The sequence below is a fragment of the Argentina anserina genome, chromosome 3 (genome assembly GCF_933775445.1).
Source record: "Argentina anserina chromosome 3, drPotAnse1.1, whole genome shotgun sequence".
Lineage (NCBI taxonomy): Eukaryota > Viridiplantae > Streptophyta > Magnoliopsida > Rosales > Rosaceae > Argentina > Argentina anserina.
The window spans coordinates 24,329,482-24,472,192 of record NC_065874.1 but is presented as its reverse complement, the minus strand read 5'-3'; the positions used below and the strand labels follow the sequence as shown (position 1 = coordinate 24,472,192).

The window sequence follows — 142,711 nt, the reverse complement described above, 5'->3', positions numbered from 1 at the left end:
GTTCCACCAAAATTGTCTGCAAAGGTCCTTGTACATCTTGTTGTTCCCTGGATGAACGGTATATCGTGATCGATGTGCCGTACGAAGGATCTCCTCCCGAAGATCATCACCATCTGGGACACACAATCTTGTCCCAAACCTCAACCCTCCATCGGGTCCAACTCTCCACTCAGAAGGGCACTCATCAAGCGTATCAACTACAAGATCCGCCAACTTAGCTCGTGAGAGTCTATCCTGCGCCTGACCCTGTATGATCCTCGTGATCAATGTGGGTTGCACTGTGACACTACCAAGGAAGACCCTTGGTTCTCCTCCCGATGGTGCCAAATCAAACTCTGATGCAGCTTCTAGCATGAACCATTCCTGGACCATAAGTGAAGCTACTACGCCTCTCGGTTTTCTGCTCAAGGCATCAGCCACCACATTTGCCTTCCCCGGGTGGTACTCTAATGTGAAGTCATAGTCCTTGAGGAGTTCCATCCATCTCCTCTGCCTCATATTCAGCTCCTTCTGTGAGAACAAGTACTTCAAACTCTTATGATCTGAAAAGAGTTGAAATTTCTCACCATACAAGTAATGTCTCCAAATTTTCAGGACAAATACAACTGTCGCAAGCTCTAGGTCGTGTGTCGGATAATTCTTCTCATGAATCTTCAACTGTCTCGAGCCATATGCAACGACTCCTCCATGCTGCATCAACACACAACCCAAACCCTGGAGTGAAGCATCACTGTAAATGACATAGCCACCACCACTAGAGGGAATCGTCAACACTGGAGCTGTGGTCAGTCTAGTCTTTAGTTTGTTGAATGCTTCCTCACATGCATCCGTCCACACAAACGGAGTATCTTTCTTGGTCAACTTGGTCAATGAAGATGCGATACTAGAAAACCCCTCGATAAATCTCCTGTAGTACCCTGCCAAACCGAGGAAACTACGTATCTCTGTAGGGTTCTTTGGACGACTCCAACTCTTCACTGCCTCTACCTTTGCTGGGTCCACTAGTACTCCATCTTTTGAGACAACATGACCAAGGAATTTGACCTCTTCTTTCCAGAACTCACACTTCTCTAGCTTGGCATACAGTCTCGCCTCCTTCAAGGTCTGCAACACTGTTCTCAGATGCACCACATGTTCTTCTTGTGTCTTGGAGTATATCAGAATGTCATCCACAAACACCACAACAAACTCATCCAAGTACGGGCTAAATACTTGGTTCATCAAACTCATAAAGACAGCTGGTGCATTCGTTAGACCAAATGGCATGACGACAAACTCATAATGTCCATACCGGGTCCTGAAGGCTGTCTTCGATATATCTTCTTCCTTCACTCTGAGTTGATGATAACCGGATCTCAAATCAATCTTAGAGAACACAGTAGCACCTTTGAGCTGATCGAACAAGTCGTCAATCCTAGGTAAGGGATACCTATTCTTGATGGTCACCTTGTTCAGCTCTCTGTAGTCCACACATAACCGCAGAGAACCATCTTTCTTCTTTACGAACAAGACAGGTGCTCCCCAAGGTGAAACACTAGGTCTAATGAACCCTTGGTCTAATAGCTCATCAATCTGCACCTTCAACTCCTTAAGTTCATTCTGCCCCATTCTATATGGCGCCTTTGACACAGGTGCTGTACCGGGTACTACATCAATGCAGAAATCTACCACTCTTCGAGGTGGTAGCCCCGGTATCTCTTGGAATACTTCACCAAACTCAGATACTACCACAATGTCTGCGATAGATACTTTCTGATCCACTGACTCCACATGTGCCAAAACTCCTGATCTCATGGCGTTATCAGACTTGAGGCAACGATAACGAAACACTGGCTCTCCGGGTCTATGAAAGGACACCACCATGTCAAAACAATCAATCACAGCATGCTGTGGTCTCAACCAATCAATCCCCAAGATCACATCATAAGTGTGATCCGGAATCACAATCAACGAAGCAGAGAACTCTCTACTTCCAATCAATATAGGACAAGCTTTGCAGATTGTCTCTAACTCAAGTGACACACCAAGGGGTGAAGTGACACATAAGGCGTCCCCGAGAGGTGTAGGAATCAATCCTAGCATCTCCACTACTGAACTAGCAATGAATGAATGCGATGCTCCCGTATCAAACAACACTCTAGCAAGGTAGTCAAAAAGTGATAATGTACCTTCCACTCCTGTGTCTCGCTGACCCACTGCGAACACTCTAGCTTGGCCCGCTGGTAGCTGTCTCTGCGGCCGTTCCTGTCTACCCGGAAGTGGTCGGGTACAATCTCGAGCTATGTGTCCCACTTGCCCACACCGGTGGCAGCCTGCTCTCTTCGGTTTCGGACATGCTGAGGCGTAATGTCCCATCTCATTGCAGCTATAACACCTCACTGCTGCTAATGGTCTGACTGGTGCTGCTCTGATAGCTAGGGGTGGCACCCTTATCGGGGCCTGATAGTGGGGTCTTGGCCTCTTCCATGACCTATCCTTCGGCCCTGAGTGCTCGCTGCCTGTATAGACTGCCTTGCCTTTCCCCTTTGCATCTCTGTTCCCCGCATCACCTGCTTGAGTCTTCTCTGCTTGCTCCAAACTCATAGCACTCTCAAATATCTGTTCCCGTGAAGTCAGGCAAAGGACTGATATCATGGTCTTGTACTCTTGTTTCAGCCCACGTAGATACTTCTGAGCTAAAGCAGTCGTACCCATAGGCCTGACATACCGATATAGCTGCGAGAATCGAGCATCATACTCTCTAATGGTCATGCCTCCCTGTACCAATGCCAGAAACTCCAACTCTAAGTCCTCCTGTACTGAGGCTGGAAAATACTTCTCTCGGAATATGGAGGTGAAACCTCCCCATGTGAATGTAGACACATCCACAGTCTGTCTCATGCTCTTCCACCAATCTAGAGCATCACCCTTGAGAAAGAATGTAGCTATCTTTCTCTTCTCAATCTCTGTGCACTCTATCATCTCAAAATAAGTCTCCATACCCTCGATCCAATGGTCAGCTACCATATGATCTAATCCCCCATGAAAAGTCGGAGCTGACAGTGCACTAATATCCTTGATCAGCTTCAACACTCGACCGTCATCTCTAACCGCAGGAGCTGGCTCATCCTGCTCCTCCTGCGGAGCAGCCTCCTCATAGAGGTTCTCCACATTGCGGACTCGACCTGTGGCCCTACCTCGACCTCGGCCTACCTGCTCTACCTGTGGAGCAGCCTCCTCATAAAGGTTCTCCACGTTGCGGACTCGGCCTGTGGTCCTACCTCGACCTCGGCCTCTCGCCCGTCCTCGGCCCTTATCAGCGTTCATCACCTTCAAACAACGAAACACTTTGTCAATACTTGTGAAATCTCGAATTCAACTAAAACAGATGCAATAGGTATTAACATGAAATTTCAGGATAAGATGAATCATCGAAGTATCATCACGATACTTCTCGGAGGACCAAACCATTAGGTATGGCTCCTAAAACACTCTCGCGTACCCGACGACATATCAATACCGAGGAGCATGTGATGGGAGCCCGCCTGCAGTCGGATCATCGCTCCTGGATGGTATTGATAATCGCCAAATACGCACTTAGGCTCTGATACCAACTGTAACGACCCCAAAATTTCGAGCCTAAAAACTCAAAATTCTAAAGTCGTTAAACACAAAATAATCTCAATAACTCGAAATCAATAAAGTGTAACAGCGGATCAATTCTGAGTTCTCAATACAACTCAGACAACCAATTATTACAACCCAAATTTATAATTCATACATAAAATGGAAATGTAATAATCCTCACAAATCACTCACAAATCTCACAAATAAAATTCACTCAAATTCTCACACAAATCCACGCCAGAAATCTCACCACAACAGGATAAGAACGACTTCAAGCCTCTGTAGTCGTCACTCAACCCCCACTAATCAGCACCTGCAGAATTATCCCCTACACCATCGAATTGGTGCACCGGGATTGTAAACACAAACCCGGTAAGCTTATAGCTCGTATGAGTAAAATCAAAATATAATTCGCATATCAAAATATACGAAAGATCACAACAACACAAATATAAATGCCCCCATGAGCCAATGGTCAGCCCATCTGGTTGACCCAAAGAAATATGAAATATAAGCTCATGAGGAAATTAAGTAACCCTTCTGGTTACCCAATGCATTTATAATACGGGTACCAAGAACGCTGGTACACATCTGTTACCCCTCTCGTAATACACCGTTGATATTGGATAGCCACCCGCTACCCAACATCCAAAATACACCGAGTACCCATGAGCAGATAACCACCCGTTACCTCGCATGCAGTACTAAGACAGACAGACTAGAGCTCTAACTGTATCGTAACTTTCGCCCGGCCAAAGGCTAGGTTTCGACTTGCCAAACACGTACAATAATCTCACATCATATTGTACCAAAAATCAGGTCCGAAGACAATTCACATTTTAACAATCTCAATGTTAAAAATCACGTACAATAATCCCACATCATATTGTACAATTCAAATCACATGCTCAATATAATCACAATAAAATCATAACAGTATATTATATAGCAAACTATATATATTCGTACTTATTTACCATTTATACAATATATATATAATCCACTATATCTTATACATGTCATATTTCACTACACATGCTCATTCTCACTTCCGTCATCGAAATGACTATTTTTAATGAATTAATAACAGTACGTAATTTAATGAACTAAATATATAATATGTACTTATTACCATTATACTGTATATATGTAGTCCACTAAATTATATACATGTTGTAATTCATTTGATAAACACACTTGCAAAAATGTTGAATCACCACGAGGGTAGATTCGTAATTCAGTGAGATTTTACTCACCTTATTGACTTGAGCGTAATTCCACAATTCCCGATGCTAATTCCTTTCCTCGATTTAACGATCACCTTAAAAGAATAAGAAAAGAATTTAGAATCGTTTCGTAAACCTTTAAATGCCAAAACAGTAATAAACGGTTACTGTTCAGCAATTTTGGTTTATACGAAGTTACTGTTCACTGTTCACTATTCACGGTTACTGTACAAATATACGATTTTTACGTATTTCTGTACATATAAATATTATATACGTATTTCTGTACGTATAAATATTAATACGTATTTCTGTACGTATAAATATTAATACGTATTTCTGTACGTATAAATATTAATACGTATTTCTGTACGTATAAATATTAATACGTATTTCTGTACGTATAAATATTAATACGTATTTCTGTACGTATAAATATTAATACATATTTCTGTACGTATACGTACGATTTAAATGTAAATACAAACTCAGTAAATAAAATTTACTAAATTACCCTTTTACAAATTACTTTTTACATTTACTGAAAGTAATTTATAATTACATTTACCGAAGGTAAAAATTAATTACATTTACCGTAGTAAATAAAATTTACATTTACATTTACCGTTACACAGTAAATTACCAAAATACCCTTTCAGTCAAAACTAATTACACCGCCTCACACGGCGGCGCGTGTGGCATACGCGCCACCTCCGGCCGGCCGCGCGTGGGGCCCACGCGCTGAGGCTAACCACGGCGCGTAGCACGCCACCGCTACCTCAAATCCCTCCTACTTTCTCCCCTCTCCTTCCCTCCGGCCTTAGGCCGCCCCTGCACCACCCCACACTTCCACACGCTCCTTCACGCGCCGCTTTAAGCGGCGGTGTTCAACACCTCCACCACTCCTCCGATCGCCACAAAACAACCAAAAACAACAACAAATCAATCACATAACCCATCTATACCAATCCTCACCTCGATCAGACATCTGGATCGTCAAAAACGAAGTTGGAGAGCTCGAGATGCCGGCGGCCTTGCAGTTGAGCAGCGGCGGTACCTATCGCGGTTTTTGATCGCCGATCTTGTCACCGGTGGCACTAGGGGTGAGGAGAGATGATGGTGATGCAGTCCCAAGCCTTGGTCTCACCGGTGGAGCGTTTGGGCGACGGAGAATCGCGAGGTTTCGGGTGAGAGGGAGAGGAAGAAAGTGACAGTGAGAGGGAGAGGGAAGAGTGATCAGTGAGAGGGAGAGGGAGAGAGCGATCGGTGAGAGGGAGAGGGATTCGGGGAGGGCACGATCGGTGAGGGCGAGAGAGAACCGAGTGAGGGAGAGGAATCGAGGAGAAGGAGAGAGGAAGAGAGAGAGAGAGAGAGAGAGAGAGAGAGAGAGGATGCGGCGGAAAAGAAAGGGTTTCCTGTTATGGAAACCCTAGTTACAAAAATTTCCTTTTTATACTAGTTTCCAAATCGGAAATTAACTTCCGACGTGAATAACTTTCACGTAAGATGTCCGTTTCGAACGCGTCACATATCCACGAACTCGTATCAACGAGCTCTACAACTTCCGTGAAGAAAGTTTTCGAAACCGAGCAACGGATTAAAAGTCGATATAAATGTTCGGAAACGTAACGTTTTTCAAATTAAACGTTCCGATAACGTATCCGTTACTCGTTTCCTATCGTCGTAACCAATCACATCCATTCAAATTAAATTTCACAATTTTTTTAAAGAATTCAAATCCACTCAAATGTTGTTTGAAATTTAGGGTTATTACATATGCTCATTTCTATGGCTTGTAATTATTTCTTTAATAGTCTCAACATCATCTTCTTTAAACATTCCAAGGTTGAGTGCAACTAGAGGAGCACGTATTGCTCAAGCCCTGTCTACATATGACTCTTTTGAGTTAGAAACATTCTACTATACACAAACACTTGATCATTTCAACTTTAGGTATGATAGCTTCGCTACATTTCAACAAAGATACTTGATTAATTTCAAGCACTGGGGTGGCTCAAATACCAGTGCACCAATATTTGCTTATCTTGGTGCAGAAGAATCGTTGGATAGAGAATTATCTTTCCATGGGTTCTTACCTGATAACGCCAAACAGTTTCAAGCTCTCCAGATATATATAGAGGTAACACATATATATGGAAGAATTTAACGGTTTTCTTGTCGGACAGTTTGACAATTGGCATATTCATTATATAGATTTTGCTTTGGAATTACGTATTTAGACACATGGTCATTTTTAACTAAATTATCCCATCAGCACCGATACTATGGTAAATCAATCCCATTCGGATCAAGGGAAACTGCGTTTAAAAATGCAAGAACTCTTGGTTACTTCAACTCAGCTCAAGCTCTAGCAGATTGTGCAGAAATTCTCATACATGTAAAAAAGAAACTACATGCTGAACATTCTCCAATCATTGTTGTTGGTGGATCATATGGTGGAAGTGAGTGACTGCATATACAGTACACTTTTTCAATTATTCCGGCTATATATAGTTGTCACAATATTCAAATGTGTCTGTTTAATGAAGATAATGCACGTTTGATTTGTCCACAGTGCTTGCTTCATGGTTTCGGCTAAAGTATCCCCATGTAGCTCTTGGAGCTCTTGCCTCCTCAGCTCCAATTCTTTACTTTGATGAAATTGTTTCCCGAAAAAACGGATACTACTCTATTATCAGCAGAGATTTTCAAGTAACCATTTCTACGATCCAATATTACTAAAACGCTACATGTAGTACAGAAACTGCTAACCGTAAGGTCATAAAATGCATTAAATTGCAGGAAACCAGTGAGAGTTGCTACCAAACCATTAAAAAGTCCTGGTCTGAAATTGAGGAAATTGCTTCCAAGCCTAATGGTCTGTCGGTCCTCAGCAAGAAGTTCCATACTTGCAGGTGCATATCGTTGCTAACTTTTACGTTAATTTAAAATATTTATTCATGAGTACAAGTGTAGAACAACTAATTTCATCAGCTTGTCATATTCATTTGGTTTTCTTTAAATTTTCATGAATGGTTAGTACTAAGTCTTACTAATCCTGGATCATTTTGTCAATACTCTTTTGGTTTCTCGTTAAATTTAATTAGTCCCTTAGGTTCGTCGTCGGAGCTCGAAGACCATTTGGAGTTCATGTATATAGGGGCAGCTCAATATGATGCTCCACCAACATATCCGGTCACTGAAATCTGTGGCGCTATCGATGGAGTTTCTAGCAAAGACACTCTTGCCAAAATATTTGCAGGTCTTGTTGCTTATGAAGGAAAAAAGTCATGCTATGTCAACGATTATCAGCCAGGCAGTGAGAGCCTTGAAACAGTTCAGGGATGGGCATGGCAGGTAATTAACTGCATACACTCTGTCTTAATTACTTCATATATACATGTCATCAGTTTTGCTCAACTAAATAATAACGAAAAAAAAGCCATTTCAAGACAAGTAACCAAAGATTCTTGTTGATAGCTTTCTTAACTTCAAAACAAATCTGGAGAGCTAGCTAGATGTATAAATTTCGCATGAAGCTAGCTTAAGCTGTAAGTGCAAAACCCTAAGAACTTTCGTTCTAGAATCCCAGCTTTCAAATTCAGAACCCCAATATGATAATGTACGTGTAATTATGATGTACATATATTACTGACCGATCAACTGGTTTGCATGACATGTGTATTACTGTATTATACAGATATGTAGTGAAATGGTGATGCCCATAGGCAATGGTAACAACAACACAATGTTACCTCCTGCTCCTTTCGATCTGAAACAGTACATAGCTGAGTGCAAGGCGGAATATGGTGTCCCTCCTCGCCCTCACTGGGTTACTACCTACTATGGCGGGCATGTATGATGAACTGATCGATCGATTTTCAAATTCTGAAAGCATTCTGAACAAAATTGATGATAGTTTGACGGTTTCTGAAAATTTGAAAATTCTTCCAAATTAACAGGATATCAGACTCGCTCTTCATAGGTTTGCTAGCAACATCATCTTCTCCAATGGTCTAAGAGATCCTTACAGTGGTGGCGGGTGAGCAAAATACAAATCAGTTCATTTTCTATTGCCTTTTCTTTTCACCAATTCCTGCTTTCCCTCGAACAAATCTAATAAGTATTTACTTTCATCAAGGGTGTTGCACGACATATCAGATACTGTCCTCGCAGTCACTACAACGAAAGGTAAGAAAATCATCGAGCAGATTCTATCGTAGTTTAACTGGGTATGCGGCTAGTGAGTCCTTAAAAGGTTTTACCATGGGATGCTTGTAAACACTTAAATGATGTTATGATGAATGTTATGTTCGACAGAGTCGACACTAGCATTTGATCATAGCTAGCTAGCATAATTGTAGACGCCAAATTGACAATCAAACGTTCATGCTTATTCGTGTTAATGAGAACTAAAACTTACTATGCAGGGTCGCATTGCTTGGACTTACTTCGTGCGAACCACACTACGGATCCAGCGTGGTTGGTCAATCAACGTAAAACAGAAGTCAGGATCATCAAAGGGTGGATGCTGAAGTATTATGCTGACCTTCAGGCTTTCAAATAATCACTTCATCAGATTGGAAAACTAAGTAATAATAGTAATACCACTTCATTTAAAGGCACAGAAGTGTAACATGGCAAAAACACAATAATAATACACTTCAAATAATAAAGGCACAGACATGATGAATGAATGATGGTAAGGATAATAAGGATGAGTGTAAATAACTTGATGTGGCCATAGTTAAAGTCTAGACCGGAAAGATTGGTCGATTGATCCGACCTATCCCTTGATCGAAATTGCGACTTTTATGTTTTGATGTAAAAATAAAATCAAACTCGTTTCTCATAGAAAAATAACGCCAATGTGCTCAATCATGTGAATGCAAAGATAGAGAGAATTACGTACATTAAGTAGAGTTTTATTTTTAACTTGGCATCAATTTCTTGGTCAATTAGTGACCGATCGAACACTAGTTCATTGGTCTATTTAGACTATATGACACTAACTGATATAAAACACTAATCAGTGTAATCTCTGTGGAGGATTCTTGGATTTTTTCCAACTGTGTCATGGTGCATATCAACATCGAGCCTATCATGAAGAATTAGACCTAGACGTTTGATTTTTCGAACGACTTGAAGTTTTGACGATTCAGGTGCCACCAAGCAACAACGAAATGACGATACTAGCCACGCCGGGGCGAGATAAGGGTGGGCACATGACGGGATGAGACGGGACGGAGCTCATCCCACGTCCCGTCCCACTCTTTTGAATCGGGACGGGACGAGGGTTTTTAAGAATGTATCCCACTCGGGATTAATCCCGGTTGGGACGAGACGGGATCAGGACGGGACGGGACAAATCCCATCTTCCTATGAAGTTAAATAAAATGTAACGACCCCAAAATTTCGAGCATAAAAACTCAAATTTCGAAGTCGTGAAACACTAAAACAATCTCAATGAATCGAAATCATTTTAAATGCCACAGCGGATCATTATTGAGTTCACAATACAACTCAGACAAACCAATTATTACAAACCAAATTTATAATTCAAATTACATAAAATGGAAATGTAATAATCCTCCCAATCTCTCACAAAAACCCACAAATAAATCCTCACAAGTTCTCACACAACTCCACAATAAAAACCTCACCACAAGTTGGAAAATGAACGACTTCGAGTCTTCAGAGTTGTCCTTCGATTTCTACTAATTGACACCTGCGGAATTATCCCATACACCATTGAATTGGTGCACCGGGATTGTAAACACAAACCCGGTAAGCTTTACAGCTCGTATGAGTAAAATAAAAATATAACTCGCATATCAATATATACGAAAATCCACAAATCAACAAATATAAATGCACTCATGAGTCAATGGACGTCCCATCTGGTTGTCCCAAAAAAAAATGAAAATGAAAGTGCTCATGAGAAATTGGGCAACCCCTCTGTTTACCCAAATGCATTTATAATACGGGTACTAATGAACGCTGTGTAATAACCCGGATTTTTTGGAACTATTTATCGAGTATTTTCAATTGTTAAATTTGTGAAATTAATTCAAACGACAAATTAGGGTTCGCGACATTTCGAAACGAAAACGGAAACGTTCTCGGAACGTTTAAATAGAAAAACGTTACGTTTACGCAACGTATATATCGATTTTTATTCCGTCGCTTGGTTGCGAAAACTTCCTTCACGAAAGTTTAAGGGCTCGTCGATACGAGTTCGTGGATAAGTGACGCGTTCTAATCAGACGTTGTATGTAAAAGTTTTTAACGATAGAAGTTGTTTCCGATTTTAGAAACTGGTATAAATAGATAAGTAGTGGAGTTAGGGTTTCCATTTCTCGAAACCCTCACCCCGGACCTCCCTCCACTTTCTCTCTCTTCTCTCTCGCTCTCTCCCCGATTTTTCCCCCTCCCTCATAAACTTTGCCGGCGATCTCACAGACCCACCGTCCGTGTCACACACCGCCACACTCAAAAGCCTCGCATGGCCCTCCTCGTCAAACCCTGAGAAGATCGTATCCTCCCTCGTCGCCGTTCGCCGCGCCGATGCACCCCCGTCCTCTGCAAAAAACCCACCGTCATTCAAGCTCTTCTCCGACGAAACTAGGGTTCAGCACAGGTGCGCCTCCATCACTCCTCAACCCCTGCAACACGTACGATCGAAGGGGGGACGTGACGACACACCTTCTCGAGAAATCGACACGATCGACAACTCATCTCACTTCGGCAACGAATTCGGCGGTTCAAGCTTCGAATTGAGGTGAGGGTTTGTATAATGTGATTGTTGTGATGCTTCGTGTGAATTTTTGGATGATTTGTAGTTGAGATTATGGAGATCGGAGGAGGATTGAAGGAGAGGGGTTACCGCCACCTTAGGCGGCGCGTGTGGGTGCGTGGAGATGGTAGGAGGCGGCGTGAGGCCGTGGGCAGGAGAGGGGAGGAAATTAGAAGGGTTTTGGGGCGGCGGTGGCGTGCTACGCGCCGGCCTTAGGCTCGGCGCGTGTGCCCCATGCGCTGCCGCAGTGAGTGGCATGTGAGCACCACGCGCGGGCTGCCGAAAGTGGCGCGTATACCCCACGCACCGCCACGTGCGGCGGTGCCTGAACAGTGAATCGACACAATAAATTGTAAAAATTTATTTTACGACGGTGAATGTAAAAAGGTGATTTACGAACAGTAAATGTAAATATAAATTACTTTCAGTAAATGTAAAAAGTAATTTCGGAAGGGTAAATCAGTAATTAATATTTACTGAGACAGTATTTACATTTTGAATAGTATTCATACGTACAGAAATACTTAAACAGTATGTATACGTACAAGAATACGTAATTGATGTGTATGTGTACAGAAATACATGAATAGTAACCGTGTGATCAGTAATTTCGTAAAACCAGAAATTGCTGAACAGTAACTTATTATTACTGTTTCGGCATTTAAGGTTTACGAAACGTTTCTAAATTCTTTTCTTATTTTTTCAAGGTGATCGATAAATCAAGGAAATGAATTACTTTCGGAAATTGTGGAATTACGCTCGAGTTGATAAGGTGAGTAAAATCTCACATATTTACGAATCTACCCTTGCGAAGATTCAAGATTTTGCAGAATTTTTAAGAATGGAATATGACATATGATATAGTGGATTATGTATATATTGTATAAATGGTAAATAGGTACATATATATATAGTTTGCTGACTAGAGCTCTAACTATATCGTAACTTTCGCCCGGCCAAAGGCTAGGTTCCGACATGCCAAACACGTCCGAAGACTGGTCCGAAGACATAAACACGTCCGAAGACAAAAATCACATCCAAAGACTGGTCCAAAGACATAAACATGTCCGAAGACAAAAATCACGTCCGAAGACAAAACTCGTCCGAAGACAAAATGTTTTAACAAACTCCTTGTTAAAACCACATACAATAATCATCACCTCATATTGTACAAATTAACTCGACATGCTCAATATATAATTTTCGTCATCAAAATGACATATTCACAATAAATTCATAACAGTATATAATATAGCAAACTATATATATATATATCTATCTATTTACCATTTATACAAATATATATAATCCGCTATATCATATACATGTCGTATTTCAATATTTAAAACTCTTGCAAAATCTTGAATCTCCGCAAGGGTATATTCGTAAATATGTGAGATTTTACTCACCTTATCAACTCAAGTGTAATTCCACAATTTCCGAAAGTAATTCATTTCCTTGATTTATCGATCACCTTGAAAAGATAAGAAAAGAATTTAGAATCGTTTCGTAAACCTTAAATGCCGAAACAGTAATCATAAGTTACTATTCAGTAATTTCTGGTTTTACGAAATTATTGTTCACATATTTACTATTCATGTATTTATGTACGAATACACATCAATTACGTATCCCTATACATATACATACTGTTTACGTATTTATGTACGTATGAATACTATTCAAATGTAAATACTGTCTCAGTAAATATTAATTACTTATTTACCCTTTTGAAATTACTTTTTACATTTACTGAAAGTAATTTCTATTTACATTTACCGTACGTAAAATAAATTTACATTTACAGTATGTAAATCAGCTTTGTACATTCACCGTCGTAAAAATAAATTTTACAAATTACTATGTCGAATCACTGTTCACGCGCCGCCGCACATGGCGGCGCATGGGGTACACGCGCCACTCACTGTGGCAGCGCGTAGCACGCCACCGCCGCCCCAAAACCTTTCTCCTTTCCTCCCCTCTCCTCCCCACGGCCTCACGTTGCCTCCTACCCCCTCCACGCACCTACACGCGCCGCCTAAGGCGGCAGTACCCTCTCCCTCCTCCTCCCTCTCCGATCTCCACCAAATCAAGCCAAAATAACCAAAAATCCACAACCAATCCATCAATTACATCAATTCATACCTTAATCGAAGTTAAGAACTCTGATTTGGCACTGGAAGAGCTCGGATCGCCGGTGGTGTTTCGATTCCTCGGGGAGGACTTGAATCGTGCGGTTTTGCCCCTAAGTTGATAGCAGAGGGCTCCAAGGGCGAGGATCGGCGTCGTGATGCTCTCCTCCGTGCCCTTGTGTCACCGAAGGTGGTGCTCGACGGTGGCGATGAAGTTCGCGGTCTCGGGTTGGAGCGCAGAGGCTCACGGCGTCGCGAGGAGGTGCGTCGACCTCAGGGTCGACTACGGAGGGTCGCACGACGCTTCCTGGGACGGCGGTGTATGTCACAGAGGCCGGAGCTCGTCGGATCGTGGCGGAGGAATTTCCGAAGGAGAGAGAGAGATATCGGGGAGAGAGAAGGGAGGGAGGCAGAAAGAGAGGAGAGAGTGAGGGGTTTCCAATTTTGGAAACCCTAAACTGAAACAATTCAATTATATACTCGTTTTCAAAATTGGAAACTAACTTCCGATGTTAATAACTTTCACGTACGACGTCCGATTCGAACGCGTGACGTGTCCACAAACTCGTATCGACGAGCTCTACAATTTTCATGAAGGGAGTTTTCGCAACCGAGCGACTGAATAAAAGTCAATATACAAATTGCGGAAATGTAACGTTTTTCTAAATAAGTGTTCCGAAAACGTTTCTGTTCTTGTTTCGTTATACTGCAAACAATCCAAATTTCATTTTAAATAAATTTCACAACTTTTAGAAATTAAACAAACCAAACATAATTCCGAAAAATCGGGTTATTACATAAAAACTAATATTTTTACTTTTTCATTAACAAAGTAACATTCAATAATGAAATTTTAACAAAAAAAATATATTATGTTCAAAATATTATAATTTACTATTATTATTTGAGTTGATATAATTTTGGAGTTATTAAGAACATAAATTAGTTTCATTTTGATACAAATATATAAGAATTTTTAAGTTTTCATTAAAGGTGGGACGAGACGGGACGGAGCGAGATATAAATTATTCATCACACGTCTCATTCCACTATTATGAAACGGGACGAGATCGGAACGTGACGAATGTTTTAGACCTTCATCTCGTCTCGTCCTTATGAATTTCGGGCCGGTATCGAAACGGGATCGAGATTTCTGTTTTTGATGCTCACCCCTAAAACGAACCCCTCAACTCCCTGAGACCCTTCCGTGACTTCCGTCATTTCCCCCTCACGAAGACAAAAGACTAGGAGAGAGAAAGAAAGATAAGCTGTATCAACTCTCAACTGAACTCCATCTTCGAAAACAGAGAGAGAGAGAGAGAGAGAGAGAGAGAGAGAGAGAGGAGAATGGCGACAGAACAAGAGATATCGGAAGCTTTAGAAGCCCTGATCCACGCCTCAACACCCAACGCGCCGACCTTCGCGACCCTAAACGACGTCGTGCAACAGCTCCAATCCAAGCTCGGCGGCCACGACCTCTCCCACAAGGCCGACTTCATCCGCTCCCAGATCCACTACCTCCTCCGCTCCCAACCGCCGCCTCACCACTCTCCCAAAGACCATTTTTCCCTCCAACAAAACCCCAATTACCACCCGGCTCCCTCCTCCGCCTTCCAGACCTTCCCTGCTAATTCCCAGCCTCAGCTTTCTTCTCCCGAGCCCGAGCCCGAGCCCAGCTCCACTCCTGTACCCGCATCCGACCCCCCTAAAGATGGGTACGTTTCTCTCTCTCTCTCTCTCTCTCTCTCTTCTACTAATTTTTGTCCTAATTTGCTGCTCAGAAAATTAGAGAGCAATTAAGAAAATTAGAAAGCTTAATTTTACGTGTAACCAAGTCCATTTCCTTCAAAAGTTTGCTGCACATTGTTATTTGGTCGGGAAATATGAGCAGGGCTACATTTTTATGTTGCATATTAAGTTCCTATAGTGGATTAGTGGTGACATGTTTAGTTGTATTTTCCTTCATTTTTTGGGTTAATTATTTTGTTCTTTCATGAATATTAATCAGATATTTAGATTGAGGCATTTATCTTGTTAGGGGCTTAGTCTCATATTTTTGTGTAGTCAGCTCCATCTTTTTCTGATATTTAGTTACAGGTTGAACAATAGGTCTTGATTAGAAAGCAGATCAATTTGCCCTGTATGTGAACCAAGTCAATTATTCCTTTTTCTAGCTCTTATGCTATTCATATGCTACTAGAACAACCAAAGCTTGAAACTTGGTGGAGATTGATGAAGTTTATGTGAAATATGTTTTGGGTTTACGACGTAGAATGATGCTTTTGCCAATGTTGTTGTGCTGGTATATTTGTGTATGTTAGTAATTTTGATGTGTGGGCATTTTGTCATGACCTGCACCATGTAGACCTAAACCTAAGAGAAAAGGAGGTCCAGGGGGTCTAAACAAACTTTGCGGTGTTTCGCCTGAACTCCAGGTCATTGTTGGCCATCCAACTCTTCCAAGGACTGAGGTTGAAGCTCATCCCTTATTGCTATGTATCTGAATTTTTTTGTTATCTTCTGGGAATTTTGATTTGCTTATGTATTAATTTTTACACGTTGAGTTCAGATTGTGAAGCAACTATGGGCTTACATAAGAAAACACAATCTCCAAGACCCTGGTAACAAGAGGAAAATTATTTGCAATGATGAGCTGCGGTTGGTTTTCGAGACAGACTGTACTGACATGTTTAAGATGAACAAGTTGCTGGCCAAACATATCATTGCACTCGAACCTTCAAGTATGTATTTGGTGAAACAGTTTCCTCTTCTTGTGTGTTGCCCACACATTTGTGTTTCTATGTTATATGATATGTTTGTAAAATTGGAGGCCTATCTAAGGACTTGGTGTCTTGGTTCTGTCAGAACAGCCAGTCCCCAAGAAGGCCAAGGTTGCGGCAGACTCCGGAACAAAGAGTTCTCTGTCAGGCCCCCCTTTAATAATATCTGAAGCGCTTGCAAAGTTTTTTGGTGTTGGTATGAGGGAGATGCTCCAAACTGAGGTTTTGCAACGAATATGGGAATATATAAAGGTCAACCGTCTGGAGGTAGGTTCAGTCCCCTGCTCTTGCCCTCCAATGAAAGAACAAAAATACAATTATTAATTTTTCTATTAGCTCATTCGTCATTTATAAAATGTATGGTTTAAGTAGGTAACAGTATCTCAATCTTTGTCTCATGTCTGTAGTCGGCCTCAGTGGTTCTGTAGTATCAGTTTGTTCATCTTATAAGTCTGACACAAAAAAAAAGAAGCAATCTTTCAGTTTTTATCTCATAATGGTGATTTTCAGCTAGGTTCTTGGATGCCTGCACTGATTTTATATAATGGATGTAGCAAGACCTTAGCTGAACTTTTTGAATCATCTGTACTGATTTTGTATATCAAATGTACCTAATACATTGTGTCACTCAGCATCATTACACGTACTCTGAGCATTTATAGATACGAACGCATCACTTGACATTAAAATGTTGTCCATGATTGATTTCAGGCTTAGTTATGAATCTTCTGTTGGCCTATTCTTATCCTGTAATTGTTTGAAACATTATGAGTTCAGAAAGTATCAACTGTTGCGATTTTGGGTATTTACATTTTTCTTCTCCCGTCTTTATGTACATCACCAGGATCCTTTAAATCCAATGGCTATTCTATGTGATGCAAAGCTTCAAGATCTCTTCGGTTGTGAAAGCATCTCTGCATTGGGAATACCCGAAGTGTTGGCACGGAATCACATATTCAGGAGATCATGATAGGTCCGTAAATTTGGTTCTCATTTTTTTCTTGTCATAACTTGGTGTTCATGTGTTTGTTTATTTTTGGTATCCTCAAGCAAGTTCCTGATGTTAAGTTTTTTGTAGTTTTCTTTGTCATGTTCTTTTTTCACATAATGTAGGTAGCCACATTGCTGCCCCCCCCCCCCCCCCCCCCCCCCACTAGTTGTGAGAGTATAATTAAACAGGGGTTCACATTTTATGTTGTGTACTGGGAAGTGAATATTTCTCACTTTCCAATTTTTTGAACATATTAAGTTCTTCGTATAATATGTTGTAGCTTCATTTCTTTAAGAGGCTGTAAGGTTTGGTTTGACACTGATATGGACAACTAGTTGTCATAATTATCTGATCCAGCCTTCCATTTCGTTAAGATTTGAGCCTAATTTTACCGAAGTCATTACTTTTCTTATTAGTTTAGAACATGCAGTTGACACATTGCCGCTGTTGCTTTGCAGTTCTAGGTCTACGATGTGGTAACTTATGTGCCAATGTTGGAGAAACTAAGATAGTTCTTGATGTCATGTACCCTCTTTGAGCTTGTATGTACGTCAGATTCTTAGCTGTTGTGTGTAAAGTAATGGACAATGATATTGCACTATGACTTCATGGTGGTTCTTATTTCGAAATGGCCCCATGATTGTTATGACTTGGCCTGTTAGGGTAGAATGAGCTGCTAAAGCTCATGGAGTTTCTAACAAAGCTGTGTAATATAGGAGCCGTAGAAAATAAAAGCTAATGTAAGATGACTTCTTCTCAGTAATGAAATTGTTTGTTTAATTAGCATTTGATGCTTACGTTCAAGCTTTCGCTTTGGACTACATATATGAAATGCTTATTCATGCATGTAGGGGTTGACGCTATTGATTTCATCTATCAAGTATGGACATGTATAGCATAGTTCAATTTTTCCTCACTTTAATTTTCATTTGTTTTGGCTCCCGTGACTAAAGTAAAACAAGAATTTGCAATAGAAAAACTAACAAGTATTAGTGAGAGATCCAGAAATGGGTTGATTGATCAAACCCTCTTTTGTTCTTTGTTGTGCATCTTCTGTCCCGTGACTGAGTTCCTAACAACTAGGCTCACATGGCAAACATAGCTTTGCCAGAGAAAGATTAAAAATCAGGATCTGTCTGTTATAAATAAACTTCCAGGTTAAGTACTTCTTAACAAGCTTAGTCAAGCATAACTAGGAAACAATGGCAAGGTCTAGTGGAGCTTTGTGGCAATGGGTGATGGTAGTTCTGTTGATTACACTGCTGGAGGGAACCCATGCTGTTTCGATATGCAAGATTGACTCTGCGCAGCTCAACTATTGCCGTCCGGCAGTGAGCGGCAAGTCACCGACTCCGCCATCTAAGAAGTGTTGTGGTGTTGTGCGCCATGCCGACTTGCCCTGCCTGTGCAACTTCAAGGCTGTGCTACCTTCCCTTGGAATCGACCCTGCACGAGCAATGGCATTGCCTAAGAAATGTGGCATGAAAACACCACCAGCATGCGGTAAGATGCCATATATTATTTGATAATGTTCTTGAATAATACGATCTTAGTATTATACTTGTGTTCATTCGTTCTTGTTTTGTTGCAGTGGCTTGAAGCACTTCGGTTGCAAGGACAAAAACAATTGAGACCCTACAACAGTACTGCTTCCCTGTTTTTGTGTGGTTCTTTAGGCATGACCATGTTTTATATTGTTCTCTGCAAAAAACATGTATGTAATCCTTTCTTAAAGACATGTACGTGATACCCTGATTTATTTCTGTATTTGCTGAATGTAATGGTTAAGCGTCAACTTTCCCAGTTCTCCTGTTGTTGGAATGATAATAAGTTAATAACATAGTTGTCAAATGAAACGGAAAGAAACAAGGCATGAAACAAGTTATTTGCCTGCGGTTGAATAGTAGTAGAAAGTCCATCTGGTTGGTTATAGTTCCAACTTGAATGTCTATGAACAGCGGTCCACCGTTTGGCAGTTACATTCATCTGTATTAGTCTCAGGCAGATATAGTCCCTAGTTTGGTAATTGGTAGTAACATAAAGCTGTAATAGAGCCTCAGGCAGAGAGATAATCCCCAGTTCTGTACACATTACATTAGCAGCTAACACCAGATACGCCGAGCACTTCAGCATAATATGGTCAAAGCAGGAGATTTACACTTGCTTGGTGCTAGAAATTAAGCAAAATTGTTGATCTGCCACTTCTATCATAAAAAAAACTGCCCTCTTATACTTTGAACTGATCCCCTCGATTTACTTATTGATGAAATTGCACATCTAACATGTAGACTGGTCACTTACTGGCCCGCCAAATAGAGGTCTCATATAGGCGTCATCGAACCTTCTCCAGTAGGAATGTATTGTGTACACAGGCCTCTCCATCAACATAGACAAGTTATCCTTTGCGCGACTTATATTGGTAGCAGCTGATTCATCGAATGAGAGCAAGGGCAGATTCATATCCTCCCCGACGTCCTTTGACTCTTTGCGACTGATGGGGATTGCTCCAGCATGGGGAAGCAGATAATTTATAAGAGGCTTTGTCAGAAAGCCAAAGACCTGGAATGAATTGACATTAAAATAAACACCTAGATAGGTAGAGAACTCATGCTTAACATGTATGGAAAAAAAAAACAATAGCAATAGGAAAACAACTTGCATACCACAGTACTGAAGAGGACGACTATTATTGTATTTGTTATCATCATGGCATTCGTTGGATCCAATGTGACACCAGACCTTGTGAACTACACGAATTGAGAGAAATTCATAGTGACATAATGAGAACAGTCATTTGCAGAAGTAATTATATTCAAGTAGAAGTGTGATAGAAAGAGGTACACATGCCTGTTTGAAAGCCAAAGCAATGGACACAGCTCCTCTTATTAGCCCAGCCCACCATATGATTACCTGCATTGAACATCAGGTCAACAGCAAACGATCATGAACCATTGTAACCAATATCAAAAGGTTATGTGGCTAACTAGAAGACACTGACTTGGTGTTTGAGTGCGAGTGAACTTCTTCTTGAGGCTCGTCTATTCATGTAATTGGAGAAAGCAGCGAGAGGGAATACAAATGCAGCACGTCCAAGCAATATTAGTAAAAGTGTCGTACTATAGATGCCCATTGAAGCCCCAAAACTGCAAGAATAAAAGGTTCGGCATTAATTTGTATAGTACACCAGTACTTGCTTATACTTAACAGCATCAAATCAATCAAGCTTAATTTAATCTCCACGCTTTTTCGACACCACCATACTGTGTTTTAAACATAAAAAGTTCAGTTTTCTGAGTTCTTTTACAGAATACTGTACTGATATGAAATATGAAATAGTGAAAAACCAAGAGACTGGGACAGAGACAGACTGATATTAGTGACTTCAATTCTGGATATAAAGCATCCAAGCCAGAGATCAGTACCTCAACTTAGTTAACCTCCACTTCTCAATGTCAAGAGCATCCATTCCAACATACAGAAATATGAATGTTTCTGCAATAAACGACATCATCGCGAACACATGCCTAAAAAGAAAAACAGAAGACCAGTAACGATGAAGTAGTATTCGCAAACTGATATATTCAATTAAACAAAGATACAAAACTAATAGTTATTCGACATTCCAACAAAATCTGTCCATACATGCCTGGTTGTGATTCTTGAACTTTCAGTGATATTATGCCAGGCATAGTGTGACATGACAATCCCACAAAAGAAAACTGTGAGAATTCCACTCAGGTCTAAAAGCTGCATGTCAAGTAAGTTAAGGATGTTTTCAGCTAAATAGTGAATGATACCAAGAATCCATGTATATTTCTTCACAAAATAAGAAACGACTGTAAGTACTTCAAGTATACTAACATGTGGATAATTTTTGTCATAAAGAATTCTAATGGTCTAATGGGCACGACTAAGACAGATACACAGCTAGTACCTTACCTCAGCCACCATGTAAGACAGATATGCCATCAGAACCACTAAAGAAATCTCCCGAATGCTTGAATGCCTGTACAAGAATTTTTTTAAATTGGATTCACACAAAATCTACTTTATACTTCTTATATGAACAAACTACTAACTGGCTGACCTTCCAAAGCTTAAGGTTTTAAGTGAATATGCTGTCATAAGTCCGAACTGAAAATTGGACAAGAACGAACAGTCACCAAATGCTATGATTTTGGGACCAAGTAAATTAGCATAATATAATGCGTATGTAATGCCTAGCAAGAACAAAGTCATTGGTTGCATAGTAGTTCCATGTTGCACACGTCATATTATACTTACTGCAACTCCAAGCGCAGTGCTTGTTGAGAACAGGTAAAGGAAATCTCCAATGACACGCAGTCCAATCTTGCTATTGAGTTTATTAACATTAATCTTCTGAACTGCATTGAATAGAACAACTGATGTTGCATCATTCACCACTCCTTCCCCAAAGACTAAGCTGTACAGTAAAGGTGTTTCGTCTTGATGTAGAACCTACATTTGGATATTATACCTCAGCACATCCAAATATGGGAGCAGCTTGCCCAAATTAAATGAAAGAGAACATCTAAAACATGACAAACCTGCAGCGTACAGACTGTATCAGTTGATGAAAATATTGTTCCTACAACTGTTTCAAAAAGAAAGATCCATGTACAACCATAAGTTATCAGAAAGATTATATCATTACACAAAGCTTATCAGTAGCTGTTCATGTCCTGTACTCGCAAGATGATTCTGAGTTCTCACCGAGATAGTCTCGTGCACTCAGGCCAAGGAAACCCAACTTAGGAAATAGGAACCAGGCACCTAAGGTGAAAAGTATTATGCAGAGATATTTTAGAAGATAATTTCACAAAACCATAACAACTCAGTGTACAATCAGAAGTACGAAAAAACAAGAGGAAATGACGATAAAATTCTATAAACATCTACATATTATTACCAGCTGTTATGACTAACGTCGAAATGAAAACGCCAATCACCCCAAACAACATGATGGTTAAGAAATTTTGAAAGAACTGTTTCTTCTTGACCTGAAACCTGGTATGGTCAGTAAACCCGTTAAGCAAATATCTCCAACGAAACCAACAAGAAAATATGGGATCATAAGCCTTAAGGAAGCGGAAATTACCCTGCATTAAATATAATAGGCGGCAGGAGATAAATAAAGAACAACTCTTCACTAAATGTCAGAATGCGAGAACTTTCCCCCTTGCTCACCAGCAAGATTATGGTTCCGGTTAGAAATCCCTGATTGCAAAATGAATTCAATATACATCATTACGCACTACTACTTATATACTTGCCAATTATCCAAATGCAAATTCAATGCCTTGTATAGTTTCATCATCTAAATGGTAGAAATAATGGCACTAATATTTTTCCAGAGCGTTTATGCTAAAGACTAGTTCAATCCATATAATAATCTAATAAGATCAAGTACAGTAGAGGATCATTCAACATCATATAAGCATTTCATGACCTTGGTATTTTATGACATTAAACAAAAGGGGGGTTCTAACTAAAATTGTTGCATGTTGGAGCTCATTCTAAGAACACCGATCGAGTTTCTACCTAGATATAGCACTAACATGTCCAATAATGCTATATGAAGTCATGAACCCACAGAAAAAATAAGCCTAGCTTCACAAGACAAAATCTGACAAAAAATTAGAGACAGAGGTGAAGAAGGTTTACGATGAAAATGGCGGTGATGGATTCATTAACCCATCGGTTTTCCTCGAACAAGTGTCCGACGACCAAGCAAACACAGAGAACCGCCACAAAAAGTGAGATTGGTATCACCTGAGCATGGTCATGTGCTAAGTTCTTTGCGAAATCATACATTTCTCCCATCATCGTTTTACTTAATATGCAGAAAGCACCTCCGGCAATCCACAAGGCTAGCTACGTCGTATAGGTGTAACCTTATATCGACTGGTTGCAGAAAACAGTGAGCTGAGAGAAAGGGTTTGTGGTGTTAGAAGGATGGGTTGACACGTGTGGGAGCTGCATGGCGAATTGACACGTGTATAACTATTTTAGGATCAAGCTAGGGAATTGCAGATGTGAAAGCAGCAGCATGGAATGTCGTTTTGCTCTGAAGCATGCGTAATATGGCCCTGAATCCGAGCTATAGATCATAGCCGGAGTAATAAGTAACTGGAAAATATTTTAGTGTCATAATAAAGCGTCAGATTCGGCGCTACAATCATATGTCACATTTCACATAATATTATCATGCCAATAATTATAATAGTCATAAAATGTCATTTTTAAATAAAAAGACGATCATATCTATGTTAATTCAACGACTCTAAATTATTATAAAAATATAATGTAATTAACTTTTTATTGATATTTTACAGAAGTATGCTTTTATATATATGTGTGTGTGTGTGTGTGCACCCGTAAAACTTATTTTCAAAATAAAAGTATTTCATCCGTGAAAAATATAGACATGTGTGTGTGAAAAATATATTTTAAAATAAAACTATTTTTGTCCTAAATTATTTTTTTCAAATATATATGATAAATTTCGGCCATATGATAATTGTCGGCGAGTATTAATTTTCATGGAAAAAAATAATTTATTACCTTACATGTCCCATAAAATCTAATAAATTGTCATAAGATTATAATGTTGTTTTCATCACTTATAAGGTAATTTTTTGAACAAATATCGTAAAATAATTTTCGAATAAATGTAATAAGGTAACTAAATATGTTTGGAGTTTAATTTATATTTACAAAATATGGTATCTGTATTATGTCCATGAAAATATTTCTTTTTTTTTTAAGAAAATATTTCTTAATTTAATAATCATAATGAATACATATTAAAGTATTAAACAAGGATAAAATTATCTTTTTGTTTAAAAATGACATTTTATGACTATTTTAATTACTGACGTGGCAAGGTGTTGGTTGAATCACTTAAGTATGATTATGTGTATTTATGGGTGAAACTACCTACTCCCAAGTATAGGAGGTCAAGTTTTAGTAAGGGAAAGTGTAGAGTATCGTACCCAAGGGATTGGGATAAACTCAACTCTAACTAGATTTTCACAAGAAAAACTAGAAAAACATGCATTTTAACTTTTTACAAGTTCACAACCTTAGCCCTTTGGAAGCTAAGAATCATGGAGATGGTATTAACAAGTGGTAGTGAATCGACTTGGTTGATTTTAGAATTAAGCTAAGTAAACTAATTCTTGCACTAAAACAACAAAGAAAGGTAAATGTAGAGATAGAATCAAAAGAGGAGTAGAGACTTAGGCATTGCACCTAGCCTTACTCATGCACAAATGTAACTCATGATTAATGCATAACATGTTTGACAAACTTCCCCCTAGTGCTTTGGTGAAGCTACCAAGAAACCAACTAATCATGTAATTTAACAAAGTCTTTTGGAGCCAAATTAAATCACAAAACCTTAGTCCCAATTATATTACCTTATAATACAAGTGGGCTATGTACCACAAGCATAACACCCCCTTAGAGTAATTACACTCATGGAACAAGCATTAAGTTCATGGTAAGAAATTCAAGCAACTTAGTATTTTCCGTAAGAAACACTAAGCCACCACCTAAAGGCTACCCATGCTCACGGATTCAAGAAGTTGTCAAGTTCAAATTCCGATTCATTAATTACCTAAACATGTTTCTAGGTGACAAAACTAGTAACACATTTAGTAAGCATTTTAAGTGTAGAAGCCCATAGATTCAACATGCATCAACATCAATTAAAAGTAAAATGAATTCATTAGCACATGAGTTTGGCTAGGGCTAGCCTAGCCTCAAATCTAACTACTCACAACCCATTAAATACAACACCCTTGAAAATGAAATACATCAAAAGAGAAGTAGAGTAAAGAGAGAAGAGATTACCAAGGGTTTGGTACAAATGATACCAAACCGTACCTCTAAAGGCTTACTACCCACAAAGATGTAATAAGAAAGAAAATGCTTCTAAGTATGGTATTAATGGGTTCTAACAAAAGAAGAACTCCATGAACACCATACTTTATCCACACAATCTAGGAACAAAGAACAAGGGTTGAGAAAGAGTATGAGTAGAGGATAAAGAGAGTGAAGTGACCCAAATCTATGAAACAAGTTTGTGATTGATCAAGGGTGTAAATGATCTTTAGTTTTTGGTGAAAACTCAAGACACTTTACACTTTTCTTTGCACAACTTGATATCTATGACTTAGGCCTAAGAAAACTATGTTAAAACTATGGAAAATATGAAGTTTTGATGGAGTTTTAGTGTGGTGAAGGAGAATGCACGAATTTGTGAAGAATGAGGGTATTTAAAGGCCTTAAGGTCACAAATGAATGGTGGAGATGTAAGGGGATGAATGGTTAGATATGGTGGACAAATGTAGAAGCACAAATTGTGGATCTTGTTCTTGAAATGGTCCCCTTCATTTGTCTTCTTCTATTTTAAATTTAAATCCCCAATTCATGGAGCACAAATTGAGGATCTTGTTCTTGAAATTGTCTCCTTCATTTGTCTTCTTCTATTTTGAATTTAAATTGTAAATTAAAATTTACAATTCATAATTCACCAATATGCTTTATTGACTTATTGACTTTAACCACCACCATTTCTGGCAACCACCTTCTCATCGCCGGAGTTTAACCGGCATTTTCCGGCGTTGACTTTTCTTTTCTTATGAAATCTCCACATTTGCTCTTTTTGGCTTGAAACTTTCACCCGAATCCATAATGTGCGCTAAATCCACTATTCTTGACGTGTTTCCGATCATTTGCACATTTTCCTAGCATGAGTAGGAAACGTAAAAAGAAATAAATAAATATACAAAAATATAAAGCAAAAGAATAAGAATAAGGCAAACATTACTAGGTTAATATTAACCTAACACAAGGTTATGTGACATGTTACATATGATTGTGGCGACGTATCTGGCGTCATATTATGGCGCCCTAGCAGTGCTTTAAGTAATTATATATTCAAATTTAAAATGTAATATGTGTGTTGTGCTCTTTTCTCCTTCAACCAAGGTTTTATTTTCTCCCACTTGGTTTTGTTACATGGCAAGTTTTTAATGAGGCAACATCTTATGCACCATTATATCTTTAAACTCGGCACAAGGGGGAGTGTTGAAGGAAAAACATCATTAGTGTGCCTTCGTTGAAGTAAATAAATGAATGAGTTAATAACGTTTATGGTCAATGGATGTAACGGATCAATCACCATTATGTAGCCTTAATTACCATTGTAATTACCATTTATTCCTATTGTAATCATGACCCCTATATAAAGGTGATTATCAATGAGATGAGTAGACCATTCCATTTTCTCTACAACAAAAAAGTCATTATAAAATCCATTAGAGTCTGGGGGTATTCAATCAGGACTTTTCAAAATAAATAGAAGTATGTGATTATTCAAAATATCATACATATTTATGGAATTATAAACTCATTGAATCTCATGGGCTTTATAATGTAAAATACACACACTAGAGTCTAAATTGTCTAGCCTCTAGACTAAAGATTTTCATATACATTTCCATGGACTTTCTCATTTTATTCAAAGATCGATGTTCATCCTCTATCATTTTTCTTTATTTTCATTTAGTCTTTTCTTTACCAATTATTTTCCTACAACCCAATATAGTTATTTACCATCTGATTATTTTTCTTGTTCTTTATGTTATGTTCTTACCTTGTATCTTTATACTTACTAAAACCTTATTTTCAATTGTGAACACAATGACGATGAAAGAATTACATAAGAAAAAAAGAAATTAAATTTGAAGGGTTTCTCTTATTCTCTTATAAATAATAGACATAACCAATAAATTTGTTTAGAATAAATGTAATACCTGAAAACCATAGAAAAAGTTTATTATACTAATAAAATTAAGGGATTTATCTATTTATCGATTTGTTTTTAGGAAGTCAGTTTTGAGCGACAGAGAGAGAGATAAAAATGAAAGAACTGGCATAGGAAGTGGATACCTTGGCTCGGCTCTCTCTCTCTCTCTCTCTCTCTCTCTCTCTCTCTCTCTCTCTCTCTCTCTCTCTCTCTCTCTCTCTCTCTCTCTCTCTCTCTCTCTCCATAAAATTTATCGTCGAGCACTGCCTCCATGGACGACGTCGTTATCTATGGGAACCGATATACAAGACCATGCCCAAAAACTTTCTCATCTTCTTCTCTATAAAACTGCTCCCCGATTTTAGTGTTTTATGTGTTTGGAATTATTTTTCTTGATTTATTTTCTGTTGGTATGTCACAATAAAAATTGTTCCATAGAAAATTTTATTAGCGCAATTAAGTCCTCATTTAATAGCACTCATGAGGTGTTAGAGAAACATGCCAACCTAGATGCTTAAGACGCACTCGAGAGTGAAAAAAAATTATCACGGAACTGTAGACAGTGAAGCAACAAAATTGTAAGCTTGTGATTAATAGACATGATATGTACATTAATTAGTTACCATACCTTATTTTCTTAAATAATAAAAAAGAAAGTTTTAATTTTTATGAGTAATAAAAAATCATTATAAGTCGATCAATATAAATTCTGTTAATTTCATGAATCAATATAAATATGTAGAAATCAATTAAAAGTCTGTGGTTGAAGTCAGTGATTTTAACAATTCTATAAAAGTATGTGAACTTTTTAAGGAGTCTGTGAGCTTTCTAAAAAGTTTGTCAATTAAAATAAATTCACATAAATCTAAATACAATACACCCTCCTTAGTTTATTTATTAATGTCAAAGGAACTCGATCAATGTCTATATACAAGTGTATAGTAGCTAGGTGTTAACTTTTACCCGATCTTGGATTCAAAGAAAAATTTAAAAAGAAATTAACTTTCTCTAATCCTCATCCACCACGAGAACGATAAGGAGAGTAGGCAAGAGGTGGATCCAAAACTAAATTTGGTCTAGGCTAGTTGACCCCTTATATGCAAATCGGTTTCGTCAATATAATTTCGGTATTTTTTTTCTTTTATTAAGTATTTCAATGCAATCACCTTATTAAACACAGTTTTAGAGGAAAATTTGGGAAAGAAAATAAATGGAGAAGTAATACTACTAGTAGAAAAGAGATTCTATCACAAGAAAAACTCGAAAAAATAAGAAATATATCATGAAAAAATGAGGAAGAAAAGAAAAGAATGAAGAAAATGTAACAGGTTAAAAAAATACCATGTTATGGTTCGAACCCAGGACATGGTGATAGACTGTCAATTACTTGTAGAGACACTAACAGACTAAACTCCACATAATTTTAGTACTACACTACTACCTATGTAAAAATGGACATGTATTGAAAACACTGTATGGGCTGTAGTCCCTAGTGTGTCCTTCAAACCAGGGGCGGACCTAAGTTAAGCATTGGGTAGACTCAAGTTCACCTAAGAATTTCTTTATAAATTTTTTAACGTGCCTAATACAATCAACAAGGAGTGCCTAAGAGACTTGGTTAGGTGTTGTGACTTATATTGAGCCCACCTAAGATCGAATCCTAGATGTCGCATTTTTTTTTCTTATCTTTCTTTTTATGTGGATCTTTTCATGTAAATTGTTTTTTTTTCTTACATTCTCCCACTGCAATGAGCTCAAAATTGAAAACTTGATCACTCTCTCTTTGAGTTCTTGTGTGTGATTTTGGATCTATTATGGGCTTTGAACATTTATTAGTCTAATATAATACTCAATTGAGTGTATGTCTAATATATTTTAGTCTAATACTTGACGGTAATATTCCAGAAATTTATAATTGATTTATAAATACTTTTCGGATATTATTAATTTGGTGGTAGTCCAATTTTTATAGTACAAGGGTGGAAACAAAAAGGGTTCGAGCGAATTAATTACTCGGAAACGTTATAATGAGAAATCAAGGAGTTGACTTTTTACTCATTCGGTTTCTCATAATACTTCCTTCATGAAAGACGTATAGCTTGTCAATACGAGGTCGTAAACATGCGGTACGCGGCATTTGGAGGTTGTATGAAAAAGTTGTAAGCATTAGTAGTTTTGAAGTTTCAGAAGTTTTAAGTATAAATAAATTTTTCCTCAAGGTTTCCTCACAATTTTCACAACATCATTGTTCTTCCTCTTATCTCTCTTTGCACGCAGAAGAATCAAATTTCAACTGACCTGTAATAACCCGATTTTTCAGAAACCAATTATTGAATTTTTAGAATTCGATAAGTTTGTAAAAGTGATTAAAACGCGTTTGTTTCGCTTTGCGACGTTGTAAAATCGAAACGGAACCGTTATCGGAATTTTTAATTAGAAAAATGTTACGTTTCCGCGACGCGAGAATCGTCTTTTACTCCGTCGCTCGTTTGTGAAAACCTCCTTAACGAAAGTTGTAGAGCTCGTCGATACGAGTTCGTGGACACGTCACGCGTTCTAATCGGACGTCGTGCGTAAAAGTTATAAATGACGGAAGTCAGTTTCCAATTTTGGAAATGGGTATAAAAGGAAATTTAATGGAGCTGGGGTTTCCATTTTCGGAAACCCTCACCCCTGCCTCCCTCTCTTCTCTCTCTCTTCCCTCTCTCTCTTCCCTCTCTCTCTCCCCGACCTCTCCCTCTCCCTCAGAATCTCCTCGCCGGCAATTCCCTTCCTTGGGCCGCCGTGGCCCTCACCGCCTCGCCCAAAAGCATCACGAGGCCCTTCGCATCCGACCCCGAGCTCGACGCACCTCGCCTCGCTGCCGTGAGCTTCCTCGCGACATCCCGAAGCTCGGAGACTGCCTCCGCCGTCCAAGCTCTCCTTCGACGAAGCTAGGGCTCAACGCAAGCGCTCCTCCACCGCTCTTCACCCTCGGTGCCACCTGCGATCGGAGGGGGAACTCGAATCGCGCCGTTCCTTTCCACGAATCGAGCACGGTCGATCCAAGCTCTCCAACGAGTTTTCCGGTGATTTCGAAGCTCTATCTAGGTAAGGGTTTGCTTGATTGATTGTTGGAATTGTTTGTTGTTGAATTGATGGAGATTTGGGGTGGAATCGGAGGATGAGGAGGATAGAGAGCACCTTCTGTAGGTGTGTATTAGCGGAAATCGACGGACATTTGAGAGGATTATTACATTTCCATTTGATATAATATTGAATTATAAATTTGGGTTATAATAATTATTTTAACTGAGTTGTACTATGAACTCAGTAATGATCCGCTGTGACATTAAAATGATTTCAATTTATTGAGATTGTTTTAGAGTTTTTCATGACTTCGAAATTTGAGTTTCATACTTGAAATTTTGGGGTCGTAACATGACCCGATCCGAACCCGACCGACCCAACTAACCCGACCCAGATTTTCCGGCGATCTCCGGCAGTTTCAGGCGACAGGACCAACCCATAATTTCTCGCTTCTCCCGTGCGCTCCTCCCTGTGGTGGTGACTTACATCAGTTAGCTTGTGTTGCGCAAATGGAAGGCTTAAAGGTGACCCGACAACCCGGCGGTGACCTGATCTCAAATTTCGGCGTTCTGAGGGTAAGCTGACGTGCATCTACTCCTATCATGACGTATCCTTCCTTCTAAAGTCAATTATACTAACCTTGAGGTTCATTTTGAAGGATTGAAGTGGTTGTGATCCAATTTTCTGGGCGGCGTCGGAGGCATTTCCCGCCGAATTGTTCTTGGACGTAAGTATGAAAAGTGTTTCTTAGGTTGTGATCTCCAAGTTTGTTGTTGTAGTTGTGTTCATTTGGTGAGGTTTGGATAGCGGGCCGCAAAGTATATGCACAGCCACTTAGGGTGGCATATGTCAGCGTGTTTGGACATAATTTGGGACATTTGGGGTGTCCCATTAATTCTTGCTTGTTGATACGAGAATGTGGACAATTGGTTTGTAAATTTTGGATTTTGTATGAACAAGTTAGACTCTTTACTAGTGTTGTCTCTACAATTTTACATCATGGGAACATGGTTGTTTAGGGTGTTGACATGTAAATAGTAAGTGATAGTAATTACTGAATTGTCAAGTGACCCGATGACCTTGGAAGGTCACGGGGAAAGAATTGTCTCAATGGACAAGTCTTCGAGTTAGATTTAGAGGTTATAATTTGAGTAAGTCGTTTTGTTTTAGTTTATGATTAAATTAGGATACGGTTATTTTAGGTGGTAATCCATGTAAATTCCATGGGAATTCACTATGTTTGCGATTATAGTAACTTTTGGGGTAGTTGGAGACTTATTAATCTCGAATGAAGTTACGTTTGTGGCGTAACTTCAGTTTTAATTTAAGGGGGAGAAGTATGACCTTAATGGTTGTTTTAGTGCCTCAAGTTTTATTGAGTTGTGATATTGATATGATCTAAGTGCATGTTGCTTGGTATGGAGTGGGTTGCAGTGTTTAATGTCTTCTTTTATGATGAGAGAAGAAGCAATGGGATCTAAAGTGAGTACAATTTAATTTGAGTTGTTAACATAGTCTATGATATATGTTTTGGTTTTAAATTATATGAACTTGATCGACTACGGTTCATGTGTAAGTAAAATGAAGTTTTTAATGAAATGATTTTTAAAAGGTTACAGTGATTATGGATTATGGTTAATGGTTGATAATAAAATTGGTTTATGCATGTTGATATTGATATGTTATAGTCAATTTATATATGGATATTAAATGGTAATAATAATATACATGTCTACGTTGCTATATTATATTGTATATCCTTAAATGTGTTTTTATCTTAATGTGGAGGAAAAGACCAGAAGGAAAGAAAATTTACCTTACGGTAAATTGGTTTATTGAATGTCGTTATATTGATATTGTTGGTGGAAGGGACCGGAATGGAAGAAAATGTACATTCCAGTGAAATGGTTTATTGGCATAGTTGTGTATGTATTTTGTTGTTGTGTGAGTCACTTTGTGAGATGTTATAATTGTGGTAATTGTTCTTGGTGAAGAATTAAAATATCATGTTATACTGGATATATTTATGTGGAAGAGTAATTTGGTTTTCATATGAGTCAGGTGAGACTCTGAGTATATGTGGTACAATATAAATCAGGGGTAGATTGATTATATTTTATGTGTTGTTTAACAATTGAGTTATGTTAAAATGTTTTCTGGTCTTCGAACCTGGGTCACAATTGTGACATGAGACAAATAAATCGAGAACCAAGCATTTGGCCGGGTAATTGGTTACGATCAGTTAGAGCTTTAGTATGTCTATCATTTAGTATGTCTGTCATTGTACGTCATTACAGGGTACTACTTGTGGTATCTAGGTCCTCATGAGTACCCATATATCATGGGGGTGATCATGTCAAGTCACCTGGATCTCATGTGTATGTATTTTCAAAAGAGAATTTTTTTGATGATATTTCTGATGGTTGTTGGTCATAAATGAAAAACAATAGTGAGTTGATTTTCTTGGTTTTTTTTTGTCAATGATTTTCTTGGTTTTAAATAGCAGTTCTTGATTTCAGTTGAGGTATTGGTTTTCTTATTCCTTATATTTGGTGGTATACTTGTGTGAATTCCTGAACTATGTTTTTTATGCATGAATTATAAATCTTTAACTTGCATTTATGCAACTGTGTTATATTGATTTGAATGTCGTTACTTATATGTTATAAGCATGTTTATTTTGAGTCAAGTTTATTCATATGAGTTTAAAAAGCTTATCGGGTTCGTTGTTTATAATCTGGTGTACCAATTCATGGTGTAGGGTTATATGTGCAAGTGATGATCGCCATGTTTTGCAGTGAGAGAGTTCGGGGAAGTACTTACATGGGTAGAACGTGTGTATTGTAGGAATTGTCTTGTATTAATTGCTTGTAAATGTTATTTTTACTATTTGTTCAAGATTTATAAACATTGTAAATGTGATGATTGATTTTTGATTTTGAGATATCACGTGTTTGAATTTAAATTTTATTATTCAAAATTCAGGCGTTTGTTTTAGTTTATTTCTCGTTTCTTAATCATTGATCATCAAAATGTCAGTCAATTACTCTATTCCAGTCTGGCTATTGGTACCAATTTTGAGAAACAGAAAACTGTAACCCTCCGAGAAGCTCATCGGCCGCAAAATTTACCATAACAATGGCTTCTGCTATACCATGGCCGAGTGTGATTAGCTCAGGAACAACGGAAAATTTCAACTCTAATCGAGTAATCGGTGGCTCTTGTTAGAACCAAATCAGTGAACCTATCATTATCTATGATCAATTTCACAACTACCCCCGCCAGATAGATATAAATATATATATATATATATATATGTGCAGCAGACCATTCAAATTCAGTACTTGTCTTCCTGATCACTTGTTCAGGATCATAATCAGCTATAGAAGCCAAGTAAGGTTGTGCAGCTGTGTTTGGATTTCAATTTGATAAACAAAAGCAACCAACTGAAGTCTAAAAAACGTCTGAGCAAAGTGCCATGAACATTGTCAATGTTATTGTAGGAATTGTCTTTTATCAATTTCTTATAAATGTTATTTTTACTATTTGCTGAAGATTTGCAAACATTGTAATTGTGATGATTGATTTTGATTTGAGATATTACGTGTTTGAATTTAAATTTATTATTCAAAATTTAAGGCATGACGCTTGAAAAAAAAATTATCACGTCCGTTAAAAGAAAAATTTCAAGTCCAACGGTGAATTCTGGGTCCGCCCATACAACCAGCGGGGAGGACGGCACTAATGGCAAAGACCGTCTGGCGAAAACTGGTGCACAACAGGTCCGCCACTGAGAGTACGTGGTAAAATCATTTGATCAAGTGTATTTTACGTCGAAATAAAGTCTGAGAGTAGGACAAACTGACCTTTTTCCCCAAGTCAACTTTACCCAAGTCATCTATATATGTATAAGTAGTCTTAATCATGATAAATATATCCTACGTCTAAACAAATAAATGTGTTCATGCTTGCAAACACAGACATTCACATCCCAATCCACGTCTCTTTCCTTTTCATTAATTAAACCTCCAATTTCCATATATCTGCGGCTTCCAGTCGGTTTCTTGATCACATCTCTTCTTAAAATAAATTGGAAATCAAATGTAAATATTATCTCAAAGAATGTGGTTCTACTATAAGGAGTAGTATGCAAATCACAACAATTGAGTCACCAACAAACGACGGCGTCGGAGTCACCGTGGCCGACGGTAAGATCAGAAACCTTATTGGAGTATGGTGATTGTCGAAGAATAATTCTCTGTTGCCCCGTGGCTTTTCAGACGATTTATTTATCAAGATCGACCAAAATGAAATACAAAGGGTAAAATCTAGGTGCATGGTGATCGACTTGGTGATCCTCAAAGATCATGGGGATGTACATATTGAGTATACTTGGCGTACGACTTATTGCTTATATATGTTTCAGATTAAGACCCGTGTTACCTACTCGCATCACTTTATAAATTAATCTTGCATCGGTTTACGACGTTAATAGACTTGTAAACAACTCAAAATTAACCGTAAACTATTGCACAATAATTTTTAAACAACAAAACAAGGCATTGTCGTAATATACACTTGATATATGCCATAAATTTTTTGGCACGATCTTGGTTTGGACAATCACCACCAGCTCGACTAATTTTTGTACAAATGACTATCCCTAGCTAGAGAAAATATTATTCAAATTGAACGTATTGATAGAATCAGGCAATTTTTTCTTATTTGCTTCAAAGATTCCCAAAATTTAATTGATTGTTGAAACATGATGGTCAATCATTTATGCTGAACCAGAGCCTCCGTTTCATTATTAATTCTAGTTCCATGTGGTGCCAGGTTGCCTTGGTGCTACTCTAATTAATATATCTATTTTAATTTGTAGATTTTATCGACAGCAATTAGAGGTTGAGTTTCTAATTTATTAACAATAACAAGCATAGAATATAAACAAATCAAACCACTGTTTTTGTCTTTAACTTGTGCTTCGGGTATCCTCTTGGAAAATTTTTAATTAACTTCTACCAAAAGTACTAAATATGTTAGTCTGAATGAATGAACTGCAATATCATAGATGGTTGCTTATATTTCACCCAATTGTGCTTTAGGATTTGAAGTCTTGACTTGATCTAAGAAGTATTTTGATAGGGTTTGAATATTGATCACATATTTTGTGTACCTAGAACACCACGTGACACTGTCATGTGGTGTACCCAGTCAATCATATTATTTTATGATGTAGTAAACATACACGCGGTGAAAAGGAGAAAGATTAATTAAATATGAGTAACTAATCATAAACAAATACAATAAATAATAAACTAATAACATTAAAGATATACGTCACGTACGTAAACTATGTACTAAATACATATAATAATTTTTCTCTGCTTGCAACCAATTGTAATCCGATGGACATTCTATCTAAGAGTATATAGATTAAAAAAAAAGAGTCATAATTTAAAAAATAATAATTTGACCAAAACAACATAAGAAAAAGAGAAAAGGTTGGTAAAAGGATTGATCATACACAACTTGTAAGTGAGTGTGATGGGTAATATGACTAATGAGAGCTCTGAACTTGTGAAAGATAGTTAAGTAAGCTTATTCCAATAAGTAGCCAGCTCACAAAGCAAGAGTTCTTTCATTACTTGAAGAACTAGTTTACACAGAGAAGGAAAATCATTAATTATATCTTTAACTAAACCCCCTAAATACTCTTTTTTATAGTAATACCAAGGACTATGATTTATAGTGACATCTAGAAAATGAAAAAAAAAAACAATTATCTTACAACTATGGATGTTTTTATTTCCTGACGTTTTGAACACAATCAACAACAACAACAACAAAAATTTCGACATGAAGCATTTAGGAACACTCCCTTCCAGCTGATCCAAATGGAATATTGGAGACAAAGTAAGCGGTGACTATAAAAACCAAATGGAAGGCTGAGAGTGTGGAATACCAAAGTCTACAGATGATATGTCAGAAGACCATAAAATTCAAAAGTCTAGTTTAAGTGCTGAATATCCTGGACATTTGTATGCTCCACGAGATTTGAACTAAGGCGTTCTATGAGCAATTTGGAATCTCCCCGGCCTCCATGGAATTTTATATCACCTTTCCTTTTCGTTTGTGTTCACTTTCCATTTAGATGAAAAGAAAAGTCGTACGTCTTAAGAGGGTCTTTATCTGGTCCCTCTCATCCCATTTGTTTTTATATTCACATTTCCAAGATGCTTAAGGTTGTGATATATGATGAAGCTCAAGTTGTCAAAGATTTACAAAACCATGGAACTAAAACTTGTTTTCTCGACCTATTTGGGAAGGTTCTTTCTTTTGATGAGTTGTTTGGGTGTTTTTCTTACTGCTAATTGCTAAATCGTTGGACGACTATGTGACGATGACAACCATCTTTGGTCAATGTCTCAAATAAAGCTTAAAACAAAATAGTCGTTTTTGAAGTAAAATTTATAGGAGAATTGGCAAATGTGGTTTGTGAGCTAAATCCAGCTTTATGAGCAGAATATAGTGTAAGCTTGGATTAGAATTGTTTTAAAAGTCAGTTTGAATTTTTCTAGCGCATAAGCTAAAAAAATTAAAAAGAAAGAAAGAAAACGAGTTGAATTAGAATTGTATCAATTGATTAGCAATTTTAATATAACAAAAATTAAATATGAAGAACTAGCTCTTTGTTCTACAAAAATTGCGGTGCCACTTAAATTTCAAAATGGAAATTAAGTTTGGACAAAAATGACCGAAATCGATTGATACGACGTGCTTTTTTAATATTTTAATCACTAAAATACTAGGTTATTAATTTTCTTACCCATAAGACAAACACAAGAGTTTCAACTCAGAGAAATTCTTGCGTGCGCTGAGCGTACCACGTGCTTTGTATCCATCCAATAGAAAGGCAACATGTGTTATTGTATCCCCATCTCACCACAGTTCTTTTTCTCTATTCTTCTTCTTCGAAGTTCTTCTTCTTCTTTGTTTCCGAATAGCTCGAGTCTCTTCTTCTTAACAAGAACTCTGTCTCTAATACAGTACGACTACCAAACTCCCTATGCACCTCTTTCTTCTCTCTTTTGCATGACATTTTAAATTCAACATTATCATATGAGCTACAATATATAATCATCATAAACCCCAATTTCACATCCGCTAAAAAAACCCCAGCAAGAGCTCAATCTGATCAAACAAAAAAGACAGTCCAGGTGAAGCAGAACCCGAGGGTGAAATGGTTGGCTCAGGTTAATTTCGACATGCTTTGTGGTTTATGTTTTGATGAGGATGAACATCTTGATTGCTTCCGGAGAAAGAGAGATGAAGCTCTTAACAAATCTGGAAACAGAGGCAAGGGAGATGTCAGGGGTGGGAAAAACAAGTAACACGTGTCGACTTGTTATTCGAGGGATACAGTGCCACGTGGTACGCTCAACGCACGCAAGAATTTCTCTTCAACGTAAAAAATTCGGTATAATAACGAAAAAAATTCAATAATAATTATCCACTCGTAAAATTTATTTTGTCGATATTTTAACTCCGAGTAATTACGTCTCGGAGTTATAACCCATTTCTTCACCATTTTCTCATACACATTCGATTAACAACCTTCACAACATGAAATTATGAATCTCATCGGAAAAAAAAATTATGAACAGAAATTTTCGAAGTGAGTAGTTCTGTTCATTTCTCTGCGTTGTTGTTGGGTTTGTGAAGGTTTAGGCTTTGGCAGGCATATCCGATAATTGATTGGCCACGCAAGCACTCTCTCACACACACAGAGATTGGCATGTTGTGGACCCCGTCTTCACCCCCCACTACTCTAATCGGTGGCGCTCCCTACACAGCTCGACTGGACCTCGGCTTCTTCAAGCCTGTTGACTCCTTCATTGACTCTCCCCGTGCAAGCTACGGCGTCCAAATGGCACCACTCATCCAAGTTATCCTCACCACGTCCCGACAAAAACCACTCAAATGAGGTGCTGGCTCAATCATACAACGTGGAAGCGCGTATTTAGAAAACCAGACCAGGTTCTGCATTGATGTTAACACCTCAGTTTAATTTAGCTTAATTATTGATTATTGTAAAATAAACCCACAGACAGACCAAAACACTCCAATTCTTTTCTTAATTTAACATTTTCTTCATATTATAAATACTAGAAATACTGCAAATGCCAGCCTGAAAAAACCTCCGAGAGCTCACCACACATTTCCCGAGACGACTCCAAAGTCGCGATCCTCCACAGTAGTAGCGCCGCCTCTACTCAGTGGCCGGCCGGCGAGGCTTCTCCGGCAATGTGGAACTCACGCGCTCCGGTCGCCGTACTCCTCGCTGCTCTTCTCTACTCGGTAGCTCTCGTCCCTGCTCAGGGATCTAGTCCCTGGAAAACACTCACTGGTAAACTATATCTCTGATCTCATTTGCTTTCTCTAAGCTTCGAGCTTATTGAGTGTGTTCGTTTTTGACTGAGTGTGTAATTTTTTGTTGAATTTTGTTTTTACCGAGTTTCATTTTTCTTGATTGTGAAGAAAATGGAGGAGTTCTTGTTGAAGTGTGTAGAAATTTTGAGTTGAATTTATTGCTGACGGTTTTTTTTTTGTTTCGACTGGGTTTCCAAATTTGGAAACTGAGAGAGAATAGGAAGGAGTTGCGTACTATGTATGTTTAAAGCCATTCACTGCTTTTAACTAAAATCTACTACTACTTTCTTGCATAGGGGGATAGCAGAGCTTGCTAATCACTAACTAAAGGAGATATAGACCTAAACAAGTTGCTTTTTCGACTAATTTTAGTATACTGAAATCGACACTGATTACTTTTGGTAAAGGATGCTCTACAATTTGATGTTATTTAATTTTCTCAAAATATTTCATTGTAAAATCATAGAAACAGCTAACTTTGCATAATATGTCGTCGATTGAAGATGAAAATGCATATATATGGAAGTTGTTGTCTCACACAATTTAGCCTTCACTTTTTTAGTTCAGTTTTTTGCACTGTGATTTTTTTTTTTTTGGAACATCTTTAGTTGAGATAAGCTGGTTGAGTTGGTTTGCAGGAGATCCACCTTTTGTCGTGGCACGAGGGGGATTTTCAGGCCTCTTTCCTGGTTTCAGTTCCGCAGCTTACAATTTGGCACTGATCACTAGTGTGCAAGATGTGGTACTATATTGTGACGTCCAACTAACCAAAGATGGAGCCGGAATTTGCTTTCCAGACTTGCTGCTGAATAACAATTCAAATGTGGATCAAGTTTTTGTAAAGAAGGAAAAGACTTACCCTGTTAATGGAGTTCGCACGAAAGGGTGGTTTAGCATTGACTATACTCTCAAGGACCTTGCGAATGTTTTCGGTGAGTGAAATTGGCTGAAATTGTTTTCATATATTGACATTTTATTTTAACTTATTTGATAGGAGGTTCAATTCTGTTTTTGTTAACATGTGATTCTTTAATTAAGAGAGAGGTCTTGTTTTCATGTTTGATATTTATTTTTTGTGACTCTCTTCTTTCTTTTTTCAGTCATTTTTTATTTATTTCCTCTCCCTTCTCAATTGATTCAGATTCTTCTGCCGAGTCCAGCGTGTTTTTATCATATCATCATGAGGGGCTTGCTTTTGTTTAAGCACACTAAATGTTTTTTACTATAGTTTCTCAACATAATTGTGTGTCTGAGCACATACTGTAAGCTGATGATGGTTTTACACCTTAATTTTATTTTAAGGAGAAATTAGCTGGCTATGTTCCTCTGTATCAGGGTTTTTTTTAGCATTTCAGAACCCAGCACATTAGAATGAAGTTTGCTCATTGCTCAAAATAAAACAAAATGAAGTTTTCTCTTGTTTCATGTGATGCGACAGATCTTTGTGGAGCCATTTTCCAACAGTTTCTGTTTGCATAGTTGTTGGAAAACTATAATTTCAGTAATCCTATCTGGTATTTTAGAAACATACTTTGGTCATGCTTTAGGTGTAATATGGAGTAGTTCTTAGTTACTTGCTCAAATTGCTGCAATTTAGGTGTAGCATAGTCAACAGTTGCTGACTGATTTCTTGTTACCGAAACAGTTACTCAGGGAGTATATAGTCGAGCTAACAGCTTTGATGCCAATATGTACCCAATTCTCACCGTAGAAGATGTGGCTAAGCAATTTGCACCGCCAGCCTTATGGTTAAATATTGAGGTAACTGGTAGACTATAGGTTATCTTGTCATAAAACTTGTGCCTTTTTTATTGTCAATATATTTCTGTACATTTGTAAAACTATGTTTGTCAACTGCTGTCTGAAGCAACCTATTCTGATGCCTTTGCAGAACAATATGTTCTTCGCGCAACACAACTTGAGTATGAGAAACTATGTGCTTTCTGTATCAAAAAAAGTGGTTATCAATTTTATCTCATCACCAGAGGTGGCTTTCCTGAACAGTTTTAAAGCACGTGTTAGTCCATCTACAACAAATTTGGTCTTTAAGTTTCTTGATGAAGCTAAGATTGAGCCTTCGACAAACCAGACTTATGGTTCTCTCTCCAAGAATCTCACATTTATCAAGACATTTGCCTCTGGAATCATAGTTCCTAAAACTTACATATGGCCTGTCACCATGGACAATTATCTAGAACCTCATACTTCCATTGTTTCGGATGCTCATAAAGCAGGGCTAACCGTATTTGTGTCAGGTTTCTTTAATGACGTGCCATTCCCCTTCAATTACAGTTATGATCCAGTTTCCGAGTACTTGTCATTCTTCGACAATAACAACTTCAGTGTTGACGGTGTGCTGTCTGACTTTCCCATAACTCCATCAGCAGCCATAGGTAACTTATTTTTTTCAATTATTGTTGGGCTAAATGGTGTATTATTACAAATTTGAGTATTGCTTGATTTCTTACTTGATCTGTGTATTCTTTTGAAAGATGTAGGATTAATGATGCATCATAGCAGTTATATAAATGTTTGACAAAATCAACAAAGCTAAATACAAGAGTTTTTACAAGTTTCCTTTTTTAACTCAGAAGGCAATATATGCAGGACCCAAACTAAGGATTTAAACTTTTGCCACTTGTTACAATTTGACCGTTTATTTCTAGATTAGCATTAATATCCTGTTTAATGATGATAGTCTCTCTTAATTAGTGCAGATTGTTATGCTCACCCAGAAAAGAATGCTTCAGTGCCAGGTACATTATTGCATAGTGGTGCTCAAGTTAAAAATTTGGATCTTTTGGTGGTGAATGAGGTTGCTTGTATGTATACTTTTCCAGAACAAGTGCAATTCTTGCATTGTTTCTAATGAATTCCTTTTGTCTTCCTCTGCAGATGCACCTTTGGTCATTTCGAAAGATGGAGCAAGCGGAGACTACCCCGGCTGTACTTACTTAGCGTATATGCATGCAATTGAAGATGGTGTAGATGTACTCGATTGTAATGTCCAAATGTCCAAGGATGGGATACCATTTTGCTCAAGCACTATAAATCTTATTGATAGCACAGCAGTTGCTCAATCAAGATTTAACAACTACTCAATGGTTGTTCCAGAAATTAAGGTTGGCAGTGGAATCTATACCTTTAGCCTGACATGGGATCAGATCAAAACACTAAAACGTAAGTTGTCATTGATTTTCATACTTTTATAAATTCTCTCTTCATAAGGCATAGAAACCACTTACAATAGGGATTTGGGGATCTAATTTTGCACCAATTCTTTTAGTAGAAACTAGAAACAGAAAATTTAATTGAAGCTTCACTGTATGTGCTGTTGTTTTGATTTCAAACAAAACACTTGATTGACATGTTATCGACCTGCCAGAAAGAACATACTGAATAACTTATATGTCATTCAGAGAAACCGTGCTCAAATTTATATATATTCTACATAGTTTACACATACTCATGACATTTATGTTGATCTTACAAGTTATGTGGCATGGTCAAGTGATTGCATATTCTAGCAGTGTACCTTCCATAGAAGAAAGTACTCTTTTCTTGGCCAATTAGTGATATCCTTGTATTGACTCCTTTTGTTATATCTACTGTAGCTTCTATATTAAGCCCCCAAAGAAGTTACACCTTGTTTAGGAATCCAAGGTTCAAAAGTGCTGGCAGTTACTTGAATTTATCTGAATTTTTGACCATGGCAAAAAATTCAAGTTCTCTATCTGGTGTCTTGATCAGCATCGAGGTGAGTTCTGTTTTCAAAGTTTCACTGCTTAATTTATGATTGATGCTTCCATTATTAGAAAGCTATTTGTTTATTTGAACTATATTTCCAAATTAAGAGCCCGGGATAAACTTTCACAATGTTTGCCATTACCATGTTACTTTCTTATCCTTTCCTCCTTCCTGCACATTAACTTGTAACATTAAAAATGAGATTGGGGATCTTGTTGAATCGGGGCTGCAGATATGGGAGTCATATGTTTTAAACCAATGATTGATACTGAATATTTTGCATCTCATAGTGGTCAAATGTAATGTTTTTTTGTTTGTTTGTTTAAGAGCAGCCTGATTGAGAACTTACGACTACATCACTAATGATGATATTTTCTACTGTTTGCTTCCAGTATGCGGCGTATCTTGCAGAGAAGAAGGGATTAAGTGTGACAGATGCAGTCATTACTGAGTTAAACAAAGCTGGTTATGGTAATCAGACAAAGCTAGATGTCATGATTCAATCCACTAATAGTTCTGTTCTGATGAAATTTAAGGAGGAAACCAAGTATAAATGTGTCTACAAGATTGAAGAGAAAATTGGTGATGCCCTTGAAAAAACTGTTGAGGACATTAAGAAGTTTGCCAATGCTGTGGTCGTCAACAAAGCCTCTGTCTTTCCGGAAAATCAGGCATTCATCACTAGAGCAACTGATGTCGTAAAGACATTTCAGGGATCTGAAATACCTGTTTATGTTGAACTCTTCAGCAATGAGTTTGTATCTCAAGCATGGGATTTCTTCTCAGATTCATCTGTGGAGATCAATTCATATGTGACGGGGGCCGGTGTTGATGGTGTTATCACAGACTTCCCCAAAACAGCTGCTCGATACAAAAGTAAGTGCATTTGTTATACAATGTTTTTCTTTGGGTATGAATAATGGATACATTAGGGCTATTCAACTGTACTAGTAACTGATTGGTGTTTTGATGCTTAACTGATGAAGGAAATCGGTGTTTAAGTTATAAAGTGACACCTGCCTACATGAGCCCTGTTCAAGCAGGCAGTCTGGTACAAGTTGTTTCTCCTGTTTATCTGCCACCTGCTGAGGCTCCAAATCCAGTCCTGACAGAGAGTGATGTGATTGAGCCGCCATTGCCAGCCGCCAAAATAGCCTTAGCTCCCGGGCCATCCAGTGGATCTACAGTGTCACCACCACCACTGCCAAACGGGCAGCCGAAGAATGCTGTGTGCTTCCTTCTTTCAACTCTAGCTATGCTATCTACCAGCCTTTTTCTTCTCTGAAACTGTGAAAGCATTTTCACTCGGTAGCTCGTGGTCTTGTAATTTTTCCCATCTCATTGCTCTCTCCTGGAGCATTTTGCTGAATGAACACTGGCTAATTCTTTTTTCTATTTATCAAATTTGTTACTATGTTGTAGGTAATGTTCACTCTTCCCCCCACGTAAATTGAGGATACAGATTATGAAACTACGTACATTAGATGTCGTTATGTTCACTCTTCCCCCCAGTTTTTGATGCGTCTATTTTAGTTTATTTCTCGTTTCTTATTCATTGATCATCAAAATGTCAGTCAATTACTCTATTCCAGTCTGGTTATTGGTACCAATTTTGAGAAACAGAAAACTGTAACCCTCCGAGAAGCTCATCGGCCACGAAATTTGCCATAACAATGGCTTCTGCTATACCGTGCCCGAGTGTGATTAGCTCAGGAACAACGGAAAATTTCAACTCTAATCGAGTAATCGGTGGCTCTTCTTAGAACCAAATCAGTGAACCGATCATTATCTCTGATCAATTTCACACCTACCCCCGCCTGATAGATATAAATATATATGTGCAGCAGACCATTCAAATTCAATACTTGTGTTCCTGATCACTTGTTCAGGATCATAATCAGCTATAAGTAGATAAGGTTGTGCAACTGTGCTTGGATTTCAATTTAATTAACAAAAGCAATCAACTGAAGTCTCAAAAACGTCTGAACAAAGTGCACAAATCTTTGCCATGAACAACACTTATAGGTCTGAGTCCCGTTCACCTGCAGCTAACCAGGGAAAATTTGGACAACTACCATTGGATCAACCTCCTTTTAATCCAATCAAAAAAACAATATGTTCAATTTAAGTAAAAATCACTACTTTATATTTATTTAACCATTAAATCTCTTGCGAAAGGATAGAGGAGTAGATCTTTTTGAAATTGTGCTTTGCCGGACTCATCCTCATCTCGCCACCGGCTCAATTCAACAAGTTTGATGCTGCTAGCTAAACATTCGGTAATTATTAGTTTAGTTTCAAGGAAAATATAGGGGATTAATGAAGAAGGCATGAAACTCCCTATTCATGCTTTATGTGAGAGCAGAGCAACCATGCCGGAGGATAAAGATCATTGACAAGCATTTCCGAGTGTTCAAAATCAATCTAGGAGCATTGGCGGATGTAGGAATTGGAGTCGGGAGGTTTTTTAATTAAATAAATAAAAATATTATAATAAAAAATTTCAATGATGCAAGAATACTCTATTGATTAGGAAAAAAGATGCACCTACATAATGAGTCTCACCCCTTAAATGCAATACAAAAGTATAAACTAACTAAATTTGACTCTACGGTTTGATAAAGTTTTGAAATCCTTAATCACCACAACATTGACAATAGAATCGGCGTACTCCTTCTTAATGTGAATGACCATATAATCATCAAGAAACTCATCTTCCATCTTACTTCTGAGTCTATTCTTAATGATATTCATAGCTGAAAATGCTCTTTCAGTGGTTGTTGTAGACACTGGAATAGTCAAAACCGAACAAATCAATATGTGAATCATGGGACAAAATTCCGACTTCCTTGTTTGAACCAAGATGTGGCACAACTTGGCAATGGATTCCAATTTCTTGAACTTTAGATCACTTCACATATCCTTCTCATAATATGCACACTCTAATTCTAGAGTACACATTTCACCATCATCAAAATCTTCAAGATAAAACCTCTTAGCAAGATTGCAAACATCTTCAGTTTTGTAGTACTTGAAGTCATCAAGAGGATTCAAAGATGAACTAAGTGTAAGGAGTTCTAAACCTTGCTCTGAGTATATTCTATTCAACTCACTCAACTGATAATCAATCAAGACATTGAACACATTTACATGATAATGGTGCTCAACTGTAATCTCTTGACAACGACAACCTGTACCATTCTTATAACAAGCACTCATATCAGGCATTTCAAGATCATGTTTTTCACAAAAAGATTTCACATCTCTTACCAAATCATCCCACCCTATGTCTCTCATCTCCTGAAGAAGTGACTTTGTAACTCTTACAAAGTTCATTGCTTGCACAAGATCAATAGACTTCTGCTGTAGTGTCTGACAAAGTAGTTCGGTAACTTTCATTACTTTGTTCATTAGAAGCAAGCAAAACACAAAATCAAATGACCTCAAAGCCTTGAGAATAGCTTCAGCTTGTCCTTCAACTACTTTATCCATCATATCATTAAGAGTCTGTTTTGTCGAACTAAACAATTCAATTAGACTCTGAATAGAACGGAAATGTGAGCTCCACCGAGTGGTACTAGCTCGCTGCAAAGTACAAATTTGGTTAACACCACTACCTGTTTGAAGTTCCCCACAAGCTACCAAATTTGCAATTTCCTCCTTTCTTACGGCTCTCAATGCAGAATGCCGCTTAGCAGAAGCATCAACAAAATTCACAATTAAACCCAAGGTTATCAAGAATTACCAAATCTCCTGCACCCCTTGAGTTGTAGCGTTCAATCACTTCAATGTCAATTGCAAGCAGTGAGCATAACAGTGAACATAGTATGCATAAGGACATTCTTCAAGAAACAATGCTTGCAATCCATTATAAATGTCTCTCATATTACTAGCATCGTCATACCCTTGACCTCTCATGTTTCTCACTTGAAGATCGTACATGGTAAGTACTTTCGAGATCTCATTTTTAAGAGTTTGTGAGGTAACACTTATAATCTTAAAAAATTATTCATGAATTAAGCCTTTAGAATCAACAAATCTCAAAATAATGGCCATATGCTCCTTATGAAAAGTGTCTAATCCTTCATCAACAAGAATACAATACTTAGAAAGCCCAACTTCTTCACGTATCTTGCTCCTCACTCATGACTAAGGATATTTAAGAGTTGCTTTTGAATTGATGGACTAGTATACTTAGCATTTCTAGGAGCATTTCCCAACACAACTCTCTCAATCTCAGGACTCATTCTTCCATAAGAGTTTATAACTTCCTTAAAATATCATTGGTTCAAAGAGCCTTTAGATTCATCATGACTTCTAAAAGGAGCTCCTTGCTTAGCTAGCAATCTAACACTCTCTATTGAAGCCTTAAGCCTCAATCGATTATCTTCCACATCCTTCAAAGATCTTGTATGAATTACTGCTTCAATTCCCTTGGCCGGGTTTCTCAATGAATCCCATTTTTGCATTGCAGCATGATGTGGAGAATTAATGCCTCCAGCATGCTCTAACAACACATTATCACTATTGCAAACCTTCTTCCAATTTCTAAACCCATAAACGGTGAATGATTGCCTTTGGTGTCAAAAAGAAAACATGGGAGCAATATGCTTTATCCTTAACAATTGAATACTCAAGCCATACCAAATCCTTGTACCAAGCTTTTTGAAACCTACGTTGTTGGCCCCCTTGTTCACTAAATGGAAACTCTAATTCAGGTTAAAATGGACCTAACAAACAATACTCTTTTCAAATCTTATCCATATCCTTAAATGGATATTGCCAAATAGGACAACGTAAACGAGGATCCCTCTTAAGATCATTAATATTACTTTCTGGCTCAGGAATGGAAGATATGGGTGGATTTACTAGATCATCAATATGTTGAGTACACACAGAAGGCTCAGAAATGGGGTTTGAACTTGATGACTCGTTTTTGTAAGCCATGAAGTGATAAATTTTGTTCTCTTCGGTAGAGGCTCATACATTATAAATCAAAACATAGATATTCATATATGAATCCAAATTATCCAATTATTGAAACACACTAAGTCACTAACAAGTAACAAATAACAAATCAACCACTCAACCAATACTTCTTAAAAGTATACATATAAATTATAATACTGCATTTCGTAATGTAAAGTTGAATTACTTGAATACAAGAACAGTTTGTCTTACCTTGGAATTAAAAGAAGACTGAAGACAACCGAAGAAGAACAAAACACCATCCGACCGATATTAAGTCATTACTCCTCAGCAAAACTCAAAAAACTTGTAATGGACTAACTAATGGACATTTGTCATTGAATGATTCAATGATATGATTAATATCTACAAATCATTCTATCTAGATTAGATATTTAGATTTCCCCCAAATTCTAACCCTAAAATCTGAATTGATTCAATTGCTTGAATTGAAATTATGAAATACTTACATTGAATTTGAGTAGGATGACAAAGAGAATGAAGAGCTCATAAGGATTTGATTGCCGATTGTTTTGGGAGCTAATAATTAAAGAGATAATTAAGACAGAGAGAGTGGAGAAATGAGAACTAGCAGAGAGGCAGAGAGTTTTGAGTTCGACAGTCTCATACCCCCCCCCCCTTTATGTTTTTTTTGGTTTGGTAAAGAGTGGTTGACTTCAGCTAATTCACATGTATATATATATATATATATATATATATATATATATATATATATATTAGTAGTTTGAGTTGGAGAGTCTGAGACCCGCCCTTTATGTTTTCCCCCGCCCATTTATATCCCCCACTTTATGTTTTTTTGTTTGAGAAAGTTGGCTTCAGCTGCTTCAAGAATTTAGGAGGGACTTGAGTCCCCCCAAACTCTATACTTCATCCGCGCCTGTCTGGGAGCAGGCTTTGCGACTCTATTATCAAAGAACTTCAAATGGGGCGAATGCAGAAGCTCAATACTCATCAATATAAGAAACAAATTAAGGTTGCTTATAACAGCTACTCCCTCCGTTTTTTAATATAAGTCGTTTTAGGAGTTTTCACACAGATTAAAAAACAATTCTAATGACAATATAACCCTTATTTAAGGCTTCATTGCTCTTAATTACTACTCATCAATTTTCTATTTTTCATGTGCCTTATTACTACTATTTACTTCACCAAACTCTTTCACATTCTTTATAATTATTGCAGCAATCCAACTTGAAATTAAAAAACCTACTTCAAATCTAATGAAAATTTACGGGAGAAAAATTTCAACTCAAAATTTTTTATGTATCAAAATTTTCAAGTTTCAAAATTGAGCCAAAACTGAAATTACATAACTTCATTTGCATATATAAGAAGACAAATCAAATAGTAGAATACTCTCAAATACTAATAAAAAAAGGATGGTGGTAGTGAAATATCTTTAAAAAAAGGAGTAGTAATTATAAGTAGTTGGAAAGACAAATTGTTGATAATAGAGCTAGTAATTAGAAGTAGTAATTAATGAGAATTGATACAAATTCCCACAATGAAATTATTTTATCCATGTCATTATTGTGGTTCAGGGATAAATTAGGAAATACTATGGAATAAAAAACTAAAACGACTTATATATTGAACTAAAAATCAAAACCTAAAACGACTTATATTAAAAAAATGGAGTGGGTATATAATTGATCATCCCATTTATTGAAACCTGATCCAATATTATAAACCCAACCCAGCAACATGACCCTTGAACTTAAAGAACCCATCTCTACGGAGATTACAATTTGTCAATTTCACATATATCAGGTGAACGGGACTTTTATAGGTCCAGTTCTTCAATACCTTACACTAATGATCTCTCGACTCGCCATCACCTCTGTGTCTCTACACATTGTCTCGAATGATTTTAGAGTTTTACATATAAACTTCGATCCTCTTGTTTAACACAATTAATAGTTGATAGCTCAATTATATATTCACTGGCATGTTCATGTGTAGGAAGCTAGTGAGACTTGCTACCAAACCATAAAACAGTCTTGGTCAGAAATTGATGCAATTGCTTCTATGCCTGATGGTATCTCAAATCTTAGCAAAATGTTCCACACTTGCAGGTGAGTTTTTGTTTTTTTTTTGTTTTTATAATTCTGCTGATGTATGTGTATACACAACTAATTAGTTATTAAGACTATTTAAACGCTTGATCAGACTCTTCTGATTTCTTGCATGTCACTACCCTTTGAACTCTTCTCATTATAGTCCCTTGAGCGCCTCATGGTATCTCAAAAACTCCTTGCGGTCAATGTACATGAGGGCAGCTACGTTCGATGATCCACCAACAAATCCAGTCAATGTCATTTGCAGAGGCATCGATGGCGCTTCTTCATCGAATGATACTCTTGCGAAAATCTTTGCTGGACTTGTAGTAATGGAAGGAAACTACTTATGCCACATTAACGATGTAGCTAGTTTTAATACTAATGCACTACCCAGCTGTCACGACCCCGAAATTTCAAGTAATAAAACTCGAAATCGAAGCCATGAAAAACTCTAAAACAATCTCAAATAGTTTGAAATCATCTTATAGTCACAGCGTATCAAAACTGAGTTCAAAGTACGACTCAATCAATTTGATTATTACAAAACCAATTTATAATTCAAATATTATAACAAATTGAAATGTAAAATCCGCTCAATCCTCACCACAAATAGAATAAATAAATTTCGACAATCTTCAGTGAAAGCCCTCTAAATCTGCTAATCCGCACTTGCAGAACTATCCCTACAAATCGAATAGATGCACCGGGATTGTAAACACAAACCCGATAAGCTTTGCAGCTCATATGAGTAAACCAACAGTATAACACACATAGTATACAAAAGAAAATACATATGACATTTAAATAAAAATGCACTCAAACGACACAGGACGGCTCATCTGGATGTCCAATAATATCTGAAAATATGTGTACTCATGAGACATTGGGCAACCCATCTGTTTACCCAAATTACATTTATAATACGAGTACTCATCTGTTACCCCTCATGTAGTACGCCGTCAGATACTGGGCAACCCATCTGTTACCCAATATCACAAAAATATGGGTACTCATGAGACCCAGGCAACCCATCTGTTACCCTGCATGCAGTACATCGGCAGACAGACTAGAGCTCTAACTGAATCGTAACTGTCACCCGGCCAAGGCTTGGTTCCGATACTGCCAACATGTCTAAAGACAGAAAAACGTTTTAACAAGACTCAAAGTTAAAACCACGTACAATAACAATCCACACATGTTATTGTACAACAACCAAGCGACTCTTGCTCAAATAAAATAAATATGGTTGCCACAGTAAAAATCATTTGGAAATAAGAACGTGACAATATATAATATAACAACCTATATATATGTTTCGTATTTACCATTTATACACATACACAATCCACTATATCAGATACATGTCATAGTTCGATCTTTTAAATAAAACGTAAATATGAGACACTACCAAGGGTAGACACGTCATAGTGAGATTTACTCACTTTATTTTCCTGAGCGAAATCTCCACGACACCGAAAGAAAATCATTCACTCGTTTTGTCGGTCACCTAGTTGTATAATAAACTGGTTAGAAACGTTATGTAAAACCTCATATGCCCAAATAGCACAACTGTTTACTGTTCAGCAAAATTACGGCTGTTACGTAATTATTGTTCACTAAGCGACTGTTCATTTTAATTATTTTTCACATAATTACTATTCACTGATTACTGTTCGGAAATTACTTTTTACAATTACTGCTAAGAAATTATTTTTACAATTTACTGTGCAGAAATTGCTTTTTATAAGTTATTATTCAGAATTTACTGTTCACGTGTCGCCGCACGTGGCGGCGCGGGCGCTCACGCGCCGCCCACAGTGGGTGCGCGTGGTGCTCACGCGCCACCTCTAATCGCGCGCGTGGCTTGCCCACAACCACCCAAACTCACTCCTCTCTTCTCTTCCTCCCCTCCACGACCTAATACCGTCTCTCCGCCACCTCAAGTCCTCCCACGCGTGCCAACACCTGCTCCTCCGAAACATCATCGAATCACAACACATACAACATCAAAAATATAGATCGTACGAAGAGAGACGTTTTCATACCTAAATCGGACCCTAGGACCGCTGGGAAGTCGCCGGAGGAGCTCGAGACGCCAACGGTGCTTGATTTCGTGGAGGATAAAGTGCGGCGTGATTCGAGTCCCAATTTGTTTGCAGATGGCACCTAGGGGTGAGGATCGGTGGAGAGGAGCTATCCCCGAGCGCTTGCGTCGCCAGAGACGAAGCTTGGATGGCGTCGAGTTGCAGGAGGCCGTGCGGTGCCTTTGGGATCGGCGGTGAGGGCCACGGTGGCCGAAGAGGCGAGATCGCCAGAGGTGTTTCCTTTGAGAGAGAGAGAGAGAGAGAGAGAGAGAGAGAGAGAGAGAGAGAGAGAGAGAGAGAGAGAGAGAGAGAGAGAGAGAGAGAGAGAGAGAGAGAGAGAGAGAGAGAGAGAGAGAGAGAGAGAGAGAGAGAGAGAGAGAGAGAGAGAGAGATAGAGAGAGAGAGAGAGAGAGAACCGGTTTCCAATTTTGGAAACTAGGGTTCTCCAAAACTTCCCTTTTATATTTTTTCCAATTCAGAAAATTAACTTCCATCGATAATAACTTCTGCATACGACATCAGATTAGGACTCGTGGCGTGTCCACGCACTCGTATCGACGAGCTCTACAACTTTCGTGAATGAAGTTTTTGGAGACGAGCGACGAAATAAAAGTCAATTCTCAAGTCACATAAACGTAACATTTTTCAAATTTAAATTTCCGAAGTCGGTTTCGTTTCGTTTGATATCGACGAGAGAAAAAAATGCGGTTTTATTAAATTTCCAAGTTTAATAACTTATATGAATTTATACAAGGCCAACCCGAAAATTCGGGGTATTACACCAGCAGTGGTTATGATGATGATGAAACTTCTGTAGGGTGGAGTTCGTAGTTGATATCATCTTACGGAACTATAAAAGTGTCAATTTTAATTGGTAAACATGGAGGAATTGATGCATTTGTATAAGAGGTATTATGCAGGCATGTAGTGAAATGTTAATGCCGGTTTATGCAATCGGCAACAACACCATGTTTCAACCTTATTCCGACCTACAAATACAGATACTTTGACAATTTCAAGTCACAGTATGGCGTCCCTTCTCGCCCACATTGGATTACTACATATTATGGCGGCCATGTATGTAAAAGCTCCTTCTTTTTTGTTTTTGTAACAACCCTAAAATTTCGAGCATAAAAACTCAAAATTTCAAAGTCGTTAAATACCAAAACAATCTCAATGAATCGAAATCATTTAAAATGCCACAGTGGATCATCTCTGAGTTTAAAATACAACTCAGTCAAACTGATTATTACAAACCAAATTATAATTCGACATTATAACAAATGAAAATGTGTAATCCTCACAAGCAAGTCACACAAAATCCTCACACAAGCTGGAACTAAATATCTTCAAGTCCTCTGAGCAGTCCGTCAATTCCCGCTAATCCACACATGCAGAGTATCCATTACACCATCGAATTGGTGCACCGGGATTGTAAACACAAACCCGGTAAGCTTTACAGCTCGTATGAGTAAAAACAATAATAAAACTCGCATATCAATATATACGAAAATCCACAAAAACATCAAATATAAATGCATTCATGAGTCGATGGATGGCCCGTCTGGTTGTCCAAAATATGAAAACGAAAGTGCTCATGAGAAATTGGGCAACCCTTCTGGTTACCCAAATGCATTTATAATACGGGTATTAATGAACGCTGTTACACATCTGTTACCCCTCACGTAGTACACCGCCGATATTGGGCAACCACCTGCTACCCAACATCCAAAATATGAGTACTCATGAGCCGATAACCACCTGTTACCTCACATGCAGTACTCCGGCAAACAGACTAGAACTCTAACAGTATCGTAACTTTCGCCCGGCCAAAAGCTAGGTTCCGACTTGCCAAACACGTACAATAATCTCACATCATATTGTACAAAAATCAAGTTCGAAGACAAATCAACATTTTAATAATCTCCATGTTAAAATCACGTACAATAATCTCACATCATATTGTACAAAAATCAAGTCCGAAGACAAATCAACATTTTAACAATCTCCATGTTAAAATCACGTACAATAATCTCACATCATATTGTACAAATCAAAATCACATGCTCGATATACAATCTCATCATCAAAATGACATCATCACGATAAAATCATAACAGTATATTACATAGCAAACTATATATATATGTACCTATTTACCATTTATACAATATATATATATAATCTGCTATATCATATACATGTCATATTTCATAAACACGTCCGAAGACAAAACGTTTTAACAAACACCATGTTAAAACCACGTACAATAATCACACCTCATAATGTACAAGTTAAATCACATGCTCAATATTTAATTCTCGTCATCGAAATGACTAATTCCAATGAATTCATAAGAGTATATAATATAGCAAACTATATATATATGTACTTATTAACATTTATACAATATATATGTAATCCACTATATCGTATACATGTCGTAATTCAATATTAAAAACTCTTGCAACATCTTGAATCTCCACAAGAGTAGATTCGTAAATATGTGAGATTTTACTCATCTTCTTTCCTGCGTGCAACTTCCACGACACTGAAAGAAATTTCCTCACTCGTTTCGTCAGTCACCTAATAGCATGATAAATACTTAGAAAATGATACTTAAAATATCATGTGACGATTTCTGTACAGCTAAATGTTGTTCATAAAACATTGTTCACATAACACTGTTCATTTTACTAATCACTGTTTTTACTAAAAATACTGTTCACATTTACCGTTGTTACCAAACCACTGTTCACAGGCACTGTTTACCATGCACTGTTCACAGCTGCTGTTTACCATGCCACTGTTCACATTTACTGTTTTATCGAAACACTGTTCACTAAAAAACATTGATCACGTTAACTGTTACAGAACACTATTCACAGTACTATTCATTTGGCGTCACTGTTCACCGACCGCCACCAATCATCACCAAATTTCACCACCACAACCTAAATAACATTTCCAACAACTTTCTAGTTGACACCAAGGTCTAAATCTAAGCCTAAACAGTTCAAACGACGAAGAACATAAATTCGGCACTATTCACAGACCCTAGAAATTGAAATTCTTGATTCGGGTACTTACACTTCGATTTGGCTCGATTCCTTTTGTGGGAATGTTGCTGGGACTGAGACAAGCAAAACCCCCCAAGAATCTCGAGCTATGGTGGCCGAAGGAGGCGGCACCGACACAGCAGTAACTTCCGGCAGTTGCTGCACCGTGTGTGGTTGTCGCTGGAGTGCAAGGTGTAGCCCAAAAGATGGAGATCGTCGAGCCCGTCAGTTTGATATGTGGCACGACATAAGACGACGTCGGATGAACAGTAACCGAGAAGTTTTTTGGGTCGGGTGAACAGTACCCGAGCTCGGGTGAACAGTAACCGAGCTGATTTTTTTTGGAAAAAAAAAACTGATTTTCTGATTTCTAATCTCCTCTCCTTCCTTTTATACTATTTCCAAAATCGGAAACCAAACTTTCGTTACTAACAACTTTCACATACGACATCCGATTAAAGCGTGCTGCGCGTCTACGAATTCGTATTGACGAATTCTACGACTTTCGTGAAGGAAGTTTCCTGAAAAGAGTAACGGATTAAAAGTCGACTCTTGGGTCAAATGAACTTAATCAAATAACACTCCTTTGGCTCTTGAAACCAATTTCTACTTCGAACAACGACAAAATAAAAAGCGTAAAATGTGAATTTAATCAAATTACCATTCCCTTAATTTCTAATAAATTAAAAGAAATGGTATTGAAAATTTGGGTTATTACAGTTTTTTTATGTTTCATGTCATCAATTAACTTTAACTAAGGCTATAGCTAATTAATTGATGCAATCTAATTTTGATAAGACGTATGAGGAGTGCTAGGGCGTCATAATATGGCCTTAAATTCAGCGCCACAATCCTACGTGACATGTCATGTCACATTATCACATTAACAATTAAAATTATATAAAAATGTCATTTTAAATTAAAAGACAAGCATATCCTTGTTAATCCAATAATTCTAAATTATTATAAAAATATTTAATTATTATTTTTATCTTTTTTTATTTTTCATCACAATAATGCTTCTAAAATACAATTTTAAAATTTAAAATTTACAAAAATATGCTTGAAATATGTGTGTGCACGCACAAAATATATATATATATATATATATATGCACAAAATATATTCATTTTTAAATTTCAGATGATGTAAGGTAACTACAATATTTATATTTAGATGAAAACTTTTGGTAAATTTGTTTTGGTTTTTTTCTGAAAGGGAATATTTTTTTGTTAGAGTATAATCGATTTAAGGGGATATGTAAGGTAACAAATGTTATTTTTCCTAGAATATGCATAACTTAATTAATACCATATTTAATAAAATTATGTTGATATTAATCTTTCTAGTGACAAATATGCAAGATTCATGACTTTTTTATTTAATTAATTTACATTTATGATTAATTAATTGCTATAATTAATTAATACAATTATCATATAGGCACCCCACATATATATATATATATACATATATATATATATATATATATATATTTCAAGCATATTTTGTATATATCCTATTTTTTAATTACATTTTGAAAGCAATTTGAAAAAATAAATTATATAAAAAAGAATTATAATTTTTTTATAATAATTTAGAGCCGTTAAATTAACAAGAATATTTTTTTTTATTTAAAAATGATATTTTATAATTATTGTAATAATCTAAAACGTTTTCCAAAATATATATACATGATATAAAACTGACCCCGCCGGTGATATCATTTTTTCTAATGGACTAAGAGATCTTTACAGCAGTGGCGGGTACGTAAGCATATATGACCGATAGTATATTCACTATAACTAATCACAAATAAGAAATCATCTTGACATTATCATTCACTTTATATAATGAATCACCATAATTTAACCATGTCTGACATTAATTTTTTTTCATGTTCTCTGGTTATAGTGTATTGCAAAATATATCGGACGGTATTATTGCAGTTTATACAAAGAATGGTACGTACGTATAACCTTCCCAATTTTACAATAAGATTTATGATTCTTTTTTCCTAGTTAAATCTCATTCGTTATGCAAGAATTTGAACATGGTAGTTTGTTCGCTTAATTAAGCTCAAGAATTTAAGAGGCATGCAATATTGCTTCTCTTTTGACACAAAGTAAGAATTTATCTTCAGGGTCTCATTGCTTGGATTTAGTTCCATCAGACCCTAGTACTGATCCAGACTGGTTGGTTAATCAGCAGAAAATAGAGGTCGAGATTATCAAAGGATGGATGATCAAAAGACAATCTCGTTCACACGGTCAGTAGTTGACCATGAAATTTATGTTCAACCATCATTTGATGTCAATCTAAGGATTGAAAACAAAATAACTTAATTTTAAAAAGATTATTCTTACTTTTAGATTTACATCTAATGGTAGTTGAGCATGAATTTCATAATCAGCTATTGACCGTGTGGACGAGACTTGACCTCAAGACTTTCAATTCTTAATTATTATTTTTCAAATATTGTATACAAGGGCAGAATTGGTCCCAATTTTGCTACTACCACCTGCAATTAGGGTGATTATACTCTTCGCACCCATGAGATTGAGGATTAAGAAAACAAAAACAAATATGTACGTTACTGGCCTTAATAAATCTTACTAGATTCTTTCGGCTCGATCTCAACCCAACCAAATGTTTCACTGGGTTGTTATGGATTTCAAAAAGAAAACGATGGGCGTTAATTACCTTTTACTTGTGACATGCATGCATATATGTATGATGTATCAAAATCACGTCCGCGGAATACAAAGTATGGAAGTATAAATGAACGTACGCAGTTACTACTGATCGACCTTGTTAAAACAACTATCGATGTACTGAGAGGGATGATACTCTAACGGTCCAACCTACCAGAGACCAATTGCCTAGATTGATATATAATTATATGTGTATATATATATATATATATATATATTGGTTGTTGATTTATTTATTGAGGGATTTTCCCATTAATTCTCATGACTTGGGGTTTTCGATCTACTTCTCCTCAAATGCATATGCCAGCTGCTATTAGAAACAGTGTTTTACTACGACACGTACCTTGTTCATATGCTCTCCTTTATTTATAGTAAGCAAACTAATGCAAGATATTTAGTATATCACGGTTATCACCATTATTTTTGCCCTATCCATCAAGCTATAACCCAGTATTTCAGATTTTCAGTGAGGCTGAGAGGAATTAAGCATCTACAGCTCTTTCGTGGAAATGTGTAGAATATATAGCTAGAATGAGGATAGTAGTTTCTTACTATAATTGTCCACACATGCATATATTAAAATATACGTACAATAATGTAGGGTATAAACTGTACGTAGAACCATGCAAATAATTAGCCAGCTTTAATCATTAATTGCTAATTTTAGCTACACACAACCGCCTAGCTGATGATGATCAATAATGGATTGCCTAGATTAATAAATATCGAAATATATCATCTGCATGTTTGGTCTCTTTTCGAATTCTCCATTTGTATTTTTGTCCATTTATTTGCACCCGGCACATTTCAGTCTAGTAATTCCAGTCTAGCTCGTCTTCTTCTCTATCTCTTTGATTATTTCTATACCAAATACGCTTGAATGAACTGGCAGTTTACAGACAATTTAATCAAAGAGTTCAAGAGACATGCATGTGTATCACTTAATTGGTATGTACGTGTAGATCGGTTCTCTCCTTCTTGCGATCCGATCCTAGCTAAGAGATCGAGTAAGAGTATAATGTGCATATTTAGCAGACATATATATATACATATATATATACATATATATATATATATATATATATATATATATAATATTCCGTTCCCTTCTTTTCTATCCTGAGATATCATGCATCTTGTACAAGCAGTTGCGTCACTTGCGTGCTTAATAGGTAACTAGTATGTACTATGTGTAGTAGCATGGAAAATTATAAACAATCGAACAAATATAACACTATGTTATATATCTAGTCAAGCTGTGGATATATATTTTCGAACTTATTCCAAAACAATTTAATAAACATTGCTAAAATTGACGATTGTATATAATAGTGGAGGCGGAAAATTATCCTATGAAACCGTCACATGGTATGGTTGTCAAAATGTCAATTTAGAACTCTAGTTTGAGACCTGAACATGACTCTCTGTATATCAATACTTCTTAATTGCTTAATTATTTGACATTTTGGCAGTGTACTCATTAATACTGGATTGCTACTTGTGAATAAGAACTACAATTACATTTATTTGTAGATTTAGAGATTGATTACGATAAAAACGATCGCATGAAGCTCAATAGAATGAATTAAGAGAACATACAAAATGAAAATATGTGCACTTCCTATTCCTTTCATATTTTTAACTAAAATATGATGTGTTAGAGCTTAATTGATATATATATATATATATATATATATATATATATATTCTCAAATCAATCCATGGTGGATTTGGGTACAGCAATCAATTCTTTTGTTGTGATGATTGTGATTTCTTTGATTTAATTACTCATCACTAATTAATTTGCTATCGTATTCCTTTTCTTTTTAGGGATTTCCAGTATTAATTAGATGTCGTTTCTTCAAAATTAATGTATAAAAATGTCGAATCCATTATTTTTTTTTAACAACCAGTTAACTCAATAGTAGTTCATTCAGATAATCTCGTGATTGAAAAGAAAAAAAAAGTATCACATGACCAGATCAATCAAAACTCGGTTTTACATTTTGTTCTTTCATATTTATTCTCAAGCTCTCTCCTTGTAATTAGGTCAAGAAGGACTCCTTTTATTTTGTTTGGGTCTAATATAATAATACGTGCATCGCGAATATTGATTATTCTTTTATTTATTCGTTATTCTCTTTCTTTTATGAAATAATATCTACGATTAGTACTGGGCGACTAACAAATTCTAAAAAAAAAAATTCTACAACCACAAAAATGATGTCTTTAGATGTTACATCTAATTGACTCATGAGAATACGATAAGCTCCTTCATAAATTATTGTGTAATAACCCTAAATTTACAAACAATTTTCGAGTGATTGGAATTCTATGAGGTGAAATTTAAATAGAATGAATGTAATTGGTTACGACGTTACGAAACGAGTAACGGATACGTTTTCGGAACGTTTAATTCGAAAAAAACGTTACGTTTCCGCAACGTATTTATCGACTTTTATACCGTCGCTCGGTTGCGAAACTTTCCTTCACGAAAGTGGTAGGGCTCGTCGATACGAGTTCGGGGATATGTGACGCGTTGTAATCGGACGTTGTACGTAAACGTTATTAACGCCGGAAGTTAGTTTCTGATTTGGAAACTAGTATAAATAGGATAATTGTGTGTTTAGGGTTTCCATTTCAGGAAACCCACTCTCTCTCTTCTTCCGCCTCCCTCGGCTCTCTCTCTCCCCGATTCTCCTTCCCTCTCTCTCCCGAGTCGCTCTCCCTCCCCGATCTCCGCCCTCAGCCCTTCGTGGCTTGCACCGCCGCTCTCTACGGCCTTGCGAGCTCCCCTGCAAGCGACCCCGAGTTCCCCGCACCGTGCCTCGCTGCCACGAGCTTCGACGACAAACCAAAGCTCGGAGGTTACCCTGCTGCATCACGCATCTTCACCGGTGAAGCTAGGGCACGGGAACAAGCTCATTTCCACCGCCTCTCCTCCTTGGCACCTCCTGCAACCGATCGAGGCGCATATCGAGTCAACACCACACCCTCGGCTCAACCTCTACCTTCGCATGGTTCTACCTCCTCCGGCGACGTCACGGTGACTTCGAGGAGCGATTGAGGTAATGGATCGATTAATTGAGTGTTTGTGATTGAAGATTGTTGGTTGTTGTGATTTTTGTGGAGATCGGAGATGGTTGAAGGAGGGTGGGTTACCGCCGTGTTAAGCGGCGCGTGAGAGCGTGTGAGGTAGCCTAGGGGCGGTTTGAAACCGTAGGAAGGGAGAGGAGGAGGAGATGAAGGGATCGGGCACGGCGGTGGCGTCATACGCGCCTTCGTTGGTGTCGGCGCGTGTGCCCCACGCGCGACCTGCCGGAGGTGGCGCGTGCACCCCACGCGCCGCCACGTGCGGCGGCGTGAACAGTGATTCCGGGAAGGGTAATTTTCTAATTTATTTTTACGTACGGTAAATGTAAAAGTAAATTTTATTTACGTACAGTAATTGTAAATATAAATTACATTCAGTAAATGTAAAAAGTAAATTCTGAAGGGTAAATCAGTAATTAATATTTACTGAGACAGAATGTATTTTTGAATAGTAATTATACGTACAGAAATACGTAAACAGTATGTACTCGTACAACGATACGTATTGGTTATGTTTTTGTGCATTAATACGTGAATAGTACTGTGAATAGTACTGTGAATAGTAACAGTAACAGTGAACAGTAACACTGAAAAGTGCCGTTGAACAGTAAATTCGTAAAACCGAAAATTGCTGAACAGTAACCGGTTATTACTGTTTCGGCATTTTAAAGGTTTACGAAACGTTTCTAAATTCTTTTCTTATCTTTTTAAGGTGATCTATAAAGCAAGGGAAGGAATTATCTTCGGAAATTGTGGAATTACGCCCGAGTCAATAAGGTGAGTAAAATCTCACGTATTTACGAATCTATCCTTGCGGTGATTCTAAGATATTTGCAAGAGTTTTTAATATTGAAATACGACATGTATACAATATAATGGATTCTATATATATTGTATAAATGGTAATAAGTACATATATATATAATTTGCTATATTGTATACTGTTATGAATTCATCTAGATTAGATTAATTCGATGACAAGCATGTGAGTTTAATATGGAGACTGTTTAACGTTTTGTCTTCGGACGTGTTTATAAAGTATGATATTGTAATAACCCTAAATTTCAAATACATTATTTGAATTAATTTGAGTTCTATAAAGACATGATTTTCAGTTTAAATGAATATGATTGTTTGCAAACGTTACGAAACGGAAACGGAAACGTTCCGAGAACGTTTAATAAGAAAACGTTACGTTTCCGAACGAATTTATCGACTTTTATTTCGTCGCCCGGTTGCGAAAACTTCCTTCACGAAAGTTGTAGAACTCGTCGATACGAGTTCGTGAGTATGTGACGCGTTTGAATCGGACGTCGTATGTAAAGGTTATTAACGATAGAAGTTGTTTCCGATTTTAAAATTTGGTATAAATAGAACCATTTTGTTTTAGGGTAGAACCCCTCACTCACCCCGCCGCTCTCACCCTCTCTCCCTCGGTTCTCTCTCTCTCCCTTGGTTCTCTCTCTCCCCGACCTCCTCTCCCTCTCGACCCCGCCATCTCCCATCTCCCACCTCCCATCTTCAATCTCCCTCTCCCTCTCGACCCGAACTCTCTATTTCTCCCTCGCCTCTTCCCCCGATCCCACGCGGAAAATCGAAGCTCGGGGGGGCCTCAACGTCGTGCTTCCCCATCGTCGACGAGCTCGGGCAAGCTCGCCACCACCCCTCCTCACCCTGGAACCCCCGCGCCGAAGGATCGAGCCTCGAGTCGTCGTACCTCCATTGCTGCTCGACCTCCTCCACCGGCACCTCAAGTCGATTCAAGGTTCAAGGTAAGGACAGATGATTATGATGTTGTGCGTGTGCTTGTCTGTTGATTTGAGGGTGATTGGGAGATTAGGGATTCGATTTGGAGAGATTGGGAATGAAATCGGCAGTGAAGGAGGGTGGGAGATACCGCCGCCTAGAGGCGGCGCGTGAGGAGACTAGGGGTGGCCTAGGGGTAGGCGGAGGCCGTAGGAAGATAGAGGAGGAAGAGGGGGAGAGTTTAGGCACGGCGGTGGCATCACACGCGCCTTGGTTGGCATCGGCGCGTGGGCCCCACGCGCGGCCGGCCGGAGGTGGCGCGTGTGCCACACGCGCCGCCGTGTGCGGTGGTGCGATCAGTTTTGACATAAGGGTATTTTGGTAAATTACCTAAATGTAAATGTAAATTTTATTTACGACGGTAAATGTAATTAAGTTTTACCTACGGTAAATGTAATTATAAATTACTTTCAGTAAATGTAAAAAGTAATTTGTAAAAGGGTAATTTAGTAAATTTTATTTACTGAGATTGTATTTACCTTTAAACAGTACGTATATGTATATAAATATGTATATAATATTTATACGTACATAAATACGTATATAATATTTATACGTATATAATATTTATACGTACAGAAATACGTATATAGTACTTATACGTACAGAAATACGTATATAGTACTTATACGTACAGAAATACGTACTAATCATATATTTGTACAGTAACCGTGAATAGTAACCGTGAACAGTAACTTCGTATAAACCAAAATTGCTGAACAGTAACCGTTTATTACTGTTTTGGCATTTAAAGGTTTACGAAATGTTCCTAAATTCCTTTCTTATCTTTTCAAGGTGATCTATAAAGCGAGGAAAGGAAATTATCTTCGGAAATTGTAGGATTCACGCTCAAGTCAATAAGGTGAGTAAAATCTCACATATTTATAAATCTACCCTTGCGGTGATTCTAAGATTTTTGCAAGAGTTTTAATATTGAAATACGACATGTATACAATATAATGGATTATACATATATTGTATAAATGGTAATAAGTACATATATATATAGTTTGTTATATTTTATACTGTTATGAATTCATTTGAAATAAGTCATTTCGATGACTAGTATGTGATTTTATTATGAAGTTGTTAAACGTTTTGTCTTCGGACGTGTTGATATAATTATGACATGTATACGATATAGTGGATTATATATATAGTATAAATGGTAAATAAATACATATATATAAAGTTTGCTATATAATATACTGTTATGATTTTATCGTGATTATGTCATTTTGATGACAAGATTTTATTGAGCATAAGATTTTGATTTGTACAATATGATGTGAGATTATTGTACGTGATTTTTAACATTGAGATTGTTAAAATGTTGATTTGTCTTCGGACGTGATTTGGTACAATATGATGTGAGATTATTGTACGTGTGTGGCAAGTCGGAACCTATCCTTTGGCCGGGCGAAAGTTACGATACAGTTAGAGCTCTAGTCTGTTTGCCTTAGTACTGCATGTGAGGTAACGGGTGGTTATCTGCTCATGGGTACTCAGTTTATTTTGGATGTTGAGTAGCGGGTGGCTATCCAATATCAGCGGTGTATTACGAGAGGGGTAACAGATGTGTACCAGCGTTCTTGGTACCCGTATTATAAATGCATTTGGGTAACCACAAGTTTGGATTGTCTATAGCCGAACCAAAACAAGTTTGGAATGTCACATCGACAAAATGTGAATCTCAATTCAATAATTGTATTACCACTTTATGGACGTATCATACGCCCTACCACTCTGTTACCAATAGCGTTAGAGATACTAGTCACGAAAATTTTCGTTAACCACCTCCAACCTATGGTCTACACATCTCTTACCTGAACGTAATATCTCAACCTTGTTAGGCTTCAACTTAGATTAGTTGCATAACTAAAATCAGGTCCTTAACATTTAAACACTGAACATCCCTCAATATAGGGTCAACGCTCTCTATCAAGACTCCTTGATAGTTCTCTGCCCTGATAGGAAACTATATACTCAAACCTGTTAGCATTCCAGTATTTGGATCGCATGTCAAACTCAGGGAGTATTGTAGCCTCTCTAAGCTGATCGCACCAGTCATTAAGTCTTTGAATTCATTTGTCTCATTCATACGTCGTCTTCGTTATAGGAGCTATAACACAGTATCTCCTGAAACGTCTCACTTTACTCTGATATCACAACGATGTATGTGATAGCTACTTCAGATCCACATACTCAACATATGTCATGACTCAAACTCTCATGACATTATCCGCCTCGAGTCAAAGATACGAAACTCTGATTTCCTGGGTCTACGAATGAACCCACCATGTCAAAACAATCAATCACCGTGTACTGCGTACTCAACCAATCAATTCCTATGATCACATCATAGGTGTGATCCGGAATCACGATCAAATAAGCAGAGAACTCTCCACTTCCACTCACAATAGGACAAGCCTTTCATTGTCTCCAATTCGAGGAACACTCCAAATGCGAAGTGACACATAAAGAGTTTCTCATAGATGTAGGAGTCAATCCTACCATCTCCTCTACCGAACTATCACTAATAAGTGTCGATATCATCTTCTTCTCTTTCTCAGGGTACTCAATCATCTCAAAGTAGATTATGATGCCCTCAATCCAGTGGTCCGCTACCACATGATCCAAGCGTCATGAAATGGCAGCACTAGCAGCTCACTCATGTCCTTGATCAACCTCAACACACGACTATCGTTTCTAACGATAGCAACAAGATCAACTTGTCTTTCCAGTGGAGCAGCCTCCTCATAAAGGTTCTCCACATTGCGGACTCGGCCTGCAGCCCTAACTCGGCCTCGACCTCTCGTCCGTCCTCGACCCTGTCCACGACCATTTTCCAAATTCATCACCATTCAACAATTAACACTCAGTCATACATGTGAAGTCTCGAATTCGACAAAATAGATCCAACCAATATCAATCATGAAATTTCAGATGAAGGTGAATCATCGGAGTATCGTCACAATACTCTCTACAGGACCAAACCATAAGGTATGGCTCCTAACACTCTCGCGTACCCGGCGACATATCAATACCGAGGAGCATGTGATGGGTGCCCGCCTGCAGTCGGATCATCGCTCCCGGATGATATTGATAATCACCAAATACGCACTTAGGCTCTGATACCAACTGTAACGACCCCAAAATTTCGAGCTTAAAAACTCAAAATTCTAAAGTCGTTAAACACAAAATAATCTCAATAAAATCGAAATCATTTAAGTGCACAGCGGATCATCACTGAGTTATCAATACAACTCAGAAAACCAATTATTACAACCCAAATTTATAATTTACATTACGTAAGTTGGAATGTAATAATCCTCATAATCTCTCACAAAATAGTCACACAAAATCCTCACACAAGCTGGAGGTAAATCACTTCAAGTTCTCTAAGCGGTCCGTCAATTCCCGCTAATCTACACCTGCGGAGTCATCCACTACACCATCGAATTGGTGCACCGGGATTGTAAACACAAACCCGGTAAGCTTTACAGCTCGTATGAGTAAAATCAAAATATAATTCGCATATCAAAATATACGAAAGATCACAAAACAACAAATATAAATGCCCTCATGAGTCACTCGTCAGCCCATCTGGTTGACTCAAAGAAATATGAAATATAACGTTCATGAGGAAATTAGGTAACCCTTCTGGTTACCCAATGCATTTATAATACGGGTACCAAGAACGCTGGTACACATCTGTTACCCCTCTCGTAATACACCGTTGATATTGGATAGCCACCCGCTACCCAACATCCAAAATACACCGAGTACCCATGAGCAGATAACCACCCGTTACCTCGCATGCAGTACTAAGGCAGACAGACTAGAGCTCTAACTGTATCGTAACTTTCGCCCGGCCAAAGGCTAGGTTCCGACTTGCCAAACACGTACAATAATCTCACATCATATTGTACCAATCACGTCCGAAGACAAATCAACATTTTAACAATCTCAATGTTAAAAATCACGTACAATAATCTCACATCATATTGTACCAAAAATCATGTCCGAAGACAAATCAACATTTTAACAATCTCAATGTTAAAATCACGTACAATAATCTCACATCATATTGTACCAAAAATCATGTCCGAAGACAAATCAACATTTTAACAAACTCAATGTTAAAATCACGTACAATAATCTCACATCATATTGTACAAATCAAAATCACATGCTCGATATTTAAATCTCGTCATCGAAATGACATAAATCACGATAAAATCATAACAGTATATTATATAGCAAACTATATATATATGTACATATTTACCATTTATACAATATATATATAATCCATTATATCGTATACATGTCATATTTCATAAACACGTCCGAAGACAAAACATTTTAACAAACTCATGTTAAAACCACGTACAATAATCACACCTCATATTGTACAAAAATCACATCACATGCTCAACATTTAATTCTCGTCATTCGAATGACCAATTCCAATGAATTCATAACAGTATATAATATAGCAAACTATATATATATGTACTTATTACCATTTATACGATATATACGTAATCCACTATATTGTATACGTGTCGTAATTCAATATTAAAAACTCTTGCAAAATCTTGAATCACCGCAAGGGTAGATTCGTAAATAAGTGAGATTTTACTCACCTTAACGACTCGAGTGTAATTCCACAATTCCCGATGATAATTCCTTTCCTTGATTTACCGATCACCTTGAAAAGATAAGAAAAGTATTTAGAATCGTTTCGTAAACCTTTAAATACCGAAACAGTAAAAATCGATTACTGTTCAGCCATTTTCGATTTTACGAAGTTACTGTTCACTGGTACTATTCACTGTTAGTATTCCTGGATACTGTACGTATAAATATTAATACGTATTTCTGTACGTATAAATATTAATACGTATTTCTGTACGTATAAATATTAATACGTATTTCTGTACGTATAAATAATAATACGTATTTCTGTACGTATAAATATTAATACGTATTTCTGTACGTATAAATATTATATACGTATTTCTGTACGTAAAAATACTATATATGTATTTCTGTACGTATAAATACTATATACATATTTCTGTACGTATAAATATTAATACGTATTTCTGTACGTATACGTACTATTTAAATGTAAATACAAATTCAGTAAATAAAATTTACTAAATTACCCTTTTACAAAATTACTTTTTACATTTACTGAAAGTAATTTATAATTACATTTACCGAAGGTAAAATTTAATTACATTTACCGTAGTAAATAAAATTTACATTTACATTTACCGTTACACAGTAAATTACCAAAATACCCTTTCAGTCAAAACTAATTACACCACCTCACACGGCGGCGCGTGTGGCACACGCACCACCTCCGGCCGGCCGTGCGTGGGGCCCACGCGCCGAGGCTAACCACGGCGCGTATCACGCCACCGCCGCCTCCAAAACCACCCTCTTCCTTCCCTCTGCCTTCCCACGGCCTCATACCGTGCCTAGCCCCCTCTACTCGCCCACACGCGCCGCCTAAGGCGGCGGTGCTCACCAATTCCTCCCCTCCTCCGATCCTACTCCAAAATCATTCCAAAACATCCACAATTCATCAACAAACACACACAACCAGTAATCACATCCATCCATACCTTGATCGAAGCTAGAACCTCCGATTTGGCCTCGGAAAAGGCTTGGATCGCCGGTGAAATTCAAATCCTTGGAGAGAACTCGGATTCGATGAAGTTTGGCCTCCAAGTCGAAGGCAGAGAGCACCATGGCTAGGATCGGCGTAGGGAAGCCCTCCTCCGTGCTCGTGCATCGCTGGAGGTGATGGCTCGATCGGACCGACTGCGTTCGGTCCCTGTGGATCGCGCCGAGCTTCACGGCGTTGCTGGAGACCGTGCCTTGCTCGGAGGATGTTTGTGTCGTGGTCGTGAGGCTGCTGAGGTCGGCGGTGAGGAGAACCTCCCTCGGAGGAGGAAGATCGGATGCAAGCCGAGAGGGAGAAGAAAGGGTCGGGAGAGAGAGAACCGAGAGAGAGAGAGAGAGAGAGAGAAAGAGGGAGGCGGAGAGAGTGAGGGTTTCCAAAAGTGGAAACCCTAATCACAAAACATTCTATTTATACTCGTTTCCAAATCGGAAACTAACTTCCGACGTTAATAACTTTTACGTCCGACGTCCGATTCGAACGTGTCACATGTCCACGCACTCGTATCGACGAGCTCTACAACTTTCGTGAAGGAAGTTTTCACAACCGATCGACGGAATAAAAGTCGATATAAACGTTACGGAAATGTAACGTTTTTCAATTTAAACGTTCCGAGAACGTTTCCGTTTCTCGTTTACTAACGTCGCAACCAAATACGTTCATTCTAATAAAATTAGAAATTTTATAGAATTCCAAATCAAACTAACATTGTTTAAAATTTAGGGTTATTACAATTTCGATTTTATTGAGATTATTTTGTGTTTAACGACTTTAGAATTTTGAGTTTTAAGCTCGAAATTTTGGGGCCGTTACAGATATGTATAAGATATAATGGATTATATATATATCGTATAAATGGTAAATAAATACATATATATATATATAGTTTGCTATATAATATAATGTTATGATTTTATTGTGATGATGTCATTTTGATGACAAGATATATCGAGCATGTGATTTTGATTTGTACAATATGATGTGAGATTATTGTACGTGATTTTAACATTGAGACTGTTAAAATGTTGATTTATCTTCGGACGTGATTTGGTACAATATGATGTGAGATTATTGTACGTGTTTGGCAAGTCGGAACCTAGCCTTTGGCCAGGCGAAAGTTACGATACAGTTAGAGCTCTAGTCTGTCTGCATGTGAGGTAACGGGTGGTTATCTGCCCATGGGTACTCAGATTGTTTTGGATGTTGGGTAGCGGGTGGCTATCCAATATCGGCGGTGTATTACGAGAGGGGTAACAGATGTGTACAAGCGTTCTTGGTACCCGTAATATAAATGCATTTGGGTAACCAGAAGGGTTACTTAATTTCTCATGAGCGTTGTATTTCTTATTTCTTTGGGACGACCAGATGGGCCGTCCACTGACTCATGAGTGCTTTTATATTTGATGATTTGTGATTTTTCGTATATATTAATATGCGAGTTATATTTTCATTTTACTCATACGAGCTGTAAATCTTACCGGGTTTGTGTTTACAATCCCGGTGCACCAATCCGATGGTGTAGGGGATAACTCTGCAGGTGTTGATTAGTGGAGATTAAGCGACAACTCCGGAGGCTCGAAGTCGTTCGTATCCTACTTGTGGTGAGGTTTTTAGCGTGGATTTGTGTGCGAGAATTGGTGTGGTTTTATTTGTGAGATTTGTGAGTGATTGTGAGGATTATTACATTTCCATTTTATGTATGGATTATAAATTTGGGTTGTAATAATTGGTTTGTCTGAGTTGTATTGAGAACTCAGAATTGATCCGCTGTGACATTGTAATGATTTCGATTTCATTGAGATTATTTTGTGTTTAACGACTTTAGAATTTTGAGTTTTTAAGCTCGAAATTTTAGGGTCGTTACATATTGGAAAACAAACCTTTGTATTTACATTTTACCTAATATTCAGTTTATAGTCCAAAGCCAATAATAAAGAAAATAAATATACTATTCCACTTCATTTCGATACTGATCGTGAAATTGCATTGCTGTGTCAGAAGAAGGGTCGCTATACTGATTCGGTATACTCTAAAAACACCCTTGGTACAATATTGACGAGTGCAGTTTGTTAATTTTCTGTATATGTTTTTGAGCACTGTTAGGTTGAATTGTTATTAGTAGTAATACGTAAACTGTATATTGGGTAATATATGAAGTACGTGCTATGTTTGTAAAATGCGATCCCTCATTTGGCTGAAATTACATGTGATCTTCAATGACTAGCTTCAATATAAAGAATAATTGTTCTAAAATAGTCACATATTATTTCATTGTTTTCATAAGACGATTTTTTATCTTATAGAATTAAGTTGTCTTCTTGCTCGATCACCTGTAAAGTTATTGTATGATTCGTCGTATCCACAATTAATTACTCTGATGTTGAAATTATCAATCGATCGCACTGGATTTTTTGCAGTATATATATATGTGCATATATGCTTCCCTACTAATACCATCTTCAAACTCAGGAAGCTTGAGATCCTACGAGCTAGGGTTTCTTAGTCACTTTTCACAATGTACTCTCTCAAAGTACCCTTCTTTCATTTTCTTCGTGTGCTTATAACTTTGTTATTTTGTTCTTCCGTGACACCGTTTTACATGCCGAGGCTTGGAACATTTCGGAGAACAATCCACCACGATTCCAAAACCATCCCATCTTCTTCCGTTCCAGGTTTCAGAAAATTTTATTTCAACCAAAAACTTGACCACTTCAATTACAAGCCTGAAAGCTACACCACATTTAAGCAAATGTATGTGATCAATGCTAAGTACTGGGGTGGAGCAAACTCTGGTTCCCCGATCTTAGCATATCTTGGAGATGAAGAAGCTTTGTATTATGACTATAAAAATTTTCTCACAGATCACGCCCCTCGATTTAAGGCACTTCTAGTATACATGGAGGTATATATATGCAGCTATTACAAGCTAGATATCTCAGCAAAACTCGAAAGATTGTATATATATTACAGAACATATAATTTAACTTTGATGCAGCATCGGTACTATGGCGAGTCGGTACCATTTGGATTATCAACAACAAAAGCTCTGAAGAATTCAAGTATCCGTGGTTATTTCAACTCGGCACAGGCCCTTGCAGATTACGCAGCAGTACTCCTACATGTAAAGAAAACATATTCTGCTAAGACTAGCCCTATCATAGTGGTGGGAGGTTCTTATGGAGGAAGTGAGTCGTGATTATACTACGTACTTTCAATTTAATTGTAGTAGCACTAATTGATGTTCATAAGTGTAGTTCTTAAATATCACTCAATCAAGTGTCGTTCTTTCCCTTGTAGTGCTTGCATCGTGGTTTCGTCTTAAGTATCCCCACATTGCGCATGGAGCTCTAGCTTCATCAGCTCCGATCCTTTACTTTGATAACATCATTCCACCAGAGAAGGGCTACTATTCCGTTGTTACTAAAGATTTCAAGGTACAATTAGTGAAATTTATCATGCTGCTTAATTTCAAGTTTCAGGTTCTAAATTTTCGAACCTTTCTACAAATTTGCACAGGAGAGTAGCGAACATTGCTACCAGACAATACGTAATTCGTGGGCTGAAATTGACAGGGTTGCTTCCAAGTCCAATGGCCTTTCAATCCTTAGCAAAAGATTCAGTACTTGCAAGTAATTAATATGAACTTGGAAAGAATTCTTGATGACTCGATCTGCTTATTAATCAGATTCATCTTCGATCTATTATCGTACGTAGTAAACTTTGTTCTTTACTTTCTGTCTTGTAGAAAAGTGAAGAGAGCGTCTAATCTCAAGGACTATTTGGATAATAATTATGCATATGCAGCGCAATACGATCCAGCTGAAGTTGATTCTATCTGCAGAGACATTGATGCAGCACCTATAAAGACCGATATTCTTGACAAAATAATTGCAGCTTTTGAGCCTGCTACTCCTCAGAAGGGAAGTAAACCGTGCCATGATATAGAAGTAATCAACTTAGAAGGGTGGGGATGGCAGGTAATTTTTTAGCTACGGGGCAGATGAAATCAAAATCCAAGAGGATTAAAGAGAAAATCATAAAATTAAAATTAGAATATAGTGATCGATCACATAATTAATTATGTTGCTTTTCATGCAGACATGTAGTGAGATGGTGATGCCCATTAGCCATGGAAATGCAAGTGATTCTATGTATCCTCCTGAGCATTTTGATTTAGATAGCTTCAGTAATCAGTGCAAAAAGTTGTATGGTGTCTTGCCACAGCCTCACTGGATCACAACTTATTATGGGAGTCACGTATGTTGTTATTCGATCATTATGCCAAAGTGCCAAACTATCCATCTGTTATTGTTCTATATTATCTTAGTGGGTATACGTAGTTTCCTCAAGCTTCTGATTTCTATATATGAATTCCAGGATCTGAAGTCGATTCTTCATAAGTTTGGTAGCAACATAATTTTCTCTAATGGACTGAAAGATCCTTGGAGTTGTGCCGGGTAAAGAAACTAAACTGCTTATTAATTTCCTCGTGTTCGTGTTTGGATCAACTATATATAACATTAAAAAAAATCGCACAAACGTAGATGCAGTTCCTTGCTTTCCTCAGCAATGTTTTCAATATCTAGCTCTCGTCTTAATTTCCATGTTTGATTACAGGGTTTTGGGAGACATATCGGATAGTTTGGTTGCCATCTCTACTGTTAACGGTACTCAACATTACTCGATCTTTTCTTGATGATTTGGTTAATTTACGTTTCTGGGGTTTACTTGGAGGACATATATTATCAAAAACCATGTTATATATGTATATGATCAGTTAATTTGGTCTTGAATGTTTAATTTTTAGGGTCTCACTGCTTAGACTTATCTGCGGCGGATTCAACCGATCCACAATGGTTGGTTCAGCAACGACACACTGAAGTGAAGATTATTGAAGGGTGGATTGCTAAGTACCATTCTGATCATCAAGCAAGCAACAAACTCAGTCCTCCATCTTGAGATTTCCAATAAATATAAGGGTCAAAGTCTTGAAAAATAAGAACTGAAGTTTGTTTAGCCAGTGCCTATTTTCAGTTGAATATCAAAATTACTATTGAATCGACAAGTATACTGCAGTCTGCAACGAATAGTTACCAAGATGTAGAATATAAGGCGGAGTAGGCAACTAGGCTTCACATTAACAAATCTACAATTACCGACATGCACCAAAACATTATGAACATAAAATCCAATCCTAAAATAGGAATAATTTTTGCTCGAGACACATGAAATTTATATGTAAAAAACTTTCATACTACTAAGAGTAGTCCAATTTGAGAAAATTTAGATATTCATCTGTATATTTCGTATAAACATACAATAAACCTTTATAAATGAATAATGTTAGAACCAAAAGAAATTATTACTTGAGTGAGATTATTATATTATCGATAAATAAATAAATTATTTATTTATTGATAAATTAATACATTATTATTTTATAAAGAGTTTTGTTGTGATTCTAGTTGAATTGATGATAATTGGTTAGTTTGATTACTATGTCTATTTTTAACTAAGATTTTATATTTATTCACTTTCTAAATTTGGTATAATTTCATATCTAAGAATAATTTTAAAATGGTAAGTTTAAATAATTACTTTTCCTAATTTGTATAATGAAATTTAATTCACTATTTTTTAAAAAAAATCAATTATTAATCATTTTAACCGATTTTTTAATTTATTAAATTAATTATTACTTTATATATTCGATGAGACCTAAGAAAATTTTTAAAAAAATTATTATTTTATACTTTTATCTAAATTCATAATAATATTTAATCAAAATTATTAATTTATTCATTTATAAAAATTTAACCGTATTTATTAACTCAAACCACCATATGACTTGCTCTTAATTCTTCAAAAAATAATAATTATTTAACACTGGGAATACCCGACCCGTTACTACATACAAGTGTCCAACGCTTTACTTTCGAACTGCTAAAACAGTAAAACCCCAGGTCTCTCCATCTTCATCCCCACAAGTTCACCCCAAAATTCATAACCAGCTTAAACCCTACAAACCCTTTCACTCGATCAGGGCTCTTCACATCTTAATAAGTAGAATGCAGGGCTTGAAGCGACTCACCTGGTCTTCTATATCTGCTTCATCTCAAATCTTGAGACCCAATGAGACCAACAAGAGTCTCCATCTTCTTCCACCAAGCCAGCATTTCTTAGCTCAGAGAATCTCCAATCGCTTCTTGGAGTTTTACAAGGTACCCTGAATCAAAGTTTCAATCTTTCTTCCAATTTAGTAGTTAAGAACCAGTTTTGCTAATCCCAATTGGGCATGACCCGTTTGCTTGCAGCTTGCAAATAAAGCGGCTTTAGAGAAAGAGAAGGCTCGTCTGTAAGTACTAGTTTCTTTTATTTTGTATTTTTCTGTTCCTAATTTTTGTGTGTGTGTGTGTGTGTTGGGCTAAGTTGGTTTTTTTTAGCATGTGTTAATGTTAATGCTTTTGTTGCTGTAATTTTAGGGCAGTGCAGATGAGCTGAATAGGGGTTATTTTGCTGACATGGAAGAGCTTAAGAAACATGGTGGTAAGGTAGGCCATCAGTGTGATCAACTCTGTGGAAATTGTTTAATCTTTATGTGTTTTTTTTTTTTTTGAAATTTGTTTTGAATGGTGATGAATTGGGGTTCTATAGTTTGGTCAAATGTCATGGAAAATCAAACATTGGCAAACGTTGACGAGAAACATTTCTATTGAATGCGTTTTGAACTTTTCATTGTTTCCGATTTATTGAAAACATGGAATGGGGATGGTTTATGCTGCTAACTAATGTTCTGAGAGGGAGACTGTGTGTTGTTTCTTATCATATGATGTGTTCAATCATATTACTGTTTGGTCATACTATCCACTATTGTTAGTCATGTCTTCCTTGTAGTTCTTTCTTCTTTTTAAGTTTAATAGCAGTTCGACTATTTTATGCAGGTTTCAGAAGCAAATAAAATCTTGTTTCCTGCTATGGCAGCGGTGAAGTTCCCTGACTTGGAAGTATACTACACCGATGGCAATATATTAAAGCTACCCTTTAGACCCACTGGAAATGAAAATGTGGCTGATGCCAACGGCTCAGCTCTTCCTAAGGCATCTTTACTGTGCCTTTCATTTCGAGCAAGTGCCCAGGTATCATATTTAGCTATGCAGTTGTCTTTTACTCTTGAGAGGACTTATAACATCTACTATTATAGGACTCAAAATCAATACTATTAGGATGAGAGGAAAAGGGAAACAAGATGGCAGATACACGTTACGGGCAGAAGAAAGATATAAATTCTCTAAACTTAGTTATGCTCTTTCACATGAAGAGGAAAACCTGTATGATTCTCAAGGAAGTTCTTCAATAACAATAAAGATAGTAATAAGCATTTGATTATTGAAGCATTAATTTCTATTTTGAGTACCACAATCTTGTTATATACCATGGAACCCTAGTATATGTAAAACTCAAAATTTGGATCTTGCTTTGTTGTGCTTGTAACATTTTTACATTATGGTGAAGGATAAAATAGGGAAGTTTGTATTAGATTACTTTTGAGAGTGAAATAATAATTTATGATTAGTGTAATCCCAAAACTTGCTTAGCAGAATAAACCTGGAGTTTGCTCACCAATCCAGCATGGTCCGCCAATTCCCAAGACTCCTTTCATGGAGCCATAGAATTATAACATTTTCATAATAACGTAGAGGGAGCCATCCACCACCATTGGTTTTAAATTTACACTTGCAGATCTAGTGCTGCTGTCTGATATGAAACTTCATTTGGGGGTGCCATGGCATTTAATCTTCAATCTAGGTTATAGTGAAGATAACAGTAACTTTAGCAGAATTATTTTTCCATGGATATATTATGTAGGATTCACATTGTAGATTGTTTGTAAAACTTGGTTCTTATATCACATTAGTTTTTGTGGTTTCCATTATTATTGCTGCTAAAGAAATTTCTTTGTCCTTCACAGGGAATGATTAATTCTTGGAGCGTTCCTTTTGTCAATGCTTTCAGTGGTTCAAAAGATGTTCAACTATTTGAGGTATATGGTTACAGGAGTCTCAAAATTGTTCAAGTAGTTATATTTGGTCACATTAAAGGCTACTTTTGATCATGTTTTATGTCTTTGAAGGGTATTTATAAAATTACCATCTCATGACTTGTCCTGATGTCTTAATTAACTTACAAAACATGAGTATTATCTTCTTTGGTGCTTTCATTTTCTTGGTTCTTTTGTTGATAGTTGTGTGCTGAAACTGTGGGACTGTCATCCACTCCCCAAAGGTTAATGTCTATATCCCTTTTTTTTTTCCTTTTTTTTTGATGGGAAATACAAGAAAATGTTAATTTGCGTATTTTATATGGGCTGGTAATTGTGCCAGTTGTTTTTCAACTGGATTTTAGCTTAAGCACATAGCATCCTTTTAATGTGTGTGGGAGACTTAGTGGTCACAATCAAAGGCACAAAATTGTGATGTCTTTTTGTCATTGATTGTTTCATGATATATAAAATACATATACTGTTAATGGCCTCAATATATTTGAAATGCTACTACTGTATCATTTAATCCCTCATATATCTATAGTTTCAGTGCCTACCTCATCAAAGTGTTCTGCACTGCCTGCACACCTATGATTGTTGCTATGTTACGATATTTCGTTCATCTTTAGATTGTTGTGCCATGAAATTTTTTGTGTTCATCTAATCTACCCAAGTATCCATGATTACAGATGATTTATTGGTGAATATTTCCCCAGTTGTTAATCATTGACTTAATAAATAAACTTATGCACACAACTGCCACTGTTGATGTTGTTGAAGAATTGATGATCGAATCCAAGACATGATATTTGAATCATTGTCACAATCATGTTTTTGTATATCATGATAATTGAAGATTTCGCCAGGGGTCATTCATAGACAACTAATTGTACATTATATAGGATCATTCATGAACCACCAATTCTAGCTCATGTCCTTGTGTGTGTTATTGGAGAATTGGTCATCAAAATCTTAGACGCATAAACTCTCGTCATTCTTGTTGATTTATTTTTTATCCTTCTCAGTTGCATTCATAATTATGTTACACATAAGTACTAATGAAGATTTCTGCAGGTGTCATTTATAGACATATGGCTCTTATGTCAGAAACCATTTAAGCATCTTCTACTTCGGATTATGAAGAAACCTAAGCATGATGATAACAAGGATGCAGTTAAAAGGCATAATGTATATTCATTTGGGGACCATTATTACTTCAGAAAAGAACTTAAGATCTTGAACCTTGTTACAGGGTACGCAAGCTTTATCCTATCTTTGAGCTGTATGTATCTGGTTCTATGCTATGTTATAGTTTTTCTTTACAAGTTTCACCTTTTTTTATTGCTGTAACTGTACAGGTATGTATTTCTGCTTGATAAGTTTGGTAGAATAAGGTGGCAAGGCTCCGGAGTGGCTACGAAAGAGGAGGCGTTGTCCCTTCTCTCTTGCACATCAGTACTCTTGGAAGAGAAATAGAGCAGTAAATATATCTCCTGACCTATATCCTGAGTTGATTACAAGCTTCAAATTCTAGGATTTTAGACTAGCAATTTTACCTCATAATCCCAGTGTATTTCGTGTGTAATACAAATACACAGATTTGGTTTACTTTAATCTGATACATGTTTGCTCAACTTTGAATCAAATTGATGTATAACATTTGAATGCTATGGTACTTTATGCAATCATTCCTAGGTTGTATAATCATTTATTATCTGCTGAAGTATTATAGCGTCTCCATAAAGAAACACCAGCAACTTCATCTTATGTGTGTTGTTGAACAGTTGAACTTACTCCCTGTAGAACTTGCCATTTCACAAAGCTCGTTCTCTTTCTGTAGAACTTTTAGGGCATGCTGACCCATGCTTACTCATATATAGGAATAGAAGAGAAAAATGTGTTTCCTCCCTACTGTTAGAATCAATCAAACGTACCAAGGTCACCTTGCATTCAATCATCTCCCTCAAGCCTCTAGCTTTTTGGTTATTGTGACTGAGGTTCATGAAATCAGGCACTGACCAGTGACCAATGCAGAAGCTTAAAATGGTTGAAGTCTCTCATGATGCTCATCACCATGTTAAAGCTGTCTATGAAAGTAATCACATTTTCAGCTTAAACAAAAGCGTCTGCCAATGATCTTTCTTTGCTCTTTGCAGTAGAGCATCATGGCCAGTACAGTTCTAGGTTAGTTACCAAGCGAATTAGAGTTGAGATCTCCTTTACTAATTACTAGCGCGCATGGCATGTGATGTGGGTTTCATTATTAAACTTGTTTTTTTCTTTTCTAATCCATTTCTTTTTCATTCTTTGTCCAAATAATCATTTAGCCTAATCCAAGGCATCATGTATGATGGAGTCTGTCAAATATCTACATGCTACCGAGTATACCGTAATGGATCACCAGCTTTCGCGTCATATATTTTCTAGAGAAATTAATTTATACATGTTATAGAATCTAAACTCCTCATCCGCTTTATATATATATATATATATATATATATATATATATATATATATTAGCCTGTAAATATTTTCACATGAGTTAATTTTGATCATAATTTTCCACTACCCATTAAGCAAGAATATTTTACACAATTATCTCTTAATTTTATTTACATACTACTTTTTACCTTATAGTTCCTATGTTTATTTGTAAAAAAAACTAATGACATAAGAGAGATTTTAAATATACACCCCAAATCTCTTAATACACACTCATACTTAATACACCACCTATTTCAATTCTCATTCCAATATTTTTACTAAATACACCACATAAAAAAAACTAAAATACCATTGAATTAAAAAATCACAAAATATGTCATTATTAGATATAGAATGCTACTTTTTACGGTGATTAGTACATTAATATATATATATATATATATATATTAACATCGTATAGATGTTCATATCGATTCTTGTTTGTTCTTACGAATCATTATAGATTGCAATTGTTTTTTTTTCAAATTCTTTAACCATAAAAATGATAAACAACATGAAGAATATATATATATAAGAGAAAATGATGAATTGATTGTTTGAAGAAGATGAACATTTCTTTGTTAAGAATGTATGAAGATGAAATTTAATGAAAGATGAAAAATCATAATTCATTTTCATGAATTACCTTTGGGACTCTAAAAATAGAAATGATATTTTTCGGTGAAAACTAAGGAATGAATTGATTGTTTGAATCTCTCACTTAATTTTCCATCAAAATATATATTAATTTAAATTTCCCTGTAAATTTTCTTATTTTAATTGTTTTTAAAAATAAATTATTAATTTTGATAATTTAATTTGTTTTTAATTTTCTGAATTATTACATGTATCTATTTTGGTCATTCAATATACATACAAAATTTTATTTGAATTATTGAATGATATGGGTGTGTATCAAGAGTTTATAAGTGTGTATTTAAAACTTCTTGTGACATAAATGTATATATAGTTGTTCTTATTTTAGTTGTACTCTTTTACTCGCTTTATAGTAATAGATATATAAAAATATCTCAAAAATAAATCATTCAAATCGGGAATGTTTGGTCGCAACTTTTCAGATAAAAATACGTCAGACTTGAATGGAAGGCTTTTATCATTTTTCAGATAAAAATAGGATGAAATTATCAAAGAAAGAGTATAATGCGGGTTAGAATCAAATTATATGTAAGCCTGCTCCATGCTGAAATACGGTAAGAAAGAGTATAAAACGTGTTAGAATCAAATGTATGTATAGAGTCTTAATCATAGAGAATACGGTAAGAAAGAAGACCATGTGGGTTTGAGGATGTGTTGAGTTGGTGTCGTCTTCTTTAGGCTGGAGATTTATTTAAACCAAAATAGGCATGCACGTTAGTCTGTGAGGCACTCACTCCACGTCATTCTGGTACCTGTAAACGGCAAAGCTCCATCTCTTCCCACTTCTCCAAGCTTTTGGACTGTTTACACTTTGAACAGAGCTTTCACTTTACACAGTCCCCAGCTTTGTCTAAGAATGTCTGAAAAACTCCCAAATTGCGCCTTTCGTACAGACTAAGTTTTTTTTTTGATTGAATCGTGCAGACTAAGTTCATCCTCACAGTAAATAAAATAAAATAAAAAACTTTTTTCTTTTTCTTTTTATTCTTTGGTAAAGGAAGATCCGATTCCCTAGTTGGAAAATAAAGATGAAGTAGAAGAAAGAACATTATCTTTGTCTATCTTGACCAAGATAATACAGTATTCAGATGTCTTTCCACATTTTATAAGGTCAAGGTTATGAAAAGTTTTATCCAGGCGGCTTTTTGGCATTATAATCAGATTTTATGTCCACTAACTACTGTAATGTTTTCATCACGTTCTATTAAGTATAACTTGATTAAGACATGTAGTAATACTTAATATTTGTTACATACTTACAATGCTTGTGTTTATTCACCTACTCAATTCATCATCGAGCATATATGTCCACATTTTCGCACAACAAAAAAGATCATGTATTTTCATTTGCTCCCAGTCCTCTATCTAATTTTGATCGAAGAAACATGCTTTATGGGGTACAAGAGTAATAAACAGGTTACGACCGAAAGTTTAACGAACATACACGTTATATTTCATTATAGCATGATAAGATTTGGGTACTCAAATTCCATGCACTCATCTCATCGTCACACTGGTACCAAGTAATTAGCTAAATACGATCGTGGTCTTCTGTTCTTCAGGGTAAAAAAAAAGTAAAAGTAAATATTTCGAGTTACTTCTTAGTTTGGGATCAACTCTGCCAAGGCCCGACACGGCCAACAATGCCAGAATTAGAACCCACCTCTGCCGCTCCTCCGCCCCAGTCTGCCAGACCCTGCCCACTTCCCGCCCATTTTGTCCAACACTTGTCTCTTTCCACTTTTGCCCCTCACACCATTTGGATCCTAGCTGAAACCTTCCCACGTGTCTTCTCAGCTCTTCCCCCAAACTCATTATACCTGGAGTCCATGATCACTTCACATCGATCAACTTACTCTCCCCATCTTTCCTAAATATTATATATTTTAATTACAATCTTCTCAATCCACACCAGTTTTTCCTCTGCATAATGATCTTCTAGTCTTCTTTCTCGATAAAAATAATCTCAAAGGCCCTACAATCAGTAGTTCAGTGCCATGCATTTAAACTCTAATAGTTTAAGTGATATTTTAATTTTATGAGTATGGGTGTATCGTCATGTAACATACATACGTAATACGCTAGATTGTGACATTCATTTTTGTTCTAGTAATAGTGGGCGACATACTAAATGATAGTGACCAACTATACCGGTTGTTCAAAAACTACCACAACCAAAGACAAAAGGAACCTTGATTCCAACTGTTGAAAGTTTGAAACCCCACCTTGCCTACGTACTCATGACCCATCCTGATCCCTACAGCAAAATGACGTTTCAGTTTTCTTGAAGCCCAAAGATCTCTTAAGAAATGAGGGGGCTTTGAAGACACTTTCTTCTTTAACCATAACTTTCTCTTTCCCTCCCCCTTCCCCTTTCATAGTATTAAAAATTTAAAAGTTTTCCAACGAAAAAGCGCCTTCCTCGAAGGGGCCTGGATTCCCTAGACTGCCTCTACAAGTTTTTAAAGACTTGCATGTCTCATGTTGATACTGTTTAAATAGGCGAGACTCATGTTATCGTTCAAAATATTCTCTATAAAGATTTATCGCGTTCTGTTGATGTAGTATGAGAATTAGGTGCGTTTTGCTGATGTAGTATGAGAATTAGGTTATGAGAATTAGGTTCTATAATGTCCTCCGTTGTAAAATTTATCTTCTGTCCTAATAAATAAAATGGGAGGTGGGGATCAGCCTCCTCAGTTTTAAAGCATGGAATAAAATAAAATACCCGAGCTGGGGCCCACGGGAGATACAGCTATCAATGATGCTCGGTTTTTATTGGGAAAGAGGGCAAAACGCCACAGAGGCTAAAATAGCTGCAGACTGAAGCCTGTGGGAGGCAGAGTTGGTTTGTCATTTCTGTCGCAATCACCGGACAAAGGCCTCGCCGCCTCAGTTTTCAGTCTGCAAACGACGCCTTCTGACCCTTCTCATAATTACTCTACGAAAGGCCTCCTAGACTAGTAGGCCTGGTCACGATTCGACATGATTCAAGGTCGTTTTGGACTTTGGGTGGCCTTAATTCTGTTCTCTATAATCATGGTTACTACTTTTCATTTTTGATATAATCATGGTTGCTACTTTGATTGAGAAAGTAGCTATGATTGTGAAAATGGAAGTAAAAACCATTTATGAACTAGAGATTTTATTTATTTGTAATTTTGTACGTAGTATTTTTTGATTTTGAATTACATGTAATTTGTTTATGGAGTGGGATACAAACATTGAAGAAAAAGAAGAAGAAGAAAATTACTAAAAGGTTTGATCACCTAATTGACTACAATCATATAAAATTATGAGCGTTGGCGTTGACCTTCGGCCTCGACATTATAGTTTTAGTGTTGCTGGACATGCTAGTTGTTTTCTCCAATCTCCGCTAGTATAACTTATAATTGGACAGTAGTGTCACCATCTTCACTAATAAACTGAAGTTCTGATAATGCTCATGAAAGCTAAATTTCTAATTTAAAACAAGATAGATCAATGATTGTTAATACGGTCAAAATATAACAAATGGAAATAAATAAAATTAAATTAAAGGTGTTAAAGGAAAAACACTATGTCTCTTCGTTAATGTAAAAAATGAGATGTGATTAAGTTATTAACATTCAATAGTTATTGTGTAACGTTTAGTTATTATTATCATCATAATGTACGATGTAATTACTGTTGTAATACTCTCCTTATATAAAAGGATCATGCAATAAAATGAGTAGATCAATTGCATTTTCCCTATAACATGTTATCAGTACATTTGTTTTAGATATGAGTCCATAAGCCAAAGAGGAAAAAAAAACCCTAGAATTTCTTATTGTCATTGGCTCCTTTTTTCGATAAAAGAAGTCAAAGAATAATAGTTATTTACTTTGGGCACCCAAATTTCTACTCTTGTCACCAAAATCAGCCGGCTTTCATCAATGTCGCCGATCTGCATGGCAACCATCGTACTCCGATGAGGATATGTTACACCAGCCTAGCACGACGGCCCCCAGCGAGGTCGATCGAATCCTAGCGCCGCCTCCATTCTGGAGACACCAGAATCCTAGTACTCCACCACATACTAACGCCGCCCTTGCACCTATGAGATCCATATCGGTGCAGAGCGCCAAGTCTTGAGTGTGACACGCCTCCCAAGGCACAAAACCCTCGACGATGATGGCACTGTCGAGCGCCGCCGCACCTACCCAACCCCACTCAGCCCGAGATCGACAAGGGCAGAACCTCCACATGTTGATGCGGCACTGATCCAGTTGCATAGATCTAGAATGTTAAACTGCACTACCGCTCGATTTATAAATCGCAAACCCAGACCTGGATCAGACCTAACCTTCACAAATCGATCTTCGAGCTCCGTCGATCGGCAAAGTCAATCTCTTGACACGATGTCCAATCTCGGAATGGAAAACCCCAACTTAGCCCACTCCAATCCTAGGATCCTTCGATCCGTCCCACATACAATTCAGGTAAATTGAAAGGTAGTTTTTGAAGATACTCTCTAGTAAATCAAAATAATTTAAACATTTATGATTAAATGTAACTAATCATATAAATGTTCTTGTTTCTGCATGTGATTTATTAATAACCACATGACGAGCATTCGAGCAACATGGAATCATGAGATTGAGAATCTCTTGATATGCAGTTTATTTGAGAAACTTATAACTAAGATTTAAACTAAAGTTGCCGCTTTTATTAAATTTCATTTAAATAAATGAATATACATGTTACATGAGCATTGTATTGTCTTAATAGTGTGACATGTTATATACTATGTCAATTAAATTTTTTTTCTTAGCATGTAATGCTATGATTTATGTTAAAGAATTATATCTATACATTCTTGAGCATGTTATATGAGTATGATTTTTGCCCCAAGTTTTGAAATCGTTTGAACATGTTGAATGCTATGTTTTATGAACATGGTATACGCTATGCCATTTTAATTTTTATTAAATATATTTGTTGCTTGGCATGTAAATGATTTGTAATGCTACTTTTTGGCATTATATATACTAGCCTAATACTTGTTAGAGGTGTTGAGATTATGGTCCGGCGGTTTCCTTCAATTATGGAGATTGTGGGTGAGTAAGTCAATAACCGTAAAAAAACTTTATTTTTGAGTTTATTTTTTGTCAAGTTATACTCTTATCCCTCCTGAAAATATATTAATCTCGTTCACACGGTCAGTAGCTGACCATGAAATTCATGCTCAACCACCATTGAATGTAAATCCAAGGGTGAGGAGAATCTTTTTAAAATTGAGTAATTTTGTTTTCAACCCTTGAATTTACATCCAATTGTAATTGAGTATGAATTCCATGATCAGCTATTGACTATGTGAACGAGACTGGAGAATATACATACATATAGTGGTGATTAATAAACTCTGGGCAAATTAGGCAATTCAAAAATTTAACCATTTGACTTTTTAGACTTCTCTTCTGGCTTTTATTAATAGATGTATCGTATTAAGCATAAGTGAGTAAATTATTTTGTGAATATTGCTTAACCTTGCTAAATCATTTACCCACATTTAATGATATGCTCTACTTGTTGCACATGCTATGTCTATATAATTTTTACATGTTATATGAAATAAGCACAATCTAACTTTTATTTCTTGAAAATTAATTAATTTGTATATCTTTATTGTGATGGTGTAACTTCGCAAAGCTTCAAAGATACCATAATGCATCTTGGTATGTTTAATTCGTATGTTTATTTAGAATTTTAGACTGCGAAATTATTAAGTCTTTTCATCTATCTACAGTTGGTTAAACCAGCACAACATATATTAGACTCTGAAGAATTTGAGTACTAATCTCCCTTACAAGCCAGTTAAGGCTCAACCATGATTGGATTCTGCAAACATGTTTCCAACACGTAGCTTGGAAGCATAATTAATCTTGAATGACAACATAAGGTCTTATCACACCCTGAGATCATTTCCGGGACCGGAATGCAACATTATTCATCGTAGTCCTGAATTAATAAGCAACCGACTCGTCGAATCTGACGTGTCGACAACCTATCAACTCAAAACTACAAGGCTATGAATAAATTATGAATATAGACTCGAACATCAAACAAAGCATGTCTAAGTCTCAATGGGCCAACTCGGTCCGACAAGAAAGTAAATGACAAGGTCGGAAGACGAGAATCACCAGAGAATGCCAAATGCGTCAACTGGGTCCTACTGGGAGATCGAGAAGCTGAGACAATGTGAAGTAGGATCCTCGAGACTGGGAAGCAATCAATGAGACATGAACGATCGAGCCTTCAGACCAACGCCACTAAAAACATGCAAAACAAAAAGGTGAGAACTCGTCTTCGCTAACTCGTTTTGGGGCCGATACCTTACCGAGGTAGGGTTTGAAAGCAAAAGAGAATAAGAGAAGGTTGTAATGCTCATATGTAAAAACATTTAAATGAACGCTCGAATAGAAAGTGGAAAAATAATGTAAAGAGATAACCAAAACAATGTTTGGTTATTGATAGGCAGAAAGATATCCATATGCGACAAATGACCAACTCCACTGCCGGGGGATATAATATATATAAAAGTATATATATAGACCATTTACGTAAAGATACGTAAAGAAAGTCAGACCGAGACAATAATATGTCTCCTTACAAGTAGGGCAAATAAGTTGAATCACGCAGATGTGAAAACATGCGACTCAGCTCAATATAATATGTGAATCGCAGGTGGACAAGCTTTGAGGCCTGCTTTCTCTCTCTTTCTCGAACCCAGCCACCATATATGCCGTCACTTGGAAGATCACACATATATGACGGAAGAGTCAACCACACCTCGTCGGCGTCGACATTAAAGCTATTTTCAAGGTTTGTTTGTTTCGCTTTTTTGGCGAACCAGAGACTGCGTCAAATTGATCAAGGCCTCAAGGTTTAGCGCATGGCTTCCGTCGACAAATTGATCAAGGCATTTACAATCATCATTTAGATCAGCCAATTATGAGGTTGCTCCGACGATGCATCTGATTTCAGGTTCCTTCAATCCAACACATAAGGTTGTTTTTATGGTTTTTCTTTATCTCAGATTTGATTGCTTATCTATGAATATGGATATACGTATTGCTTTGATTGCTCAAGGCCTCTGGTTCAATTGGTATTGTTTAATGTCTTCATGATTATTTGAAGAAACTTGTTTCATTGCGTTACAGTATTCACGGTAAAATTCATAGATCCAATGATAGTATGTTATATGTTTTATTTGATGTTATGTATGAACATGGTGCTATATTCTTATGTGAATGATTTTGTAACCAATACTATAACTAGTATGCAACAACTCTTGTAACTATGATAACATAAGTACTGTACTGGTAACTATCTATGTAACTATGTTGGTAGCTGTGTTTCTATTAAGTAATTGTTTGATAACTATGTAACTACTACTTTCATGTAGGTGCGATATTGAGAGATGCAATAGAGTGGAAGAAACGTTGTTGGTAAATATGAGCAACAGAGATGTAACATGTTCAATTGGTAACTATCTAAGTAACTATGTTTTGCAACTGTGTGATTACTATTTGGTAATTGTTCTCCTAGAATTTTATATGTCTGTGTACATATCATGTTACATTAATATCTTTTTTCTCATATATGCAGAATAAAATAGCCCCAAAACTAGGCAGTAAAAAAAAGACGTTAGTAGCAATGATGATGATAGATGTCACGAGCTAAGACAAAGATAGTTTTATGAATGAGAGTTTGTACCCCATTCTAGCATGACTGGTGAATGTACATGTAACCACCATCAATACCATATAACTATTAATATTAAGTAACTATTTCGGTAACTGTATTGACTATTGAGTTTAATGTCTATGTAATTGTTACGATAACTGTATTGACATGAATAATTATCTTGGTAACTATTCATGTAATGAATAACTATATTGGTAACTTTATTGACATAAAGTAACTATCTGGGTAACCTTAACCGTGTTAGCAAATACTCTTGTAACTATTCAAGTAACTAATTAGTCTTGTAACTACTCAAGCACCGTGACAATAGTGTGTCTCAACCATGTCACTAGGTTATGTAACTGACTAAGTAACTGTTTATGTATCTAGCCATATAACTACTCAAGTATTAACTATGTAACTACCCAACTATTTAGTCAAGTAATAACTCATGTAAATGAACCGCGTACTCATATGTATATGTTATAATGTTAGGTTTTTGTAATGTTACTTCAAGTGGCTAGTTTGCGAGTTACATGGAAGTTATATGCCAATTAATCATGTAACTGTCAATGTAACTACGCAACTGGTTAAGTAATTACTTATGTAACTAGACTACTCCACCGCCTTGATTGACCTTGACAACGCATCCTTCCCCCCTCAACGTCGTCCGCTACCGGATCTACAATATCATCATGCATATCTCGTGTTCTCAAATGTTTTTTCTTGGTCTTCTTCAAGCGAAAAACACCATTCCCGAGCGTAAATGTAGTGCAAATCTCTCCGGCGGGTAGGTTCAGCCTACTTTGGCTCATATTGCTTATTTTCTTTGTTTAATTTGGTTTCATTCTCTCATAGTAATTTTAATTCTCTGATTATGTTTTCTTCATTTGAATGAGAGCTTATGTTCCTCTCATTGCTTCTATTCTAAATCTCTGCTAATTTATGCTCGATATCGTAGTTAGGCTTGTTTTGGTGCTTGTAATTGGTGTATGTTTTGTTGGATTAAGAAATTGTTTGATGAGATTGGAAATTCAAGCTTGTTTTGGTCGAGTTGGTGACCTCGAATTCATTAACAAAATTGGATAATTAAGCACATAAGTAATGCATAGAAGGTGTTTGATAAAAGTCTTCAATTAGGTAGTTACATAGTCAGGCGGCTAGCTATGTGATCCGTTACATGACTACTTGGATGATATTAATAGTGATTTCTAGCCATTTAGATGGCCGGTTACATGGTTAGAATGCGCTATTGTTACGGTGAAGTGGGATGTCGTAAACAATTACTTGAATAGTTACTAAAGTAGTTACATAATTAGTTATTTAAGTATTGACATGGCCAATTTAAGTAGTTACATAGTAGTTATGTGAATGGTTGCATATTCAGTTACATAGACAATATTGTTCCATTAATTATTTGTTTGGTAGCTGTGTGGATATTGGTTTTTTGTAGGTGCGATGTTGGGAGATACAACATAGTAGAGTAAACATCGACATCATTTTCAAGGTAACCATTTTGCAATGATTTCCATGGAGCATATCAGACTGCTCTTGAAGTACTGAGATTTTTAATAGTTAACCAACATTTACATGTGTATATGTTGTTAGGTTCTTATAATGTTACTTCAAGTGGCTAGTTTGCATATTACATGAAAGTTATGTGGCAATTGGTCATGTAACTACCCAACGAGTCAAGTAACTACATATGTAACTAAATTACTCAAGTAACTTCTCATGTTACTAAAGTTTCTATGCACTACTTATGTAACTCATTTGGAACTACAAATTTATTGTTCATGTAAATGATTATTTGTATGGTATAACTAATTTTTTACACTACTCAATCCCCGTAACAATCGTATGTCTTAACCATGTCACTGGGCCATGACCAAGTAACTAGTTATATAACAGACCATGTAACTACTTAGATACTAGCTATGTAACTACCTAACTCTCTAGTCAAGTAACTACTCATGTAACTGAACTACGTACTTAGGTAACTGGTCATGTAACTACTCAATTATTTAGTTACTACTTGTATAATTACTCGTGTAAAGTAACTTGATTTGTCCGTTTATTGATCATTAACTACTTAGGTAACATGACATGTAACTATCAAAGTAACAACGGATTATTTGCAGTGTGCCGCTGCATGACAACATTATATGTTTGATCATGTCACTAGCTCATGTAACTGGTGATTATGTAACTGGTCATGCAACTACTCAAGTAACTGATCATATAGCTAACCACATATATAACTAGACATGTAACTACATTGGTAACTGGAGTAGTAATTACCAAGCTACTTAAGTAACTGATCATATAGCTAACCACATATATAACTAGACATGTAATTGTATTGGTAACTTGAGCAGTAACTACCAAGCTACTGGCCATGTTGTTGATTCTGGAAATGAAACTGGAGGAGTAATACCATACTGTTGTCTAAGCTATTAGGTAACTATAATGATAATTGTAGCAGCATGGTACTAAACCCAACACTATACTTCAATATATATATATATTTACCAAAATACCTCGATTTGAAAAGAAACAAGCCACAATATGAAATTGAAGAATGTAGGAGTTACCACACCATGAATCGGAATGAAAATTGTCAATAATTAAATGACTAGGTAGACATCAGTACCTTAGTAAGTGAGAAATAACTCATTGTAATATTACCACACCATTAACACTAGCAACATTCCTAAATTGTAGGTTTTTCTACATTCACAACCTCATTGAGAACTATTATCAAACACCTTATATGCATTAATTCATAAACACATGAAAAAACAACATTTAAGCAAGGCCAATGCCGAGGGGCTATATCATTAAGTTATACAACAATCAAAGCATCATATATATTCAAGCTCATAACTAAACAATCAAATTTGAGATAAAAAAATCATAAACAACATTGCTTCAACATGGTTGTGAATCGATGGAATATGATGCTTGATGCGTCGATCACTGAAGCTAAGACTCATATTGTCACCGATTTTAAGAGGATAACTCTGGAGGAGTCAAGGTTGATGTCATGTTTCTGATCTAGTACTAGGAGATATAGTCTGCTAAGTCATCGTCATTCTTGACCACTTAGTTGTAGTTCTTGAAAACTCAAGCTTTAGCCTAGCCTCCTCCTTCTCCTCTTGTTTCATCGCGAGCAAAGTAATTGGAGTCAGTGCCGAAGCTGTAGATCGCGAGATAGGTGTCGGTGGTGTTTTAAGTGAGGATGAGAGATGAGAAAGGTCAAAGGAGATCTCATTGGCGAGTTCGGTGGCTCAGATAGTGATTTGGTCCAGAGAGAGAGAGAGAGAGAGAGAGAGAGAGAGAGAGAGAGAGAGAGAGAGTTCAAAAAAGAGAAAAGAATCGGTTTGGTAGGAGTAAAAATCATGTTAGGAGTGAAAATTAGGTTTAAAATTGCATAAATGTCAGGCTAAAAATTGAAAATTGCTATTTTTAAAATTATTTTGTCAAAAGAATTGATCATTACATTTTTATCAAGTGATAAATTATGATATTTTTTTTAACATTTTGATCTTGAAATGACCCTTTTAAATAATTTCTTCATATAGTTACCACAGTAGTGTTTCTCACTGTTGACGCGTTCATGTCATGCAATGGATTCTTGAATAGCCGATTTTAATATCCGTTAAACAAACATGGTATTTTTATGAAAGTTGGGTCAAACTATATAAATCAGTTTGCCTTAGGTACCTCAAAGTTTTTCGTTCTTTGAAATTAGGGGTTACACCCCTTCAATTGCTTTAGGTAACAAATGAGTAACACGACTAGTCATCCAATGTGGGTAATTTCTTTGGTTATTAATGTGTTTGTATGATTGTGTATCGCGATATAGTTACCGCATTAGTGTTTCTCACTATTGACGCATTCGTGTCATGCAATGGATTGTCGAATAGCCAATATTAATATCCGCTAAACAACATTGTATTCTTATAAAAGTTGGGTCAAACTACATAAAATCAGTTTTTTCTAGTAGTCAAAAGTCGTTTGTGTCGTACAGGAAGTGTTATACCAAAAAATAATAACTTTATTAATGTCTGTTAAACAATCCTAATATATTAAAAAAGTTGTGTCAGATTGTACATATTAAGTTCATTCGTAATTGAAATGTTCAAATCGTGTAATGTGATTGTTCATTTTAGCTTATTTGAATAGTTCTCACTGCTACACAATTTGGGGAGCACAAGGTTCCATTACTGCCACACAAAATCGTAGGTTCCACTGTTACAAGTCGCTTTACAAAATGTGGATCCTCTTATTAAGTTACATTCACTTAACATTTAACAAATAATTGAAAATCATGTTTTCATTTTTTTACTCTTGAAGGCGTATTTATATTCACATCTCCTAAAATGATCAAGAGTCCTGTTTTTAAAAAATAATAATCAAGACACAGTTCAGAAAATATGACCTTTATGCTCTTCATCTTCTCCAAAAAGAAAAATAAGAAAAAAACATTATGTTCTTCATAATTGCCAAAGCGTTTCCCCAAACCATTCGTAAAAAAAATAAAAAATCAAACCATTCGTACACGAGCAACCAAACCATTTCCAAGCCTTATCGTGGCAGTTTCCCAGTTTTCCCATACCTACCAATATGTCCCTGGCCAACCCCACTCTCACTGCACAAATCCCACATCGCTTTCCTAATAACACGGCGCGTGTTGTAATGCTCAGAATTCCCCGGCACGGTCTGTGAGGTCGTGGGCGAGGGCAAATCTGTCATTTAATTTTCTACTCTCGTCTTGGTCTTCTAAAACGCCAACCTTCCTCATCACGTCTCCGACTCTTGCTATATATACATGCATATTCACTCTCTCACTCTCACCCACGCTCCACTCTTCGTCTTCTCTCTCTCTCTAAAACCACCAAAACCATCTCCACTTTCTCTCTCTACAAACCATTCCACTCCCTCCTCCTCTCTCTAGCTCAATCTGAGAGCCGACGCTGAAATGTCAAATCGCGGCAGCTCAACCGGTGGTCGTGGCGGCGGAGGCCGCGGCGGCCGAGGAAGAACAGGTCCCGGCGGTCCGGCCAGAGGCTCAGGCTCCACTCCTGCTCCTGCGCCTTCTCCGTCGCGTGCTCCTGCGCCTTCTCCGGCGCACTCTCCTGCTCCTGCTCAGGCATCGTCGAGCGCGGCTCCGGCTCAGCCGGGAGCTGGCTCCTCGTCGGCGGCGGCTTCGCTGGCGAGCGAGGTGGAGCAGAAGCTCTCATTGGCTCCGGCGACGCTGCCTCCGTCGACGGCCAAGGCAGTTAGGTTTCCGGCGAGGCCGGGTTTCGGTACGGCCGGTAAGAAAGTCCAAGTCAGGGCTAACCACTTTCTGGTGGAGATTCGTGAAAGAGATCTGCATCACTACGATGTGAGTCCTCTGTTTTCTTACCTCCATTTACTTCCGCTTTGAATTTTGGTTATGATTTGTATCTGTATAATTTATCGTTGTTTTACATGATTTTTGTTGTTGCTGTTCATCTTAAAAATTTGTTCTTAACCTCTCTATTTAGTTGAGAAATTCTTGTAGTTTTCTTTTTGAAGATTGTAGGTTTGCTGTTCATCTTTTTACTCTGTTATTTTGTGGCTTAGTCCTGCTTGAGATGTATGTAAAATCTGTTTCTCTTTGTTTCATTAACTTTTGCTTTAATTTCTTCCTGTTTTTCTGTTTTAATTTTGATTTTGATTTTCGATATGTATTTGTGGGCTGCATAGCTTCTGTGTACTCTATCTTCATTTTGTCTTGGTTAGGCTTTTGTGCTACGTGGAGATTTACATGTTTTCTTTCATGGTCTTAGGTCTCAATCAGCCCCGATGTTCCTTCAAAGAAGACCAACAAAGACATCATCAACGAGCTGGTTAAGCTGTATGCTGAGTCTCACATGGGGAAGAGAATGCTAGCCTACGACGGCATGAAGAGTATCTACACTGCTGGACCTTTGCCCTTCTCTTCAAAGGAGTTTGTGGTCAAGCTACCTGAGAGAGAAGGTCGCGGTGGACCTAAATCGAAAAGGTATATACATATGAGGGCTTTGGTTTCTTGTATGCGGTTTTGTTGTTTTCTTAAGGCTGCCTCTGTTTTCTGAATCTAACATGTGGTTGGATGTGTCTCTTACAGGAAAGATAGGGAGTTCAAAGTCTGCATTAAGTTGGCGAATAAGCCTGACCTGTATCAGCTACAGCAGTACTTACTGCAGAGGCACCATGAAACACCACAAGAGACCATCCAAGCTCTTGATGTTGTTCTTAGAGCTGCACCTTCGCAGAGGTATACTCTCGTTTATGTTTCTGCTGTTTCGTTCTGGGTAACAGATGCTAATTGGATTGTTCTAATGTTTTATATTTTTTATGCAGATACTGTGTGATTGGTAGGTCATTTTTTGACCCATCTCTTGGTCACAAAGGTCCGCTTGAGAATGGCTTGGAATACTGGAGGGGCTATTACCAGAGTCTAAGGCCTACTCAATTTGGTCTATCTCTTAACGTTGGTATGTTCTAACTTGATTTTGTTTTTCTACTTTTTTTTTAACTGCACTATGTAGCAACATGCTGATAGTTCAATGTAATTGTGCAGATATCTCTGCAAGGGCCTTTTATGAGCCTATTCTGGTGACAGAGTTTGTGAAAAGACACTTGGGTCGCAATGATCTCTCAAAGGGTCTGTCGGACCGTGATTGTCTTAAGGTATTATAATTATACGTTCTTTTGATTGGTCTATCCCAACATAATGTTCTTCTCTGGCAATTGATGAGTAACGTTGAGGCTGTATATTTGGCATGGAGCTTACCTTTAATATTGGCACATGTCTTTGTGAATATTGAACGGTCTTTTTGGGATGTACACCACCTCTGTTGAGTAAAACTATTGTATCAACATGGCTAATTTCTTCATACTGTTGATCTCACAATCTCACATGGGTTGCTTGTGAATAGTCGTACCTCTCATATTTGTAACATGTGATTGTTGTTTACAGCTGAAGAGAAACCTGAAAGGAGTCAAGGTAACCTGCATTGGCAGCAGGACCCATCGAATTACTGGGGTGACTTTACAGCCACTAAGCAGATTAACGTAAGTACTCTAATATTTATGAGTGCTTTTATTTGAGCTGTTTTGTTCAGTATCTGTACTGGTAACATTTTGTTGAACTTTGGGATTTAGGTTCACTCTCGAGGACAAGCAAACTAAAGTGTTTGTGATTCAATATTATCACGAGAAGTATAGTATTGACCTAAAACATGTGGCTCTGCCTGCCCTTCAATCTGGAAATGAATCAAGACCTACTTATTTGCCCATGGAGGTGTTCCCTTGCTCTTGACTCAATAAACGTCTTATTTTTTGGTAATTGTTTTAATTCTCATACTTTCCTTTAGGGGGGCAGATTATGAACGTAATATTTTTTTCTCGCAGCTTTGTTCGATTGTTCCTGGGCAGAGATACACAAGGAAACTTAATGAGAAGCAAGTAACAAACATGCTGAGAGCAACTTGTCAACGGCCAAAGGAGAGGGAAGGCAATATACAGGAGGTAAAAATTGTGTTACATGTTGACAGCAATTGGTTATCTTTTATACAATTCTAAAGATATTTTGATGTAATCTTGTATTGTGTCCTTACATTTGTACAAATGTACAATTGATAGATGGTGAGGCGAAATAATTACAATGGGGAGCGTCTTGTAAGCAGTGAATTTGGTATTAATGTGAAAGAACAAATGGCACTAGTGGATGCTAGAGTGTTAGCACCTCCAATGGTAATTGCTGCTCATTTATGTTTCTGTAATTAGATTGATATTAGTCTGTCTCATTGTAATGAGGAATTATATTACGCTCTTTGTCACAGCTAAAGTACCATGAAAGTGGTCGTGAGAGCACGGATACTCCCCGGATGGGTGCATGGAACATGATCAATAAGGTAAGGTTCTCTTTTTCCCAAGATCTTTTATTCTTTTAAAAGGAGTGTGTACAAAGCTTCATCTGTTTTTTTTTTTTTTATAAAGAAGCAGGATTTCATGCATGTTTTGTACGTTTTGCTCTTGGACCTTGCGTTTGAATATCAATGCTTTTGTTTCAAATTAAAAGCAACTTTATCATGCTGTACTTAATGTGATTTTTGTTCCTGTTTCGTAGAAAATGGTTAATGGTGCCCGAGTGGATCATTGGACATTTGTCAATTTCTCCTCCAGACTCCGTGGAGATTTTAATGATCGCTTTTGTGAAGATCTTGTCAACATGTGCAACAGTAAAGGAGTTGTATGTCTATCTTGTTTTGTTGTTTCATGGTGTGCTGTTTCATCCTAGATGTGTTTTATTAGACTTCTGACCGTTTTACTTTCTAGGTGTTCAATTCAATGCCTTTACTTCCAGTACAGTCAGCTCATCCTAATCAAATTGAGAGGGTTCTCAGGGATATTCATAAGCAGTCTGTTCAGAGACTGAAAGAGATGGGACAAACCGACAAACATCTTCAGTTGTTGCTCATCATCTTGCCTGATGTGACAGGATCTTATGGTGAGGACCAAACTTGATCCCATAACTGTTCTCTGTTGATGTGTGATTGTGCTTAGGTTTTGATCTTTCTTTTGCAGGCCCCATCAAAAGAATCTGTGAAACGGAGCTTGGGATTGTCTCCCAGTGCTGTAATCCTAGCAAAGTCATGAAGCTTAGTAAGCAGTATCTTGAGAATCTGTCCCTTAAGATTAATGTCAAGGTTGGTGGCAGAAACACTGTGTTAAATGATGCCATTCAGAGAAGAATTCCTCTTGTCAGTGATCGTCCTACAATCATTATTGGTGCTGATGTCACCCATCCACAGCCTGGGGAAGACAGTAGTCCATCCATAGCAGCAGTGAGTTCTTTTTTTTTTTTGCTGCTGTTTTTGTGTAGGTTACATTCTTTTTTTTTTGCGCTGTTTATTTATATCAATTTCTTTGTACTTTCTTCTGTTTTACCTGGTTATATTTTTCCTGTTAGGTGGTTGCCTCAATGGACTGGCCTGAGGTCTCTAAGTATAGAGGAATTGTATCAGGACAGAAGCACAGAGAAGAGATAATTCAAGATCTTTACAAACAAACTCATGATGAAAAGCGAGGGGTGGTTCAATCTGGAATGATTAGGTATGGGACTGAAGACAGCCCTCCTCTCTCCCTTCTCATCTTATCTGGATGGTTTGTTTGTTCATTTTTTTTAAATATTTTTGCTTACCAGCGCATTCTATTGCCTGTTTATGCAGAGAACTTTTCATTTCATTCCGAAGATCGACTGGGCAAAAACCGCACAGAATCATCTTCTATAGGTAGATTTATTCTTTTTTTTTTCCTGTGATCATTCAAATTCAAGTAACAGTCACTGATATCTGACTTTAATACTTGACAGGGATGGTGTCAGTGAAGGCCAGTTTAGCCAAGTACTGCTTTATGAGATGGATGCAATACGGAGGGTATGTCTCCCTAGTAATTATCAAAATTCTCTTGACCAGACCTAATTATATCCTCTTGATGATGCAATGTGGTTGCTAACAAATTCATTTTAACTTGTATGTTTGATGTTAACAGGCCTGCGCTTCTTTGGAAGAGGGGTATATGCCACCTATTACTTTCATAGTGGTGCAGAAAAGGCACCACACGCGTCTTTTCCCAGTTGACAACCAGGCAGATAGGAGCGGCAATATTCAACCAGGTTTCAGCATCATCTCCCTCCCTCTTCCCCCCCCCCCCCTCTCTCTCTCTCTCTCTCATATTCTAAATTTTAACTGTTTCAATCTTTATGTTTAGGAACTGTGGTGGATACCAAGATATGCCATCCAACAGAATTTGATTTCTACCTCAATAGCCATGCTGGAATTCAGGTTGGTACCAACTTCAGCTTGATATTATTCTTTACATGTAGTTCCCTTAATTCAGGTTGGTACCAACTTCAGCTTGATATTATTCTTTACATGTAGTTCCCTTCTCCATTTTGCTGGTGTAGTTTTATAATCTTCTATGCTAAATATGAAAGTGTTCTTCTGTCTGTGTAGGGAACAAGTCGACCGACTCATTACCATGTACTGTTTGATGAGAACAACTTCACTGCAGATAAGTTGCAGACTCTCACCAACAATCTCTGCTACACGTAAGTACAACATAGTCTCTGTTCTTGCTTATTACTGAGTTTAAATATTCTGGCTTTCTAATTCTTATGTTTGCTCAAATCTGCAGTTATGCAAGGTGCACACGCTCGGTTTCTATAGGTGTGTAAACTGAACATGTAAATTTGCCATGCTTGTGCTTTTAGTTATATAAATCATTCTGATCCTTGCATGATACTTGTACTGCAGTTCCTCCTGCCTATTATGCCCATCTTGCTGCATTCAGAGCACGATACTACATTGAGGGCGATACATCTGATGGTGCTTCAATTGGCAGAGGCAGTGGTGGCAGTGGTGGACAGAGCCAAGTTGTTCCGAATGTGCACGACTTTGTTAAGGATGTCATGTTCTTCTGCTGAACCAGAGTCGAGATAACCAACCGTCATAGCCTCTTTTGTGCAGTTGCCTATTTTTGGGATTAGGCACTTTTTTTAAATCTAGTAGGCCTCAATATAGTCAGTCTTTTAGTTTACACCAGACAGTCTAATCTAATTAGCGGATGTTGCTAAATGTAAATTCCATAGTTGGGGCAGCTAGAAGTACATTTGGTCAGTGGCCTTGGTCATCAACTATCTGCGTCTTTTGGATATGATAATTCTCCAAATCAATACCTTATTACATGTGTTTCTTGCTATTGTCTTCTGTTATGAGTTGCGTATATTATTTCTTGAGATTCTAGCAATATTGCCAATTATATTATCAAATCTATCAATCATCTGAAGATGGTTGAGAGAGAGAAAAGAGATAATCTGGTTCACTTACCTGTTGATTGCAGCTTGCTCTAGTGGCACAGCTTCAAGCTTGGATTCTGCTTGTGAATTATACATGTTCAGGGTTTGTTTGTTTGTATGTTGCTTGGCAAATGTGGTCTGAAGGGTAAGCTTGGTGTTGGGATTTAAGGGTTTTGAGTTTTCAACCTTGTTGGGAAGGCCTTATATATGTATGTGGGTAACGACCATGCTTGTTGTGCAAGATTAGGGATAGGGTCTGATTGACATACCCTTATAATAAGAGGATTTGAAATAATTATGGTAAGGAATATGAACTAACTTTACTGTCAATTCCCCGCTTTCCCTTTGTCATACAGTTAGATAAAAAAGACATCTTCTTACCTTGCTTGTGAAAAATTATCGAACGGCGACTGGTAGTTTGGCATACTCAATGCACCTATATCCTCTATCCAAAAAGTTGGGGATTGTGGATTGGGAAAAATCAAGTATATCTCCTCTATCCAAAAAGTTCATAAGCCCCTCAAAATTAGATGTGCAAGAAATTGGAAAAGTAATTTGATACTAGAGTGGTGTTTGAAAATCTTTTATTTGAGCACGAGTTTAGTTGAAAATTCGGTAACCGCATGAATCAGACAAATATTGCAAGCGTGCGTACCTAATTACCACATTTAACCAATTGTCATTTTGTGCTGTCAATTCGTATCTAGTATTAAGACGTGAGAAAAATGTAACGTATTCTCAATTGGCAAACATGCAAGTGTTGTAATTTGATAACATGGAAAAAATGTTACATTGAATGAAAGTTCTTCGTAATCATTACCTTGTTCAGTGATTCATATCATTTTCCATTGTAGTCCAATCTCATCTCAATTTTGTTCAATTGCTTTAACCCATTAACACCAAGGTTGGTTGCAATGTAACGAACAAGGTTAGTTGTTGGAACACACTCCGCGCAGAGACGAGGGTAAATTCGTCATTGTGGATCAGCCGTAACTTCCTTCGTCTTCTCGCTTTCCCATATAACCTCTCCATATTTCCCTCTCTCACGATAAAGTCGGTTTCCTAGATTCTCTCTCCCACACACTCCTCTCTCTCTCTCTCTCTCTCTCTCTCTCTCTCCGGCGACAATGTCCGGACGCGGCCGAGGCCGGCATCATTCCGACGCTCGCTCTAACCCCTCGCACGGCGGAGGCGGCAGGGGACGCGGCAGAGGAGGTTCCAGCGGCGGAGCAAGTTCAGGCGCCGTTGCTTCGGCACCGCCTCAAAATCCTACTCCTTATCCTCCGCCACCGGCGTCATCAAGTTCGACTCCGGCGGCTTCTTCGCTGAGTAGCGACATGGAGCAGAAGTTGACACTGGTGTCGTCAACTACGAATACGTCGGCGGCCGTGGCTGTTGTGCCGCCGTCGTCGTCGAAGGCGGTGAAGCCTCCGCCGCAGAGGCCGGGGTTCGGGACGGCCGGGAAGAAAATTCAGGTCAGGGCCAACCACTTCCTGGTGCAGGTTGCAGAGAGAGACCTCCACCACTACGATGTAAGTTTCCTTTTTTACTTGCCTATGAATTTCACTTTTACCGCGGTAAAAAAAAGAAAGAATAACAAATTTAACTGTATCATCTTTTCCATTTCTTGATGAATCTTGTTCTGGTTATGTTTTCTTTGGTGATAAATGTACTAGAGTTAGTGTAGGTTGGAGTTCTTGACATTTTGTTATCGTGCGTACATGAATCAGGTAAGCATTAGCCCAGAAGTGACATCGAAAAAGATTCACAGGGATGTGATAAACCAGTTGGTTCATTTGTATTCCGAGACGCATTTAGGGAAGAGGATTCCGGCTTATGATGGCATGAAGAGCCTCTATACCGGAGGTCCATTGCCGTTTTCTTCCAAGGAGTTTGTTGTTAAATTGGTTCCAAAGGATACAGGCTCATCAAGTTCGAATAGGTAGTCCATATTTCTCATTTGCTTTGAGTTTTATGTGTATTTATGTACTTATTGATGTAGCTGTTGCTGTATTTTGAAGTCTGTTTGAATGTGATCTGTGCCCCGTTTTCAGTCTCAAAAAGGATCGAGAGTTTAGGGTGGTACTCACTTTGGTCAACAAGCCAGACCTTTATCAACTGCAACAGTTTTTGCGCAGCCGGAGTGTTGAAATGCCTCAAAAGGCTATACAAGTCCTTGATGTTGCTCTGAGAGCTACACCATCAGAGAAGTAAACTCCACTTCATAGAAAACTTTGTTGCATCCCTTTTCATGATTTTGTGTATTTTTGTTTCATTATGTATATTGTATTGCAGGTACACTGTTATCGAGAGGTCATTTTTCTCCCCTGAGCTTGGTGAAAAGGGCAGTCTAGGTGAAGGTTTGGAATACTGGAAAGGGTTTTACCAAAGCTTACGCCCAACACAGCTAGGACTTTCTTTTAATATTGGTAGTTTACTGACAATTTTTTCCATGACTAACTTGGTATAGTGAAGACCTTTGCTCCATCACTGATTTTCAATAATGTCGCAGATGTGTCAGCCCGATCTTTCTTCGAACCCATTTTGGTGAATGAGTTTCTCGCTAGGTATTTTAACTATACTGATCGTTCCAGGCCTTTGCCTGATCGTGATTGTATGAAGGTATGTTGAATTTCTTATTGTAATCTACATGTTGCATTTTTAATCTGTCTTTCTCCTAAATCTGTTTTTTTTAAGCTACAATGAGCATAGTCAGCTCCATTATATGATATTCTTAGTATTCACCTCATGTTTAATATTCTGGGTTTACTTTTGTTTGTTCGCTTGTTTTTCTTCAGATATTTTTTACTTACGCATGAGTATGCACTTGTGTTTTCATTACAGTGGAACGGTTTGTGACATACTCTAACTAATAATTATGTACAGGTGAAAAGATCATTGAAGCGGATCAAAGTAGAAGTTATTTTAATGGACTGGACCAAAAACAAAGAAGTTAAGAGAACTTACACAATCAATGGACTATCTGCAGAACCCTTGGGTCAGTTAAAGTGAGTTTCCCGTAATCTATCCACCTGCTTATTCTACGTGTAAGTATTTTTGTTAGATACATAAATACTCAATTTTGTCTCGTAGATTTACCTGTGAAGGTGAGGACACATCAGTTGTTCAATATTATCGTAAGAAGTACAACATTGATCTCAAATATGGAGCTTGGCCTGCCATTCAAGCTGGCAATGATTCAAAATCTATATACTTGCCTATGGAGGTTCCGTTTTTCTTGTCCTTTTAAAACTGTTCATTATCTGTGCTTGGATATCATCTATCCAAGGATGGTATTAATCTTTAGATAGATGACTTATTTATTTCATTCTATATTTTTGCAGCTTTGCAAAATTGTTGCTGGGCAGAGATACACAAAGAAACTGAATCAAAGACAAGTCACTAACCTACTAAGAGCAACATGTCAACGTCCTCGGAACAGGCAAAATGATATAATAGAGGTAAAACATTGGCAGCTGGTTTTTATTTTTGGCTGTGAAATATTTCTGTCTTCTGTGTGCTCATACTTATACATCTCCTGGCAGATGAATAGGAAGAAAACCAACAATAGAGATGATAAAGAATTTCTTATAAGAAAGGAATTTGGATTACAAGTGAGAGAGGAAATGACATTGGTTAATGCACGAGTTTTACCACCTCCTTTGGTAATTATTGATCTTTAATTTCAATTTTTCTATTCCGTTATTTGTTCTTTCACTGAGTAATTAGTTCGTTTGCTATAGCTCAAATACCATGACAGTGGACGTGAAACAAGTGTTTATCCCCAGATGGGGCAGTGGAACATGACGAACAAGGTAGATCTCAATTACTAATTTTTGACTTTGGAGGTTGCATTTTAAATCAAAATTAAAATACTGATTTTGTTAAATTGATTGTAGAAAATGGTCAATGGTGCAAGATTGCAATTTTGGGCATTTGTCAATTTCTCCAGACTATCCCATGATGTTACTTTCCAATTTCTTGACTCCTTGGTCAATGTGTGTAATAGTAAGGGGATGGTATGGCTCTGATCATTTACTGATCACTCAAGTGTGTCAAATTTTGCCTTGAATTATTTCAATTGACTGGTTTCTCTTTATGATCAATCTTTTTAGGAATTTTCCCCCCAACCCTTGCTTCCAGTACAGTCATCTCATCCTGGACAAATTGAGAAGGTACTCAGGGATATTCACAAGATGTCTGCTCAGAAGAGAAAGCAACTTCAGTTATTAATTGTCATTTTGCCTGATTTCGGCGATTCATCTTATGGTGAGTATAAATCAAAGTAATCAGGACCCAAACTATGGTATAATGCAGAAAAGTTTTAACTTAAAAATTGATGGTGCTGATATGATTGCAGGGAAGATTAAACGAACCTGTGAAACCGAATTAGGAATTGTGTCTCAGTGTTGTGAACCCAAGAAAGTACAAAAGCTCAACTCACAATATCTGGAAAATCTTGCACTTAAGATCAATGTGAAGGTTTGTTCTGTAGAGTCCGCACATTCTCTTGCACATTTCCTCTTGCGTGCACCATAAGAACGTAATTATTGAACCATAAATTATTTTGTAGGCAGGTGGACGAAACACTGTTTTGAATGATGCAATTTGCAAAAAGATGCCTGTTGTGACCGATCGCCTCCCTACAATTATCTTTGGAGCAGATGTTACTCATGCAGCAGCCGGGGATGACAGTAGTCCATCAGTAGCAGCAGTGAGTTCGATCATATATTATGTCTGTCTTAAAGGCTGTTGGTGGTGCTGTTTTTAACTCACTAGTTCTTAAACAGGTCGTGGCCTCAACAGATTGGCCAGAGGTCACAAACTATAGAGCAATTGTCTCAGCGCAGCCCCGTGATGAAATAATCAAAGATCTTTATAAATTGCACAAATCTGAGAAGGGGGGTTTGGTTCACGGAGGAATGATAAGGTTAGGAGTTCATATGTAACTGTGATTCTTCTTTTCCCTTCAAAAATCACCTTTCTTATCCCTTTTCGTTTCACATGTGTAGGGAACTTTTCTTTGCATTCTACAAACAAAAGAGATTAAAGCCGTCGAGAATTATATTTTACAGGTAATGTTGTTGGTAATTTTAATTCAGTCAAGCAGAATATCACATTTACATTATCTGATATGCTCTGCTGTTACAGGGACGGGGTGGGTGAAAGCCAATTCAGCCAAGTTTTGCTACATGAGATTGATGCTATAAGAAAGGTATATAATAGGTGACAGATAAGCAATAATCTTTATGGTTTACTAATTATCAGTGTGAATGGAGGATTTGATTCTATATCTATGCTTTCTCTTTTTTGTAACAGGCTTGTGCTTCTTTGGAGGACGGATACATGCCACCAATTACGTTTGTGGTGGTACAGAAAAGGCATCACACTCGCCTGTTCCCTGCTGATCATAACAATCGTGGTCTGATGGATAGGAGTGGAAATATCCAACCAGGTTTTTTATCTACTTTTACCAAATAAATGTAATTTCTGATTTCTGGTCCAAGTGTTTTAACTGTTTCAGCCTAACTATGTTTAGGTACTGTTGTCGACACTGAGATTTGCCACCCTACTGAATTTGACTTTTATCTCAATAGTCACGCCGGAATCCAGGTACTGTAGTCTTTTGGTTACAAAATTGTGGTTTCCTCGTAGTCTTCATAGTGATAGGGATGCACATTTAGCGGATAGATTTAATATGAATTCTGCTGTGGATCTCATGTAGGGAACAAGCCGGCCAGCACACTACCATGTGTTGTTAGATGAAAACAGATTCACTGGCGATGGTTTGCAAGTTTTAACAAACAATTTATGCTATACGTAAGTACACAAAGATCCTTTTATTCATTCAATTGGGAACAAATATTGTTTTCTGTGACTCAGAAAATTTGATTCTGCTAACTTTTCAGGTATGCAAGGTGTACACGATCGGTCTCAATAGGTACTCTCGTAACTCTTCCTCTTTTCTCTTTTGATCGCATCATGTTATTATCTTGGAGTTAGCTGTGTTCTGATGTCTGTTTCCGGCGAGCAGTGCCTCCCGCGTACTATGCTCACTTGGTAGCTTTTCGAGCACGGCATTACATTGACAGTGACTCATCGGATGCTGGTTCTATAACTGGCGGGGGTGCACATGTTATCCGAGCCCTTCCGGAGATCAAAGAAAATGTGAAAGATGTCATGTTTTATTGCTGATCGATAATAATTGCTACTAATATGACGATTATGTAGTGTAGTATACTTTTGCAACCCGTTTTCTATTATATATATTGACATTGATACGGCCATTATCAATCTGAGAGACTGAGATGCATGATGCAAGTTCCATAGGCCAAAACGAATTGGAAAGAATTTGCATGTACATACCTGAACTGTACAGGCATCACGCTGTTGCACAACACAAGATTTAGTAATTTATCTATACTATTTACTTAGGACCCCCTTTGAAAATCCTAGATCAATCATCACTGTCACAACATTATTTTGGAAATTCTGACATTTTTTATTACAAAAAAAAACATTAGAAAAAAAATAGTCTTTTTTAAATTATGTTTAGTTAGTTATTGTCTTTAGGTCAACTTGTCTAATGGTCCAGTATCCAGTTCATGGGTCCAATAGAACAGGTCCAGTCCAATAGTTCTAGTCCAGGTCCAATTCCTTCGCATAGGTACATATCCGTGGTTGCCCTTACCTGATTCGTCAGGATATCATATATGTAACCCGTATTATTCTAACACTTAAAAGTTAAAACCCTTCCTTTTTGTAACTCAAACCACCGCAACCAATCCCCTGCGGTTTTCCGAGCTCAACCTATTTATCCGTCAGGGACCTCTGCTTTTCAAGCCCACTCTCTCTTTCTAAGCCTCACAGCAGTTACCCTCTCCCATTCTTTCCCCCAATTTCTACTCGGATGAAAGCCAGAGAGCTTGCTCTCCGTAATTAGATTTTTTTTACACATTTAACCTTTATAACTTTGCATTGCAGCTAACCAAAATGAATGATAGTTTTTATTAAAAAAAAAAGAATAATAAAGTAAATTCGAAATATTTTGCTTTATATAAAGAAAAAAAAAGCGGTGGTTATACCAAAAACTAACCCACTACCTTTAGATTTCTCTGCACACGTGGTGGGTGGAGGTTGCTAGTATATGTTGAACAAATTACATGTTAACTGTAATTTACAACTAGTGAAACAGTATGAGTGAAAGTGTGAAACTCTACAGAGTCTACATGGGATGATGGGGGTAAAAAGAACTTTTGACAATAAAAGCCACAAAACCTATTACACACTGAGCAAACAAAAAGGGGTTATGAAAGCTATAGCACTTGGTCTTGCTGGTATCTACAAATACAAATCAGCAAGAGAACAAGATATACATAACGAGGAAAAAGAATGGTAGCCCCGCTGATGTTTTGAACGAAATACTATAAAAACAAGAAGTTTCCTAGCATGTATAATAAGATCAGCAAAACTGGTATAAGCTGGTGAGCACTATTTTGTAGAGATGTACTGTCGCTTAGTTGTCCTGCATTAACATACTCACTTTTGCCAGTTCTACTAGTTGCAGAGACATTAACAGACAATGAACCTAGAGACATCAAGATGATAAAAGGGGATCAAATCATAGTCTGTTGCATAAACTTAGAGGTAACAACAGATGATTGCAGATAAATAGTTTAGGTAGGAGTGTAGGATTTTTTTTATATACTTACAGTCATAGTTCGCCCAGCCAATTCGTTGACCACCCAAATCATAAACAAAGATTCTGTCTTTTAGGACAAGGTCTGGCAAAAGGAAGATTACATCAATGAGTGCGTTAGATAATACATCATATAAGCAATTAAGCATAAACAAAATGGGCAAAAATCAGATGGTTAAAGGCTTAAAGCATATAAGCACATGCATGTTAATAGGCCACAGAAGCAAGGAATTTAAAATGCTTAAAGTATTACAAATCTGTAGTTGTTGTGTCATATCAAATGTTGTTGTAGTTTAAAAAATTTAATTAAGAAAAGGCTCTCAAATTATTGTATCCAGTGTAAGTGAACTCGTAAAAATTTCGAGTGAAATAAACTGTTCAAATAAAACTAAAAACTTAATGGGTTTATGGAGCATCTACACTTCAAAACGCATGTGACAATTATTGAAGATGCACTTCTAGAACCCCAAAAATTAACACAGTCGATGAAAAGTTTTCAGTTTGATGTCTTACCCCCTAAAATCGTGATTCCTGAACCTTGAATTTTTTGGAAGCCAATGCACCACCTTGGAGTACCATCCTGTGACCAAGAGTTCACACATATCAGCTTATAAGTATGGGAAAAAGGAGATCAAAACTGCAATTCTGATTAAGGTGATACAAAGGGGACAAGATATGCAACAACACTAATTTTTTTCTCCCGGAAATGTCATTTCCACTAGAAAACAGATACCAGTGCTTACAATAGAGACAAACAGTTTTGGAGAGAAATGTGAACAACACGCAGAAAGATGTGTGGACATTGCAGAATCATTCTAATGACCATTCATGACAAGAGAGCGAGAAACTTACAACAAAACTCTGCTGTATAAGGTAGTCTTGAGGTCTCAGAATCATAGATGCACCACCAGCAAAGTTTAAAGCCACTTGGGGAAATATATCATTGATGCTTAACGGATGACATACAGGTAAAGTGAGTTCATAACGAAGAGAAAGCCAGTTAAGGAAAAACAAATTAGGGAGATGAGGAATTCAAGAAGTGAACCTGGAGGTGACTAAATAACACTGGTTTCCGTTTGAAGTATCAAGGCGCACAGATTGTGAAACAGTGGTAGTGATCTGCATGACAAGAAAAAAGAATATATAGTTTTAGAATCTTCAAAATTAGTATATAGCAAAATTCCACATTCCACAAAAACCAGAAAAGATGGACTTATATTACTTGCAGTACAGGCAACAGAATGACGTTCAGGATAGTCAAATTATATCTACAAAATTTGTTCAACTAAGACTTACAGCATTAATAAAAGGATCATAAGCTTCTGCTGCAAGGTAAGCCAAAGTTGTACCAGAATCAACTATTGTTCCTCGGTTGCTTGATGTGGCAAAAACTGTTGGATCAACAGGCAGCGCTTGTCCATTGACAGAAATGCTTTGAAGATTTAAATTATAATGAGGCCTGATATATTGAATTCCAAATGTTTAGTCAAAAGACCACAGTTGAGTTTTATATGATCTTTCAGAGATGTAGTAAAAATGAATAAAATTGGAAAAACTGTCCCTTACATTCTTATTAGAATTGAGATTCAAGTACTTAAATTTGTCTACAAGTACATGCCAAATGGCAAGTTAAACTGTAAAGGATTTATAATAGTTAAGTAATCTGTTGTCTATTGTCTTTCACATGGCTTTATTTGTCCGCGAAGTGAAAAAATTTCAAAGGGTAAGTTCTGTCTTTAATGGTTTGGTTTCAGTAAACTACAGTCTAATATGGCAGGTTCCGATTTGATACAGTGAAATGTTAATGAAAGGCCATTAAATGTGTTTGACACTGGAGTAAAACTGCATTGTAATTATAAAAAGAATGCAACGTACTGTGATGGAACAAGTGGGCTGTAGACTATATTTGGTTCCACAATCTCGCCAATAACTAATATACCTCCACCACTAGTATCTCCTCTCAAGCAATGGGAGAAGACATTTGGTGCAACTCCTTGTGAAGCTAATTGAGAGATGACAGACATACCCTGTTGGCCAAACCCAAAGATCCCATCAACTGCTCTATCAGACTTTGTCAAGTCTCCAGTCTGCATGGTGCTACACCTGTTTATGCCATCTAAGAGAATGACTTCCAAGACCCGAGAAAAAAGTTCACAAGAGAGACACTGATCATACTACTTGGGAACACTTGATGTAACTCACCCAAAGACGATGGAAGCTGAAGAATTTTGGGTCATAGTACCCTCGAGAATGGTCTGAAGGTGCAACAAGTCCGATACATAATAGCCTGATGTCCCACTGCCATCTCCATACTGAAATGTGTACGAACACTGGTTATTCTGAGTGGAACAACCAGAATCGGAGGACTGAACCCCGAGACTGCATCGTTTATCCGTACAAGAAATGAACTGTGACGTTGACGACCTTCTGGGATCAAACGAATTGAGCTCAATCTGTGAGAAATACAAGAACTTAGTTTCCTAAAACATTCACAATCTAAAGATCGATTGAAACCATAAAAATAATAAGAAACTGTGATTGTACCGGGAGTCCACTTGTTCCGGGACAACCATTGCAGGAACCACAACTGACCCATAGAACATCACTTCCGGTATCAATTTGCACATAATAGTCCCTTGGAGGAGATCCCAATTGCAGTTTTGTATAATAAAGCCTTTACATTGCAAGCAAAACCAGAGTCAGCAAAAGACCTCCAAAAGTTAAGATGATACATACCCGTTACTTCTATTAACAAAACTGAAGCATTAAACTGGACAAAAAAACAAAGCAAGCTAAGAACAAAGCAGCACCAAAAGACAAAATCAGAAATTAATGACATGAAATTTCGCAGAGCAAACGGATAAGGAAAGAGAAGACATAACAAAACAGAGTTACACATGAAGGAAACTTGTAATCAAAGAAACCAATCCAAATCACACATGAAAACTTTACATAGAATCCAACAAAGCCCAGATGAGAAACAACTAACCCAACTCGGAACGGATCGAAGGTCCCCTCAACCGGGAAACTAGCGATGCCGCTTGAAGTCTGCAGCATTCGGCCATGCCTGACTCGGTCACGAGCTCTGAGTTGGCTCAGCGGAACTCGGTGGTCAGCCGGAAAAGCCCTCTCCAGCACAAGTGTCGACGGGAAGCTAACACACAGCACCGCCGCTGCCGACATCAGAATTGCTCCGGCGATCACAATTCCAGCCGGAAAGCCCATTTCTTTCCCCACACCCAGAAAAATACAAAGATTTATAATTTAGAGACAACAACAGCAACAAGACCAAAGTTGAAAGCTTTGTTTTGAGTTTGGTTCAAATCAAATGCCGACAGCTTTTGGTCTGAACTGAGTTTTGGGTTGCAAGAAACACAAAGCATTTGAAGACAGAGATTGAGGGGTGAGTGTGGTTGGAATCAACAGAAGAGAGAAAGAGTGTTTCAGAGAGAGAGAGAGACAGAAGTTTTACAAAAATGGGGGAATGGATTACGTTACCGACTTCTCTTGTTTCTTGAAATGTGCTTGATTTTCATTTTGGGTTCTTTAATTTGGTTGTGCTTTTTTACTTTTTCTCTTCTTTTACTTTGAAAATTTGCAACTTGGAGCGAATTTTATTGACCGATGACTGGGATGTGCTGTTGAGTGGGATTTGCGTTTGGCGTTTTTTCTTTCCTGTTTTTTTTTTTTTTCAATCAATGCATCAGTTTTCTTCTTCTTCTTCTTCTCATTTTCCCCTACATCTGTCGTAATCTGGTGTTTCATAAATTGACATTTCTGATTACATCTGCCATAACAAGATGGAAAATAATGTGTGTATATTCTTAATCGATGGATTAAGATACACATGATACTTTTACGGATTGAGATACATAATCGATGGACCATACCGTTTGTCAACCTATTTATTTCTAATTGATAGTCGAGGTCTTCATCATGAAGATTTTATTTCTTCATCTACTTAAAATTTGTTGATAAAGTCAAGCATTCAATATGCTAAGGTAAGGAAATCTTGCAACAAAGCTGCAGCCAAGTCCTAGCTTGTGATCGTCATGCAGAATTGCTCCTGTACTTCTAAACTCTATTATTCCCATGCCGCGTGCTCGCTACATTCGTCTTTAGATTTCTCTCGTCTGGAAATTTTTCCAAGAATTACATAGAGAAAAGGCAAGACATGAATCTAGGATCGGAACACCTGCAGGATATCAAAATGGATCGATGAATGTGAGAGTCGCATGCTATATATCTGACTCCTCGCTCCTTTTATGCAAAGCTCTGGAATGATTACGTTTGGAATCAATGGATTCTAGTCTCTAGAGTAGAAAGAAGTACAACGGTAAAAGAGCATCGCATTCCCACAGTTTAGTTGGACAATTCAAAGAACATACCAATTCCGATACTAGATCCAAGACAGTGCCTAATTTACTGAAAATGTATTGAATAGTGCAGGTGATCTGTTCCACCATTTCCATTACCTATTAGATCAATGTTTTCTTCTCTTTAATTTTCTGACCACAAAAGTCAGGTATCCATGCCATCTGATCAGTTAGAGTCTGGTTTTGTATGTATATATTTTTTTTCGGTGTAAAATATGTGTGATTCTATGATATTCAAGACATTAATTAAGAGAGTGCTAGAGAATTCAGCTTGTCTTAGCATTTTAGGTCGGCCTAAGAAAGAAGTAGCAGGAGAAAGAAATAAGGACTCCAATGGCCACTATCATCTCCAGAGATAACCAAATCTCTCGATTCCACTTTCTTTTTGGAAATATCATATCTGGTTCCACGTCTTTGAGCTTTAGCAGACCCCAAAGCTCAATTATTTCACATTATACTTTTGTCAATTAGACTTGCCTTTTTCTTAATTCATCGTCTTTTAATGATTGATTCTTAATAACCAATCAAAGCTGATTTGATTTCAAAGTCTAATCCAATGTTAACACAATTTGGGAGGCCCTGGATGCTTGAATTTCGTTTTTTTTGGTCAATGCTTGAAATTCGTTTCGTAATATTAATATATCATGTAATATATCCATATGTATATGCATACAATTATTCACCGCAAAGTTGTAGAATGATTCTTCAAATTTATAGTGTTAGTCCTCAATATGGTGACATGAGTCCATAAATTGGTAAATATTTTTTTTAGAATGAAAATTTATTAAAAACCAGGAAAAATTACATAATACGTGAACTATCGATAATAACAAAAGAAGTGTCACTCACGTCTCTACTATTAGTAGTTACAGGTATATCACGCCATGAGCCAACTTGGCCAATCCTTAACCAAACATGTCGCCTCTAACCGGACTACCCTTGTTGATCACGGCTGAACTAATTTTTTAATTTGAAATTATTCTCAATCACTGTGAGACTCACAAGAAATTTATTCCCAATTAGTTAGTAATTATAAAGGGGAATCAAAGCGTTCCAGAAACCATCCTGAAGAACCGCCTAATGAGATTGTAATATTGTCAGAGCAATCAACAAAACCAAAACAGACCATTCACAATAATAAAGGGTATACTAACAAACATGTTTCTCAACATAAAAAGCTCAAAATTTCTGTAATTTTCAATTTATGTAAAACTTCACTTTAGGTAATTTCAATTATATTTCTCTCATGTATAAACTTATAGTTTGACTGATTGATGCTCTTCCGGACTATCAGTTGTGATATGAGAGCCGACCTCAATCATTTTACCTATTAAATATCTAAATTACAAAAACAAAAAACCATTTAGGGTATATCTCGTCATTTGGCCAACTCCAAGTCTCCAAGTCCAAAATTGCAGGGCTGTTTCCGGGTTCGGAAACCCCCAAAACCTCACTAGGGTTCTCTCTCTCTCTCTCTCTCTCTCTCTCTCTCTCTCTCTCCCAACTCCAATGGCCGACGATCGCGACGACCTCACCGACTACTCGTCGGAAGACGAAGGCACCGAAGGTTACCGGAAAGGAGGCTACCACGCCGTCCAGATTGGCGACTCTTTCAAAAACGGCCGCTACGTCGTTCAGACCAAGCTCGGCTGGGGCCACTTCTCCACCGTCTGGCTCGCCTGGGACTCTCACTCCTCCGTAAGTCCCCGATTCTCATGCTCTAATTTTCACTCTTCAATTTCATATATGGAGTTAATTGTTTGAGTAATTTAATCTGTTAAAAATTTGAGTGCATTGTAGTTGAGATTGTTGATTTAGGATAGTTGGATGCGTTTATGTTGTAGCGATACGTAGCGTTGAAGATTCAGAAAAGTGCTAGGATGTACACCGAGGCGGCGATGGATGAGATTAAGATACTCAATCAGATTGCTGAGGGAGACCCCGGCGATAAGAAGTTTGTGGTGAAGCTTTTGGATCATTTTAGGCATTTAGGTCCGAATGGGCAGCATGTTTGTATGGTGTTTGAGTACCTTGGGGATAATCTTTTGACTGTTATTAAGTATAGTGACTACTGGGGGACGCCGTTGAGCATGGTTAAGGAGATTGCGTTTCATGTTTTGGTGGGGTTGGATTACTTGCACCGTGAGCTTTCGATTATACATACGGATTTGAAGCCCGAGAATGTGTTGCTTTTGTCCATGATTGATCCGAGTAAAGATCCTAGGAAGTCAGGTGTTCCTCTTGTGCTGCCAACTGGGAAAGAAAAGGCTGCGACGGTTTCGGGGGCGTTGAAAGATGTTAAGAAGTCGAATGGGGATCTTACAAAGAATCAGAAGAAGAAGATTCGGAAAAAGGCTAAGAAGACAACTCAGGGTTGTGGAGGGGCGGAAACCTCTGAGGATGCTGAGGCAGAGTCCACCGTGGTTAGTCTAGAGGATTCTGTTAATGAAGTGAAATCCAATGGGAATGCTGTGGAAGAACAAGTGAAGAATTCTGTGGTTGAAGATGAATCAACTACTGGTGAAGAAGTAAAAGAGAATCAGCGAGAAAATAAGGATCAGAAAAGACCAGACGCTTCTACAAGGAAGAAGCTTCTTGCATCCGCTGACCTTAAATGCAAATTGGTTGATTTTGGAAACGCTTGTTGGACATATAAGCAATTCACAAGTGATATTCAGACAAGGCAGTACAGATGTCCGGAAGTTATTCTCGGAGATAAATACTCAACTCCGGCAGATATGTGGTCATTTGCTTGCCTTTGCTTTGAGCTAGCCACTGGTGATGTTCTTTTTGATCCACACAGCGGTGACAAATATGACAAAGATGAGGTGAGTGCAGTTTCTTTATTATCCCTTTTCTGATTGTTAGAGAAACTTTAACTTGCTACAGAGTACTTCTTTGCCTGATTGTTCTGTTCTCATATTTTGCTAAGTAATGAAATTGTGCTGAATATCCGCCTAGATACACATGACATGTGTATATATTTGAACAGCTACCAGCATTTTCGCTTACATAATGGTTTAATTTATGCTTGTTGCGATTGTCTTATAATATGTATCCAGTTGTTCATAATCTCGGTAACTCACATGATATAATGACTTTCAATGGTGATACTTTCAGAACCCTGGTTTTATCAACTTACCCACTTTTTTATTTTTTTTCATTTGTTCTTAGCCTCTTTATTTTATTATGTTGTATCTTCATATAATTCCACATGTTTATTTATACTTTTGGTGACTTAAACATAAAGCCTGGGTCGTAGCAGTGGAGAAATTTTTCCATCCTCCTGGAGAACCATTTCAGCATGTCTAATGGTCCTCCCTAACCAATAAAAATTGCCATGTTGGATTTGTAGACAAATCTTACCTTAGTAAAAAAAAACTCTGAAAATTTTAATTCTCTTGTTATTTTGGAAATTACCCCACCGGTCTTCTTCTTCTTCTACCTCATGTCTTCACCGATCGTTGAATCTCTCCTCTCCCCTTTCTCTCTGTGCACGTCTCTCTCTAGTGTTTATAATCATCATCCCTCTTTCCTTAAGAACCCCATTGATTAATAATGAAAACCACCTTCAATTTACAATATGACTATAGTTTAATTTTGAGTGCGCAAGATGTTTAATAAGAACCCTAAAGAAGCTAAAACGATTCCTATAATCTATTTGAAAATTTCCAGTATTTCTGCAAACCGATTACCTGTAAGGCATTTAACCTTTAGTTCATTTTTTTTTCTGGGGAGGTTACCCAATAAAAAATAGAGAGAAAAACAATTACAAACTCTTATTAGTGTTATACATAACCATCAATTTGATTCTTCAAGTGTCATGAGAGAGAGATGAGATGAGAGAGATTGAGATGAGAGAGATTGAGATTTAGAGGTAGAGAGAGATCGGGGAAGACATGGTAAGAAGAAAACTAGAAGATAAATTTTCAGATTTTGTTTTTTACTAGGGTAAGACTTGTCAACAAATCCAACGTGACAAATTTTTATTGGTTAGAGAGGACCATTAGGCATGCTGAGGTGGTTCTCCCGAAGGATGGAAAAATTTCTCGTAGCAGTGCCACCAGGCTCTGGAATTTTGCAATGAAATGATTACACGAGTGAGTGGGTAGAGATAGGAAGAAACAAGCTCAGTGTACCTGCCAGCCACCATCATTATCCCGTTGTTCTCCTCCCTAGAGTGTGGATGTGAGGGAGGAGGTAAGTAAGTCGATGGTTACATACCCAATGGGCACTTTTGTCATCCGTCATGTGGGAAGGTGTAGAGGGGAATAAGATGAATTAAATCTTCTTAGATGGTGCAGGTTAGGATTAAAGTATGTAAAAGATAGAGAGGGGCACAGATCATGGAATTTTGGTGTGTCTAATTGGAATACCCTTTATTCACACAGCATGTTGAATAATAAGACGTACACCTGCACCTTATGATGAATTCATCTGTAACTCTTATGGTTATTGTGCCATGAGACATAGCTGCGTACCACCTAATGTAGTTCCAGATACTATTTGCCTTATTTGGTTCATCTTCCTGTTACGTAACTTTCATCCACAATGTTAGGCTATCCATGGACTTGGTGCCATTTGAATGATCCCCGTTGAGCAGTTTCGTCTTAATTTTTTTTGTTTTCTTTTGATAAAATCAACAGCACCATTATAAAACCATTTTTAAAAAAAAAAATTTACATCCTGCTGAGCCATTACTGATTTTGTTTGATACTAAATCAATATTTAGTATAGGGCCATTTCTGATTGATTGTAGAGTAGGGGCTAGACTGTAGGTTATGATGACTTTGAATCCTTTTTGTCTGATACATCTCTTCTCTTCAAACAAATTGTTCGTAATGTCTTGTAACTTTGAGCGTTCGTATGACGCATAAAACACCTTGCTTTTCATATATGTACCTTGTTATTATTGAACTTCCATAGGATTGAATTTTTAAAATTTTACTTTGCAGGACCACCTGGCATTGATGATGGAACTTCTTGGGAAAATTCCAAAGAAGGTGAGAGCATGAAACTAATGATATTTATATGAAATTCTGTGCTGCATTTATTTTTCTTAAAGAAGAATTAGATGACCCAAAGTGTATATGTAATTTTATACTTGCCAATAAGAATGGGTGAATATTCATAATATATTTTTCTCCAGATTGCATTAATTGGTTGCCATTCCCGAGACTTCTTTAACCGATCTGGGGATTTGAAACATATCCGGCAATTGCGTTTTTGGCCTCTTAATAAGGTGCTAATGGAGAAGTACAATTTCAGCGAGCGAGATGCAAATGATATGACTAATTTTCTAGTGCCCATACTTGATTATGTCCCTGAAAAGAGGCCAACAGCTGCGCAGTGCCTCAGTCATCCATGGCTTAATGCAGGTCCACGGCTTCTTGAGCCTTCCGTGGCTGGAAATGGTAGTATTTTGGAGAAGAGAGAGATTGATGAGAAGGAAGCAATGGCGGTTAGAATGGCGGGTATAGCCATTGATGAATCTTCAAAATTTGTTAAGGATTCCCTGCGTGTACAACATTCATGACTACATGCATAATTGGTGGATTCAGGTGTTATACTATGTGGTTTTTTTGCCACTTGTATACTTATTCTGCATAGAGTAATCTCGCTTTCTACAGTTTGTTTTTGTCCCTGGCATGTGTATCTTTGATCAATGCTAAGTTGCTAACCAGTTGTGATGCAAGTTGTCTGCTCATTTTTGGGACATATGTTCATTGTTCATTTACAGTTCACAGTTCTTTGTAAGAGTTGACTTCTCCAACTTCCTGTTTGTGAGGTTTGTTTGATTACCAGTTTAATGGTGTCATGTAATGTGGATGTGTTTCTTGATTCTCTAACAAAGCTGTACCCATTTCACATCTTCTCATGGATCTATAGTCTGACTTTAGCATCACTTCTAAATCTTCTTTGTATGGGATATCAAGCTTAGCAAACCTTCATTTGTATGTGCAATTGCCGCAATCACTCTAGTTCCACCACACAGCAACCCTCAGCAGGCCAGCACGTAAGACATTGGCCTCCATAAGCAAAGCGGAGGCTGCATGGGTCTAGCCAAAGCAGCAAATGCAGACCCCTCTTGTCCGGCAAAATGCCACCACCCCAATACCGCCCATACTTGTGCTCACCTGAAAAGCACCATCTACATTCGCCTTCAGCCTGCCTCTACTTGGTACTCACCCAACCACTGCACAACCCAGTTCTACCACACAACTTCATTTCGAGCCTTCCAAATCGCCCACACTATTTAAACAAACCATAGCCCCTTTGAGAATCAGACAACACATCCATTAGGTAGCCACTTCCTCACAAATCTTAAACAGATCGATGCAGGGAGCTTGTTAAGTTTGGGGAGCTTGTCGCTAGTCAGTGGCTTAACGTCGAAGAAGGGAGTAGGCCGCCCTACACACTGGTCGGGGTTTGGAGCCGATCCTCTGTTGAGCCCAAGGCAGGGCGAAACCAGTGTATTGCTCCGTTGGATAAGGCTGGCTCCATAGGGATGGAGCGCCGCATGGACCAAGTGTGGTAGTTCAATGGCTAGGTTCATGACAAGTGGTATTAGAGCCGTCCCAGCATTGATGTCGTTGTGTCCCCAAGATATGGGGGGTTATGCGGAGGAGTCGAGTAGGCAGGGTGCTTCCAAGGGGAGGACCGAACGAGAGTCCATGGCAAAGTCCAGGACGAGAGATCCGGCGCGAAGTTTTGTTGGGCGATCTTTGGACTCTTTTCGTCTCTTAGGCATCTTGGGCGTATGAGGGATATGCGTGCCACATTGGGGATGCCGTGTACGAGGATGTACACCTTGTTTTGTGGGGGAGGATGTCACATCTCGTTTTTGAGAGTATTTATCATGGGCGTCACTGGTTATATGAGCTTCATGCATATGTGAGATTGCTCCAGGATCAGGTGTGGGAGATATATGGCTGCCCCCTTCCTAGGGGTTTAGACAAGCCGACCATGTTAAGTTTAGGGAGCTTGTCGCTAGTCAGAGACTTAACGTCAAAGGGAGTAGGTCAGCCTACACACTGGTCGGGGTCTGAAGCTGACCCCCTGATAAGCCCAAGGCAGGGCGAAACCACTGTATGGCCCCGTTGAATAAGGTTGGCTCCATGGGGATGGAGCGTCGCATGAACCAAGTGTGGCAGCCGAATGACTAGGTCCGTGACACTAAGCAAACTCCCTAGCTCATTTGTCCGGCCGGTCCCTATGTTTGTAATGAGTCTAACGTACGTTATAGGTAACAAGCTCGCACAGGCTGCTTCGCCTTTGAGTTTCCAGATGGTGTGGACTAGTAATGTACCACCTAATTGAGCACATACGTTGCTTAATATTGCACATTTGCACTTGCTAGGAACACACTTCTTGGAGTGCAAGTGAACAATTAAACGAGGTAAAAGTGAGAAATCATCTGCAAACAAAAGTAAAGAAACAAACTGAAGGTTCTCTTCCAAACAGGATTATAGTATGGAACCCAAAAAAAAAGTAGCCGTGTCTCCACATTCCAATGGCCAAGTTTCTTAAATTGCTATATCTAGCACCAGGACCAAAGCTCTAATGTTTGGCCTAGTGAAGGCCTCTACTACAGAGAAAATTATTACATTAAGAATGAAATTCGTTCACTTCCTGAGCTGCTATCAAGAATACACTCGAGCTTTCATCGTGGCCAAAGTGCTGTACCCACAAGGACTTGTTATGAAGACAGTAGAAGAGGACTGCTTATCGCGTATAGGTATGTACGCATATTAGCCAAAGTCTAAATAATTTTCTTGTGTTGACACTTGACAGGCCACCGTGCTGCAATCTTGTTATAGAAATTGAGTACAAGTTCTTACGAATTATACTGCACAAAGAACTTGGTACCATCCCAATGTCATTGGCAGATGAATGTACTTGACCTCAGAATTTACCTGTACAATGGATGACATGCTATTAAGTTATACATCGATCCCTTTGAATTTAGTTGGAAGTGCGCACAAGGTACAATCAGACAGCCAAAGATCCAGCAATCATAAATTCAAAGAGTCTTACTTTTACCTGTTTTTGAATCATTTTCTAGTTACAAAATTTTTCGCATCCTGAGATATGAATACATCAGATAAAATCCCACAACAGCACCAACAATTATCCCAGCTGTTGTAAGCCAAAATGCGAACTGCATCAAGTCAAGCAGTGAGAACACTTTGCGCATTAGCTTTACAAACTAGATGGAATGTAAGTAAATCACATCAAATTAGCTTCAGCGAATAACATACCACATGTTCCTCAAGATAGGACTTCAAGTTCATGCCGAATATACCTGCAATAAGAAAGAAAAAAAATTACTTGTCAAATCCCAAAATCTGAGTACCAGTCATAGCGCCTTAGAATTAAAAAGACAAAAATTTGGTAGTAACTATAAGTCTATAACCGCACTACTTCAACAACTTGACCAGTTGACCTTAATCATTGTAGTGGCGATGAAAGTTTATAATAATAAAATAAAGAACCTTAATAGGAAACCTGATATGCATGTTTTAATTATCAATTTATCAACCATCTTCTAGCTATTTGGTTAATCTCAATTGCAAGTTCAGAAATTGACAAGGTGCCTAATTTATCAAGAGATAATATTAACATATGATGACCTAATCAAATTATGCAAATGACATGTAATCCGTACCCTCAGATAGTGTTAGTGGTTTTATAATCTAGCTTAAGCCTACCTACTTCTCATGGACAATACTGCACATGGCAAGTTCCTAGATGGTAAAATGATGCGCCGGACTATGTACAAAAGGATTATTATTTTTTGAATAATATGTACAAGAGGATAGAACCTCATGCACATTGTTATAATAATCACTTGCAGATTTATTATGTATGACTGTATATATAGGTTTAGGACAAACCTGTAACCAGAGCACCCATTGCCAGACAAAAGGTCCCAACCTGAAGGAGCAATTCCACTCTGCTAACCTCAAGCCTCCGAGAACTGATAAATAAAGTTAAATTGCTTTTGGCTGTGAGAAAAGGGCAGACCAAAAACTAAATGACTTCTCTTCTCTATAAAAAATCACAACACACAACAGAGAACATCAAACCTCAAGTTAACAGCTATAGAATCCTCCATTTCTTTAGCAGAATCAAGAAGCCTTTCAGCCTGGCCATGGCAAGATTCACATCTGCAAACGCAGGAGGCAAGGTCAACTTCAATGATGAACAACTTCCAGATGTTTTATTGTTCTTTTTCTTATTCTGATGCAGTATGAGGGCGACTAACCTTTGAAGATAATTTTCCAAGAGCATCTCAATTTCTTCCTCTTCTTCTGCATATTATCAAATAATATATGATACTCATTGATTGCTTATAGTGTAATTTCAACAATTCTAAAGTAAATTAGAAGTACTACAACTTACCCTCAGCAATCTGCTTATCTGAAGGAGCAGAGCACTCAACATCATCATTTCCCCTCTTAAGCGTGCGGTTTCGTCCCATAATACATATACGGCGTATTTCTTCAGGGTCCTCCAACAGATCAAACAACATTTGTCTAAGAGCACCTGCCCTTGAACCCAATTCAACCTTGTTGAAAAAAAGTGTAAGATTAGGGAATCCAATGCCACTAAATATAGGTATACCACTCAAGTCAAAACTCAAAACAATTACCAAGGTTTGCTTGCTTATACGAAGTTGCTCCAGTATGTCAGCAGTCAACTTGTTGGGTAAAACAGCTAGAATATTTTGAACCTAAGCAAATTGAAGAAGTTAATCATATGTCCACAGCAGGAACCGGTGATTTTTGCTGAGGGGTAGTTGTAAAACAACTACATTATGCATTATATCTACACATCTTTCTCTTCCACAATACTAGAACAAGTAGATTCCATAGCGAAATGTACATGATAATGTTTGGATTTGTGAACGAGTAGATAGTTGGTTCCCATGTTGTAAGTTTATATAAAGAAAAGGAATAAGGTTGGTTGAGATTTACATGGCCAACTAGTATCAACTGTATAATGCTCACTATGATCTCATACTCACACGAGGTTCTAAATCCATTAATCTTCGTTCCAAGCGCTGTATTCTTGAGAGCAATGCTGCTTCAACAACCTACAAGTACCACAAAGAACTTTAGCGTTTATCACTCTGATAATGAATGTTTGAAAAAAAGACAAGTCAAACACAGCATAAAATGACAAGGGGTATTCAGAGGATCATGATATGGATAAATAAATATACAAATTATATTCTACTTTTTAATTTGTTAACGTAGCTGAGAGAGAGAGAGAGAGAGAGAGAGAGAGAGAGAGAGAGAGATCAGATCAGTTCAGGAGACTACATGCTTCTTAGTTGTATTTGCTTACTAAGTGATGATATGAAGGTGAATTAAACACTAACCTCAAGTTCAAATGGCATAGATGGTCCTCCGTTAGTATTTTTGGGGTTGAGTCGAGGCAGTAGTGCTTTGATGAAAGCTTTTCCTCCTTTGCTACACATGCAACAAGTTTTCCAATGCTAGTTTATGTTAACTGCTTAAGCAAAACGTAGAATCTCTAAAATTAACTATCACTGCTCAACAGATGAAGCGCTCACCGGTTATAGTCAAATATAAGGACACGCTCTTGCATTGCAATTGCACGTAATGTGCCCAAATTCAACAGAATAGCATGCTCACGGACCTAGCAGGTGAATTGAATCAAAAAATGACAGCCAAATATTAAGGAAACAAAAACAATAAGCACACAGTTTGCCAAAAGTGAAAGAAATGACACTAGTTACAAAATGCTCACAATGACATGGCGAAATTTTGACTCGAAAGATAGCAACATACAAGAACTAGCAAGAAAAAGAACGAAAATGATACCAGCAAAGAAGGCATCGAATTTGTCAGAAACAATGAAGGATCAACACTCCGAATATCACGTGGACGAAGACCTGAGAATAAATAAATATTCGATGAAGTACAGAGAGAGAATTCGAAAGAATCCACATCATATATGCTACTACAAACTTTTGATGTAATATCAATTATGAAAATGATGATAAACTAAACCTTCATGAATAAGCAAAGTTATATACAAACTCAGCACCATAATTAACACACAAATTACTGATTAGAGAAGCTTAATTGAGTTGACTCTCACCACTTGACTTCAGCAGCTGACGTCTGTTGATTTTCCTTATCGATATCGTCCCATTAGCTTTCACTTCTTCCACCTATAAACAATTAATAAACATTATTACTTCACTAATCACATGCATTACGTGGATTGATCACACTGCTTGCTCGCAACAGACCTCGTAAACCGGCTCGCGAATTCCAAGCGACAGAGTGTCACCGCCAAACGACGTCGTAACGCTCACCGATCCGCCGTTCGGCGTGGCCGCGGTCTTCACGCCACGGCGATCTCCAGCTTCGTCGTCCGAGACGGTTTCCGGCTCGCAGAAGCTGTCCTGCCCGGTCGCCGACTTGAGGCACCTGGCTCTGGACGACGAGAGCTTCGCCGGAGAGAACACGTAGGTGATTCGGAGCGCAATCGGCGGCGGAGAAGACGGGGAGTGGGAGTAGAAGAAGAGGTGAGAGGAGGAGGAGGAAGAGTGAAGAGGGAAGTGGAAGAGGTGGGGCCATGGGGTGAGAGCCATGGGAGAGGTGCGCTCTGGTTGCAGGTGAAGAAAGAGAGAGAGCTGGGCGGGGTTGGGTTTAAGTAACGACAGGTGGAATTGTTTTAGATATTTTGAATCATCTTGATTGGGTAAACTTAAAGGGATATTTCTCTGGTTTAAGTAACGACAGCTCCCTCTTAAAAAAGAAAAGAAAAACCATTTTTGAAAAAAGAGGGAAAAACCACGAAGAAGAGGAGCCGCAACCGCAAGATCTCGGCGCACTTTCACACAACCCTGCCGCTCCGCCTGATGAGGTACCCCCACTCGCCCTTTTCCCTTGATTCCAATTTCAATCGCTCCTCCCGTGAAATCTGAATTGATTTGAACTAGTTAGTTTACAGGTCCGCGTTTGATTCTTGCTATTGTGATTTGGTTTAAGCATATATGCTTGTGTTTGGCGAAAGTTTGTGGACATAGTTTGATTATTGAAAGGTTTTGTCTGCATACATTGCAGTTATTCGACATCTCTACGACAGTAATCCCAGTTACGTGATCTCTCTGATACGAAAGCTTCTACCAGTGATAAATGCAACTCTCACAGTGATGGTTCCTGTGGCCCCGTGCAAGGATTGAATACTCTTGAGGGGGCAAAAGGGGCTCTTAGTCCCTCTGGGGGTACACGGTCATCGAAAGACACGTCTGAGAGCACGGAAATTGGTGGCCAGTTCAATGAAAATGTAACTCGTGAGTAGGAAATGAAGGTGAGAAGCGTGGTGATGGTGTGCCGGTGGGAGAAGAGGCTTGGGAAGAGTATGGTTGCATATTATGGGATCTTTCTGCATGTAAAACTCATGCAGAACTCATGGTGCGTGGGATTTTATTTGTCATTTCTGACGGCTTTTGTTAATTTCTGTTGACTTCTTTGTTCATACAATATTCTCAGTTGTGATAAAGTGGAATCTAGTAACACAAACATAAGCTCATCAGATGAACAAAGCAGAAACTGTAACCGTTCTTCTTCTTGTCTCAGTGGTGATTGTTGATATGGCATAATAACTGACTTAATGATAAACTCAATTGCTAGTATATCATTTTTGAAGTAGCTTCTGGCTCTGGCTTGTTTATCAGTCGATACTCAGTCATTTGTAGAGAATCATATGCAAGGGAAGCAATTGAGATTTTATGAAAAGAGTAAATGTAAGTATCTGGTTATTTCTTCTTTATCTAAACTCAGAACTTGGTACTTGGTTGGTATTATAATGATTATAATGCAGGTGCAGAACCTGGTACTTGAAGTGCTCTTTGCAAGCCTTATGGTTTCACAATCTGTTCGTACTATGGTTAGACACTATCCTCATCTTTTGTGGTATACATTGGGTGTTTTGACTCTCTCTCTCTCTCTCTCTCTCTGTGAAAACTAGTGTTACTTATAACCAGGAAGTTTCTGAAGATGTAATTGCTTTATTCTAGGAAATTGGCCTTGGAATCATCGGAAACCTAGCCTGTCACGAAGTTCCCATGAAACATGTAATCTCTATGAATGGATTAATTGAATTGAATGTGGATCAGATGTTGTTGGATGATAGGCAATGCTTATGTGAAGTCTGCAGGTTATTTGGTACCACCTGTATATGATATTTTCATCCATGTTCGATTATGTGGTGTCCTGTGTATATAGTCCGAGTTCCTCTGTTTAATTCTGTTACTAGGTAGATTCTTAAATGCATTCGCAAGCAAATTCCACATCATACTAGCTTCACTGTCAACTTTTCTTCATTGATGTAGACTGATAACTGTGGGTCTTCAAAGTAGTGAAGGCGTTACTTGGGCCAAGGCGTTGCAGTCGGAACATAATCTGACTCAAATTTTATGGATTGCAGAAAATAGCTTAAATCCACAGCTTATATAAAAGGTAGCAGCTATCATACTTTTTTTATATCAGCACTTTCTTTATCCCATTTAATATCTTGTGATAATTTATTTTTAGTTTTTTACCATTGCAATTTTCTCCTGGCGCTTGTGACATTTCTTTGTGTTTAATGAAGATAAAATAACAGTATATGGAAAATTACCATTACATTACAGTTCAAAAATAACAATGAGATTTGTAAGTGCCTGGTGTGGGAATTCAGGACCGCTTTGTTAATTCTTTGTGTTTAATGAAGATAAAATAACAGTATATGGAAAATTACCATTACATTACAGTTCACAAATCACAATGAGATTCGTAAGTGCCTGGTGTGGGAATTCAGGACTGCTTTGTTAATTACAATATTGTTGAATGAATCTGGAAACTGGGTTATTTTCAAACTTTTTTTACTTCTCTGTTGTACAAGTTAAAGGTTATAACTGTCTTACTAACTTCTTTTCATTCCTTTTTTGTTTTTTTTTCAACAGAGTGTTGAACTATTGTTGGTGGTCATCGGAAGTTCGCAAGATGTTGTGCATATTCTCTTACCACCACTGATGAAGCTGGGCTTAGTGAGTCTATTAATAAATCTCTTATATATTGAAATGAGAAAATTAATGTGTGAAAGAGCCCCTGAAAGGTGTACAGACACTGTCGAAGCAATTTTCTTAAAATATCTCAATCGTTTTCATTTATGTCCTTAAGATTCTGACAACTGTATTTTAACCATTCCATTAATGGTAATAACAATTCCAGTTTCATTAGATTAAAATGCAGCTGTAGTTTAGGTTCAACCTAGGTTGTTTGCCTATCATTTTCTATGTGGGCTCCTTGTCCACCTTGTAGTACTTTGCTTTTTCAATTAAAGTCGTTTCCCTTTTCCCAAAAAAAAAAAAAAAATCCAGTTTTCACTAAGGAGATCAATGTCTTCCATTAGTTTTTGACACTATCATGATTCTGCAACTTATGATCTTGTTTAGTAGTTTATAAACGCTTCTTAAGTTTGATACGATAGATTTTGATTTCTTTTCAATTTCAGGTACCCTATTCTTGATGTAATTCTTCGTTCCATTGTAGTCCTTTCTGTTATTGATGGCCATTCCCAGGACATCTGTTTAAACAAGGAACTTATTCAGCTCATTTGTGGCCTGCTCATGTTCCCTGATAAAGTTGAGGTACATTATATCTTACTCGGAAATATACACTGCCATAATAATGTGGTTGTTAGTGATGCTGTTTCCTTTATTGCTTCCAGATAATGATCTGGCGATTGTAGTTTGCTCAACTTCCGTTATTCTTGGTAGTATATGCAAGTTTAATTTCCTTGCTATTTGTATGATTATAATTCTTGAAAATATGCTCTGAAAAGGATGTTGGAAATCGGTGATTTATTCTAGATGTTTCATTAAACAGATAATTAGTTTAGATATTTTCCAAATTAAAAAATAATTCATTATTTATTTTTTGGAATGAGTGTGAACTGGAAAATAAGGTACTTGAAAGTACAGATAAAAGTACTTAAGATTCTGGCTTAAATTTAGTTAAGTGATGACGATTTGTTACATGATTTTTTTCTCTAACTAGGTACCATAATTTGTATCTGGTAAAGAGAGGTTTAATGTTTGAAATTGCGATTGTCAAATGTTGTTGAATCCATGAAAATCATATAGAACTAACTATTGAAACATGCTGAGTTGATGCCAAACTTCTTTTACTTCCCCACTTTGTTATAGCCATTAGGTCAAGCAGTTGTATGTTGATACAGTGATAGACAGTTAATAAACTTCTCTATTGTAGGTTGCAAATTCTTGTGTTACAGCTGTAGTTCTAGTTGCAAATAATATATCAGATGTACCTACTCTAGCTTCTGAGCTATCACATGGTAAATATTTTATTATTATTTTGTAAACTTTTTCTCTCTATCACAATTTTGGCATTTTCTATTGGTTTAACAACACTTCATAAAATGAAAATCACACTGTATACATGTAGATATGCTTTTTGTACAGGGTCTGCTCGATGTATTTTTACTTCGGATGATTTAGAAGTAAGGAGTGCACTGTGGAACATTTTTGCAAGGTTATTGGTTTGACTTAAAAGAAAATGAAATGAGTTCATCAACTCTCCAGCAGTGTGTTTCTGTTCTAGTTAGCAAGTCCGATGTGATTGAAGATGATCTTCTTGATTGTCAGTTACGTGGCTTAGGATTAAAGGCTAGGACTACAGCTGTATCCTTTTGCGAAATTTTTGATGAACTTGCAGTTAAATTGCAATAAATTATAGGTTAATACTGTTTCACATCTCAAGATGTGTTGTTATAAGCGCCTTTAGAGCTTAATAGTTATTTGCGATATAAGCAAATGAAAGTAAACAAAAACACACCAAAGTTATAGTGGTTCAGCTGAAGCCTACCTCCACTGTGATCTCTCTTGAGAGATTACTAGTACTGAAGAATTTAGGTACAAGTACTTATTGCAGACCTTAACCCCTCCTTGTCTAGCTCCTATCTCTCATCACCCTTAGCTCTCTCTTTAGGATTTCTGTCTCTCTATCTAAAAACCTCCATGCAGCCCTATTTATATCAATAGGGGTTGCTTGATACAATATGGACTAGGATTACTAAACCTAATACAAATCCTAATAGAATATTGGAAGATATACTCTCTTAAAACATATAGAAAAGCTGTGCTAACTTATTTCCTTTCTAAATATGGATTTGATTACTGAATCCTAACTCCAACATGCATCAACGAGCCAAAAACACAACAATCTCCACCTTGGTGAGTTGATACCAAATGATTGTTGCAACTTTCAGGATGTCTTGTATCTCTTGAAGTAACCATGAACAAACCTCCAAGATCATTCACCTTGACAATACTCCTTTTGCATCATCGCACCTCAAGTGAGGAGGTGCTCCACCACAACTCAGCATGTTGTGACACTAAACAAGTTCAAGCAGTGCTTGAACTTCTCCACAGAAACTGGCTTGGTTAGACAATCTACTGCATTGTCATTTGTGTGAACTTTCTCCACAATAATATATTCAGCTTCTATCCAATCTCTGATCCGGTGATAGCGAACATCAATGTGCTTTGTCCTTGCATGAAACACTTGATTCTTCGCCAAATGTATGGCACTTTGGCTGTCACACTTCACTACAACACCTTCCTGATGAATACCAAACTGTCCTGCCAGTCCATTCAACCAAATAGCTTCCTTAGAAGCTTCTGTCAACGCCATATACTCTGCCTCAGTAGTAGATAGAGCTGTAACCTCTTGAAGATTTGCTTTCCAGCTCACAGGCCCTCCACCACAAGTGAAAACATAACCTGTTGTAGACCTTCTTCTATCTAAGTCTCCTGCAAAATCAGAGTCAACAAAACCAGACACGCATGCTTCTTCTCGTTTTCTTTCAAACTTGATTCCAAACTGCCTAGTTCTCTTTAAGTACCTCAGAATCCACTTCACTGCTTCTCAATGACGCTTTCCCGGATTTGACATATACTTAGAGACAACACTCAATGCTTGAGCTAAATCTGGTCTTGTGCATATCATTGTATACATGAGACACCCTACTGCATTAGCATATGGAACATTCTTCATCGCATCAATCTCCTTTTGTTTTGATGGCTTATGCTCTGCACTCAGCCGAAAGTGTGCAGCTAATGGGGTAGAAACATTCCTCAAGTTTCTGAATTTTCAACATATCCTTGCACGCAATCAGCATGTCATCTACATACAGTAGTAGTAGAATTTCCTCCCCATCTTCGAATACATGGTAGTAAACGCAACAGTCATATTGACACCTTGTGTAGCCTATCTTCAGCATGTATGTGTCGAAACGCTTGTACCACTGCCTTGGCGATTGCTTGAGTCCATATAGAGACTTCTTTAGTCGACAAACCAGAGTATCTTTCCCTGTTTCGACAAAACCCTCCGGCTGCGACATGTAGATGTCTTCTTCGAGGTCCCCATGAAGAAACGCAGTTTTAACATCCATCTGCTCAATCTCCATATCATACTGAGTTGCTATAGACAACAATAACAACCATATTGAAGTGTGTTTGACGACCGGAGAGAAAATCTCGTCATAATCCACTCCCTCTTTCTGCGAATACCCTTTTGCCACCAGACGTGCTTTGTACTTTATGGCATCATCATCATGTATTCCTTCTTTCTTCCTAAACACCTACTTGCAGCCAACAAGTTTTCTTTCTTTGGGTTTAGGAACCAGCTCCCACACGGAATTCTTATGCAGAGATTCCATCTCTTCTGCCATAGCACCAATCCAACCTTCCATTTCTTCGCTTTCTATAGCTTCTTGATAAGTAGTTGGATCACCTTGACTTATGGTCAGAGCATGACTCACATCTTCTTCGGTTTCAAATCCATACCGTTGTACCTTCTTTAAATTCCTCTTTGGTTTGTCAAGTGCTATGACTCGCCTCACTGGCTCAGGTTCTTGTGGGATGGGAGGATTTTGACCCCTACGTGGGGACTGCTCCACCTGAGCCCTAACTGGTGACTGTTGTTGCTGCTCTGGTTCCTCAATGGCTACTTGATCATTCCCTACTTGCTCCACCTGAGCTTGAGAATCTTCAACTGATCGTTTAGCTAATGATATCTCGATTGCTTCTTCATCTTTTTCAGCAACAGTCATCTTCTTCTCCTTACTATTAGCTTCTATATTTAACGGCATAGTCTTTTCATCAAAAACAACGTCCCTGCTGAGCCCTCTTTTCTCGTTGATTATATCCCACAACTTATAACCTTTTACTCCTCTCTGAAAACCAATAAACACACATTCAAGTGACTTTGGTTCCAGCTTGGTTCTTTCATCATTGGGAATATGCGCAAAGGCGCTGCATCCAAACACTCTTAACTTGGAATAATCAACTGGTTTTCCAGACCATACCTCCTCTGCACACTTGAAGTTAATAGCCTTTGAAGGTGATCGATTAATCAAGTAACAAGCATGATTACGCGATTCTGCCCAAAACTCTTCAGGCAACCCTGCATGAAGCCTCATGCTTCTTTCTCTCTCCAAGAGAGTTCTGTTCATCCTCTCTGCAACACCGTTTTGCTGGGGAGTTTTCTTAACAGTAAAGTGTCTTGTAATGCCTTCATCTTTGCAGAATTGTAAGAACTGATTACTTTTATATTCACCTCCATTGTCGCTTCTCAACACTTTGATTTTCCTGCCCGTTTGGTTTTCGATTTCAGCCTTCCACTCTTTGAACTTTGGAAAGACCTCATTTTTTGTCCTCATAAAGTAAACCCAAACTTTCCTTGAAAAATCATCTATGAAAGAGACAAAGTATTTGACCTTACCCAACGATTTTGTTGATGCAGGCCCCCAAACATCTGTGTGAATATAGTCTAATACTCCTTTGGATTTGTTCTCACTGCTGCTCACTTTGAATGATACTTTGGTCTGCTTACCGAGTGTGCAATACTTGCAGAAGTCAAGGCTGCAACTCGTTATTCCTTCTAGCTTATCTTGCTTATGTAATTCTTGCAGCCCCCTTTGACTCATGTGCCCTAGCCGTCTATGCCAGAGCTCAGTCTTGTCTTCTTCCGTACAAACTGATGCTCCACCTACTATTGTAGAACCTGTGAGTTTATACATATTATCAGGCTCCAACACACCTTTCATGTAGACCAACTGACCCTTTCCGACTTTGAGCACTCCATTGTTACCTTTATGCCACAATCCTTCCCTATCCAATAAACTTAGAGAAATTAGATTTCTGCTCAAATGTGGAATGTGTCTGACCTTTCCTAATGTTTTGACAATGCCATCATACATTGAGATCTTTACTGTGCCGATTCCCATGATTCTACTTGGTGAATCATTCCCCATCAAAACTGATCCGGTGTCCCTCTCTTCATATGTGTCAAACCAATCTCTGTGTGCACACATGTGAAATGTGCAGGCTGTGTCCAAGGTCCAATGTCTAAGCGCGCCGGAGCTGGCTGAGATTGCAAGGAGTTCTCCATCATCGCTATCATTCCCAATAACGACATTGGCTGACTGAGAGCTTCCTCCAAGCATCTGTGCCTTCTTCTCCTTCCATTGTTTGCAATTTCTTTTCCAGTGGTGAGGTGAACCACATACGAAGCAACCATCATTCTTCTTTTCTTTGTCTTTTCCCTTGGAATCAGACCTGCCCTTGTCTTCAATTCCACCACCTTTACTCTTAGACCTTCCTCTCTCCTTCCCTCTGACACTCAGTCCTCGTGCTTGCGAATTATCTTCTTCTCTCTGCATCCTGACATATTGTTCCAGGTTCTCACACACTCCTGCAAATGTGATGGTCTCTTTGTTGAATATCATGGTGGTCTTGAAGTGTTTGAATGATGATGACAAAGACTGTAGTAACATCATAGCCGAGTCCTCATCTCCCATCTTTGCCCCAACCTTCTCCAAGTTAATTATGCAGTTCTGAAACTTGGATATATGATCAGTAAGATCATCCATTTCCTCCATCTTGAGGCCAAAGAGTTGTTCCTTCAAAAGTAGCTTGTTGCTGATGGTTGTACCCATATAAACGCTTTGCAGCTTGTCCCATGCCTGCTTTGCAGTCAGCTCCTCTCTGATCTCAAGCACAACATTATCAGCAAGATGCAACTCAATGCAACTCTTTGCTATCTTACACTTTTCTGCCCAATCTGCATCAGACATTGATGTAGGCTTTGATGCTTCAAGAGCTACATCAACCTTATGTTGGATCAGAACGTTCCTCATCTTCCTCTGCCAAAGCGTGAAGTTGTCCTTGCCATTGAATAGCTTTATGGACGCTCTCACCTCTCCTGCCTCAGCCATTCCTTTGCCGATCGACATCGCAAAATAAACCAGCTCTTGATACCACGTGCTGTTATAAGCGTCTTTAGATCTTAATAGTTATTTGCGATATAAGCAAAGGAAAGTAAACAGAAACACACCAAAGTTATAGTGGTTCAACTAAACCCTAAACCCTAAACCCAGAAGGATCATCAGTGTTTTAAACCAGTGGACTGCTTCAAAAGATTATGGCATGGAGAATGAGAATGATATTAACATTGATATATTGTTGGATTTATGGATATCTGCTGCAAGCATTCTGAGTAAGTTGAGCTCTTTTAACTTCCGCCCTTAGTTTGTTCAATGCTTTTAATTGTCTTAAATACGTCTCAATGTAAGTTCTCCTAATTGTGTAATGTCTCTCTTTATCTCTCTCTGGTACATTAATATCACTTCTTTTTTAGTCCCATGTTCGTAAATAGATGGGTGAAATATAAAGGTATTTCTTAGGACTCTTATTACTTACGTAGGTTGGTTAACCATTTTGGGCTCTACCTTATCTGGTAATTGAATCCGGATCGGGTTCCTTTGTAAACGGGTTTTTAGGGTAATTCTCCGGGTAGTATATAAGACAATGTTCTTCCTTTCAGATGACTATCCAATGATATCAAACTTCTCTAATCTATCTTCTTTCAATTTCCTTTAAATTCTTGTTTCAATTCCTTCTATGTTACATGTTCATGAGCTTGACGGCGAACTCGTCAACCTCAATGTTGTTCCACAAGTTCTCGAGTACGGTCTTTCCCACATTTCTATTGAATCTGGCCAGGCCATCCAACCATATATCTCAACTGTCCATTCTAGCTACTTCTCTTTCACAACCTGGACCACGTTCAACAGCGAAGCTACTGATAATGGGCTTTCCTTGCTCTCTCAACCTTGCCAGTTGAGTAACTGTCTCGAGGCTTCGAAGGGTAGAGAAATTGATTCGGATGAGCTTTGGAATGATAGTGGTGGCTTAACCACTATGCCAATTACATTGAAGACTTTATTCAAGCTTGCGTTGGTGAATAGAGACTGTGTGATTATGCTTCACGAAGACCAAATGCTAGTAGTTCATGCGCACAGTGCAATTGTGCCTGGGTCTCCTCAATTATGGTTGGTTGAGGGAAACTTCTCTCTGGTAATGATTCTGACTTCTATACATAAAGCTAATTCATTGCCTCAAAATATGCTTGCAAGCTTGAGAATATATGGCCAGACTCTACTTCATAATATGCATGAGAAAGCACTTCAAACCAAATATGCCACCATGCATTGTTTTGCTTGCATGTTTTACACTAGTGTTGCTACTGTGACTATTATGCTATCAATTAGTCATGCCAATTGCTCTGTGGTCATCTTCTTTGTTGCTGCAGTTATTGATCTTCATGGCCATCCAAAGTTATCTTGTCTGAGGTACTTTTCTGTACCACTTCTTTCAAGCGATGATTGTGTAGGCTCTGTGATGCATATGCACCATTATTTTCAATGTGTTGGACCTGTTCCCACGTATGAGTTTTTCATGGCATCGTGTTACTACACCTTTGGTTCACCACTTGATGCACTTATGAGGATATTGGTTCCTTCATCAACTATGTCGGATATCCATTTCCTACGACCTGCCTTGGTTTACATATTGAGTAAAGAAGCACAAAGTATTTTTGGAATTCTGACAGTTATATCTATAAATGAGCGGTGGTATTTGAAGTCTAAAAAGCCTGGCCTCGCACCACGATATGGTATTTTTTGGACTAGAAAATTGGTGTTCTCATTTGAATTGTTTGCTTTACTTCCCTCAGTTCTTGAATGCACTGTTTATTGAATTTGGGGTCCTGGTTGTGGCCTTTATCAATCTTGCTTGGCTTCCTCAGTTACATAGTCTGCTGCCCTTACGGTCAATCCAAGTTCTTCTGCTTGTCTTGTTGGCTACATTTATACACTGCCAGATTGGGGCCATACTATGTGTTTTGAGCATAATTTTTCATCGCATAGCAAAGCAGTCTACAATTGATGAGTACACGGTACAAGTTTTTGTGAGAGATATCTCTACTTGTGGTTGCTCCAACAACATGGATGAAATAAATCTTATGTTGCGTGTGCCTCAATGTGATCATAAAGCGGATTGTCTTGTGCTCTTACCATTACTTTGCCCATTTGTGTTTGATATGGCAAGTCCGAGGACTTTGGTGTTACTTGTTCCTGTAGTTGTTGTCATTCTTGGAGATTGTGCTAGCAGAAACGCAACTGAAGTGATATGTGTGGCTACCAGCCCTTGCGTTGCAGAGCATGTGATGAGAATCTCCACTGCACTAGTCTCATGTGATGAAGTCCAGTGCCATAGTGCTCTTTTTGCTCATAATCAAAAGTCTACTCAGGTGCCTTTGCTCATAATCCAGTGCCATGCGAAGCATATCAGATGTTGCTGTATTATTTTACTCCACCAACTTACAAGTTGCTCACTCATCCTCACATTCTCGAAGAACATACAGATGTGCTCTTTCTGGACTCTTGCATGTTTAAGGCATGAGGGCATGCCTTGTTTTAAGGGAGGGGGGGGGGGGGGGGGGGGTTAGGACTCTTATTACTTATGTAGGTTGGTGAACCATTTTAGGCTCTACCTTATTTGGTAATTGAATCCGGGTCGGTTCCTTTGTAAACGGGTTTTTAGTGTAATTCTCCGGGTAGTATATATAAGACAATGTTCTTCCTTTCAGATGACTATCCAATGAATATCAAACTTCTCTAATTTATCTTCTTTCAATTTCCTTTAAATTCTTGTTTCAATTCCTTCTATGTTACTTTAATTTCCTTGTTTCAATTCCTCGATGGATTACGATCCTATCAGTATCAATGCATACATGTGAAGAACATCTAAAAGCTAGGTGGGGGAGATCCGTTGTATAAATCCATTGAATGGTAATACTATGCTCCTTTTGTTGATTATGTGGTTCATTTTGTAGTTTCCAAAATTTTCAATGAAGGTTCTGGATATCCGGTGGCATCATTCTTTTATGGAGAGATGGAATCTTTATAAAGCACTTAGAATTTAGTGAGAGGTGATATATCACAAGGCCTTTATTTAAGATTTTGATGAACACGGTTTGACATGAACATTTGATAGGATTGCATTTCACATTTTCCAAGGGATGTGGGAGATTAAGCAAGAGTTGTTCACTACGATGCACGGAAACTTCACTGGAGGTCCGATTCCCGCTTCGGAATTGGAATCGAAAGCGGAAGCGTGGCGGAAGCGCGGTTACGAAAAAGAAGATTTTGGAAGCGTCGCGGAAGCGTAAACTTCTAGATTGGAAGTGTCGTGGAAGCGCAAGAATTGTTGGGTTTTTATAGTTTTATTCTCTCTTTTCCGGCTCTAATATAAATCCCTCTTAAAATCTTCATATTCTAAGGACTCGATAATTCATGAAGATAAATCAAAATCTAGAATTGAATGAAAACCCTGAAAACACACAGTTGAAGCGTCGTTCAAGCAAGTTGAATGAGATTTGAGGATTTGTTTGAGTTTTTAGTTTTGTGTGAGACAACAAGGGCATATAAGATTATACATAAGTTGGTTGGTGAACCATTTTAGGCTCTACCTTATTTGGTAATTGAATCCGGGTCGGTTCCTTTGTAAACGGGTTTTTAGTGTAATTCTCCGGGTAGTATATATAAGACAATGTTCTTCCTTTCAGATGACTATCCAATGAATATCAAACTTCTCTAATTTATCTTTTTTCAATTTCCTTTAAATTCTTGTTTCAATTCCTTCTATGTTACTTTAATTTCCTTGTTTCAATTCCTCGATGGATTACGATCCTATCAGTATCAATGCATACATGTGAAGAACATCTAAAAGCTAGGTGGGGGAGATCCGTTGTATAAATCCATTGAATGGTAATACTATGCTCCTTTTGTTGATTATGTGGTTCATTTTGTAGTTTCCAAAATTTTCAATGAAGGTTCTGGATATCCGGTGGCATCATTCTTTTATGGAGAGATGGAATCTTTATAAAGCACTTAGAATTTAGTGAGAGGTGATATATCACAAGGCCTTTATTTAAGATTTTGATGAACACGGTTTGACATGAACATTTGATAGGATTGCATTTCACATTTTCCAAGGGATGTGGGAGATTAAGCAAGAGTTGTTCACAACGATGCACGGAAACTTCACTGGAGGTCCGATTCCCGCTTCGGAATTGGAATCGAAAGCGGAAGCGTGGCGGAAGCGCGGTTACGAAAAAGAAGATTTTGGAAGCGTCGCGGAAGCGTAAACTTCTAGATTGGAAGTGTCGTGGAAGCGCAAGAATTGTTGGGTTTTTATAGTTTTATTCTCTCTTTTCCGGCTCTAATATAAATCCCTCTTAAAATCTTCATATTCTAAGGACTCGATAATTCATGAAGATAAATCAAAATCTAGAATTGAATGAAAACCCTGAAAACACACAGTTGAAGCGTCGTTCAAGCAAGTTGAATGAGATTTGAGGATTTGTTTGAGTTTTTAGTTTTGTGTGAGACAACAAGGGCATATAAGATTATACATAAGTTTGATTTAGAGCAAGATACTGATTGCAACTAGATGAGTGAAAAATCAATGTTGTGGATTTTGGGGCTAGACTAAGATGAAGCTCAGAGAGAGAGCGCAAAGTCATTTAGTTTTAGGGCGCGCTGCTCATTGCAAAATGTAGACACATACATTTTTATTTCACACACTTGGTCAGTGTGATTAGAGAGCTCGTCAGGTGTATGATGGATTAACTGAAAGGTGATGCGCATCATTTGTGGTTAGCTACACTACTAGTATCATGTTAGTTATTCAAGTGTTTGTGTTGTTTATTCTATGCCATTACGAAATGTTTATTGGGCTAATTTTCTATCATATTGTTATTCTATAATGTTTTAGTAATTAATTTGTTGTTTTATATAATATATTTTTAGATATAAATATATATTATTTTATTATGACGCTTCCAAAATGTACCCGCTTCTAAAAAAATCAAAAAAATCGTTTTTGCGCTTCTAAACGCTTCGCTTCCACGTACCCGCACCCGATTCCATGCAGCTTAGGTTGTTCACTACAATCTCAAATTGTAGACATCTAAATTATCTGATAAAAAGATTCAGTTTGATTCCATTTTGGTTTCTGTTTGATTATTTTGACGGACAAAGTAAAACTTGTTTAGGAAATTATATGAATTAATAATTTTGTCCTTGTATCCGTATTGAGATGAGTATTATGTGGACTCCTGTTTCGTAAGGTAACATGCTTCCAGCTTGTTGTTTGGCTTGTTTACCCGAGTTCTTTAGAATTGTGAACACGTCTAGCGTACACTAAGATATTAGGTGTGCCTACCTCAAGAATTTGATACCTATGAATTTCTGATCATAATATGAAGTGTTCCTACTTAATATTATGATCAGAAATTGAGAGTCGGGAGTCGAGAGTCAGGCGGGTGTACATGTTGAGAAAAGTAGAAGAAATTGAGAAATCGTTTTCTGCATATCTGGCTTTAGTTGCTTACTTTTTTGTTGGCTTGCCTACAAAGACTGATGAATTTGGAAATTCAGATCTCATGTCAGGGATAAGTTCTACAATTTTTGATAATATTAGATAAGTTCCCTGGTGGTCAATGTTTGATTGACTAAACTTTGTAGCCTTGCTTTCAGAGATATATGGACCTCAAAGAATAGACCCACAGCAGGGAAGATTTTGCTTAAACTATCAGATACCCAATTCTTTAGACCACAACAAGTAATGATCAATGAGGAAAAATTATCGTATTTCCGTTTTTTGAGTCAAGAGACGAGTCAATCTAAGGACCTGTAATCTTTGTTATTCTTCTTCTCATACTATAAAAAAAAACCCCTAAAAGCTCTCTCCCAAAAGCGTCGTACAACAACAATTGCCATAATCCTTCCGTCCGGTGGTGCTCCGCGCTGGTGAGGCTTACCTTGTCGTCGCCATGAGGCCGCCAGACAGGTGTTGTTAATTTGGAGTCCTTTGGCTCCGTGGATCTATGAGGCCCGAGGGTTTGATTGTTTGATTTGGCTTTGGTTGTTTGCTACTTCTTCGAGTTGTGTGGTCGTGGGTTTGGGTTCGAGCGTGGCACAAGAGGGTGCAATGTTCTTCCCGGCGACGAAGGCGCTGTTTTCATCATCGGGGTCGTGGTGTCGCTCCTGGGGCATAGGTTTTCTCCTTATGGAGTGATTTTGCTGCTCTTCGAGTTTCTTCTGTCTCTTTCAGGTGGGAAGGCATGCGACTTGATCACCATGATGGACGGCTTCTTTTGGATGGTCAGGGACGTGGTCCGGTGCGGCGGTGGTTTGTGCTCGGAGAAGTGGAATTGGGAACAAGACTGGGTTAATTGTTGGGCTTAGGGTTTTGTTTTTCTTGTGGGTCTTGTGGACTTCATGTATTTTTTTTTGGTGAGAAAAATATGGTTCTATTAATCAGTCAGAAGACACGTACATCATAAGTTGGCCTGAACCTAGATAAAAAATGTGGCAACATAGCCACCTGGTATAAGGAACAACCTACAACATGTAACCTTCATTATAGATCACGCACAAATAAACCTAAACTACCGATGATGAATCGAGCAGTCTGTTAAACCCCTATAGAAGATACTACCGTCACTTACAACCTCGGTGTGCAACAAATAGTATCCAGAGTAAAATAAAAGGGATTCACCCCCACATAGCTTAAGTAAGGGACACTGAGATCTATACAACCCCCTTTCCCTTGTCAGGGCTAACCTTCTTGCCAACCGACCCAGAGGAAAGGTTCACCCGCGGAGCCAAATGGCCCAACTCTTGCTCGGTTTGGGCACTTTGTTCTTGCTTCCCAACAACCGCCCACCTTTCATCTTCAGGGACGCTATAGGTGATTCCAAATCAACCTCTGACAACCCTAAAGCCTCTGGCCGCAAGACCGGAACACAACCACCTAGTATGGTCTCGATCTTCTTAGGTGATGGGGAAGCTACCCCCGTTCGACCTCGTTTCCGAGACATCTTTTTCGGTGACACCACCTTATCTTGAGCAACACTAGGGTCAATACTAGAATCAACAATACCAATATTACCTGCTGAAGCTGAACCTCAACCTTCCCCAACATGAACCGGAACTGGATCATCAACCACGTCCAAATCCCTATCTAATTTTTGAGCAATTCGGTGTGTCTTCCTCCCAGAAAAGTCTAATGGTGACACCCTACCCTAACGGATTCACCTATTACAATTTCAATTTGATTGATTCCTATTCACCTATTCCAATTTCAATTTGATTGATTCCACATGGATTAGTTTATGTAGCTGTGTATACCTTATTGCATTGAATTGAAATTTGAAGTCTGTTTACCTTATTTATGATTCAGTTTTGATAATCATTAGGTGAAGTTTTGTGCACATTGTATGGTTGAATCTCATCTTTTGTGTACATTGTCAAAACATTTTTTTTTACTTAAGCCCTCCCTAGCTTCTAATCCTAGATCCGATTGACAATCTCCTTTTGGCTGCAGGTATGTGATTGACAATCTCCCTCCTCCAGTACTAGTTTAACTAGCTCGAAATTTGTGCCTTGAAGCGGGGAGGAGCTACATATTCAGCATTATATTACACAATAAAATGGATATGTCCCAATTTTTATGCATCGTGTACAGTGTACTATGCATTAAAGGGAGATAACTAACATTTTCTTTTTGGTCAAATCGAAACTTCATTAAGAAAGGGGGCAGAAGCCCGAGATAACTAACATGAATGCATAAAGATGCGTTCCAAAAGCTCTTTGGTAACAAATTAAAATGAAACTCACCATCAGTTGCCATCATCATCTGGTTCGTGTTGTTCCTCTATCATTTCCACTCTTTCTTCTTCTGAATAATTGAGAAATTAGGAGTACTCTGCCAGTCAAACAGGGCATCATTTTATGTGGCACGACCTTCAGTTTTCATGTCGACCTGACCCATCCTGGTGAGAAGAGAAAAAATTGGAATGCAACAGAAAAACGTTATGTTCCATTGTGAAGATATGGAGCTGATGAATTTGGAAAAACCGAAATTGAACCTTACCAATTAATCATCTGAGGCTTGAACTTCAACGAGTTTAATCCTTTCCGAGAAGGCCTCCTCATCGCTTTCAGATGCAGAGTAATCTCTAGAGTTTTCACTACAAGTGGAAGCTGTTGCCTCTTCCTCTATCAAATATAATGTTTCCGGTTTTGAAATGCTCAGTAGTACCTTATCAGAGGAAATCTCCAATTCGATCAGGCAGTCGGTAACGGTTAAAGTTCCCAAGGATGGGAGCTTGATGGTGCAATTCCCAGAGCAAAATCCTTCCAGACATGGTAGATCAGAAAATTGCAAACTTTGTAATTTCATGAATGCAATTTCATTGACTGCATCATCATCTTCTTGGTTGCTATGTCCCACTATCTCCACAAGCTTTTGACAATCCTTAACTTCAAGACTTGTGAGTTGCGTTAAGCTTTGGGCCATCGAACAAGTAATCAAATATTCCAGTCCGTGACAGCTTTCAACCATCAAAGTTTGTAGGTTTTGAAAGGATATTGCTGATGACCTCAGACTCATTAATTTTCCACAAAGTCGCATCTTTAAAAGCTCCAAATTTGGAATAACTGGTGGGGACTTCTCCTTCCCTAGATCCATCAGCTCGGGCATATTAAGATATACAAACTTTTTAACTGCGGGAATAGCGTCCCGACTGCCTGGATTTCCCCACTACTAATTCCTTGTTCGATAAATATCTCTTTCTCAGAACCATAGAGCTTAAGTTCTTCAAGAAGAGGTAATTTCTGAAGGAAACCGGATTGAATCACACCACAGTGAGACCCAAGAGTTTTTAGTTTGCTGAATAACTCTGCTGGGAGTATACTCCACCAATTCTTCATTCTACCGACCCAGTAGACCAAGTCCAATAATTTCAAGTTGTAAAATGAATCCTGAAATTTGATATTTAGTTTCAAGAAGCAAGTCAAAATTTCAAAGAAAAAGTGAAATAAAAGTAAGGTTACCTCTTCGATTAGGAAAAAAGGTTGCTTGGTTGGTGTAACTTGAAGGCACAACTCAGATGTATTCTAAAATTTTGAGAATTCTAGGGCAAAAATCTCGACATTACAATGAACTTATATTACACTATCTTGCTTCAATTACATACAACAATAATCTCTATATATACATGTATAAAGATTTCTCCACTATCATGGTGCTCCACTATCATGGTGCTCCACTATCATTGTGCTCCACTATCATGGTGCTCCAATACCCGTTAGTGCTCATACTCCCTCTCAAGTTGGCGCATGCATATTAACCATGTCCAACTTGCCAAGTGAGTCATAAAAACTTTTTTTAGATATTCCTTTTGTGAGCATATCGGCAAGTTGTTCTTCTGTAGGAACAAAAAGAAAACTAATAATCTTCGCATCTAGTTTTTCCTTTATAAAGTGACGATCAACCTCCACATGTTTTGTACGATCATGTTGCACATGATTATGTGAAATATCAATAGTTGATTTGTTGTCACAGTACAGCTGCATCGCACATTTAGGCTTAATACCCAAATCTTGTAGCAAGTTTCTAAGCCATACAATTCACATACTCCCTGAGCCATACCTCTGTACTCTGCTTCAGCACTAGATCGAACTACCACCTTTTGTTTCTTACTCTTCCATGTAACAAGATTACCCCCAACAAAGGTAAAGTACCTTGATGTGGATCTCCGATCTGTAATATTTCCAGCCCAGTCTGCATCTGTGAAGCCACAAACCTCAAAGATATTTTTGTGTTTAGAAAACATTACTCCTCTTCCTGGGGCTGACTTCAAGTACCTCAAAATCCTTATAACAGCATCCATGTGGTCCACGCTGGGATTATGCATGAACTGACTCACTACACTTACTGCATATGTAACATCTGGTCTGGTATGTGATAGATAAATCAGACGGCCAACTAGCCTCTGATAATGAGGTTTGTCAGTAGGGACTTGATCTGGATACTCTGCTAACCGATGGTTTTGCTCAATAGGAGTATCAATGGGAGTGCAATCCAGCATACCGGTCTCTGTTAGTAGATCAAGGATGTACTTTATCTGACACAAATAAATACCATCACTTCCCCGGGCTACCTCAATGCCCAAGAAGTACTTGAGTGTACCTAAGTCTTTCATCTCAAATTCTGTGGCTAGCTGTTTCTGTAATCTATCCACCTCAACAATATCATTTCCAGTAACTACCATATCATCAACATATATAATTAGGGCTGTTACATTCCCTTGCTGATGTCTGAGAAATAGTGTGTGGTCTGAATTACTCTGTATGTAGCAAATTCTCCTCATGAATTGTAAGAATCTTCCAAACCAGGCACGAGGTGACTGTTTAAGACCATACAAAGATTTTCTCAATCTGCATACATAGTTACTTGGAGAAACGGCCGCATATCCCGGCGGAAGATCCATGTACACTTCTTCTGTAAGTTCTCCATGAAGGAACGCATTCTTAACATCAAACTGTCTGAGTGACCAGTTTAAGTTAGCAGCACAAGAGAGCAATACCCGAATAGTGTTCATCTTTGCAACAGGTGCAAATGTCTCATCATAGTCTATGCCATATGTCTGGGTGAACCATTTTGCTACTAGGCGTGCTTTATACCGGCTCACTGACCTATCTGGATTATGCTTTATTGTAAACACCCAACGCCATCCCACAGTCTTCTTGCCATGTGGTGGTGATACAAGCTCCCAAGTATTGTTCTTTTGTAATGCTTCCATCTCTTCCTCCATTGCTTTTCTCCATTTTGGATTTCTCAATGCATCCTGCACTTTGTTAGGTACTGATACAGTAGATATTTGATTCACAAATGATTCATATGACTTAGACAATCTTTTGGTAGACATTAAGTTTGCCACATGATACTTAGCTTTTGCCTGAAGGGTAGGTTCATATTTTTTTTGTTGGCTGACCCCGAGTAGACCTATTTGGCAAGACATATTGTCTACTATTAGCATCACTAGTATTAGTCCCAATAGAATGACTAACCTCGTATGAGTGATCTTCCGTACCAGGAGAGTTTTGGTCAGTAGTATGAAGGGCAATTGTGTTGTCATCTTCTGGTGCTTGAATCGCTGGAGTGACTATATCGGAATCACTCGGTGGTACTTGTATAACGGACATATCGGTAATCTCAATTGGTCCGGTCATCATATCTACTGGCTTATTTGTCTCCCCCTCTCCATGATAGAGCTCTTCGAAGTATGAATTCTCCCACTGAAAAGTAGTATCGGAAGAGGGAAAATAACTCATATCCTCAAAGAAAGTGACATCCATAGTGACATAGTACTTCTTGGTAGGTGGATGATAGCACCGGTACCCTTTCTGATGGCCTCCATACCCAACAAACACACATTTAACGGCCCGAGCATCTAACTTAGATCTCTGATGTTTTGGAAGATGGACAAAAACAACACAACCGAAAACACGGGCAGGAACATTATGAAAAGAGGGTAAGGAGATATGAGATGCAAGTACCTCATATGGAACTTTTCCCTGAAGAACACGAGAGGGAAGACGATTAATGAGGTGTGCAGAAGTGAGGACAACATCACCCCAAAGGTATTTGGGCATATGGGCACTAAAAAGAATACACCGAGCCATGTCAAGTAAATGACGATTTTTCCTTTCAGAAACTCCATTCTACTCAGGTGTGTAAGGACACGCTGTTTGATGAACAATCCCATGTGTGTTAAGGAACTCCCGAAAAACATGATTCACATATTCCCCCCCCATTATCAGAATGAAGAATTCGAACTGTGGCATTATATTGTGTTTTAACAGTGGCATAGAAAGTTTGGAAAGCGGAAAAAACTTCATTTTTTGTTTTGAGGAGAACAATCCATGAAAGACGGGTGCAATCATCAATAAATGACACATAATATCGCATCCCGAACACAGTAGATTCTTGGGAGGGTCCCCAAACATCAGAATGAATTAATTCGAAAGGAAGAAGATGTTTATTAGAAGTACTACGGGAATAAGTAGATCGATGACTCTTACCCAAAACACATGTCTCACAATGTAAAAGGGACTGATCCACACTAAGAAACAAAGTAGGCATACATGATTTCATAACACTAAAAGATGGATGCCCTAAGCGACGATGCCATAACCAAACTTCACTTAGCTTGTCAGAAGTGGAGATTAAAGCGGTCTGAGATGGTGCCCCTGGTTTCGCCCCCGCATATGTCTGATCCAGATGAAACAACCGGCCCCTCAGATACCCCCGACCAATTAACTCTCCGGTGAGAAGATCCTGAAAAATCACATACATAGGAAAAAATGTCACAGAGCACTTAGCGTCAGCGTTTAATTGGGGAACAGAGATCAAATGATGAGATAAGGCAAGAACA

At 37.8% G+C, this 142,711-nt stretch overlaps 14 protein-coding genes across 14 annotated transcripts; 10 read left to right on the top strand and 4 right to left on the bottom strand.

Moving 5' to 3' along the window:
- The first annotated feature begins 5,948 nt into the window (after positions 1-5,948).
- Positions 5,949-9,483, top strand: LOC126787304 (uncharacterized). The gene is made up of 10 exons (XM_050513212.1): positions 5,949-5,972; positions 6,598-6,972; positions 7,108-7,294; positions 7,408-7,544; positions 7,635-7,747; positions 7,940-8,189; positions 8,533-8,688; positions 8,795-8,874; positions 8,974-9,023; positions 9,263-9,483. The coding sequence occupies exons 1-10, from the start codon at positions 5,949-5,951 to the stop codon at positions 9,397-9,399; spliced, it is 1,509 nt and encodes a 502-aa protein (XP_050369169.1). The 3' UTR covers positions 9,400-9,483.
- A 5,572-nt stretch (positions 9,484-15,055) lies between these two features.
- On the top strand, positions 15,056-18,281 carry LOC126786600 (uncharacterized). The gene is made up of 6 exons (XM_050512457.1): positions 15,056-15,475; positions 16,126-16,231; positions 16,330-16,501; positions 16,626-16,807; positions 17,385-17,513; positions 17,990-18,281. The coding sequence occupies exons 1-5, from the start codon at positions 15,108-15,110 to the stop codon at positions 17,508-17,510; spliced, it is 954 nt and encodes a 317-aa protein (XP_050368414.1). The 5' UTR covers positions 15,056-15,107; the 3' UTR covers positions 17,511-17,513; positions 17,990-18,281.
- A 314-nt stretch (positions 18,282-18,595) lies between these two features.
- Positions 18,596-19,434, top strand: LOC126786601 (putative lipid-transfer protein DIR1). The gene is made up of 2 exons (XM_050512458.1): positions 18,596-19,034; positions 19,123-19,434. The coding sequence occupies exons 1-2, from the start codon at positions 18,734-18,736 to the stop codon at positions 19,128-19,130; spliced, it is 309 nt and encodes a 102-aa protein (XP_050368415.1). The 5' UTR covers positions 18,596-18,733; the 3' UTR covers positions 19,131-19,434.
- A 374-nt stretch (positions 19,435-19,808) lies between these two features.
- Positions 19,809-23,375, bottom strand: LOC126786320 (sodium/hydrogen exchanger 4). Its single transcript, XM_050512105.1, has 14 exons — positions 23,217-23,375; positions 22,651-22,769; positions 22,462-22,559; positions 22,266-22,325; positions 22,100-22,146; positions 21,816-22,010; positions 21,619-21,665; positions 21,471-21,537; positions 21,178-21,278; positions 20,954-21,055; positions 20,530-20,674; positions 20,379-20,441; positions 20,195-20,278; positions 19,809-20,090 (listed from the first exon to the last, which is right to left on the bottom strand). Exons 1-14 carry the CDS (start codon positions 23,373-23,375, stop codon positions 19,809-19,811), a joined length of 1,569 nt encoding a protein of 522 aa, XP_050368062.1.
- A 14,331-nt stretch (positions 23,376-37,706) lies between these two features.
- LOC126787303 (glycerophosphodiester phosphodiesterase GDPDL3-like) lies at positions 37,707-44,117 on the top strand. The gene is made up of 11 exons (XM_050513211.1): positions 37,707-37,828; positions 38,164-38,386; positions 38,611-38,848; positions 39,510-39,803; positions 40,517-40,632; positions 40,763-41,264; positions 41,589-41,627; positions 41,767-42,051; positions 42,486-42,628; positions 43,011-43,494; positions 43,605-44,117. Exons 1-11 carry the CDS (start codon positions 37,707-37,709, stop codon positions 43,901-43,903), a joined length of 2,745 nt encoding a protein of 914 aa, XP_050369168.1. The 3' UTR covers positions 43,904-44,117.
- A 1,414-nt stretch (positions 44,118-45,531) lies between these two features.
- On the bottom strand, positions 45,532-46,110 carry LOC126787302 (uncharacterized). The gene has a single exon (XM_050513209.1). The coding sequence runs from the start codon at positions 46,108-46,110 to the stop codon at positions 45,532-45,534; it is 579 nt and encodes a 192-aa protein (XP_050369166.1).
- A 24,529-nt stretch (positions 46,111-70,639) lies between these two features.
- Positions 70,640-73,083, top strand: LOC126787301 (uncharacterized). The gene is made up of 9 exons (XM_050513208.1): positions 70,640-71,026; positions 71,120-71,309; positions 71,422-71,558; positions 71,641-71,753; positions 71,870-72,101; positions 72,223-72,381; positions 72,502-72,581; positions 72,742-72,791; positions 72,932-73,083. Exons 1-9 carry the CDS (start codon positions 70,640-70,642, stop codon positions 73,081-73,083), a joined length of 1,500 nt encoding a protein of 499 aa, XP_050369165.1.
- Positions 73,084-74,054: 971 nt separating this feature from the next.
- On the top strand, positions 74,055-77,847 carry LOC126788145 (uncharacterized). Its single transcript, XM_050514112.1, has 7 exons — positions 74,055-74,345; positions 74,439-74,479; positions 74,612-74,675; positions 75,066-75,260; positions 76,094-76,165; positions 77,240-77,418; positions 77,524-77,847. Exons 1-7 carry the CDS (start codon positions 74,193-74,195, stop codon positions 77,639-77,641), a joined length of 822 nt encoding a protein of 273 aa, XP_050370069.1. The 5' UTR covers positions 74,055-74,192; the 3' UTR covers positions 77,642-77,847.
- Positions 77,848-91,895: 14,048 nt separating this feature from the next.
- On the top strand, positions 91,896-97,795 carry LOC126788139 (protein argonaute 5). The gene is made up of 21 exons (XM_050514106.1): positions 91,896-92,408; positions 92,836-93,050; positions 93,156-93,305; positions 93,392-93,525; positions 93,612-93,721; positions 94,011-94,105; positions 94,196-94,334; positions 94,445-94,561; positions 94,676-94,786; positions 94,876-94,947; positions 95,163-95,285; positions 95,372-95,543; positions 95,621-95,880; positions 96,006-96,148; positions 96,265-96,327; positions 96,408-96,471; positions 96,587-96,710; positions 96,806-96,879; positions 97,051-97,145; positions 97,232-97,263; positions 97,351-97,795. The coding sequence occupies exons 1-21, from the start codon at positions 92,001-92,003 to the stop codon at positions 97,518-97,520; spliced, it is 2,871 nt and encodes a 956-aa protein (XP_050370063.1). The 5' UTR covers positions 91,896-92,000; the 3' UTR covers positions 97,521-97,795.
- A 1,189-nt stretch (positions 97,796-98,984) lies between these two features.
- On the top strand, positions 98,985-104,108 carry LOC126788147 (protein argonaute 5-like). The gene is made up of 22 exons (XM_050514114.1): positions 98,985-99,424; positions 99,623-99,834; positions 99,947-100,102; positions 100,188-100,321; positions 100,405-100,514; positions 100,779-100,900; positions 100,986-101,118; positions 101,237-101,353; positions 101,438-101,557; positions 101,636-101,707; positions 101,792-101,911; positions 102,008-102,161; positions 102,253-102,374; positions 102,466-102,606; positions 102,683-102,822; positions 102,905-102,967; positions 103,044-103,107; positions 103,212-103,347; positions 103,432-103,505; positions 103,618-103,712; positions 103,802-103,833; positions 103,927-104,108. The coding sequence occupies exons 1-22, from the start codon at positions 99,020-99,022 to the stop codon at positions 104,085-104,087; spliced, it is 2,883 nt and encodes a 960-aa protein (XP_050370071.1). The 5' UTR covers positions 98,985-99,019; the 3' UTR covers positions 104,088-104,108.
- Positions 104,109-105,132: 1,024 nt separating this feature from the next.
- Positions 105,133-109,111, bottom strand: LOC126788142 (aspartic proteinase 36). Its single transcript, XM_050514108.1, has 10 exons — positions 108,581-109,111; positions 108,136-108,265; positions 107,794-108,044; positions 107,467-107,694; positions 106,888-107,050; positions 106,637-106,710; positions 106,444-106,540; positions 106,105-106,171; positions 105,605-105,676; positions 105,133-105,480 (listed from the first exon to the last, which is right to left on the bottom strand). Exons 1-10 carry the CDS (start codon positions 108,814-108,816, stop codon positions 105,317-105,319), a joined length of 1,482 nt encoding a protein of 493 aa, XP_050370065.1. The 5' UTR covers positions 108,817-109,111; the 3' UTR covers positions 105,133-105,316.
- A 2,272-nt stretch (positions 109,112-111,383) lies between these two features.
- Positions 111,384-115,841, top strand: LOC126788140 (uncharacterized). Its single transcript, XM_050514107.1, has 4 exons — positions 111,384-111,665; positions 111,812-112,795; positions 114,923-114,970; positions 115,117-115,841. The coding sequence occupies exons 1-4, from the start codon at positions 111,477-111,479 to the stop codon at positions 115,501-115,503; spliced, it is 1,608 nt and encodes a 535-aa protein (XP_050370064.1). The 5' UTR covers positions 111,384-111,476; the 3' UTR covers positions 115,504-115,841.
- A 1,543-nt stretch (positions 115,842-117,384) lies between these two features.
- On the bottom strand, positions 117,385-121,680 carry LOC126788144 (magnesium transporter MRS2-11, chloroplastic). Its single transcript, XM_050514110.1, has 14 exons — positions 121,255-121,680; positions 121,101-121,173; positions 120,821-120,891; positions 120,550-120,635; positions 120,355-120,445; positions 119,998-120,066; positions 119,623-119,703; positions 119,373-119,538; positions 119,236-119,281; positions 119,057-119,137; positions 118,865-118,947; positions 118,229-118,272; positions 118,011-118,128; positions 117,385-117,883 (listed from the first exon to the last, which is right to left on the bottom strand). Exons 1-13 carry the CDS (start codon positions 121,597-121,599, stop codon positions 118,033-118,035), a joined length of 1,332 nt encoding a protein of 443 aa, XP_050370067.1. The 5' UTR covers positions 121,600-121,680; the 3' UTR covers positions 117,385-117,883; positions 118,011-118,032.
- On the top strand, positions 121,598-126,055 carry LOC126787300 (uncharacterized). The gene is given in 15 exon segments (XM_050513207.1): positions 121,598-121,616; positions 121,672-121,874; positions 122,075-122,096; positions 122,099-122,160; positions 122,205-122,235; positions 122,313-122,425; positions 122,835-122,900; positions 123,031-123,170; positions 123,346-123,472; positions 123,958-124,109; positions 124,509-124,644; positions 125,267-125,351; positions 125,462-125,491; positions 125,494-125,558; positions 125,560-126,055. Coding segments are annotated over 15 exon segments (1,437 nt in total). The 3' UTR covers positions 125,746-126,055.
- The last annotated feature ends 16,656 nt before the right edge of the window (positions 126,056-142,711 follow it).

Coding starts and splice junctions, on each gene's coding strand:
- LOC126787304 (XM_050513212.1), top strand. CDS start 5,949: ATGGTGATGCAGTCCCAAGCCTTG. Junction 5,973..6,597: donor TGATGCAGTCCCAAGCCTTG/GTCTCACCGGTG, acceptor TTTGAAATTTAG/GGTTATTACATATGCTCATT. Junction 6,973..7,107: donor CTCTCCAGATATATATAGAG/GTAACACATATA, acceptor TTATCCCATCAG/CACCGATACTATGGTAAATC.
- LOC126786600 (XM_050512457.1), top strand. CDS start 15,108: ATGGCGACAGAACAAGAGATATCGGAAGCTTTAGAAGCCCTGATCCAC. Junction 16,502..16,625: donor CATTGCACTCGAACCTTCAA/GTATGTATTTGG, acceptor TGGTTCTGTCAG/AACAGCCAGTCCCCAAGAAG. Junction 16,808..17,384: donor TAAAGGTCAACCGTCTGGAG/GTAGGTTCAGTC, acceptor GTACATCACCAG/GATCCTTTAAATCCAATGGC.
- LOC126786601 (XM_050512458.1), top strand. CDS start 18,734: ATGGCAAGGTCTAGTGGAGCTTTGTGGCAATGGGTGATGGTAGTTCTG.
- LOC126786320 (XM_050512105.1), bottom strand. CDS start 23,375: ATGGGAGAAATGTATGATTTCGCAAAGAACTTAGCACATGACCATGCT. Junction 22,147..22,265: donor GAGTGCACGAGACTATCTCG/GTGAGAACTCAG, acceptor TTTTTGAAACAG/TTGTAGGAACAATATTTTCA. Junction 21,279..21,470: donor TGTCTTACATGGTGGCTGAG/GTAAGGTACTAG, acceptor CTTGACATGCAG/CTTTTAGACCTGAGTGGAAT.
- LOC126787303 (XM_050513211.1), top strand. CDS start 37,707: ATGCTTTGTGGTTTATGTTTTGATGAGGATGAACATCTTGATTGCTTC. Junction 37,829..38,163: donor GTCAGGGGTGGGAAAAACAA/GTAACACGTGTC, acceptor GGGTTTGTGAAG/GTTTAGGCTTTGGCAGGCAT. Junction 41,265..41,588: donor AACTCCATCAGCAGCCATAG/GTAACTTATTTT, acceptor TAATTAGTGCAG/ATTGTTATGCTCACCCAGAA.
- LOC126787302 (XM_050513209.1), bottom strand. CDS start 46,110: ATGGATAAAGTAGTTGAAGGACAAGCTGAAGCTATTCTCAAGGCTTTG.
- LOC126787301 (XM_050513208.1), top strand. CDS start 70,640: ATGTACTCTCTCAAAGTACCCTTCTTTCATTTTCTTCGTGTGCTTATA. Junction 71,310..71,421: donor GGGAGGTTCTTATGGAGGAA/GTGAGTCGTGAT, acceptor TTTCCCTTGTAG/TGCTTGCATCGTGGTTTCGT. Junction 71,754..71,869: donor AAAAGATTCAGTACTTGCAA/GTAATTAATATG, acceptor TCTGTCTTGTAG/AAAAGTGAAGAGAGCGTCTA.
- LOC126788145 (XM_050514112.1), top strand. CDS start 74,193: ATGCAGGGCTTGAAGCGACTCACCTGGTCTTCTATATCTGCTTCATCT. Junction 74,480..74,611: donor GAGAAAGAGAAGGCTCGTCT/GTAAGTACTAGT, acceptor ATTTTAGGGCAG/TGCAGATGAGCTGAATAGGG. Junction 76,166..77,239: donor AAGATGTTCAACTATTTGAG/GTATATGGTTAC, acceptor AGATTTCTGCAG/GTGTCATTTATAGACATATG.
- LOC126788139 (XM_050514106.1), top strand. CDS start 92,001: ATGTCAAATCGCGGCAGCTCAACCGGTGGTCGTGGCGGCGGAGGCCGC. Junction 92,409..92,835: donor GAGATCTGCATCACTACGAT/GTGAGTCCTCTG, acceptor TCATGGTCTTAG/GTCTCAATCAGCCCCGATGT. Junction 96,711..96,805: donor GAGCGGCAATATTCAACCAG/GTTTCAGCATCA, acceptor CTTTATGTTTAG/GAACTGTGGTGGATACCAAG.
- LOC126788147 (XM_050514114.1), top strand. CDS start 99,020: ATGTCCGGACGCGGCCGAGGCCGGCATCATTCCGACGCTCGCTCTAAC. Junction 100,103..100,187: donor AGAGCTACACCATCAGAGAA/GTAAACTCCACT, acceptor ATTGTATTGCAG/GTACACTGTTATCGAGAGGT. Junction 101,558..101,635: donor GAGTTTTACCACCTCCTTTG/GTAATTATTGAT, acceptor CGTTTGCTATAG/CTCAAATACCATGACAGTGG.
- LOC126788142 (XM_050514108.1), bottom strand. CDS start 108,816: ATGGGCTTTCCGGCTGGAATTGTGATCGCCGGAGCAATTCTGATGTCG. Junction 108,266..108,580: donor TTCGATCCGTTCCGAGTTGG/GTTAGTTGTTTC, acceptor TGCAATGTAAAG/GCTTTATTATACAAAACTGC. Junction 108,045..108,135: donor CCGGAACAAGTGGACTCCCG/GTACAATCACAG, acceptor TATTTCTCACAG/ATTGAGCTCAATTCGTTTGA.
- LOC126788140 (XM_050514107.1), top strand. CDS start 111,477: ATGGCCGACGATCGCGACGACCTCACCGACTACTCGTCGGAAGACGAA. Junction 111,666..111,811: donor CCTGGGACTCTCACTCCTCC/GTAAGTCCCCGA, acceptor TTTATGTTGTAG/CGATACGTAGCGTTGAAGAT. Junction 114,971..115,116: donor TTGGGAAAATTCCAAAGAAG/GTGAGAGCATGA, acceptor ATTTTTCTCCAG/ATTGCATTAATTGGTTGCCA.
- LOC126788144 (XM_050514110.1), bottom strand. CDS start 121,599: ATGGCTCTCACCCCATGGCCCCACCTCTTCCACTTCCCTCTTCACTCT. Junction 120,067..120,354: donor CTATGCCATTTGAACTTGAG/GTTAGTGTTTAA, acceptor TGGTACTTGTAG/GTTGTTGAAGCAGCATTGCT. Junction 118,129..118,228: donor CCTATCTTGAGGAACATGTG/GTATGTTATTCG, acceptor GACTTGATGCAG/TTCGCATTTTGGCTTACAAC.